General features: G+C 45.4%; 1 protein-coding gene across 1 annotated transcript; it reads right to left on the bottom strand.

Moving 5' to 3' along the window:
* Positions 1 to 55278: 55278 nt before the first annotated feature.
* On the bottom strand, positions 55279 to 109361 carry DYNLRB2 (dynein light chain roadblock-type 2). The gene is made up of 4 exons (XM_078668526.1): positions 109282 to 109361; positions 95808 to 95883; positions 71243 to 71410; positions 55279 to 55852 (listed from the first exon to the last, which is right to left on the bottom strand). Exons 1-4 carry the CDS (start codon positions 109282 to 109284, stop codon positions 55809 to 55811), a joined length of 291 nt encoding a protein of 96 aa, XP_078524652.1. The 5' UTR covers positions 109285 to 109361; the 3' UTR covers positions 55279 to 55808.
* Positions 109362 to 144179: the final 34818 nt, after the last annotated feature.

Here is a 144179-nt window from a genome sequence, read left to right on the forward strand (position 1 = left end):
CAAGGATGCTGCTATCAACTCGGAGGCCGTGGGGCACCAAACTTCCATAGCTACGCTGGGAAAGCTGTCATTGTCTTCTCTGCTTGAGGCCAATGTACACGGAAGTCTGTCAACTTAAAACGAGATAACGCATCAGCCGCTTGGTTCTCAACCCCAGGAACATGCCTAGCAGTGAAATGAACATTGTGGCGCAAACATTGCAATATTAACTCTTTTAAAAGACGGAGCACCCATGTGCAGGTTGCTCTCTGGTTATTGATCACCATCACTACTGACATGCTGTCTGAGCAAAAAACAATGTGCCTGTTTGAAAGCATTTCCCCCCACAAGTGCAACGCCACCACTATGGGGAACAACTCTAGGAAAGTAACGTTACGGGTCAGACCTCGTTGTATCCATTCATCTGGCCAATGCTGCATACACCATTTAGGACCCAAAATCGCTCCAAAACCAATACTTCCTGCAGCATCAGTGAACAGCTCGAGGTCGGCATTTGAGGTGCTGGCTGACCGCCACAACACCCTGCCATTGAATTCCTGCAGGAAGTGCTTCCAAATCAATAAGTCCTTTCTCACATCAGCTGAGAGTCTCACTCTGTGGTGCTTTGCACGCAGCCCAGACATTGCCCGTGCTATACTCCTGGAGAACGCCCTGCCCATTGGTATGACCCGCAGGGCAAAGTTCAGTTGCCCTAAGAGGACTTGTAACTGATGTAAAGTTACTTTCTTTGCTCCTAAGCAATTATCAATTGCAGCCTTAAAGGCATCCACTTTTGACCTTGGCAACCTGCACACCCCTAATCTGGTATCGATTTCAATGCCCAAAAATGTCAGACATGTAGTTGGGCCTTCTGTCCTTTCCGCTGCCAATGGTACCCCCAGAGCTTCAGCCAGGTGCTGGAAGCCCAGCAGGGCCTTCCTGCATGACTGGGAACACTTAGGGCCCATGAATAAAAAGTCATCCAAGTAGTGTACCAATGCATGGGATTTGTCTGAGGTCAGGAATTGCTCCACCGCCCATTCTAAGAACCTAGCAAAAGTCTCGAAAACTGCACACGCAATGGAGCATCCCATGGGCATGCACAAGTCTATGAAGTAATTGTCATCAAAAGTGAAACCCAAGAACCTGGTATCCTCGGGGTGAACAGGAAGTAACCTAAACGCCGACTCAATATCAGCCTTGGCCATTAAGGCTCCCTCACCCAGAGCCTGCAATTTCTCAATTGCTGAGTCAAATGTCGTATAGCGAACCGTGCACAGTTCTGGGTCTAACTTATCGTTGACAGATAACCCTGGGGGGCTTGATAGATTATGTATAAGCCGGAATTTGCCCTCCTCTTTTTTTGGAACTAAACCCAACGGTGAGCAGATCAGATCAGGGGTAGGTAGATTTTTGAAAGGACCCGCGACCCGCCCCAAGGAGACTTCTTTCATGATCTTGTTTCGCGCTGCTTCCATATTCTGAAGCACTGAACTTTGATTGCGAGGCGGGACATTAGTGGGGGAGGCTGAAGACGGGATACGGAAACCAAATGTAAAGCCGTGAAGCAGAAACTGCGCCTCTTCAAGTTTGTCATACTTACTAAGGAGGTGTGTCAAAACATGACGTTTAATGGGAGTTGGGAGCTTTGTCGGATGTTTTAGGTGGCTTTCCTTTTGGGGTGGTATGGGTGGACTGTTCTTTGGGATTTCCTGTTTTCTTGAAACATTTGATTTCCGGATGGGATGTTCCACCGCAGTACGAACAACAGTGTTTGAACCTGCACGAGATCCCCCTAGCACACTCATTTCTGTTGAACTGCCAGCAGGCCTGTTTTTTATCACTGACTCCTTTGTCACTCCGAAAGGACTGACTCTGAGCTGGGGAACTAGCCTTGGACGTTGAAGGTGAAGAATAAAACAATGTGTGCCAAAGATTGATCTCCTGTTGATCCCATGCTATCCCCGGGTGGACTGCTTTCATCTGCCTGAACATTCTATCATATTTTAACCAACTCAGGCCTGGGAACTCAGCTGCCGCACCATGTATTAGGGATATGTAACTCATCATTTGAGGACCCAACACGGGATATTTTTCCAGCATAACTGCCGCATAAATGGCAAAACCCGTGATCCAGTTCTTCATGGACCAATCTACCCAATTCCTCTTTTGGTTGTGTTCGCCCTCCTTCACTCCCCTGGACTTCCCTGAGGCCACCCCTGCATTAATGAGGTCAAACACCTCAATGTACTCACCCCTAAGTATCTTTTCCTTTATATCTGCTGGAACGTGCCAGGTGATCCCCGTAGATGGTGATAGGGTCATTGAGGTTGATCCAAACATTAACGGGCTGAACGCCAACATCCGTTGACCGGCCGCCTGCCCCCCATATCTGGCTATTACTAGACACCGACAAGTCCACTGCGGTGTTAGCTATTGGGGCCTGTGGTGGACACCCCAAATTTGGGTAAGCATTAATCATTACGGGCCCCCCACTTGCCGGGTAAGTCGTGGTGGGGATCATCGAGCCTATAGGACCATTACCAATTGCTTGCCCATGAGAACCATATAACTGCATGCCTAGTAACTGTGCCACCCCTCCGGGTTGCACCCAAACTTGTGACACCCCGCTACCCGGTTGCGCCACTACTGGCGGTAACGCCACCTGAGAACAAGGCACCCCCGCATGAGCGACAGGGTACCCTCCTATGTGTGTAGCCTTGGCAGTCCCATGCTGTCCCTCCACAGCGTCCTTGTCCTTATCAGCTACTGAACTCAAATCAATTGTCTCTAGCACCTCGTCCTCACCTGGTGACGTTGGCTGGGGCTCGGCCGCCCTGGGCCGCTTGTCTTTAGCCGCCTCTTTAAACCTTTCCGGCGTACGCCTCGCTCTCTTGCCTCTCCCTCTTTCTTCCTGTGAATTCGTGTCTGCTCTAGCCCCCTCTCGAATGGTCTTTAGTGCCCAGTCCACGCCTTTTTCTTTCGTGAACTCCAGAAGCTCCGAAAAAGCGAGGCACTCATCTTTTGTGGCTGGGGGCTCTTTGCCCTTCCGTGCCCTTTTTGGCGGCATCCTGCACTTGAAGAAAACAAGCGTTAGTACTCTTTAAATGACAGTACATGCATTAGGGTTATCCGCGCTTTCCTTAACCCGGACCCCATTCTACCCAGGCATAAGCCACCCTGCCCTAGCAGCTTGCCCAAGATTGTATACAATCCCTCTTGTAATGACATTTCCCGTGCCTCACGATATGTAAAATGTGTTTTGTGCTCGATATTGATAATAACCCTTGCATAATCCTAATGCAATTGTCCCCTCCCGAAGCCCCCATGTACATATTACCCTAAAGTAATATTCAACATGACCATCTCCAAAACGATGCCTAAAATTCGTCATCAAGACGCCCCCAACTTTGAGAGCACATAAGTGTCTTACTGGCGCCGCGCTGACCCCTCTTGCAAGCGCTATTCCTGAAATCGTGGAAGGGGGGAGGGGGGGGGGTGCATCTCATCCACCTCGTTCTCCCGCTAATGTAAAGCGCTGCACCCAGGGACCCCGGCTACCATAACGGTCATGACCATTTTAGGAGAGCAAGCCAGCTATGGGGCTCCGTCACAGATGTTCAGGCATGCTGCTCTGCATATCAGATGTAAGCTCCATTGTGGAGTAACTCCGCCCATAACTTAAAATATATAAATCAGCCAAATGGCATTATAAATGAGCCACTTATGTTGCTGGAGAGCATGTACACGCTCGCACTCCGGAGTCTTCTCATGTGCGCGCGCACCCGGACCTTACGCTTCCTCACCTCCGTCTCGCATGCTCGCTCACACCACCCACTCGCACGCCCGTAACGCATGCATACCCCCTGCGCCAATATATATAAATCAGTAGTATCAGAAGTATCAGAAGTATAAGCTGCTGGAGCATCGGAGCCGGAGAGAAAACAAGGCGGTGGTGAATAGAATAGCGATAAACTATTTTTAATGTACACGCTCGCACTCCAGCGTCTTCTCATGTGCGCGCGCACCTGTACCTTACGCTTCCTCACCTCCGTCTCGCAAGCTCTCTCTCACAAGCCCACTCGCACGCCATTAACGCATGCATACCCCCACACACTGCAATGGCCCACTAACCTGAGAGTCTAGGAGTCGGATTGACCTTCGCTGCCACACCTCGACGCGACGATCCCGCGACGCCTTCTTCCGGAGTCTTCTTCCCGAGACGTCCGACTCCTGGGCGGTCAGTGGACGAAGAGGGGGTCCCTAAGATGGACGCAGGCTTTTAAGCCTCGTGCCCTTAGTCTACTTCCGGGGCGTTAACAAGCCCCGCTCCCATTGGCCTTTTGCCTACTTTCACTTCCGGGTCAAGTGACCCGGAAGTGATTCCCTGCCGGGGTCGGCCCTTTGGCTGCCACTAACGACGCCACTCCCCTAAGGGGGGGTGGCGCCTTGCAATACCTGGTGCTGATTTTCTGATTGGTCAAAAGCAGTTAATTTCATTGTTAACGTCGGAAATGTCTGCGTTCTACGTTCTCCCTATTTCAAAAATCGACTTATTAATTGGAGACAACCGGCCTGCTTTCACTTTTAGTTGCGTTTGATATAAAGTAGATGTAAACATAACAGAAAGTTGTGTTTCAGCGGAGGTCAATTTTATAGAAATGTGTTTTTAATAAAGGAAAACACAACAATTTTATAAAAATGTCGAGATAGTAATCATGTTTGAGTTGTTAATCGCAAATAATTAATTGAAAGGAAACACTGACAAAAATCTTTAAATTTGTGAGCAAAACCTGGGTTCACTAACCCGGGTCCTTCACTGTGTCAGTCGAATGTATGACGTTACAATGAATTCCGTTGCAACGCATGCCTTTACCACGCATGCGTTACAACGGAATTCGTTTAACACGCATAACCTTTAACTCGAATACATGCGTGGTGACATCATACGTCGTTAAGAGAAAACGGAAGTTAATTTTCCGATTTCTCTTATACGACGCTGATTTTCTGCATATCGACGTGACTTCAGGTGAGTTTTTTTTATTGGGGGGAGACCCCCCAAGCCCCCCTTTTTTAAATTTTTTTTCCTTTACCACATATGCCTTTACTACAAACCTCGTAGTAAAGGTATGCGTGGTAAAGGCTTTCGTGGTAACCACGCATGCGTTGTACTGCATGCGTGGTTAATGATTTCGTGGAAACGGCTTCGTTGTAGTGGCCGTTTCCCGTGTCAGTCTGCCTTTCATGATCGTGGCAGTGTCCTCGGTCATGATTGGTGTCCAGTTGGAGATGATGAGCTGGCTGGTGTCTTTGGGGGGCGGGGGCAGCTGTGGGGTCTTGTGGATGGTCAATGAAGTTGTCGTAAAGTGTTTTGATCTTGAGGTGGAAGTAGGCTCCAAGCTTGTCGCAGAGGTCTTGGGACGGGCTGACGGCTGTGGCTTCGCTGCGTGGGTTGGTGAATTCCTGAATGGCACTGAAGAGTTGGTGGAGGTGGCGAGGAATTTGGTGTGGATAAAGTTCCTTTTGGTGGTTCTGATTTGGTTGGTCATTCAGGCAATCAAGACCACTTGCCCCGAGTCTGTCACACCAGCCTTCTGCCTGCCTGCCTGCCAATACCAATGCAATGGCATGGTTTGACTTGGAGGTTTGTGAAGTCCAACTAACAGGTACATCTGTGGACATTTACAAATGTATTCCCTTCCACTCCAGAAATGGTGGGATTTCTACTCCTGCCAAGGGCTGGTGTAAATTTCAATGCAGAGTGAAAAGGAAACCATATTTGGTGGGGGTGTATAGGAATAGGTTATTTTTATGATGGAGAAAAAAATATTATTATGAATTTGCACAGGGGATCCTATTCCCCTTTTGCAGAAGTCTCCACTATGGAGAACTGAGCAAAGCAGGAATGTAATCCTGATAGGAATGTTAATGACCTTCTCAGAAGTACACCTGGTTCAACTTGTGCTACTTTCCCGGTGTACTCCAGGGAAGGAAAGTGAATCCTAGAAATTCAGAAAATTACATCCAGGGGGAAGTTACCCCAATCATTTTCCAACCCTCATGGAATCAGGAAACCATTAAAATGCTTAGTACACCTTAGTTTAGAAAACAGTGCACTCTCTGTGTTAGCGCCAAGCGGGCCATACAAAAGGTGCACTCAGCGCTAACAAGAAAAGTGTGCCGTATTATGTTGAATGCAGTTCCCTGGGGTCAGCGCATTCAAGTGAAATACGGAGCGGCTGCTTCAAAACCTCTCCGTGTTTCACTGTGCAGGTGGCAACCCACTTGCACTTTTAAGGTGATTAGATTCAGTTTCAATTCAATTAATTTTATTATGATGTGGGACTCAGAAGTGTTTCACATAAGAAATGTACATCCTAGATCATCACAACCCACCCTTAAAAGAGAATGTTCCATTTTTCCGATAGGAAATTCATTGTTACCTGTAAAACAAGGAGAGAATATACAAAATCCATTTTAAAGACCTTTCAAATACCAAGTTTACAGGGACATAACAAGTCAGATTATAAACATTGTCTCCTTAGAAAACTTCAGTTAGACTTTTGCGGTAATTACAAAAATATATATATATACAATTTTACAATCAATGCATGGGGATTCAAAACTTATAGTAAATACAGGGTTTTATGATTCAAGGTACAGTACACAATAACTAGCAGCATGGTGAGTGGCAGGAAGGTGCTTGGCGCTTAAAAGCTCATAGTAAAAGCAGGGTTTTACGATTCAAGGTACAGTACACTATAGCTAACAGCATAGTGAGTAGCAGAAAAGTGCAAGTTCTCAAATAATGGAATCATAAGAAATTTGATGTGCAATTATGCTTGAAGATATTCAGAACATCGAACGAGAAATGTACATGCGCGAGCAACCGCGCATGTGCAGTTGTCATCAAGAAGTCGGGATGGAGGAAGAGGGCTGCCTGGGGACGCTGCAGCTCAGGTAAGGCGTTTTAAAATACTTAATATTCTTTTTTAAGCTTGTACAACAATGGTTAATAGGGCCAGTGGGAGGCGGGGGGCGCGTAGCAGAGGTACACGGGGTGTGCAGAGTTTGTTTCAAACTCTGCGGCACTCCGCGTAGCCACACTATGCCCACTACGCTCAGGGTTACCTAAATTCCTAATGTAGACACCCCTTTGCATGTCTGACATGAACGGCACTCTACTTCAAGGTCCTTTACTGACTTATTTGTGACTTGATTAACCAAATTGAGCTTGTGAATCCCCATTAAAATTGGAGAGAGAACCTCCAGTAAATGATCAGAATTCACAGTGTTTTTTTCCAACAAAGATAAAATTGAAGAGAGAATTCTCTCTAAGGCATGAAATATCTCTGGGATACGCCACAATACATTCTTTGCTGAGTTCAAAGTGTCATGTACCACCTTATCTTGAGACGTGGCTGATGCCTCCAGATCAGACAGGTCTAATGAGTGGAGGGAAGACACAATAGAGGGGGTACTACCGTACAAGGCGGGCATGTGCGGACGCCCAAATGATATTTGCCAATCAGGGATACCAGCCTTGCCAACCGTGACAGTTCCTATCCATCTTGATTGACAGCTGGATAGACCTAATGCTATCCGCGGGTATGTCTGTTTCTATCTCGGGATCTTCCACTGCTACCGGTAAAGCAGTTCGATCAGAGATCTGTATTGATTGAAACAATGGAGGTGTTTCGCCAATGTTCTGATGGAGAGGTTTTAGAAAAGGAGGGATTGTAAACTCAAGTAGAATGGAGCAAACACCCACCTCATCCTCATGTGTAACACAAGAGGCCACCTCCGGGCCCTCTTCCTTTACTGCTGTACTCCGTAGGGAAGTCCTCACACCCTCTCCAAGCATTGACATCACCGAGGTATCAGATTTTAAATCTGAGAGATGCCCCCGGGTTTTCCTTCGCCTGATGGTTTTTTGGAGTTTAAAAGGACTAGAATGGTCCGAGGTGACTGCCTCATTCTACAGGAAGTACTGACAATCCTGTGGGTGATCTTACTGGTGCATTTGCATTTACATGCCCTGATCGCAGGCACTAGGCATATGCATAGGACTACGCTACACTTGCGTAGTTTGCGCAACTACGTGCTACGCGAATTGCACGTAGCACAGTGCAAAAGCGCGTGGTGTAGAGTAGCTGGCATTTTTTGCTTGCTCGCGGTCCTCAACGTCAAGTTGGCAACCGCGAGCGAGCAAAATAACATCCCAGCGGGACTTTTTCCTTGTTTGCAATCAGCAACATCAAGTTGCCAATTGCAAGCGTGGAAAATAAACCTCCCGGCGAGATTCTCAACGTGGGGAGGTCATGTTTCTCATTGAGAGTGGTCGCGTATGCTAGCGATGAGAAACTACCAGTCCGTGTTGAGAAAGCTGCCGCTCGAGTACAAATCTACTCAAGCGGCAGTAAACGACCGCTTGCACTGGGCAAGATGCAGTTTGCATTGATTGCACAGTGCGGACAAGCATTCACAGTTTGCGTAGTTCGCGTAGTGCACTTTGCGTAGCTACGCGTAGCGCTACTATGCAAACTACGGGTTAGCTGGCACCTGAATGGCATCCCCAACCAGTAATTTAGTCCGTGAATTTCCTGAATTTGGATTGAATTTGGAGTCCAAAAGTGCCTCTACACCAGATCCAGATCTAGCACAAACACTAGCACATTCGGAGAACAGTGGAACGGATTGAGGGCAGCCCACATCAACTCACAAGCATCGCTGGCCTAAACGCCGGCCGCGAGTCCTGGTGCCGCCGCAGCACTAGCCTCTAACTCTGCCGTCCGTGTCTCACTGCATCTTACCGCTTCCCTCTAGTCCTAAGGTCTACATGGGGTAGACGCTTCTCGCCTTTAGTTCCTCCTTCAGATGCTCAGATTGTGAGGCCTCTGCAGGGAACACCTCAGGTGGCACTGTTAGGTTGAATATAGTGGGATGACATTCTACATTGGCGGTGGTTCCCTGACCCCTCTCTGCCTCATGCACCCCTGGTGGCATACGAAGCAGACAAGCAAGGAACTCTGGGCGAAATCCGCAAGCTGCATCCAACCTAGTTGGGCCGCTTCAGCAATTTTAACCCGGTTTGCACTTAGCAGCCGCCGCTGATGGAAGCTGCGCTTGTCGCCTAAAGTCTACATTAACCCTGAGCCTCAGCGCTCGGTCCCTGGTCCCTGCTGCCATAACACCACCATGGAATCCTAATTTCCCCATAGTACTCCGGTGTACTGCGGTAGAGCGGAGTGCGGTCTCAGCAGGGACGAAGGTGTCTGCGGGAATTCTTATAAAACTCCCTCTGGATGACTGGTTGGGAGAGGTCAGGTCGGCATTGGTGCTAGCGTTGGCATGCAGCATGGAGCTGCTGCTGCGGCTTCACTGATTACAAGTTGCGTGTGGCTGTGCAGCTGTAAGCTCTCTGGGAAATCTGGTGTCTGGAACATCTAAACTCTCTGATGAAGGGGATTAGCAAATAAGCTATGCTCATTCATATAGGAGTTTATTAATGGAATTGTTTTTTCAGTACATACTAACAGTGGTCGTATACAACTCATTGAGGCTTTTTTTAGACATTGCCTGTGATGTTCAATTATTAGGCATTTATTATTGTGCACAGTACTTTACTTACATTGGCTGTTGACGCTCTTAAAATACTACGTATTATTTTGACTTTGAACTTTAGATGACTCTAAAATACTGTCTCTATCTTTGTTCATCTATTTTTACATTTTCTATATATTTCTCTGCTTTTATGTTTCAGTGTGATTTAAACTGGATTTCTGCCACGAAGAAGCAAGGTAATAATAAATGGGTTGCCAAACATGTGCTAACAGAAAGCCTTAGTTGTAATAGGCAGATGTTTCTATCTGCAACCTATGAATTAAGGGCAATATTCTAATAAAGTGTCCTCACACTTAAGAAACATACTTGAATGTGGCATCTTTTATGTAAAACATATTCTCTGATTACATATTTAGACCTTCAATCCCAGCCCGAGCATGCTTTGTGTTTTTGAAAAAGTTACAACCCCTACAATGCAGTCAGTTGACTGGTACGTAAATTAACCATGCAAATATTATAATGGTGGTATATTTAATATTGCAATGTACTCTAATTTAAACGTATTTAAATTGGCTCTGATCTACGGTTTTGCAGCACTTTGCATCGATATGTGAATTTATAAAAAATATGAGTCGTTAATTACACTCTCCGCTCTTAATTGCGTGTATCCCCACACCGGCATTGCAAACTGAAGATCAGCATGTTTTACAACCTATCAAGTAACTTGGTATTTTACTGCTTGTGTGTGCTCTGCAGTTTTATCAGGACCAAAAATTGGTTCCGAGTCCCCTGGAGATCTTTGGAGTCAAAAGGTTTTGAAGTTTTGAAACTGAGCGTTCAGGAAAAGTTAGGAGTACATCAGACAACGGTCCAGAAGATTCTAGACAGCACTTGGCGGGGGTGGGGTTCAAGACTCACTCCAGCAGAGGCCAGCTGCGGGGTTCGGAGGAGGTCCAGTTGGAACTGGTCAGCTGTGAAGTTGCATGAAAGGAGAGTCTTGCAGCTTGTTGTGTCCCTGTAGCTTGAACAGGATGTCAAGCCTTATGATCCTTGGAGTTCCCTTCTTTGTCTTGTGTACAAGAGGGGGTGCATGACCAGTCTTCTAGGCTCTCCCTGGGTCACAGACAGCAGGTCCAGGTACCTTCTGTTCTTCCACAGGCCCAGAAAGTGTTCAAAGGAGGGTGCAGTGGGTGCCACATTTATGCCTGGTTGCAGCCTGCAGGTGGGGGTGACTCCTCTCCCATCCCTAACCAATAGGGTACAAGTTCCCAGTAGTGATCCTACTCACTTTTGCAGCACATACTGTGTGCGTTACTGCAAACAATCCCACAGTGTCCCTCTCTGTCTAAATGCATGATGGTGAAACCTTTCTCTCCTAGTGCAGAACCTGTGAGCCCACCCCAAAGGTGTGTTCATGAAAATGAACAACACCTCCTCTGTTGTCACTCTAAATCAGTTCTGGGGGAAGCTCCTCTCTTGCTAGGATTGGTAACTGTATGGCTGGGGGACCAAAGAAGGGCCTTGCCCAGGTATCAATTAACATTTGTCAGGCCTCTTGAAATCAATCATGTTTCAGGGCACTGGCTCAGATGGTTATCCTGCCAAAGGAAAAGAACACCTTCCCACACCAAGGTCATTGTCTCAGTTCTGCGTGCAAGTTCACACACCTCATCACAGGGGCTTTTCAGCTGCCACGTGACAGTGGAAGGTAATGCAAACAGGCATCTAGAAATGTTAGGTAGGTAAAAGGTAACTTTAAAAGTAGCTATTGATAATATTTTCACAAATTCCATTTCCTTGCTGAATTAGGGTTTTAATAACTATTTCAAAATGACCAAGAAATTATTTTATAGCATTTAGTAGATGGATATAGGATTATTAAAGTTAATATTGTATCCCAATGCTTCCTTTTGGACCAGTCAACCCTGATAAAGTGAAATTATTTTTTGGTCTTTTGGGGGTGGGGGAGAGGGAGGCGGGGTCTTTTCACTGCAAGGACATTTTAACATTAAACTTTTATAAGTCCTACCTTTAAATACTATGGGCAGTAAAGCCTACTTAGGGGTGACTTGTTAATTTATATTAAAATGAAGGTTTAACTTTGTCAATAGCGTTATTTTGGCAGGTTGAATTTGCAATTTCCATTGCACAGCAAGGCTACAGAGGGTAAGCCTGCAGTCATGTTGACACAGTCACTGTAGTAGATGACACAATGGGTGATACTGTCCACTTGTGAAATTTACCTTACAGACACTGGGTGCACTTTTGTTCCCTGTGCTAGGGACTTATAGGTAAGTTAAATATGCCAATCAGAGGTATGACAATTTAATCATGTTGAAGGGTGGGGCACAGGTACATGCCCACAGGTTACCAGGGATAAAGTGCACAGAGGTCTGCAGTCAGCATAAGCAGTCAAGGCAAACATCTAGGGTCATGAGGTTCTGAAAATCTGGATTCAAATAATTATTCTGAACTCGAGAATTAAAACTTTGTCGAAACATGACGAATTTGGTATCAAAAGACCGAGAATGACGAGTACATCATGTACTTATATTTTCAGCATATTCGAGTGACGATTTCACCTCGAAATCGTCATTTACATTCTGAACCCTTGGCTTCCACTTATGTGTTGCCCTCTACATAGGCCTTAATCCAGTTGAATTCAATCCCACAAGGACACATACTCCTTAATCGACTTTTCCATGACCTGTACAAGTTGGAACCATTGCCCCAGGCCGAACTCGTTAGGTCAGTTCCCCTCCCAGTGGCCGAGCAAGATAGCATCTAGGCTCAACAAACCATAAAACCATTTCAGCGCGCACACCTGCCATATCTCGCTCACATCTATCTCCACTCTTTTGCTTCACTTACTTTATGGTGGGGAGGTGCCCGTTTTTATTAGGGGTCCAGTGATATCTGATGAAATGTTGGGCCTTGCCAAATGATTTGTTGTAGGCAGCACGAAGTGAAATATGGACATGTCATCATGACTCTGCTTTCTCTTTGTCCTAGAAATATGTTAACGATTTACTTTACAACCAAGAATGTTTTGCCTGAAGCCTGTGTATAAGAAGAGAAGCCTGACTTTGTAAAAGTGTGCAGTCTCCTGAGAATATACCCGTATTGTACTTCTAGGACACTTGTTACCTTGGTTGCAGCCAATAAACTAATCTTTGACTTCACCTAGAAGACTCTAAGTTTCTGTGGTCTGGATCAGGAAGAACCCGAGGTCTCTGGGTGTTGATTCCCTGGCACCGCTGGGTTACCGGTTCTGTGCCGGTTCTTAAAAACCCAGTACCTCAGTTGGCGCCCAACGTTTGGGGCGATTCCAGTGGTACCAGTCTGCCAGAAGATCGTGAGGAGGTTCGTGTGGAAATTCCGGAGGACGGCCAACCACCTCATCGACCCCTGCATGTCGACGTGGTCCGAAGGTCTTTGCTGCGAGGTTCCCCGCTTCCCGACGGCTACAAGGACTGCTGCCCTGGCTATCGCCCTGATTTGGACCCTTGAAGTTTGGTAGAGCGAAACACTAAGACGAGTCTTCTGGTGACGTCATCGATATTTCAGTTAAGTATAAGTGGAGCGTCTCCCAGTCCTTAGTTGGACTTAGTTTTGGGTATTTTTTGGGATACAAAGTTTTGTATTGGTACTTGCAAGCACCAAAACCGAAGGACTCGTGTATTCACGAGAAATATCGTAATCGATAATCCTTTGAAGTTTGGAACTAGACTAGAGAGCGAAGATGCCTAGTCTTAGACTTGGGAATTTGTTTTGTCTTGGTGGTAATAATAGGGACTCCCGATTGGAGGACTCATGTCCGGTTCCTCCAGTTGGAACTCCGACTTACGAGCTATATGTAAAACATGGGGTAGGCCCCATCACCTACAACGAAGTATGGATTAAATACACCAGGAAAGATGGTGTTCTAAAATGGCCCCAATATGGTAGCTTTGATTCCGAAATCTTAGACAACCTTGAAGTAAGACTCTTTAAAAAGAAAGCCCGGCCGGCGATGTTTGACTCTTTCCGCTTATGGCGTAAAGAAGCCAAACAAAAAGAAATTAAATTAGCTAAGAAAAATAAGAGAGAAGGGGGACTTTCAGTAATGCAAGCTGCTGTGCAGTTTAAAGATAATGAAGAAGAGCAGATGAATGAGCAGTTGCAGAGGCAACGTAAAATGGCAATAGATAAGTGTTATCCAGTTTTGCCGTCTCTTCAGCAAGAGGCAGCAAAAGAGCGTGAAAAAGACCCATTAATGTCGCAATTGCTAAATTCACCACCCCCCTATGCGCAAAATGCCACAGCACCCCCTCAACCTTTAGTTGCGCAAACTACGCCTCCTGCTCCTCCACAGCACCCACCAGCTGTTATTCAGCTGGCTCCTACTTCTTCGGTGCAGCCTCCTCCAGGCCCACCGACCACTTCTGTTTCACCTGTGTTTTCTACGATTTTGCCTACTGTACTTTTTACGTCTCCTAATGCTCCCTCTACGATTTTGCCTAGTGCCCCCTCTATTTCCCCTGATACCTCTTCTGCGATCTCTACCCCTGCCTTATCTAACCCTGTTTTTCCACCTGTTTGTACTTCAGTTTCACCTTCCATTCGGCAGAAAATTGTTTGTCGATAAATTCGTGCACAATCTGCTTCCAGAATTGTGTAAAAAATTAAAAGATTCAGAAAGTTCTTGGGCAGTCTCATCTTCAGCCCAGATATTGGCCACTGCACAATATTACGAGAATAGAGACAAAGATGAGAAAGATAGAGTAGAAAAGAAAACTAGAGAACTGAAAACGAAGGTTTTGCTACAGCAAGCCTATCCGCCACGTGGTGGTGGTAATCAAAATAATAATGGTCAAAATCACTACCAAAATACTTTTCATCAACCTCAACAGTATCAGAGAAACTCGCAAAGATTCGAGTATACTCAACCCCGTGTACCTGTAGGCCCCAACCAGTGTTTATATTGCAAACAAGAGGGTCATTACAAGTATAATTGTCCTATTCTATTACAACGTGCAAATGGAGTTTCTGGTGTTACAGGTCGTGGGAGTCAGCAAGCACCTAGAGGTAGAGGGTGTGGAAACGCCCCTCAGGACACACGTCCCCTTCCACCACAAAACTCTATGAACAGGTTTGATCAGCAAAATAACGTATCTGACAGGACAGCTCAATACTACGTTGATGATTATTATACAGAAGATGAGCAGTGGGAGAATAATGATTGCTAGGACAGCCATAGACAAAGAGAGGGAGTTGTTTCAGTTCCAGTAGATCAGAGTGGACCTTACGTTGAGGTGATTACATCAGGTGTGTCAGAACCTTTTCTGTTGGATACTGGTGCTACAAAGAGTTCTATTATGCACTCCAAACTCCCTGGCGCACCTTTGTCTGCCGAAATGAACGTTTCTGTAGGTTTTTCTGGCGCCCCAGTTAGAAATCCGATTTCTGACCCTTTATCTCTTTCTGTTGGTCCTTGTGAATTCGAAGCACCCCTTATTCTGACAACAGGTTGTGGTGAAAATTTGCTAGGATTAGATTTGCTAAAAAGATTGTATGCGACTTTGTACTGTTCTCCTTCAGGAGTACAACTTACTTTAGGTAAGAAAGTGGTTTCTCCCATGTATTTGTCGAGAGATGCACTTCCAGCAGAATTATCACTTCTCCCAGATATTATTTGGGCTACTGGTCCTAACGATGTAGGTCTTTTAGAAATTCCACCATATGTTGTAACATTGAAGGCCAATGTCAAAATGCCACGAATTCCCCAATACAAAATATCTAATGAGGGTGAAAAAGCTTTGCTAGCGATTGTTTACGAATTGATTGAAAAGGATTTGATTGAGGAAACATGAGGCAACGTTTGCAATAGTCCTGTTCTACCTGTTTTAAAAAGAACTGACCCTTCTCAGCCACCTGTGTAATGATTCGTGATTGATCTTCGAGAAGTAAATAAGATAGTTGTGCCACAATTTCCAGTTGTCCCCGACATTACCACATTATTGACTATGATTCCAGCTTCTGCTTCGTGGTTTTCGGTGATTGACCTAAAGAATGCTTTCTTCAGCATCCCAATTGCTGAGGAGAGCAGGGATATCTTTTCCTTCAGTTTAGGAGGTCGAAACTTCCGCTTTAAACGCGCTCCTCAAGGCTACTGTGAAAGCCCATCAATATACAGTCAAACTTTGAAAACACAGCTTGACACGATTGTTTTACCTAAAGGTGCTACTCTTGTACAATATGTGGATGATTTACTCATTGCTGCAGATACTGAGAAAATTTGTAAAAAGGCCACGTTGACATTATTGCGTCATCTGTGTGATCTGCATCACAAGGTGTCACTTTCCAAGCTTCAATATTGCCGACAAGAAGTGACCTACTTAGGTCACCTCTTATTGAAGGAGGGAAGGAAACTGACCCCAGAAAGAATTCAGGCAATAGCGAAATTGAGTGTGCCAAGAACACAGAGAGAAGTGCGTGCTTTCTTGGGCATTACATCGTACTGTAGACAGTGGATTCCAAATTTTTCGTTATTGGCCAAACCCTTGGTGGCATTAACGTGTAAAAATACACCCAATCCCATTCCTTGGTCTGAAGAGTGTCAGAAAAGTTTTCTCGAATTACGCACAGCATTATGTTCGGCTCCTGTGTTAGGTACCCCCAACTACAGTAAGCCTTTCACATTGTATGTCCACGAGAAGGAAGGCTGTGCATTGTCTGTGCTGACTCAGTTATTTGGAGGTAGACAGCGGCCATGCGCCTACTTTTCGTCAACTTTGGATCCGGTAGCACAAGCATTGCCAAGTTGTTTGAGGGCCACAGCAGCAGCTGTTTCTATTCGACAGTCTGCTGGTCTAGTAATGAAAATACACTGATCGTGATGGTCCCGCATGCAGTACACACATTGTTAAATAGAACCAAGACACAGCACTTAACTAGTGCTCGACTGTCCAGTTACGAATTAACGCTGCTAGCGAGCCATGTGCACATAAAAAGGTGCAGTACCTTAAATCTAGCCACATTGTTACCAATTGCAGAGGAATCAGACACTTTAGAACAGCACGATTGTTTCCTCACAGCAGAGGAAGAGACAAAAGGGAGAGTGGATTTATTTGACACTCCTCTTGCTGAATGTGATGGTACATTATGGGTGGATGGTTCATGTTTTAAGCTCCCAAATGGTAACGTGACTGCAGCATATGCTGTCACGACTTTGCACACAGTTGTTGAAACTGCACGAATACCACATGGTTCAGCTCAAGCCGCAGAATTAGTTGCACTAACGAGAGCATGTATATTGTCTAAAGGAATAAGAGTGACTGTCTACACTGATAGTCAGTATGCGTTTGGAGTGGCTCACAGTTTTGGACGATTGTGGAGAGAACGTGGATTCCTGACTTCGCATGGAGCTAAGATTCAGCATGGCCAGTTGGTGAATGAGCTTCTTGAATCACTGACCTTGCCTCTGCAGATGGCGATTGTGAAATGTAGTGCTCACAAGAAGGTGACTGATGATGTTGGTCGTGGAAATGCATTTGCTGATGAGACCGCTAAAGAAACGGCAAAGAATGTGATGAGCCGAATGTATGTTGCAGGCCCTGAAAGATGGACTGGCGATGTTGGAATATGTGAGGACACGATAGAGAGTGTGAAGTCCATCCAAGCTGAGGCCACAGAGAAAGAGTTGAGCACGTGGAGAGAAAGTACAGGTAGAATGGATGCAAATGGTTGTTGGGTTGAATTGACAGAGCATCAGAGATGGTTGTTACCCGATGCATATGTGCTTGCAGTGGTTACAATGGCTCATGGAATGGCTCATATCAGCGTGAAAGGGATTTGCAAGTTGTTGGCCCCAGTATGGAAGAATTCAGGGATTCCCAAGTGTGCAGAGAATGTTGTCAAGAATTGCATGGTATGTCTGAAGCACAATCCTGGTAGGGGAACCCCAACTCCAGCTGGTCATTTTGCACCTCCCACGTATCCGTTCGAGGTTTTGCAGCTAGATTTCATACACATGGAGAGGTGCAACAACTTAAAATACGTGCTCGTTGTTGTTTGTACCTTCTCAAGATGGGTAGAAGCCTATCCCCTAAAAGACAATACTGCCTTGTCCACAGCAAAAGCCCTTGTGAAAGAGTACTTCCCCAGGTTTGGAATGCCTAGAATGGTCTGGTCTGACAACGGAAGTGAATGTGTGGGTCGTGTGATGAAAAGAGTGTGTGAAGGGCTAGGCATTAGGCAGAAGTTCCAAGCTGCAAATCACCCCCAATCAGCTGGATTAGTAGAATGTTACAATGGCACTTTAAAACTTAAATTGGCCAAAATCCAAGCGAGCACAGGTCTTAAATGGCCTGACGCTCTACCCTTAGCACTCCTATCCACCAGAATGACTGTGCATTCGCGAGTGAAACTCAGCCCTTACGAAATTGTCTTTGGCCGGCCAGCCAACATATGGGGAGTGCCTAGGCCCACGAAGTTCAGCGAGCTACAACACCCTATTTTGCTTGATTACTTGTATGAATTGACGGCTAAATTGCGTGTTTTGCATCAACAGGTCCACAACACCCTGCCTCCGGTCTCTGAGACTCCAGGTCACTCCATTGTCCCTGGATCCTGGATTCTCGTGAAAAACTTTCAGAGAACAAAGAACGACCAGCCCAGGTGGACCGGGCCACATCTCGTCCTTCTTTCCACGAGGTCAGCCGTTCGAGTGGAGGGGAAGGCCAACTGGATCCACGGGGTCCACTGCAAAAGAATCCCTTCACCTCCGCCACATGACCAGTGGGTCCAGAAGGGTGTCACTGACTCAGACCTTACAACTGTGCCACGTATCATACCTGTCAGCGATGACCGTGTAAAACAAACTAACCCTGAATGTGAAAGCGAGGACATTTTTCATGAGACTGTGCCACCATCAGAACAATTGAACTCTTTGGAGCCTGAACTCCTGTTTCAGGACCAGACAGTACCAGGAAAAAGACGCTACAATCTGAGACCGAGAAAAACAGACTAATAAAAGTGATTCCTTTTTTTATGATTTGAGACCAAGACCTATGTACAAATAAATATATCCTTTTCCCCCAAGTACTATTTTTTTTTAAAGTACAGATCTCCCATCTAGGTAACTTGCTTATTTTTGTTTTTCGAACCGCCATCCGGGTTCCGCTGCTAGGGCCGCGGTTGATTAAAGTCTTTTGGGTGCAGCTGACGACGTTAGGTTGGTAGTTCTGGTCAGTCCAAGGGAGTTGCCCTAGACTGACGGAAGCATCCTTTAGCAGAGGCAACCTCCCACCGCGGGCAGCACTTTAGAGAGGATGGAGTTTCCTGATGTGGAGAGACCTGCCAAACAAATGAACTTTAAGCAGAGACTGTGTAACACGATGACAAAGAAAAGTTTTATAATATTGTGTATTTTTATGCTATCCAGCGTAATGATCTTTTTGATAAGTTATGTTTTATTCTCTTTCCATATAACATTTGCGCCCACTGCATCACCCATACCTCCTCCTACTGTTTCCTCTCATTCTTTCCACCCTCTGCCTGACCACGAATCAAATAGGAGATTAGAGTTAGTTAACAACTCCTTTGTTCAGTTATTACACCAACACCAGCTTGTAATGAACACAACTAACTGTTGGGTGTGCGGTCTCATGCCTCACACAACGGATAGAGGTATCCCCTATTTGGTCCTGCCATTTAGTCACAATGGTTCAGTATGGGCATATAGGACAATGTTCATATATGCACGAGAAGTCCAACCCCTACGTTCTGTAAAAGACAACCTCAAGACTAGCGCCCTAGTCAAAGGTATAGTTGACAGGATCAAGGAAGTAACTTCTTATGAAGATACTCCGGATGATGAGGTACTTGCATATGTAGGTTGGAACGTAACCGGATATGGCACTACTTTAAGTGAGAAACAGCAAGCCAAAAGATCGTCCCCTATCTGGATCGTACCCCATCAGGGTCACCTGTGTCTGCAAGGTATTGGCAAGAATCCCAGAGCTCAGCTAGGGAAGAGTATCTGTACAGAAACGTATGTTTTTGGATCTCAGACTTCCCCTGCGTTTTTAGCTGCTAAGGGTACTTATTTCATCTGCCATGATAGAGCCTACACATGGTTGCCCCCTGACTTCTCGGGGTCATGTTTTGTTTCATTCCTGTTGCCTCCCACCTACACAGCAGCGGCGGATTACCACCGGACAAGGGTAGTTAGAGGTGTTTTGAGTAAAGAAGACACTGCAGGTCAAGAATTTGGGGACTTTGCAAAGGGTTTTCTGCCGTTCTGGGGATCCATGGCTAACAGCAGAAACATAAGGCAATTAACAAGGGTAGTTGAATCCACCGTGACTGAAACTGCTGGTGCCCTTAGTAACTTGACTGCTGAGCTCCAGTCGGATCGACTTATGACCCTTCAGAACCGGGTCGCTTTGGATGTTATACTTGCAGACCGAGGTGGGGTATGCAAATTGATCCAATCTAGTTGTTGCATTTTCATCCCAGATAACGCTCCAACCGTGTACAGGGCCATCTCCAAACTACATAAGATTTCCGAATCTATTCATGTGGATAAAGGAGATTGGTCGTTAATGGGATGGTTCTGGAAACTGATATCTGCCTGGGGATGGAAAATTCTGATGGTCATTGGGATGGTCTTAGCCATTCTTTTCCTGTTCTGTCTGTGCATGCAGTGTGCTCCTGCAATATGTGGCCTCTGTGTTACATCATGTGTAAGGAAGCCTGTGTCAAAAGATGAACTAAGTACTAGAATGATGTTACAGCAACATCTCAATGACTTTAGGAATATAGACCTAGACTCAGACTAACATGAGGATAGATTAATTGCCTATGTAAGGGCAAAAGGAGGGATTGAGGTTCTGAAAATCTGGATTCGTATAATTATTCTGAACTCGAGAATTAAAACTTCGTCGAAACATGACGAATTTGGTATCAAAAGACCGAGAATGACGAGTACATCATGTACTTATATTTTCAGCATATTCGAGTGACGATTTCACCTCGAAATCGTCATTTACATTCTGAACCCTTGGCTTCCACTTATGTGTTGCCCTCTACATAGGCCTTAATCCAGTTGAATTCAATCCCACAAGGACACATACTCCTTAATCGACTTTTCCATGACCTGTACAAGTTGGAACCATTGCCCCAGGCCGAACTCGTTAGGTCAGTTCCCCTCCCAGTGGCCGAGCAAGATAGCATCTAGGCTCAACAAACCATAAAACCATTTCAGCGCGCACACCTGCCATATCTCGCTCACATCTATCTCCACTCTTTTGCTTCACTTACTTTATGGTGGGGAGGTGCCCGTTTTTATTAGGGGTCCAGTGATATCTGATGAAATGTTGGGCCTTGCCAAATGATTTGTTGTAGGCAGCACGAAGTGAAATATGGACATGTCATCATGACTCTGCTTTCTCTTTGTCCTAGAAATATGTTAACGATTTACTTTACAACCAAGAATGTTTTGCCTGAAGCCTGTGTATAAGAAGAGAAGCCTGACTTTGTAAAAGTGTCCAGTCTCCTGAGAATATACCCGTATTGTACTTCTAGGACACTTGTTACCTTGGTTGCAGCCAATAAACTAATCTTTGACTTCACCTAGAAGACTCTAGGTTTCTGTGGTCTGGATCAGGAAGAACCCGAGGTCTCTGGGTGTTGATTCCCTGGCACCGCTGGGTTACCGGTTCTGTGCCGGTTCTTTAAACTCAGTACCTCATCTGGTCTATCTTCAAGGACGGCGGCTCTGGAAGAGACAGTGGCCGGTCTTTCCCTCCATCTGGACAAGGCAAAAGCAGATGTTGTTATCCTAAGAAGAGAAGATCAGGCTCTATCTGAACGAATGAAAATTTTGGAAAACAAGGCACGTCGCAATAACCTTCGAATTTTGAACATCCTTGAAGGTAGTGAAGGCTCCAATATTAAACAGTTCATAGTTACGCTCCTAAAGGACTCCCTGGGGCTTGAGTTGTCAGCAGAGGAATTAAATATCGACATTCAAAGAGTCCATAGGGACCCCTTTAGGAAGAATCCTCAGAGAACAAAGCCCAGAAAAGTTCTTGTAAATTTCCTCACCTTCTCCATTAAAGAGCTTATCTTAAACCAAGCACTTAAACAAAAATCGGTAAGTGGTAGGTCAGATCAGATCAGATTTGTCTAGGACTACCCTGGATAAACAATGGGAGTTGGGGACGAGATTGGATGCCTTCAGGAACCTAGGTGCAGTTGCACATTTAAAATATCCAGCAGCACTGCAGATAATGTATAACAATAAGATGCATAATGTTAGATCGGCAGAAGCGGCAGATGAACTCCTGTTAGAGTGGGGGAATAAGGGGGGTCCTTCAGGCTAAAAGGCCATGTTCCAACTGACTTTATTCCGGGAGTTTTGTGCTCCCTGCCCGTTTAGGGAGGAGAGTTTTGGATTGGTCTGGTGGGCTGGATCCTAAGACCATTTGTTTCTGATTTTCAACTAAGGGGGTTTGCTTTCAGATGGCACGTGAGGATGACTTGACTTATCTAATACATTTTAATAATTAATAGGGTGAAAAAAATAATATTGACAAAAAATATCGGAAAAAACATAGAACACCTCTCTTAGTTCTGAGTTTAATTTATAGCCTTAATAATCAGCTATAGGCACGTTAGGTATTTCTTCTCACATTTAATGGGTTTAAGCATTGCAGGGGCCTGGGGGGGCGCTATCTCTGGACGTGGTCCAGATAGAGAGGGCAATGGTTTTCTAAGGGGGGTGTGGGGTTAGAGTAGGGCACGGGGTAGTTGGGAGGGCACGGTGTGGCAAAAATTTAAAAAATGTCCTCTTTTTCTTCCCTGAATTATTTATCTTTTTTAATGGGGTGGCTTTTGTAAAGGTGGCATCGGTTTGTGAGATTAAGAGTTTGTACATGTTCTTCAGAATGGTCTATAGAAAGGTCGATGGGTATATGTTACATAGGGCATATAAGATAGGTGGGGAGAGCTCTTGCTATCAATAGTCTGGAGGTCCTCTCCCGGAATATTAATGGCCTCCGTACCAGACCAAGGAGAGAAAAGATCTTGCAGTATCTTCGGGATTCGGGTGCGCAGGTCATTATCCTCCAGGAGACGCATATGACAGAGCCTGAGATGCTTTCCCTAGCAAAAAGTAATAAATGGATAGACCTTTGTGTTGCTACGACCTAGTCCATGAATATTAGAGGAGTAACTGTTCTCTTTTAAAAAATCGATAAAAGCCCGGCTTGTCTCTAAACTAGTAGATCCAGCACGTAGATGGGTGATTGTTACTGCAATCATTGCAGGAACGTCTGTAACAATAGTGGGATATTATGGTCCTAACCAGGATGATCCCGCTGCCCTTAAATCTATTTTATCACATTTACTACTCTATTCAGGCCCGATTATTCTGGCGGGGGATTTTAATATTGTCTTAGACCCTCTCTTAGATAAGACACCGAATAGTCGGGCGCAAAGTGCATCGAAAACGAGGTCTTTTTTATTGGAAAGTATGAGACAGTATGGTTTTGTGGATATATGGAGAGCGAGGTCTGGTCAGCAACGAGGTGTTTCTTTTCACAATCTTAAATATCATCACAAATCAAGGATCGACTTTATTTTGGTCAACCAGGCTTTGAAGAGTGTTGTTAAATCGATTAATTATCTCCCCCTACATTTATCTGACCACTCTGTGGTGTCCTTAAGATCTGAAGGTCTCTCTAGGGCTTCTCCTAGTACGTGGTCATTTGACCGATCCCTTTTCTTGGATCCTGAGGAGATCAAATTCTTAGGAAATGAATCCGAATGCTTTATGAGGGTGAACCTCGATTCAGCCTCACTAGGCTCCGTTTGGGATGCCTACAAAGCTTTCCTTTAGGGGGCAATTAACCAGCAGGGGCATATATAAGAAGAAGTTGTATAGGGAAGAGCTAGCCGCTAAAGAGGCGGAAATTAATAGAATACAAAGGGAAATAGATTACATCTAGACGCCCCAGTTAACATTCAACAGAATCTACAACAGGAGCTTTTGAGAGCAAAGGGGCACTTGGAATCGGTATTAAATACTCGGATTATGCTTAGATGGGAGGCCAGTAAAATTGCCCATTTTGAGTATTGTGAGGGCGAGGGCAAACTTTTGTCCTGGAAGTTGAAGACAGACCAAGTTCTAAACAATATCAGTTCGATTATACAGGACAATGTGGAATATACATCTGATGAGGATATCCAAAGGTTTTTTAGAATATTCTTCCAAGAAATCTATAGGGAGAATAAAGTCATCGACCCGAACCTTATTGATGGCTGGTTGAGTGAAACTCAACTCCCTTCATTGAGCTTGGATCAGAGGGACTGGTTAGATAGATCTATTACACAAGAAGAGATAAAATTGGCCATTAAGGGTAGTAAGAAGGGGAAAGCGGCAGGACCCGATGGCCTGCCTGCTGAGATATATAAGTCTTTAGAATTGGTTCTTGTCCCCTGTTTAACCTCAATATTTAACCAGATTCTTCAAGATGGTATTTCACCTCCAGCCTCTTGGGATAAAGCCTCGATAACACTGATACTAAAGCCAAGGAAACCGGCATCAAATTGTGGGTCATACAGACCAATCTTGATATTAAATGTCGATTATAAAATCTTTGCTTCTGTGATGGCTAATAGATTAGGGTCAGTGGTGGGAGATATCCTACACCAGGACCAAAGGGGGTTTGTTAAGGGCAGGCAATTGTTTGAACTAATGTATGATTTGATAGGGGCTATAGATGTAGCATCCACCTGCTCTATGCCCTTGGCGGTTCTCACTCTTCACACGACTAAGGCCTTCGACAGGGTAAACTGGTCATACCTGTCGGAGGTCTTGGATAAATTCAACATTGGTGAAAAGTTTCGGCATACTGTGAGATTGCTTTATCAAAATCCTTTGGCGTACCTCTTGGTGAATGGTGCAGTGACAGATCCATTAAACATCACGAGGGGAACACATTAGGGTTGTCCACTTTCCCCTCTCCTATTTGATCTATACATCGAACCATTTGCTCAAAACCTGAGTGACGACATTAACATCAAGTCATTCAAATATGGAGAGTGGGGAAAAAAAGTAGCCCTATACGCTGATGATATTATGAATTTCTCATCGGAGCTTGCGTCTGCCCTCCCCGCGGTCATTAAACTCGCCCACGATATTGGAGAAATGTTCATTTTCATATATCTATGACTGCTATTCATGTTTCTCCATTAATAATCCTCTATACAAACAACTCTGATAATAACCCCCATTTATCTTATGACCGTTAGCGTTGCATCGTTAGCCATGCACTTTTTTGGCTTTGCCCGCCCTTTCTCAACTCACTATCACTCACACTTTCATTCGCCAGCAATTATACCTCCCGCTTTATCTCTACTCACTGTCAGACACACTTCCACTCACCAACACTTTAATATAGCTAGCCATACAGATTTGGAACAGGGATTTTTGTCATGTGAATTTTACTTCAAATGTTGGTTCATTTATTTATTATTGTTGTGTGGCAGTAAATGTACAGTTGTCAGGGACACCCATCCACAGTGAAATATGGGGTATAATATAAATTCTACTCTGGTGTTTTTCTAGCAATTTATTTATTTATCTAGTTGTCCTATATATACAGAAGGCTGTCAATGCTTGTGCAAATCAACTAATTTCTTGAGTAATATTGAACATGTTTTAAACTGAATTACAGAAAAGCAAGCTGAGTAGCAAAGGAACTGTGATTTGCGCTTATTAAGCCCCACTGTCCTCTGCGATGTACTAGCCCACTCTGTAAATTTAAGATACATTACCTGCAGGCCCTTGTCATCTTGGGTGGCTGAGAAATGAAGTTGAGGGCAGCAGGGAGTTGGAGGAGACATGGGGCTTGTTAATTACAAATCTGCGTGGACAGCATAGGTGGGAATAGGTGAAAGGGGTCTCTTTGGTTTAACCCATGATAGTTTGGAAGTTAAGTCTGTAGGCCTTATGGTCAGGAAGCAGACTGCTTTCACCAGTGAAATGCACATTTAGAATGAAGTCCTTTCTTCCTACTGAAGAAAATGTGATTTTCAGCTGTTGGTGCTGCCACCACAACCACCACACTACTATTACAGCACCAACCAGCAGTCTGTTCATCAGTCAGTGGAACAAAAATGTAAACTAACCCTTATTTTGCAGACATTGGTTGCTTCTTTTGTAGCCATAGGCCAATGAAAGGAAAAAAGTATAATTGGCGACTGTTTTAGGAAAGGCGCTCTTTTAGTAACTTTACAGCACGGTTTAAGAAAACAATCAAAAGAACAGGTATAGCTTCACATGAACAAACATTTACAGTTCACCATGGATCAAAAACCATTAAAATACTGGCACACTGATATTGAGTAGTGACCAGAACTGACCAAACTGGTACCAAAAATGCTACTGTGTATAGAGCTGCAGCATCTCTTCCACTCAGAATATCAGTGCACTTGCTGCTATCATTGAGGACTCAAGACCAGCCTGTCAATTCTAAATGTTGTGAGGCTAACTGCACAGATAAAGATTAGCCATTTGCTATGCCAGCTCAGTAAATCTAAAAAGGAAATGTTACAGGTTTTGGAACAATCTCATCCTGAGCCGAACTCCGTTTGCAATGCAGAGGATTGGACCATCATCCACTAAATTAATTTCCACCTTTTCAGACTTTCTTTAAAAACTTAGCCCACAAAACTGTTATTGCCCATAAAGTAGCAAACTTCAAGTATTTAACACAACTTTATAAACCAATCATCCTCCTAAAACATCTACCCACAATGCTGAATGGGTAATAATGCCTAATTCATCTGTACTGCTCACTAGAGTTTAGTTGAGTTGAGCATCAAGTTTCTCCAGTCAGGAAATGAACTTGTATACTGTATCTGAGGGATATCATTTCATGACAAAAATCACAGCAAAAAGTGTTCAAACAATGCTTTTTTTTGTTTAATTTCAATCAGAAGACAACCAAACCCCCACCAAGCTTTCACTCTCTGAAGCTATGAACTTCTTTTCCATACCAAAGTAAAGCTATTCTGTCAGAACATTAAAGATGAGCGATTGCACTTATTTATGTAAGGGATAAATATGTGGCCACATTATAGCACGATAGGTAGGAGGAGAGAGGTTGAAACATTTTTTAGGCTTCAGGCCGCATCCCAACAGAATGAAGGGACTACATGTAAATCTACATTGATGATTCTGAAAGGCAGACCAGAACAGATGGGTTTACTTTTGAGCAAATGATCAGGCTCCTGTTAGTAGTGGAATGTATATCAGATTTAGTCGGCTGAATGGAAGAGCTCGCACAGCCATTCTTGGAAAGGAACAGCTTTATAAAAGGCAGCAAAAATACCAAAACACAAAATACAAATATAAGTCAGCTGCAAGCCCATAACCAGGAGGGAATGCCACTGGGAATTGTGCAAAATACAAATATTAATGGTTACGCCTCTGCAGGAAGCAAAGTAAACCTAGGCAATCAAGGTACAATACACATAGACTCAGCAATTACAAAGATGGACCTTAATCTCAACCAGGCCACGGCCCATACGGAAACAGAGAATATCGGCTCTTGCCAATCCCGAAGCAAGGTCACGACAGACATACCAATTTCCATCTCTAAAAACACAGACTACCGTCAGGGGCAGCATCTTGAGGCATTCTCAGAGCACAACCACTTCAGCATGGAACAACATCAGAGAGAGCCAGTGAGTCAACTGATGGAAGACGGAAATTACAACCAATTGTCAGGAGCAGTCGGGACTCATAGAAAAATAGGTGAACACCAGAATTATGCTGCCGCACAAACAAATATGCAAGAAACAGTCTCCAACGGCATAAACCGGCAGGAAACAACAGCACTGCTGTTCACACCAGAATACATCTCTAAGGGCCGGTTTGACATTTTGAATCGCGGCAACATCCTTCGCTTACTATCCCATTTACCATCCCTGTCTGAAATTACGTCAACTCGATCGAATTTATTAAACGTAAGGATTCCGCGTCTGGAGAAAAAACGTGTACTTTATGGGGTTCATCTACCATCGCACAAAGAATATACCGAGAAAGGGATACTTTCAAGAGTTGGGGGATAACCATTACCCCACACATTAAGCTAGGATATCCCAACCTGCTGAGGCCAAAATACACAGCTGAAAATCCGGTACCCGATGGCAGGTCCGTCACCTCGGTACTGAAAGGAGCCAGGGGGCAAAGCAAAACAAATGGGGAAGTCTTCTTGGTAGAATGTGACAATCATCAAGACCCCACAACAACACCGAAATGGGACACCGACGTAAGATGGATGTCAAGAATAATAAACAACAGGAAAAAAGATTGACGACTTAGCGAAAAAGATCAGATACAAGGGGTTCTCTATGGATATGTTCTTGGAACGTAAACGGCCTGGCAAGCAAACTGTTGGATGCGGACTTCATTGACTACATCAGGGCCTTTGACATCGGGGCTCTACAAGAGACTTGGCTGAGCGAACCCCCACACTTGCAAGGATTTCTGCGCTTCCACACAAGTGCATTAGCTGAGGCAAAATATGGCCATCTTCAGGGGGGTCTGGCCATATATGTTGCATGTGGAATTAATCTTACTGTCCGAGATCTAGATTCTTCTTCATCTGCAGCTCTTGCTGTAAACAACACGAGCAGCGGATCTTAACATCATAATAATCAACGTTTATATCCAACCAAAGCGAAAAGGCAAAATAATAAAAGAAACCTGCAAGCTGGTAGAAACTTATATTACAGAAGGACCATCAGCGGAGCTCATTCTTACGGGTGATCTAAATCTAAATTTAATGGGGTCCTCCACGGAAGCCGAAATGTTTATACAAAACACAATCTGGAACATTCCAACTCAAGGGGAGCTACTCCCAAGCAATCAAACAAAGGTGGGGCAGTCGGCCTTTGAGGAACTGGAACATTTATATTTAAGAGCACTAAATGGTAGATCAAGAGGAGATAACCCCCCTTTAGCAACATACTGTTCATCTAGAATAAATACTATACTAGACTACACTTTTGTCTCCCTTTAGTTGTTGCACCAAATTACCCTATTTCGTTTAGGGGACAGAGGGGACAGTGATCATCGGCCACAAGAAATCGAGCTTAGAACAACAGTCCATATGTTCGATCACTGCTGGACTGCTTGAAGAGCAGATTATACTATTAATCTTAAGAGAATCAATCAATCAATCAATCAATCAAAGTACTTTATTCGGTTAAAATTAATAACCATAAAAGCATACAGCATAAAATGTCATATACAACATAGTTTTACACATAATTCCCTATCCAAATCAGGTCTCCTTGTGAACAAATACTAAGAAATCAAACCAACAAAAGAGATTTAACAATTTAAAAACAATAAAAAGTATAAATGGCATATAAAGCTATGTTTGATCTATAAAGAAAAGAACACTAGGCAACATCAGTTAGAATTCGAATTCATTGGATTTGGCATTGCATAAAGTACTTCATACGGGAAAAAGTGTCTGTGCTTTATGGACAGTAATTGGGATGATATCCTTATCCTATCAGTTCAGCATGTGTAAGCCATAGAGTAAGTCATAACGGTTGAAGGTAGGTATCCTATAACTGCTCGGTACGGGACCTCTCCCACCCTTCAAGTAGTTTTCCTCTACACTCCATCTTGAGGGTGGCGGATAAGCGATTCTGGGATAAAAATCGCACAGTTCCCTTGTTGCTATTGGCCCGTCTCCTGTTTGTGGCTGCCACCTACAAAGGAATGGGACAACCTGGTTATCCCTGAAATTTACAATTACCTGGTCTCCAGCTAAGTCCTTGGGACGGGATCCTACCCACCCCACCCTTCTAACATTTAGGATACTACCGTCAATATTTGGTGGAAGGGGTCTATTTTTGGTTAACCAAAATTATACTTTGTTTTTAAGGTCCTGATAACCTTCAACTTTCCCGATTGTAAGCTCGGGCACTCCCGAAAGGACACACACAAAAGGTGCTGCCTCTGGAGGTAGGTTTATACAATTAATTTTTCTTTGCATATTACCCTGATTAGCAAAAGACCCCTCAGAAAACGTGGCTACATTAATCAGTCCTGCTCTAGGAGCAGAACTCGGTACTTTTGGTGATTCTTTGAGTACTTCCTTGGCTTTTGAAGCTAATAATCTAGTAGCGACTGGTCGGTATTGGGCCATTTTGCTAGGCATATTGGAGGCAGCTAAGTTCTGAGTTTGCTTGTGCCCAGACATTCTGTTTGTAAGCATGTTTGCCTTGATGGATTCTTCTATCATCGTGACCTTTTCCCCTATTCTATCCATCCTTACTATCAGCGGGGATATTAAGGTCTTAACCAGTTCTTCAAGCTGGGCCAATAGTTCGTTTGATAAAATAGATACAGCAGTCTCCAATGTTGGACATGCCTTAGATATTTCTTGAGTGGTGGCAATGACCAGTGGGGGACTTGAGTTTATTTTCTGTTGTTTCACTAGCCTCCCTATGTCTTCCGCACCTTTACGCTTTCTGTTGGGAAGAGGGACCTGAGGGAGTACTATCGATTGATTGTTAACTATGTATGTTATTGGGAGGTGGGGTTCCAGAGGATTTTTATTTAATTGAGGTGATGCACTAAACTGGGGGCTTCTATTCTCCATGGGGCTTGTCGGAGCACCAGATTGCTCCTTTTCCTGTTCTATTTAGATGTACCTGCTGTTACAGATTTCATTTAGTTCCCTCATTAAGGAGGAGTTAGCGAAATCTGTTGGCATCGTGGGGGATCGTATACTGGGTGAAATTTCTGTGGCAAGACTATGTTCTACTCTCTCTATTGCCGATGATACCCTGGTTAGATAGTGATCCAAAGTCCCCTTGATTGAACCGTTCTGAGACAAAATTTGTTTAGCGGCCCCTTTAGAAGACATGGTGCAACTGACTATTGAGCAATACACAGTGAGATAGTCAGGTGGGTATCTTATTTACCAGTATTTTGTCCCTTTAAAGAAACCAAAAGAGTTCGTAGGTAGTCTCTAGGTGCGTATACCTTGGGTCGTATCCTTTGTCCCGCAAAACCAAAAGAGGTTGCCCGACCCGACCTCCTCTGACCTCGGATGGCCGCAGATGGCCCCGCCCTTGTCCCGGCACCGATCCGCGCTCGATCCCGCGACGCAGGTGCTGGAGTCCTTTTGAAGCGCCTCCTGGCGCAGGAATTACGTGTGGCGGCGTGTTCCGCCGCTAGGGCGTCTGGGTAAGGTAGTTTTTGGGCCAAAACGCCCCCCTCGCACTGCGGTCGCTGGGCTGGATTTGCGGCGGCGGAGGGGAGCGGTGGAGCTGCGCTGGTCCCTGTAAGCTGGTCAAGGTATGCCCCCAAATGTCTTTTGGACCCCCCGCTCCACCGGTGCTGGAGTCCTTTTGAAGCGCCTCCTGGCGCAGGAATTACGTGTGGCGGCGTATTCCGCCGCTAGGGCGTCTGGGTAATGTAGTTTTTGGCCCAAAATGCCCCCCTCGCACTGCGGTCGCTGGTCTGGATTTGCGGCGGCGGAGGGGAGCGGTGGAGCTGCGCTGGTCCCTGTAAGCTGGTCAAGGTATGCCCCCAAATGTCTTTTAAGAAAATCAAATTTGGGCCTGCCACACACTGCAGAATGGTGGGAATTGCTAAGGATCACTTCAAACTGAAAGCCGGACCAGACGATGTTCAAAAATGGGAAAGCTTCACTGTTACCATGGCAGCCTACACATCGAATATCAAGCCAAAAATCCAACAAAGAATCGGAGGTGCGAATTCAATATCGCAATTTGCGCTGAAAGAAATCAAGTGCACCAAGAGAGTTATCTATTGTACATTGAGACAGCTACGGCGGAACCCTCAAGATACAACACTATTAAATTCATTGCGAAAGCAAAAGGCTCTGTTGAAAAAACAAAAAAAGGATGAAAAAAGAGACAAAGAGAACGCCATGTGGGCCAAACTACACGCTGACATTATGCAAAACAACAGCACAAGTTTTTGGAGAACCATAAATAAATGTGTTCACCCTAACAACGAGGGAAATACCTCCAACATTTCGGAGGCAGTCTGGACAAAATATATTGGGTCTCACTTCCATGTAGCCACGGAGTCTAGAACAAATGGGGAAAACTCCTCGGGCGCTTCCGAAGGTTCTAACATCAGTGCTGCACATGCAGAAATCTACCAGATCACACAACCTAAAATCGAAAATGACATCTTAACTGTTGACTCACCAACTAATCGAACCATGACCATAAAAAGGTGAATAGGCAATGGGAAGGAGGGAAGGGGCCCCCGGCCCAAACGGTATACCGCCTGTGCTCTATAAGCAAGAGTCAACATTCTGGGCTGAAGCATTAGAACCGCAGTTTTGGGAAATCAGGATGACAAATATTTTGCCAGAGTCATGGAGGGAATCCATCATTGCACCAATTCATAAGTCAGTGGACAGGTCAGAGCCTCAGAACTATCGGCTAGTTGCACTACTGGACAACGAGGGAAAATTATTCGCGGGAATGCTCCTGGAAGAGCTCCAGGCCTGGGCGGAAACAAAATTCATCATCCCCTTGAATCAGACCGGTTTCTCAAAGAATGTGGTGACAACCACAAATATAATAATGACGGAAATGCTTTTTGACAAGGCGGAAACGACCAGGCGCTCCCTGCATTTGTGCTTTATTGATTATAAAGCAGCATTCGATCATGTAAAACGAAACAGACTGTGGTCCAAACTGCATAACTGGGGGTTCCCCCAATCCCTTCTAAACCTCCTGATAAACCTGCACGCTAACACCAGGGTCCAGACTAAGCTGGGCGACGGAACACACTTGTCGTGGCGCATTCCAATGGACAAAGGGCTTAAACAAGGCTGCGTTCTGGCCCCACACTTTTTAACCTGTTCGTAGCTGACCTCATACCGATATTAAACCCCTGTAACCGCACGCTCCTAAACTGGGAGACATCTTAGTGCCATGTCTCTTATACGGCGACATAGTCTTGATCAGTAAAACGAGAGTAGGCCTCCAACATCTTATAAATGCCACACAAGACTACTCAAAAGAAAACTGTCTAACGATAAATCTTGATGAAACTAAAACCATCACCGTGAGCAAAAAAAAGGAAAAACCCTCAGTATGGTTCTGGGGCAACACCCGAATAGAGCGCACCATGGAATACATATACCTGGGTGTAAAGATCGATAAAGGAGGTCAATTCCTTGCACAGAGAAACAGCATTAGGCACAAAGGAATCGCATTGGCAATCTCTCTAAAATATTTGAACTCTAAATTAACCGGTCCGTCGATTCTGCCCACAGTTGAGGTGATTCGTGCAGTTATTGCCAACAATAACTTATGGAAGCGAAGCCCAGAAAGGAAGAGATGCTAAATTACTGGACTCCACAGTTACAAGCACGATTAGGATTATATTCGGGCTACCCAAATACACCTCCTCCTCGCAAATAAGGCTTGAGTTTGGCATCCAGAAGCAATCTCTTGCGAGACATGGGGCATACATCATAACGTGGGATAAAATACGAAAAGCCTCTTCCGGGTCACTAAATGCACAGCTATAGAAAGAGATAAGTAGATACACTACCTCACCTGCAGCGAGATACCTCAAAGAAGGACTACACAAAGTGGGACTGAACCAACTGTGGGAAAATCCCACCAGCTCCGGCGTACTTAGGAAACTTGTTTGGAAATCAGTCAAATACCTATCGTGGCTGGAGGACAAAGCCTCACTCGCTGAAAGGTCTCATGGTTGGATGACCCTGAATACATACTGTGAGCAAGCAGCCCAGAAATACTTTACGCCAAGAATACAAAAATCAGCTTCATGAAGTTTAGACTTGGCTTGTTACCTGGCACTCAGCATTCTCTACCCTGGCTAAAGGAGAAGGCGGAACCTAGGTGCCGCCTATGCGGGTTAGCATCGGACGAACTGCTGCATTTATTATGCTCCTGCAAACAACTCTCACAAGAACGGCTACAAATATTAAAAGTAAAATTCAACCAGCGTGGAATTCGAACTAGGCGGCAGGCTGTTCTGGCTTGCCTTGACCCAAGTGACCACCAACTAAACTGCGCTTTGACAAAATTTATGACAGCATGCCAAAAGAAATTGCTGGAAATCAAAATATTGGCTGAAACCTAACTTTTAAATCCACCTGTGCATTTATAAACAAAGCATCATATCTAAGAATTACCGTGGTGTAAACAAACGTGACATGCACTTCTGGTTATAACGTGCCTGAATAAGTGACTTCTAATATTTGAATTTTTATTGTACAGTTTTTTTAATAGAACTTTTATCCTTTTATAATCAAGGAGTTTTATATCCAAAAATTGGTCTGTGATGAAATACTTCTGTGTTGCAATGGTTTTATCAAACTATGCAAATAAAATAAACTTGAAACTTAATAGTCGGCTGAGTCTTGGATGTACAGAGATCTTCTTCCCTAATTTGTTTGTACCTTACTTTATGGAAGAACAGCAGATTCAGAAATGCCAATATTACAAATTTAGGTAACTGGTGGCAAGGATCCTTTAGTGAGTTGGTCTTTGGTATGGTAATTTAGCACTTTCTTGGCCAGGTTGTAAAGAAGATTATTAATAAAAGCTCTCAAGATATTTTTGTAGATCAACAAATAATATTGAAGATTAATGCAGGAGTAGAGGTAAATGTAATTTCTATGTCGAAGAGCTCTTCCTATGCTTTCTCTTTGAGAAAGGTTATTGTCAGGAAATACATTTAACAAAGCTGCTGCGGGAACAACATATATTCCACCAGTCATGACATCAGTGTAAAGATAGATACCATAAGCAAAGGTGCCTGCAGCTTAGAAAGAAAAGGGGATTAGGATGAGAAGAACTTCTGTTTTCCAACTGGCCTCATACTTTTCAATCTGTTGTGTTCCCAGATCTCGATGTATTAGTTCAACCACTGGATACACTGGGAACTTCTAGTTGGGATTCATTAAGATCACAAGGTAGGTTACATGAGTAGTAACAAGTTTTTAACATCAACAGATACAACTAAACTCCTGCATTCATATTGCCAAATAAGTTTCACCCTTTCTGGTTACTTCCATTCTGAAGGAGAACTGATCTGTTTTGACAGCCTTGACTCCTGCTTTGTATTGGCTTCATTCTTTTTCAACTTGAACAATGCACTATCTATGGCATAAATGCAAAACTCTATGGGTCACTGCATTCTTTCCACAGTACCCATTCCAAATGTTTCAGGAATTACATATTTTCATACCAGTGTTCTAAATTCATAGCCTGTCCTAAAATTATGAATTCCAAGGATGGTTTTTGTACTCCAGACAATATTCATTTCTTGTATTGGTGTGTATTATTACACCCACGATCCTGTAGTCTTCCAATTTCTCCTTTGTATTCATGCAGGCATATTTCTACTGTACTGATCATTATTAACCAATAATTGACTAACCATATTTACTAGTTCTTCCTTTCATGTTTCACGATTCTAGGTTGCTGGCATTTGAGGACACATCAAGGGTCTCTTAAGTCAAGGTCAGCAAGTGGCAATCACCTGAGCTGGAAACGCATTGCTGGAAGAGCCTCCCTGTACCAAGAACAGGACAGCAGCTAATAAGTTACTCTCCAGTTACAGACACAAAGCCAATTGGATGTGGTCTTTGGTGTCATTGGTTTTGCAAACATTTTGCATTCTTGTCATAGTTTGATTAGATCCCTTGGGATCACGGAAGAACAAACTGCTGCTGTATGTCATCTAACTGAGAGAAAGTAGGGGGCTCTACTGCCAGTAAATTCTGGTCTTTGGTGGCTATATGGCTATAGGAGGGAAAATAAGACCCAAGGAATACTTGGGTGAGATGGTGGCCAAAAGGGAACTGGAGATTCTGAGGACATCATGGCCATGGGCATCAAGTGTGTATTGAGAACTAAGCCCTTGCAATGACGATGTCATGGGGTACCTTAGGCAAGGAAAAATCAGAGAGCGAAAAATGTTGAGAAATGAGGCACATTGCACAGATGATGCAGGGCATAACAGTTATATTTTATATTGTCAACCCAATGTTCCATAAATATAACATATAACCAAATATTTACACTAAGTAATCAGAGGTGAATCAATCGATAAGATGTATTGTCTCTATTTTCAGTCAGTTGCTACTGCATTATTTTAGAACAAATACATGGGAGGCAATCTGACTGAATTTGTGTGAAACATCTGGATAGTTAGACTTGTGCAGAGCCAATGGCGGAGCTAATAAAATGGCGAAGGAGCCATGGGCTCTCTCCCCCAACGTGCTCTTTTGTTCCCTAGGTGAACCTTTCCGGGCACGTGATATGATCAGTATGTTTGGTTGCATTTCAAAATTGAAATTCAAGGACTTCATTTGCTTAAGCAGCATACTGAGTGTCTCATTTTTCAAATTAAGTCTTTAAATTCAAGAAATAAAGTGCATCAAAAATCCTGTTGCTTGACTTGGTGCACGGGGCCCCCACAGATGCTCAACACAAAGGGGGCAGCTTTATCAAGATTTTTGTATTGTGCTGCTAAAAAGCCATACACAGTGGCTCAGTTTTGATAGTGCTATGCTGTTCTTTGCGCTACACTGCATCAAAGAACCATTCCATGTGTGTTTCTTGGACATTCCAACACCTCCACCCATATTTTTGTATGTAAAGTCAGATATACAAAGATTGTCATACCTCGCTTTGCAACAAAAAATAACGCTTGCAGAAGACATAAAAGAAGAGATTTCGATAATTGTATTAGTCACATGTATTCTGCTCTGTACAGCACGTGTCCAATATGTGGAGTATTAAAAAAAAAGCCAAATCATAGTATTTTGTAGTGGAAGGGTATACAGTACAAAACCTATGGTAGACATAACAGATACTATGATAGAGCTATGATGTGTGCATGGCGCTAGACAGTTTGTGTGATACAACACGGAGGAAGAGAGCAGCAGCAGGCTATACTTAGTAACATAGCCCTGTGCTACTTTCTCCACCTAGTGCAATGCAGCACAGCAGATTTGGGTGCCCAGTTGATAAAACAATGGACCATAGCGAGGGCCAGTGGAATTATGTGGCTATGTGCCAGTAGCATTTACCACATAATAGATTTACAGCATTTGCAGCATAATTTTCTGCATAATTTGTATAACTTGCAGATTTCACAAAAATGTTTTAGCTAATAAGGGTGAAAATAATACTGTCAGAAATGATAGTAAGAGGTGTTGAGTGGTGTGGCTCACTGGTTAGAGGCGGCAGACCTGTAAGCAGAGAACGGCCCGGGACCAGGGTTCAATTCCCGACGCGGCAGGGTCTTGGACCAGGGTCAACGGACTCGATAATTCTCGCCTCGGTGCCTACTCTAACCAGGGAACACACTCGGTAACTCTGGGCATTAAGCTTGCTTCATCTCTACAACGGCCCCTCACAGATGCCGGGGATGCCTGGTTTCACCCTGGAGTTACCCAGAAAGGGACCATCTCACAGGGAAAACCAGGACGGGTTCCCCAGCGGTCTACAGCGCCAGGACACTCGGGTAGAGTAACAGTGCGCTTTACAAGTATCCCACATTTACATAACCATGCTGCATAGTATGGTTCTTCAAGCCGCATAATGGCAGTAGCCCTGACAGTGCTAAAGGTCAGCAGATTGGTTTGGGAGCTGTCAATATTTTGAGGAAATATTTTACACTTTTGATGGTTTCCTTGTGTGTGTTGGACTTGGTAATTGCTAAATTAGTTTTAGGAACTGTGATTATTTTTCATGCTTTATGTTAGACTTGGCTTTTTCAGCAGGTTTACCCCCAGACTTTTTGCTTTTTGGCTTCCTGTTTTTGTTGGCTTTAGGGCTCTGGGCACTTTACCACTGCTATTTAGCGCTAAAGTGCATATGCTCTACATGTAAATTGTGTTTGTGGATTAGTTTTTCCATGATTGGCTTATTTGATTTACCTTTAGGTCCCTAGTACATTGCACTGTGTGTACCCATGGCCTGTAAATCAAATGCTGCTAGCGGGCCTGCAGCACGGGTTGTGCCACCCATACAAGCAGCCCTTCAAAAGGTTCTCAGACCTGCCACTGCAGTGTCTGCATACAGTTCTGCTTGCCATGTCAACCTGACAAGTGCACCCACTTGCCAGGCCCTAACCTTCCCTTTTATTACATGTCACCCCTAAGGCAGGCCCATGGTACCCCTATGGGCAAGCTGCAGTGTATGTGAAAGGTAGGACATGTCCTGTAGTGTGTGACATGTCCTGATAGTGAACTACAGTGTAATTCGTTTTTCAACGTTGAAAGGCTATCTGTCCTATGGAATAGAATGGGGAACAGTTTGTAGCATTTTACGAGTATATCTTTCCTTGGGGCTGTTATATTCCAAATAGGTACCCTAATATAGGCTCAGGTAACATCATAACCCTTCACCTATATTCTCCCCTGCATTACATACAAAACGGTTCTTAGGGACCTACATTTATCCTAGATACGACACTGCACACAGAATACAGGATTTTCCCTGGTAAAAGCCTCATACATTATGAATGAGGATTCTTGGAAGCACAGCAAGACTACCATCTCCTGTATAATATTTATGTACAAAGTTAATTCCCGACGTCATCCTAAGTCAATCAAAGTTATACAGCGAGGTAGAACCCCCAGGGAGACCTTTGGGTATATATACATCACATCTTGCTAAGACAGGCAGAGGAGACCTGGACTTCCCGGCCGACACACTGACCAAAGATGCTGAGGTTCCTGCATGCAGATACACCAGCTTGCAGTGGTCAGACATCCCTTGCGGGGTGTCCAACACGGGACCAAGACGGGGTCCTAGAGGGATTCTTGGCCTAACACCTACACACATGCTAGGTACACTTAGTTACATCTAGTTAGGAAGGCGTTGTTGGAGTACCCACTTTTATTATCATGTATTTTATATACTCGCATGTATTCATGATTATTGCAAGATGGTAGAACTCTATCATCCTTTCACTTTCACAGTACTTCTAACCATCTATATCTGTTATTGTCTAGTGGTTGTTGCAGCTCATCTATTTTACACTAGAATAACAACTGTTCAATACACGTTTATTCTGTGTATCTCTCTGAGACTCAGTGAGCACGAGCAACTGAGCGAAAAGTAGTACACTGTTTGCACGGTCCTGAGGGATCAGGGATGTCATGTTCGAAGGTTGCCATGAACTATTCTCTCCTTGGTAAGAGGAGATTCTAGTGGCACTGTGAGCTAGCTGATACAAAAAGGCCAACATACCCGGTGGGGGTGTTTAGCATCAGTCTGGCACCATTCGTACAGTGTTTGTAGTCCGAACGCACAGATCCTGTTTAGGTTTTATAGGAACTACACAAACAGGACAAGACAGAGAAATAGAGTTTGGTATGCCTGAACTCAGCATTTAGAAATGCTTCTTTTAGTTAAGATGATTTCTATGCTCTGGGTTTGAAAATACCAGTTTTTGAAAGTAGGTCTTTTCCTGCTTAGCCATCTTGAGTGCCTCTGCTGGGTTGTGGATTGACTGTCTGGCTTTGGAGTGACAGGAGCTGGGGGGTGCATTCACTGTAGACAGCCACTGGAGGGGGGGTTGAGGTGTGTCCTGCCTTTCCTGGATGAGTCCGGGCTGGGTTGAATAGACCTGGGCTGCATTCAGAGAAGTGGGAGGAGTTATACTAGCACATGAATAGGTCTGGTCTGCACTTAGAGTGGTGGGAGGAGATTTCCCTTGCACATGAATAGACCCTGTCTCCCTTACACAATGCTGGCTCCACCTGCTGCTGAGAAGCTGGGCCAGAGAGGACAGAACTGGTTTGGACTGAGGTGAGAGACTTTTGCCACAAGAGAACAAAGGAAAATTTGGTATAAATATGGAGGCCCTGACCATAGAACTTTAGATTACTGCTGAACTAAGGAACCTGCCAGGACAAAGACCTGGAAAAGCTGTCAGGAGGAACTGTCACTTTGCTGGGTGCTCTGCTGTGTTGGCCTGCTGCTTGCTGCTTCGGCCTTGGCCAGGGAATGGACTGGATTGTACTTTCATCATTCAGCAGTTAGTGTTTTCGCTAAGGGCTTAAAGTAGAGCGTGCCCCCTGTTGGAAGTCCCAGGGAGATAAAAGACTTCAGAGAACTTGCTTGGATTAAGGAAAGTGCTAAGAAGAAGAGCTGGAAGAGCTGCCGGGGGAAGTCCTGCCCCTGTGCTGTGTTGTTGCTTTGTTGGGTTGGCCTGCAGTTGCTACTTGTAAATGTAAATGTAGTTGAGCTTATATAGCGCACAGCTACCCGCAGTGGGTTTCCCGGCGCTTGCTTAGGGAACCCTTCCTGGTATTCCCCTGTGAGATAGCAGGGTATCCACAAGGTGAAAGTCAGGCATCCCGCCGCGAGGGGCCGTTGTGGAGATTAAGCAAGCTATTGCCCAGAGTCGCAGAGTGTGAACCCGTGAGTCGAGGAGGCACCGGGGCGAGAATTATCGAGTCCGTGGAATTTTTAGCCCAAGACCGCTGAGGCGGGGAATTGAACCCTGGTCCAGGACCGATCTCAGCTTCCGGGTCTGCTGCCTCTAACCCCTGAGCCACACTTCTTCACTTCTGCCTTGGGCAGTGAAAGTACTTGACTGAACTTTCTCTTCAGGTTGGTGAGTATCTCCAAGGGCTTGAACTAGAACTTGCCTCCTGTTCTCGAAGTCTATGGGGCAGCAAAGACTTCACTTACCTCTGGGTACTTCCTCTGGAACTGTGGGTTTCAATTGCCACAGAGGGGGAAAAGCAGCCAACACCATCAGCAACACTGCTGCAGACTACGTGTCCTGAAGGCACAGCAGAGGTCACCGCTGCAGTTCATACTGCAATCTTGGTCTCACCAACAACGACTGCCGCCACCACCAAGCAACTGCTTGACCACAACCTGTAGGTACCGTACTCCGCATCACCTCGCTTCACTCCACCGCCCTGGTCTCACTGATGAGGGTGCTGCCCGCTCACCACAACACCCGTGCCTGCACCGTGGTTTGGGGCACTGCTCATAAGTCACATGATGCACCATCCCGTCCCACATCGCAGTCTGGGCTGACCGACGTCAGCTCACATCAACTGGCACTGTCGTTTGCACCATGACCTGTCAGCACCGCAACGAGCATTGCCTCACTCCACACCACAGCCCTGGTCTCACGAATGCCACTGGATGGCCATCACGAGTCACTGCCTTCACCGTGACTTTGAGCCACCGCACGCCGCACCGTTATACTTCACATCGCAACCATGATGGTTGCACGACAAGCCCGCACCAATGCAGTCGGCCGGAACCAAAGGTACTATTTACGAGTCTGCTGATGCTAAAGCTGGCACCCCGGCCAGATGATTTGCAATTACACAAATCTGATGGTCCAAAGCCCAGGACCAGTCACAGAACCTCTCTGCAGAGACAAAACAACCCTACTCCTCCCTGTTTGTTTGTGTGCCACATTGCGGTAGTGTTGCCTGTCAGGTCCTGAACTGACTGACTGAGAAGGGAGGGAAGAAAGGCCTTCAGAGCCAAACACATCGCCCACAATTCTAGAAGAATGATGTGAAACAATCTTTTCTCTAGAGACTAAAGCCCTTTGACCTAAAGATCCCCCAGGTGAGCTGTTCACCCTAGAGTGGAAGCATCCGTTATCACTGTGGCCACCAGAAAAAGAGGTTGAAACGGCTTCCCTTGAGACAGTTTGACTGTAACACTCCACCATAACTGCTTTGCTGCAGTGTCTCTTGAGATTCTGACCATCTCCCTGAGATCGCTGTTGTGCTGAAATCACTGCCTGCGGAGGCACCACTGGAGTGCCCTCATGTGCCAGCGTGCATGGCTGACCAACAGTATGCAGAAAGCGAAAAGACCGAACAGGTGCAGAACCTTCAGGACTGGAAAAGCCTCTCCATCTTGAAACATTGGAATGATAGCCTGGATGTCTGGAATCCTCTGAGGAGGTGGGAAAGTAGGACTCACAGTAGTGTACAGTACTGCCCCTATGAACAGGTTGCACTGAGAGGACACCAGATGAAATTTGGGTACATTTATTGAAAAACCCAAGTCGAACAATAGCCGTGTGTTACTTGCAGGTGCTGCAGCACCATCTCTGCCAACTTTGCATTGAGCAGCTAGTCGTCCAGAAAGGGGAAAACAGGAATCCCTGACTTTCTGAGATATTCTGCTACCACTGCCATCACCTTTGTGAAGACCCGTGGTGCAGGTGTAAGACCAAACGGAAGAACACCAAACTGGTAGTGTTGAGATCCCACCGTAAAACAGAGATACTTCCGATGCAACTTCAGGATGGGAATGTGAAAATATGCATCCCACGAATTGATCAACACCATCCAGTCTTCCTGCTGCAGTGCCAGAAGAACCTGAGCCATGGTCAACATCTTGAATGTCTCCTGCTTGAGGTAAAAATTCAAGATCCTCTGGTCTAGGATCGGTCTCAAACGGCTGTCCTTTTTGGGGATCAGTAAATACCATGAATACCATTCCTGACCCCTTTCCTGCTCTGGAACCACCTCTATTGCACCTTTCTGTAGCAAATAAAGAACCTCATGTTGCAGGAGCAACTGATGGTCTTTCAAACAACAGCCCTGGCAAGGAGGGAAAGGAGGGGGAAACTCAAGAAAAGGAAGGGCATATCCATTTTCTAAGAGATCCAACAGCCAGAGATCTGATATAACGAATCTCCAATTTCATAGAAAAAGGGGACACCCGATCTCTCAAGGGACCAACATGCTCTAAAATGGGGGATCTAGAGCTGCTTCCCTGTGGAACAAGTAGGGGGAACAGAGGAGGAGGAGGAGACTGGTTGGCGAGCTGAGCCTTGCAGGCAACCTCTACCTTTCCCTCTGTATGACCTATACAGTGGATTTGCCTGCTGTTGCTGCTGCTGCCGGGCCTGAAATGGAGTAGCCTTGCCAAAGCCCTGTAATATATGTTAACCAAGGCTTCTAGGTTGGGACTGCATGCCTAAAGATCTAGCAGTGGCCCTACTGTCTTTAAAGCTCTGCAGCACTGAGTCCGCTTTGGTTCCAAAGGGCAGAGAGCCATCAAAAGGTAAATCCAAAAGGGTGGCCTGCACATCTGGAGAAAACCAGACCCTCTTAGCCAGGCGAGACTTCTAGATGCCACTGAGGAATCCATTACTCTAGCAACAGAGTCAGCTGTGTCAAGCCCAGACTTAATAACCTGCCGGGATGCAGCGTGACTGTCCGACAGAACCTCAAAAAGGTGGCCCTGGACAGCCTCTGGAAGTTTAGGGATTACCTCCTTAGCTGAACACATCGAAGCATGAATGTAGCGTCCCAGTAGGCCATGTTGCATTCATTGATTTTAAAGCCACACTGGTTGATGAAAATACTTTAGTCGCTGATTGTTCCATCTATTTTGATTCCCTGTCTCAAGGTGTGGACGGAAAAAGAGCCAGAAGATTGTTTAGAAGAACTACCAAGCTCTCAGGAGATGGATGTGCAGATAAAATAGCCGGATCCCCAGGCACAACTTTGTACCGTCTTGCCACCGATCTGGACACAGCAGGGGTGGACAGACGCCTATGCCATACTTCTAATATGGGCTCCGTCAAAGCCTCATTAAATGGGAGCAGAGGCAATGTCACAGACAAAGGAGAGTAAAGAACACCTGTGAGGATGTTTCACTTAATATCCGCAGTGGGCAACTGCAAGTCCAGAAGATCAGCCGCCTTTCTGAAAATTGAGTGGCAATAAGAGACTTCCTGTGAAGGAAGGCCCTTAGGAGAAGAGAGTTGCCACTCTGGAGACGTATCTAGTCCACTAGCTTCCTGAAGACCTTCAAACTCATGCATGGGATCAACAATCTCCCCTTCTTCAGCCTCTTCCTAATGCTCCTGGAACTCTTCCTCATTCAGAAGCCTCTGTGCCTCCCTTCATGATCTCATCTTGGGTATCGGCGTCGGTTGTGCCAGACGGGGCGCCAGCGTCGATGGAGGTCCTACAGGGATGGTGGAAGGCGCAGGGTGAAGTCGAGACATCGCTGGATCAGAGCCCAACTGCACCAGAGAATATTCCATCCTTCCCTCCTGAGATTGCACCAGCGTTGAGAACCTCAGGACAGGAAAGGACAACTCAGGGTCATCTGTAAGAATGGCATGAAAGATGGCTGAGCAAAATGAGGTTGCAAGCCTCACCGGTTGTAAAATAGCAGTCCCATGGGGCCCACAAACACACCAGAAAGGTTAGCCACCCTGGCGAACATGCCAAACATCACATTTAAGTAATGCGATGGGTCCGTACCTGAAGCCGGAAAGGGTGGGTACGGATGCGGTACTGCCTGTTCAGGAAGAGCTTGAGGCGGTAATACAGGATCTGGCTACAGCACCGAAGACTGTAGCTGGAGTGGTCAGAGGCAAAGGAGTCGCTTCCCTGGGCGTCGGAGAACCGCTCGGAGTCAGGGAGTGATCCAGATTCACCTGAGGTGAAGGGGAAGGTGAGACTTCATCCTTCCTGTGATGCCATAGAGCTGTGGACCCCGACTTTGGCGGCTTGTCCTCAGAAGAATGACGTCTGGAGCCGTGGCGCTGCTTCTTCTTGTGCTTCTTCGATGACTTTGATGTGTGCAGAGTTTTGACTTGGACTTTGATCTTGTCCTTCTTTGGCCCCTCTTCTGCTTCTTCACCCGGGCCATGAACAATTTGGCTTCCCTCTCTTTGAGGCCCTTCAGATTCATACGCCGTCACAACGAACATCCCTCGACTTCATGGTCAGACGACAGGCACAAAAGACAATCATCATGGAGATATGTGATGGACATGTGACCCCTGCATTCACTATAAGGTTTACAACCAGATTTCGTCTGAGCAGCCATTGCACTAATACAATTACAGATGAACCTGTAACAATGAAACACTCAGAAATGGAGAGCCCTGGAAAAACATTTACATGTCAATGGCGCGGAAAAAAGGGAACTGACGTTAAGGTCTTTAATATGTTGCGCATAGCCGTTCCATTGTTAAGTCCTCGTCAACGTGGGAGAGCTATAGAGAAAAGTTTCTGTGGAATACTGCGCAAAGGGAAATTCAAAAGGTGAGGAATCCACAGGCAGATGTATTCATCAGAAAGTAGCCTGTACTTGTCTGTGTATGTATGTCAACACATTGTTACTATCATAAATGGAAGCTGAGAGACAAATGTAACTTTCACATCTTATAGTTGTTGCCTCGATAATATTCCATCTCTATTTGGTGCTCCCTCTTGAGCAAGCAGATGACCATGTTTGGAGCTAACTTTCATGTCATTCATACAATGGTCTTCATACATTACCTAACCGTCTGTCTTCCTCATATAATCATTACTCTAGGAGTAATGTTCTGTCCTCACAGATATTGTTTACTTATCCCAGCACAAAACTATACTTCCAACATTGCACCCCATTTCCCATCATGCAAGAAAATCGAATCCTCCTGTTAACCTCACGTTCTATAGCTTTATTAATGCGTTTGATTCCCCTGACATCTGCTATAGCAACTTCTTGTTTTTATAGGAATGGTTGTACTGACTACTAGGCCGTTGAGACTGAAATTCTTACGTGCATAATGCTCACTGGTCAGCCTATTGATGAGCTACATTTTCTTTAATTTCAGACGTTCCTACATTTTGGAGGCATTATTTGACTTTTGTAGAGCACGCACTATCTATAAATCCAGGCACCTGACTAAACATGGCTCCCTTCCATCCTCTAGCTCCAAAAGAGATTGTTTCCTAGGAAATTAGTGCAAGCAGGAAGCGTTATGGCTTTGTTTCGGTTTACCAACATGGAATGAGAGGATGCAGACAGGTGAAAACGCTCTTTCACTGGATGCTTCCAATATGCCTAATATGCAGGTTCTGCAAGAAATTATTTCTGCAGCGGTTAAAGATACACTAAAAGCCAGAGGGCCCTGTTCCTCCTAAAGTTCAGAGACTGGATGTGAGAGTAGTACCTGATGACCCAGACGAGGATATAAGGGGAAACTTTATTCAAAGGCCAGCTATGCTTCAAATCGTGCAGTACAAAACCAACTTAGGTTTCTCTCATCTTGTGCCAACAACACCAGAGGAAGACTTTTTTGCACAATACTGAGAGGTGGAATCAGTTATTACCTCTCCACAGTGCAGTGAGAACAGTCTTATTAAATGAATGGAAAGACTTAGGGCCAGATGTAGGTCGGTCGGTAACGGCCGAAAATCTGTATTTTCGGCCGTTACTGACCGGTATATGGGTGACAGGTATGTAGGGGGCATTATTTTAACGAATCGGTAAAATTACCGATTCGGTAATTTTAGCGATTCGGTAAAATAAAAAAATCGGTAAATTTACCGATTCTGAGGCACCGAGATGTAGGCGGGACTCTTCAGAGTCCCAGAGGCCTTACAGAATCGGTATTTTACCATCAAATCCAATTTGATGGTAAAATACCGATTCCGGTGTGCATGCACATGTGTGCATGCACACCTATGCCATGTGACAGGCAGACCTGCCCTTAGGGCATGTATGCCTGCCACATGGCACCCGAGCCTGTTTTGGGGGTGCCAGAGGGTGTCAAAGTGACACCCTCTGCACCCTTGTGCAAATCGGTATTTACCAAATCGGTAAATACCGAATCGGTAATGCCCATTCATTCCTATGGGCTTCAAAGTCCATAGGAATGAATGGGCATTACCGATTTGGTATTTACCGAATCGGTAAATACCGAATTCTTCAGAATCGGTATTCCAGCACATCTGGAATACCTACATATCCACCCCTTAGATTTACCGATTTTTAATTACCGAATCGGTAAAATTCAGTAATTAAACTTCGGTAAATCTATTTTACCTACATCTGGGCCTTAGAGAGGTGTTTTCTCAGATTGTTGTCAAAACTATATCTTCTGAAGAATTTTGCGGAGGACTTACCAGCTAATGTCAAAGTGGACAATTTAATGGTGGATCGGTAAACTCGAGGCATGGTCATCGCAGAAGATGCCCCAACGGCTGAAAAGATTGAAATTGCTGTTAAGAGATCATATTCAGCATCTACTTTCACTGTGTACGCTAACACTTACAGCATTTTACATAGCGCAGTCCCTCTTCAGGGATTTCCAAGAACGGGCAGGGCAGATGAATGAAGAATGTTCTGCTATTCTTGCTTTTATAGAGCAGCAGGTTTGTTTTCTCTCAGACATCTCATTCGAGAAACTATGTGCCTCAGCTACAGGGTCCAGAGCAGCAAATGCAGCCCATAGGCACATATGACTGCAGTCATGGAGAACTGATGCCTCCCAAAAGACTATATAAATGAAGTCCTCTTTCTCTTGGTCAAGAATTTTTGGGCAGAAGCTTGAAGATCGTGCCGAAAAATCTGAAATTGCTAGCTCAAACAAGATCCATTTCTAGAGGACATGAATTGAGATACAGAAGAACATCTGGTCCAGGGCTGGTTAAGGGGGAAAACAAGTCCTTTCATTGCAGGGAGTTACAGCTGAAGATCTTGGGAGACAATAAATCCTCGTTTCAACAGCCCTCAACATCAGCAACTGCAAACCCTCCCCTCAAGAAGACATCATGGAACTTCAGATCAGTCTTAGATTTAAAGGTGGCAAACAAATATAATTCCATACCAAGCCTTAAAGACTGTGTTATGTCCGTTGAGAATGCCACTCAAACAAGGGGACTTTCTGTGATCCATAGATATGCTGGATGACTATCAGCACATACTTATCCACAGAAATCCCCAGGGATTTCTCTGATATGAAGTGAATGGTATCGATTACAACTTCAGGATCCTTCCATTTGGCATCTCTTAGGCTCTCAAGGTATTTGCCTAGATGATCGTACCCCTGGTGGGTATTCTGCATATCTCTGGAGTAGGAAGCAGTCTTTATATATAGTGTAGTAACATTTAGTACACTGTGCAAAGAGTCCATTGAATCCCAACATGATAAACAGAGGTAAAAGCAGATAATTCCAATGCTCTTTTTGTGGTAGTTTGGGTGAGCAGTTAAGCTTATCAGAGGGTAGTGCTAAGCAGTTGTTGTACTTTACAGAGGCAATAAATAAGGCACACACACTCAAGAATAAATCCGAGACCAATTTATAAAAACAACATAGATTTCTATATAAATGTAAAGACCAGGAACACAGTTCTAAGGTGGGAACTTTCAGAGTAACAACTTTACAAAGTTCGGGTGATATATCACCTTTGTGCACAATTACGCGCCACAGGAAACAATGGGGAAAGAGCAGAAAACTGCCCAAACATGAAGGGTGCAACTTGAAAGTACACTGTACAGAAAGACTTACAGGTAAGTCACATGGGGCTCCTTCGAGGAAGGAGGTCGCAAGGGCTTGAAGACTACGGGAGCACAGTTAGTTGGTTGGTGCTGGGGCTGGTGGGGTCAGGTGCAGATGAAGAGGCAAATCGTGCATCGTGCATTTTGAAGTCTTTAAGGTCAGAAGCGGGCAACTCGGAGAGGCAATTTTGAGGCAACTGGGCCACTAGGGAATTGATCCTCAGGGGTCTCAGTATCCCTAAATGGGTGCTTGCTTCTGGTGCTTTGGGAGTCTGATGTGGACTCTTCTTGGTGTTTGCCTTTGGGGGTCCGGTGCCCCAGGTATTGGTATGCTGTGGCTCTGGTGGGTCCTGGTATCTCCAAACTTGGTCGGAACACAGATCTGACACTCTGGGGCTTTTGTACCTTTTCTTGCTTTGATGCTGCGTCGATTTTTTGAGGGAGCAGCAAGTTGACAAATCTAACTTTACTGAATTGGTGCCTGTAGAGTGCAGGGGAGTGATACCTCCACTCCAAGGGAGCTTCTTGGCAATTTTCTGAAGTCTAGAGGTACTCTGGGGTTCTTGGAGTCCTTTCAGGTTCAGGATGACACAACAGGCAGTGACTCTCCAGTCCTTGGAGCAGCAGGCAGGGTTTGGTGCCTTTTTTCTGCAGCAGGGCTTCAGTTCTCATGCAGCGGGTCTTATTTGTGCTGATCTTTTCTTGTCCGTCTAATCTGATGTTCAGGGTTCGGAGTGCCACCTAAATGCTGAATTTAGGGGTGTTACATGGGGAGACAGGTAAGAGTCAATGGGCTACCTACCTTTAGTGTGTCTACACCCTCTAGTGACCACTTCCTGTGGGAAGAGGCACTACCCTAGCCCTGATATGATGTTTTTCCGCTATCCCAAGATGGGGGAATTTCAGGAGATGGGTTCACATTGGTTAAGTGGGGACCCTCCTCCTAATCTAACTAATTTTCCCACCTCTCCTCCCACCAAAAGCAGAGCAGGAAAGGGTGCTTTGCTCCCCCACTATCTGGAGGTTTATGGGTCGGATTTCAAAGGCATCACATTGAAGCTTCGTACCCAGGAAGACAATCCTATCCGGGAGGATGCGACTAGCACCTCAGCCCAGAGCAGGCTTTGTCTATATACTCTGAGAGCACTGGATTTCACTCCATGAGGTCAGAAACATGTCATGCTGGTGGCAGACTGGTGAGAACAAGTCAGAGACCACACCAGTGCTTGGTAGGTTTTATGGGGAAGCTCTAGAAGGGTCTCCTGTGTAAATGTATTAATACGCCAAGCACTGGCATCAGTGAGGGTTTATTAGGAAAATATATGTGTTACTGAACATCTAAGAAATCAGTGAACCCATCATGGAGATGGGAAAATCATTTTGGCAAGTAACCACATACTCCTCATGGCTTCTCTATGCATCTACAATATCTATCTCAGAATAGACAGGACATCATAGTAGCATATCTACTCATGCTGATATGCTCTCACATAGGGCATAGGACACCCTGCCTTAGGGCTAAAGGCCTGCAGTAGGGATGACTTCACTATATATTTTGCAGTGGGTGGGTGGCATGGCACACAGTGCTGTGTGTCATGGTGACTCTTTGGATTTCTCTGCATCAAGACACACAATCTGCAATGGCAGAGCACATATTCTTTGTGAGGGGTCCTTGGGGTGGCACAACCAGTGCTGCAGCCCCAGAGGACCCTCTTCAGTGCCCATGCCCCAGGTACCAGGGGTACCATTTACTAGGGACTTACAGGGGTGGCTGAAGTGGTGCCAATTGTGGTACATTTTTAGGGAAAGAACACTGGTACCAGGAACCTGGTTAGCAGGTCCCAGTTCACCTCAGTTAAAGTTGCATCAAATGCCAGGCAAAAGGTGGAAGGGTACTGCAACAAACACCCAGCTTCTCACAAACGCCCCACCCCAGCCCGAAGGGCGGGAGACTCAGCCAAACCTGGGAGAGTATTCTTAGTCTGTCAGGTGATGAAGAGGTGAGGGAATTGGTTGGAGTGTTGCAGAGCCTACTCTGCCTTACTGTCCAGGTCAGTCCCTCTGGGGAGCTGGACTGCCTCAACAGTTTCAGATCCCAATTTGAAATGCCGTTTTTAATATCCCTTTAGTGTCTGTCAAAGTGGCCGTTTGTTTCCTTGGGATCTGTGCAATGCTCTTAATGGTCCACCTCCTAGTACCGCCCGTTACCCTTGACCAGGTATGCTATTATAGTGCCATGGATCTGAGTGGCCAGATGGAGGGGAAGGGTGAGGTAAGGGAACAGCGGGGAAGGAGACCTGTAAAAAAAAAATAATATACAAGAAAAAACCAATATAAACTTCAGCAGATTTATACTGAATATTATACAACCATTATGGTTGTGCATCATAATATGTGGTTACGCTGTTACTTTCCTATGATCCTGCTCAAAAGAAATCACATTTGACCATTCCTACCAAGAGTTGTAATCACTGCCATCACTGATAATAATCCACAATTGCCCATGGCAGAGAATAATCCTCTTACCGCCCAAGAAGGCAGCTTCTGACATATTTAAATACTGTATTTGTAATTTGCTGTCACAGAAAACATGCGTTTGTGAATAATATTAGAATCAAGCTGTGAGAAATACTCTCACTAAAACCTCGAGGCTAAAACAATTAGCAAAATGCGACAAGAACAACTGCACGGTTGGGAGAAGATGCTTGATTTATTGCGTCAACTATAAAGAGGTGACTGTTCTGTTATTGATATCTATGTAGCTCAGCACCCAGAGCATGGCCTGTTCTGACATTGAGGCAGAAGTGCCAGCCAGAGTCGTGAACTGCCTGTAGTGTAGATGCTCTAAAGGTAAGAGCTGGCCGAGACCCCAAAACTGCAGCGGAAGCCGGGCGGGAACTGGAATCACAGCGGGAGCTGAACTGGAGAATGCCCGAGTTGGGCTCTGAATTCAGGAAACAAACTCAGAACCGCCTGAGAGATGACCAGCACACAGAAGGAAGATGGAGCTCCTGCTCCAAGCAAACCAGGTAGATTAGTGAGCAGTGGTTGATGGGCAGGCCGCCTATATCGAGGGAGACCGCATCCAGGACACACCCAAGATGATTGCTTCCAAGGACAACTGGGAAATGCAGTTTTTATAATTGGAAGCACCCTGCAAGAAGGGAGTGAAGGCATGTTAGTGAAAAATAAACATAGACTCATGTTTAATATTGAACCTAGCATATTAGATCACCTGTGTACATACTGTAAATGCAGGACAATGCAACCACCAATGTGCAGAGCTTGCATAATGCAGTTTACCACAGCGAGACAAAGTAGCACTGCGGGAACAGGAATCAACGTCACACCTGGTGTGCAGTATGGTTTAGGTGGCCCCTAGAAAGGGCATCGCCATAGCGCTGACGGTGTCTTTACCCCATCATTTTGGTTTGGGATCAGAGGTGTATACCTCTGTTTATTACATCTTAGCCAGAGCATCACCCAGCTTACCCATAGAGGTTACAGGCAGTTTGTATAACCTAACCAATACCAAGACAGTCAGGGGACCTAACTTACTATTTGACATGGGGTTAGACCACCATACCAAGAACAGGGCGGCCGTGAAGGCTAGCACCCAGAAGAGGCCACAGAGAGCTGTGAGAGCCCAGAACTAAACCCTTAGCCCTTCACTGACAGGTTAAGGAGCTAATTTACAGGCTGCTTGGGGCTCATGTAGCCTGTGGAGCAACCAACGCAAGCTGAACAGCTGCCTGACTAATCAGGGCCTATTGTGGGTTAGGTAGGGTTTCACCAGTATCAACTTTGGAGTTTTCCCCTACTGGTGTTTAATCTCCTTGGTTCAATGGAGCTGTGGTTAACAAATGCCCACATTTCCTACAACTTCTCATTTTTCTTCCGGAGCTTATCTGCACTAGTTGCAGGCTTTTCCCCCAGAATCCTTGGGTGAGGACTGGCACTGGACCAGTACCTCTGTTTGGCTCAGACTGAACTTTGGGTGGTTATTGACAAGGAGACAGTCAAGTGGGATGTCCTCACTGACTATCACCCTTTTTCTAACTAAGGGGCCCAGCTACCTCCTGGGGCACTACCACCACAGGCCTATCAGTGACCTCCTGTGGGATGAACCTTAATATTTCTTACTCTTTTTGTCTAACCTAGGATATACTGATTGGAAAGAAGCAGCTTGTCATTGGTGGTAGAAGTGTCTACTCCCCTCTGGAATAGTCAGCTCACCTTTTGGGCCCACTTCCCAGCTAAAGGCTAGGGTGGCCTCCCCCTCTAAAGCTACACTAGCAACCTCTAGGGATGTACTAATGGGTTGATTTTTAGGACAGCAGGAGTCTCTGGGCGGGTGCCCTATCTTGTTACAGTATAGGCACCAAGCCTCCTGGAGGTCCCAGTTCTTAATCTGGTACCCAATTATATTTTGTGAGGTATCTCTGGGTCCACCCTCCAGGACAGGTGTTTGGCCTACAGGGGACTCCTTACTTTTACCTTTTTCAGTGTGCTCCACTATTTTTTCTAGGGGTATCTTTTTGGCCTCACCACCACCATATCTGGTTTTGGACACGCTGGTTCTTACCTGATGATCAGTCTTCTTCCCCAACTCTAGGGGAGAGACTGGCCCCAGGTCTACTAGGTATTAATGTAACATTTCCTGCACACAATTACTTAACAGATGTTCTTTCATTATTAATTATATAACCCATCATGATCATTCACATGGTTACCTGTTTACCAACCACCTAGTGTTTTTACTGAAAAGTCAACAAATTCCACCCAGGACTGACTCTGGGTTTTTTGAGTCTCCCTAAATCTTATTCTATACTACTCAGTGCAGAGTCCAAAGCCCTCAATCATGGTACCCTTCATGAGATCATAAGACTCAGCATCTTTCTCATTCTATCCTTGCATTTTCCTGGGAACAGTTCCCACAAAAGAGAAGCACAGATTTTTCCAGCTAATTTTCTTGCTACACAAGATTTCTCAAATGCAGTGAACCATTTGGTGAAGCAATGACCTTCTGAATATTTCAGGCAGGGGCAATCCCTTTGGGGAGTTTTGGGTCATAAGAATCTTCACACTCCCTATTTATTTGAATGCTGCCACCAGCGATAGGTCCTAGACTGTTGGGACCCAGTGCATAACTGAACTTGGTTCAAATAGTCCTGCCCCTTCTGCTTAACTAGGTTCTCACATCCTGGAAACCACTAAGCATGTTGTTGGCACAGATCTTCACTGGATTTTCAACCTTTTAGTCCTCCTTTACAGTAGAAGCATATGGTTGTGTATTCGCCTGCCATTCAAACAGGAGATGTTGGTCTCTTCCATCATGTAGTCCCCTCCCACATCACTGTCTTCTGACTGTAGCATCTACAGCATGAGTTCCTTTAAGTGCCGTTGTACTGGTATGAGAAAATTCCAAACCAACATGTATTCCTTGAGAAGAACCTGTTATTGCTTGCACAATTATCTCCTGTTTGGTTGCTGAAGGATCCTGCTTTTGTCCTATCAAGCTTCTGTCTCTGGGTTTGTTGGGGGTGCAGTGCCTGCTTCAAACAAGATGTTAGTGTTGGAAGTGGGAGAACACTATGATTACCTTAGTAAACAGCCCACTCACATTTCCAGTCTGAGAACTCAAGTTGAGTGTGGTCGAAGAGCTTGACCATCTTGAATTTACCCAGACACATTTTGGGCAGTTTTGTAGTAGTTATGCACACAATCTTCCATTCATGGCACTCTCCAGAGTCAGACTGGGCGATAGGGCAATCTGGAGGCTTGAAGGACTTGTGAGACAGGTCAGGATGTGGAACATTCTTTTGGTTGTTTGTGGGCCTGTTTTATGCTCTGGTAAGCTGGTTTTTACTGTTGGTTTTCATGGCATTACCACAAATAGCAAGAACAAACGTAAGCAGGTCTCCCATACCTTCAAAACACTTAGGGCCTCATTTATAAGTTGGCAGATGGCCCATTGTACCGTCAGGGTGAAAGAGTAAATTACTCCGCCCGCCACATTTATAAATAACCACCAAGCAGGCAGTGATTTATTGTCAGAAATCGCACTCACAGCGGTTTCTGCCAATGCATTTTGCTGCAGAACTGATGCAGGCCTTGACCAAGCAGTTTTCTTTTGTCATTTTCAAAAGGAAAATCCCGAAACAGGATTTAATTTTGAAACTAAAAAAGTAATGGTCACTTCACCATGCGCGAGATCTCACATGGCGAGGAGGGGATTATTAGCCTTTAACTGTTCCTAAACTCCAGGGTTTGCCTGGCAGTTACACACAGTGAAAAAAATATGGCTATATATTCACTCATCGCGATTGGGTGAGTGGACATATAGCCATATGAGGGTTTTGCTATGGAGGTGACGGAGTAGTCACCACTGTAGCAAAACCTATTGCCCACCCACATCTAAATCGGGCAGTCAGACCATTATGTTGGCAGTAAAGATACTCCGTTGCTCTTGTGACGGAGCATCCTTCCCACCATATAAGCCAGCTCTTAGTGTGTCATCACAAATCCAAAACAGGCCTAATTCGCTAATGGGGGCCCCTTTTATTTTGGTGCCCGAGCCTAATTTCTGTTCTAGTCTGATCTTGCCACCTTCACTTAGAGTCTGGTATACATTTTCAAGAGCAACATCGCCACTGTCAGGTTAGGAAGAGATATTTGCAAAGAATTACAACACAATACCTGCTTCAGATGCAATGACTTGAAAAAAGCCTTTACACAACCCAGATACGCTCTCCTTTCTAATGCTTTAACGCACATGAGCTGAATATAATCTAAAAGACTCACCAACATACTTGGTTGGTGTAATAAATCCAATATAGTTACATGTGGAGCAAAAATGGTTGCTCCTTTAACAAAGGCATTGCAGAGGTTGCAAGCCACCATGGCCGAATTAAGAAGACACTCATTTACATCAAGGAAAAAAGAAGTTTCCTTTTCAATCAAATAAGATGTGCTACAGGATCCACTTGGCTCATGGTAAAATTCCAAAGGTTTATCAATACAAGTCAGTTTACTCCATTAAATGGCTATTAAGATTTGGCAAAAAGTAAAAGCGCAAAAGAGTTTCTGGGGTTCCCATAGAGCACCAACCTTTGAGCTATTCCTCAACTGTAACGAACAGGCAAGTTGTATTATAGGCTTCTGATTGAGGGAATGCTGCTTACTGTGAGATAGATGTCGAAATTTAGCAATGACAGTGGCCCTAACGCTTCTCTTAGAACCACATTGCCCTTAACCGTTCCTGCAATTTCTCAAAAGTGGTTATTGTGGAGTGCAGATCGATAGTTGTCTTCAACTAATGATGTCAGGCATGACAAAACTTGTATTATAACTCTCACAAACATCCGAAAGAAACTAAGGTATTGAAGGTCGAAGCCCATTTCTTTTTCGTTTTTTTTTACAATTAATACATATTGTTTTTTATAATAACATTCTAATTGACGGAACATCAAATTTTCCATTTAACTAAAAGAAATGTTGCTCTGGTAAATAAAAGGCATGCGGTGCATTATGTAAGAGGCAACCCTAGTAAGAAACCACTGTAAATGCAGCGAGCCCTCATACCCATAACTAATAACTAGTGACTCGTAACCCAACTCTAACCTTTTTTTAAAACCTTAATTTTCAGTAAGAAACACTCAGTTTTATTGGTGTAGACAGGATTCTCAGAACAAATACACAAAATAATTACTGCTTAAACAGACTGCATAAAAAAAATGAAAATAAATACACAGACAAATGACATTCATTATTTTCGTCAGGGTATGGTATGAAATAATTACAGAAGCAGTTGCAATTAAATATCAGCCACATTATGACTGAAACGTCTGCTGAACAGCGCATCTCCACAATACTGTAGCTTCTTCGTTACTAGAATGGTGTGTCTGATCATCTACTCTGATGGGTTCTGGATAACGATAAGGAGATATTCTTTATCTGCAAAAGAATGTGACAAAATGGTCTTAAATAGGCTCCAAACTAGTAAAATTGTGTCTCAATAGTACATTTGCTTACTAGGCAGAAAATGAACCAGTTATACTTTGCTAGCTAAATACATAATGAATGGTTATGTTGAGGTATCGATTCTGGGTAATAGCATATATGTGACCAATATGCTAATCTCTTTTTGATCAGCCTAAAAAAAATGTAGAATTCAGAGATAGTTGTTGGAGCAACAAGGACTTGGAAGTTGATAACAAGTCAATTTGAGTTCGCTTTATTCAGCTTCTTCACCAACGAATTTTCAAATATGTAAATAAACCTTAGTTTGTGAAACCACCCATCTAGAATTGAGTGACATCTCCCTGACCAACCATTCCTACTAAAAGCTGGAGACAAATTTGTCAAAATACCATATACTTGGTTTTCTTTGCCACACTCTGCAGTGGTTCACAATAGCCTTTCAGGCTAGCATAACTACTAGCTCTATTAATATAATTTATTTATTTATTTATTTATTATTTATTTTTTGCATTTGTAATGCGCGCAGATACCCACAAAGGGTTTCCCGGCGCCAGGACTCCGAAATCAACAACACAGAAAGCAAAACGGACCAGAGACCACAGTGATTTATTGATTGAAAAGCCAGGTTTTAACGCTTTTCTTAAAACTGGCAAAAATGAACCTCTAAATTTCCTGGAAGCACATCCTGGCAGATCTCCCTTGCCCCAGGGAAATGTTTGTCACGCTCCTCATGATTGAAGGGAGAACTGGCAGGCAGGTCCGGACTGGCCGTAGCAGGCATTAGGCGTTTCCCAAGGAAGCTGAAAGGGCGGGCCTGTTTTTTAGCAGTTTGGGCTGGTTTTGCAGCAGTGCTGCAATAGCGGCCCACAGTAAAAGAAGCAGCAGTGCACACTTGTGCACCCCTCAGGGGTTGGTCTGACAAAATTGCCAGGGCTTCTTTGGGTTCTCAGTCCGGCCCTGCTGGCAGGTATCTCACAATCTTATCTGGGTTAGGTTAGACTGATTTAGGGCTCAGAGACAGACAACCCTGCCAGAGGAAGTCTTAAAACCAGGGAGAGTGTATATGTACATATAGATAGGTGTGTGTGTTGACTCAGCCCCTGTAAACAGTAGACACACACAGTAATTATTAATTTACAATACAAACTTATTTATTATGACGAATCAGCTCATAAACCTTGTGTATCAGAATTATGGTAATTATCATAATACAAAGTAAACATTAAAAATACATAAAGGTTTTTGCATCACACATCCCTACTGTCCATAATAGATTAAACTAATCCCTACGTAACACCTATAAATATATTTGTATATATTCGTGTAGAATGGTGGAGCAATGTGTAGTGTTGCTGATTGGCTTCACTATGCAATACTCGCACAATACCACAAAGATTGTCCTTGGATTCACAATAATAAATCCTTAGCTCAGTCCTGGTTCTGTGGCAAATAGCAGCCAGACTTTACTAGAGGAACATGTGTTAAGCATTTCAGAGTACTAACATGGATGATAAGTAATTGACATGACTCAAAAGAAATCTGCCACCAATTTATAAAAATAAAGTAGACTTGTATAGAACAACAAAAAATTTTAACGAGATTTACACATCAAAATGAAGTCAATCTGATTAGAATAACCAGAGTTATGGATTTTAGAAGCAAAATTAAATCAGTGCAAAGCAAAACTACAATTCTTTAAATGGTAAAAAGCACTAGTGACAAATCAGTCATTTGCAGGTCGAGTTGTGTGGAAACCAAGGATGGTTAAGTTGATATGGGTCCAAAGGACTAAGCCACAACAGTCAGTTCGCTTTTACCTGGCACCAAAATTCTGGATGCAGAGTTGTCTTTGGAGTCCTTGGTGCTGAAGCAGGAGCCGCAGGGAGCTGGTTTTACTGATTACACAGTGCTAGTGAGGAAATGGGTGCAAAAAGTTGACAACGAAGCCACTGTTGATGTCAGATGAAGGTGTTTCGATGTTCTCTTGAGTTGCAGCATTGAATAAAGGTGGTGGTTACAGGATTGGCCAACAGCAAGCCATAGCAGCGGGAAGGTCAGCAGAAAGTGATTTCTACATCCAGGGGGAAAACAGTAGCCGCCTCAAACTTGCTGGAGGTCAGCACTATGTTCCCCACAATGCACTGAACCATCTACTTTTTGGCGACCGCTTAGAGGGCCCGATGGACAGCGATTTATTTGGGTTCCTGTATGTTGTTTTTACTTGCGGACTGCAGGGGACTAGTGCCACAAGTCAAGGTGAGTCTGGAGCTGCCTTTGGCTCTCAAAGGGGTCCAGCTGTCTGGGGGAAACAGTCTTAGGTCTGGGATGAGTCGCAGTCGTGCAGTTCCAGGAAGGTTGCTGCAGGTGTAGGGTATCACACTTTTGGTTTGTGCGGTTCTGGTTGTCGCAGACTCAGGTCTCATATTTGTCTTTTGTTGCAAGTCAGATCAGAACTGAGGTTATGGTGCTAGGAGTGCTCCTTAAATCCTAGCTTTAGGAGTGTTAGGGGTGTGAGTGCAAGTGGCCAATGGGCTACTGGTCCCAGTGGCTAATACACCCTACAGTAACCACTTCTGGGAGGCGGGGGTGTCACCTTTTCTACCCAGAACCTTCTATTGTTCCGCTTTTATACAACTTCAGAAATGTCCCTTAGCTGTACAGACCAGGTAGCCCATCCTAGAGGTGTGGCTAACCTTCTGGGGGTGTATACCACTTTCATACTTAATTTTCCCACCTGCCCAGGTGCAAATTCATCCTCTGGGAGGCAGCCTGGTGGCACATCTGGTAGAGACAATCCCTAGCTGCAGATTCCTTACCTTTGAATTTTCTAGGTGTCAGACTGGATCCAGAAACGTTTGCGTGAACAGTACCCCCCACGTGCCATCGGGTGGCTCCATTCGGCTCTGTATGATGTTGTCGGAACTGTTAGTGTCGGTTATGACTAGGGCTCCCGGTTTTATGGTATTTATCCATATTTATTTTTTGGCCATTTTATCTGTATTCATCCATAGTTATTTTGTGTTTGAATATAAATAAAGTGGTAACACTGTACATTTCCATATCTATTTAACTGACAGATGCGCACTCATACTTTGATGACTGTCGTGTTTTAGCTATTTAAGCTGCCAAACATTACACAATACATACACTGGTAGATATTAGCACTATACCATGAATATCTGTTAACATATTCCGTTATTTAAAGACATTTTATGCTGTTTTTTTTAATTTCCCATGCTGTCCATCTGCTCAGCTCCTGGCTGAAAGAAAGCACGGAGAGTCACTTAAAAGAAGCACAATTTTCTGTATTTATCCACTTTTAAAGATAAATGCAGACAGAAAACAAAGTGATTTCTGTCTGTATTCATCTGTAAAAATCCGTAAAAATGGAAAACCGGGAGCCTTCGTTATGACATCGCGGTCACCCATAGATGCCACCCAGGCACGCCGATGTCAGTTCCTTTTCACTTTTTTCATGTAAGAAGTGCAGGGCCATGAAGTGAAGTGACTTGTGTGTGTCACAACTAAAGCCCTGAAAAGGGAGCAACCCAAGCCCATTAAAATGAGTTCCCCAAGCGGAAAAGCATGAATGGGTCTAAGGAATCTGCAGCTAGATATTGTCTCTACCAGATAATGCATTACCAAAGGTAAGTAAAATGTTCATTTGATATAGACTTCTAGCTGCAAATTTCTTACCTTTGAATGGATACTTGAGCCATACCATCAAAGCAGTCGGCTGTAGACATATTTTCTAAACTAAAAAGTCTACAGGTCCAAATGGACGAAATACCAGTCCTGTGGACCTGACGGTTCAAGCAGTAATGCTTGGCAAACCCGTGCAGAGATACCCATGTTGCTGCCTGGCAGATATCCAGGACTGGGACACCACGAGCCAACACTGTGTTCGCAGCTTGCCCCACGGTGGAATGGGCCCATAAGCCCTCAGGAGGTAGCTTCCTAACCAGGGCGTAGAAGATTTTAATGCAGAATACCACCCAGCGCAAAATGGTTTGTTGCTGCACTTCTCAACCTTTTTGAGCTCCCATGTAACAAAGAGTGGAGACAATCATCTTCCTTAGAGGGATGTGTGGGGCAAAAAAGGCGGACAGCATGACAGACTGAGCCAGATGGAAAGAGGGTACCACCTTTCATCATGTAGGGAGGCTTGCATGACAAAACCTTCAATTCACTCACCCTCCGGACAGATGTTATTGCCACTAGAATGGCTGCCTTGATGGTAAGCAGCCTGAGGGAACAATTGTGCAAAGGCTCAAATGGAGCACACATAAGTTATATGAGAACCAAATTAGGGTACCACTCGGGCATGATAAAGAGCATAGGAAGAAACATATGTATAAGCCCTTTTAAGAACCTATTTACAATAGGGGATTTGAACAAAGAGGGTAGGTCTGGCAGCTGTAAAAAAGCGGACAGAGTAGATAGATAACCCTTTAGAGTATCCAATGCAGGGCCCTGCTGGGAAATGGCAAGAATAAAAGATAGAGAAGTAGAAAGAGGGTCAATGGACCTTTCTGTTCAACATTTTACACGTTTGCTAATTGCAGGAGTATACCGTCTTAAAGGAGGGCCGCCTGCCTGCCAAATTAACCTCACATACTTCAGGAGGAAGGTCGAAAGCTTTCAGCTATCAACTGTCGCAGTGTAATCTCCATGCATGGAGGCAGAGAGTTGACATGTTCGGGTGGAGAACCCTCCCCTGTTGCGGCGACAGAAGATCCTCCTGAAGGGGCAGTCTGGTCAGAAGATCGATGCTACTTTTCAGACGCTCTGGATAACAGACTCTCCTCGCCCAGTTTGGAGTCACAAGAATGACTGGGGCCTTCTCGAGAACCCTGTGCTGAAGTGGTAAAGGCGGAAAGGACTCAAGTATGACTGAGTGCAACTCGTGACAAAAAGCACCGCAGAGCAATAGTCGCCATGGAAACTCCAGCACGCAAACTGCTGATATTGTGCATAGGCGAACAGATCTTACCAAGGCTTTCCCCACTGTTGAAAGAGACCTTGTACCACCTCAAACTGGAGACACAATTTATGATCCGCTAGACATCGGTGGCTGAGTTTGTCTGCCCTGACGTTCGAAGAACCTGCCAGAACCACCAGAGTTATGCCCTGCTGTTCCAGCCATGTCCAGAGATGCAGTCTCATGACAAAGTGTCCATGACCCCACCCCGCCCTGCTTGTTGCAGTACCAAATAGCGGTAGTATTCTCTATGAACATCTGTACTAACTGCCTCTTGACAGAAGGAAGATATACTTTCAATGCCAACCAGATCGCCTGAAGCTCCAACACATAGATGTGGAGCCCCCGACTCTGCCAGGGAGACGAGTGTCCCCTCATCTCCACCTCTCCTAGATGGCAATCCCAACCCAGGGCTGACGCATCTCTCACTACTGTCAGCCTTGGCTGGGGAAGGGATAGGGGTCTGCCTCTGACCCTATCATGTTTCATCAACCACCACTACAGGTCTTACGCAGTTCCCTCTATAATCTGGACAATGGCGGAAAGATTCCCCTGATGCTGCAACCTCTGGAACTTCAATTCCAAATGCAGAACCCACATATGCCATCTGGCCTGTTTAACCAACAGGATGCAGGAGGCTATGAGACCCAGTAGCCTCAGAGTCAGTCCTACGAAATCCAGGATAGAGGCTCAAAAATCAGTTTCATAACGTGAATATACCGGACTCGCTGCTCGGAGGATAAGCCCAAAACTGAAATCCCTGGACACGCCAGAAAACATGTTGCTTCTAAAACATGTCAAAAGAGAGACAGAGGGGCAACTCTTCTCCGGACCAGCGCTTAACTGGCTCGGAAAGAAAAGAACAGACATTCGCACACCTGGGTGGCACCCTTTATAGGTGACTGACATCATAACTGACACTGACGATGTCAAGTGAAGCCAAATGGAGTCACCTCAATGGGCACCACGCAGGGGTACTGCTCACGCAAACGTTTCTGGATCCAGCCTGATGCCTGGGAATTCAAATGTAAGGAATCTGCAGCTAGAAATCACTATCAGATATCATATTTTAAAACTAAAGGTTTCAAAACATTTGATGTCCATTTAAGAATATTGTACAATCTACATGATAACACATGGATTTACATTTGAACACGCAAATAAAGTTCACTCAATCAATCACATTTAATCCTTGCAAGTATTCCAGGGGGAGAGAATACATGGGTTTGATGTTTAATCAAAATGTAAAAATCTCAGATCTCAGTTGATGATAGAGCAACACTTTTATAGATAGGTATATTTCTTCATTTCCTAAATACGATCACGTTAATGAGATCAGAGGTTCCTTCTTGAGATACTCTACCCTCTGTGATGGAGATTTGTAGACCTGACCCTTTCAATAATTGTTTTGTAGAGAAAATGTTTCATCACTCAATCTTGCCTTATGTAGAATATAGCTCTTTATATAATTGTACTCAATTTACTAGAGACCTTTGCATGACCTTTCAGTTGTTTGGGCCTCTTTCCAATACATTTGGGAGGTTTGTGTGGTCACTACAAGATAATGAATGTAAAATTCTTAGCAGACGTACACCCACCAAATCAGCTTACAAGAATACATTTAGTGTGCATCTAACCACTTGATCATTGGGTGGAAGGCATTAATTCACTTTTAAGCAGCAGTGCTCTGCATAATCTCAAATACTCTTAGATCGCAAACCATTGCCTTAGATCTATATAGTGCAAGTGAGGAAATGTTTCCCATAAATGTAGTTAGGAGGGGGGCCTTAAGGTGACTACAATATTCATGACTAAATTTGACTCAACCCACAGATGTGGCTGAAATTCTGATCACCAAGTTATAAAGCTTAGGTTACTGTATAAGGTAAAACCAAGCTATGTATAGGAATTTACATTCTCTCTTCATTTGCAGGTAAGCTGCCAGGGAAATTTGCTATGAGTATTTCTTTCAGTGGACTCACTTTCACTCAAGCGTGCCCTTTACTGACTCCTCCATTTCTATTAACTATTCATTTCCCACTTATTTGACCAAATTTATTTTTAGGACATTTCTCTAGAGCAGCAGTGGCATTACCAGTTACTTTATCACAGACTTAAGTGTCTAATGCTGATTTACTTGAATAACAGGCACAAAATGATGGCTACTTTTAACCAAAAACATGTGCTTTAGATCTATAAGACTGGCCCCATGAAGCTACTCACTAACAACAAGAAACAGAAGAAAATGATTACAAACTGAGAATTGTCATATATCACAGAGCAGCAATTACGGCTAGCAACATATCTAAATAGAGTAGGTGTACATACAGAAAAGGGTTTAGGGGTCTGTTCGGTCAGGTAGACCCAGAGTGCTAGGGATGTAAAGATGCAGATCACATGGGCGCTGGTGTCTAACAGGTTTGTTAACGGAGGTGATGGACTATACAATTGTAATTACAGGGTCAAAATAAGACTTTACTTAGAAAGAGATTCCAGAGATAACCAGAAAAGGTGGGTTTTAAATGCTTCCAGAAGGCGCGGAGCATTCTTAACCTCTCACTTTCATTGTTTGGCAGATTGAAAAACTGATCACACTGCAGAAAGTCATAAATAAGAGCACTAAACAGTATTTAAAAAAATACACCTACGCCTCCAGCTTTCTGTGCATCCCACTTTGAGTGGAGGACATAATTATTTTAATATGAATAGTAATGCCTATGAAGTAATAATGTTGTAATACATAATGGCACTTTATGAGTGCAGGGTTATGTTCAGCTGGATTAAATTGACCTGATGTTGGTGACAATACTGACATCATTTGGAGAAACAAAACAGCACCGCACCTCGAGAACTACACATAGAAGTTATCCTCTCTTTGAGTAACTGCGGCCACTTGAGGACACATCAGTTGTCCTATGCTGCATCGTTTACCCGGATAGAAAGCAACATCAGTTCTTTACATCTCCGGGCCAAAGCTGCCAACAACATAGAAAAGTTTCAAGTCCATTCTCAGGTGACAGCCAATTGCAGTTATTAAACATATGGGTAAAACACATACAATGCATCATTCCACTCATATAAATATGTGCTAGAATTGTTTAAAAGATAAATATGGGTGGCGGGGCTTGGCTGCACTCATGATGGCTGCTCCAGTTTGGGTCTCAGAGATTTACCATAGGCCACAATCATGAATTACATACTGCGACTGCCCATACCTGATCATCAGCAGGTAGAAGAGTAGGCACCAGCTAGAGACTGTTAGGACCTAACCATCAGAACCAAAAAGATAGAGAGAGCTTGGTATACTAATGCGACTATGATCGGTGAGAATGTGGCCCTCATAGACAACATGGGGACCAGCAACCGGTCCTTGAGGATATCTCCTACCGACCTGTCTATAGTGGGCCTCTCTCAGCTACCCTCTTGCCCATGAAGAAAGTACCAGGGAGGAGGGCTTTCTCTCAAGACCTGAGTGTCAGTGGAAAATGAGGAACTGCACACCCTCTTCCTTACATAATACCGTTCCCCTTTGTAGGGTCACAACTGATCTTCAGAAGCCAACATTGAGGATGTGCAGGAGCTCTCCTTATCCTAGAATGCGCGAAGACCTCCCCTTACCATTGACTCACATTAGTGTCATGCATCAGTGATTTCAGCCATTGCAATTGCCATGCTGCTCCAGGAAGTGAAAACACAGGAACGTCCTTTCTCGACATGTACACCACCTGCCAGACCCTTGACTGTACACATCATTGGCTTGGTTGGCAACAACGAAGATCTCAGCATGGACATCTGATTCACGGATGGGACCCTGATACATTGCAAGGCAACGAGGACCCTTTTTCAATCCCTGATCCACAATATGAGGGACTGGACCCTGTCAACAATGCACAATGAGAATGTGCTACAAACCACTGTTGCCACTAGTATTGCTGCATTGCCGTAAACAGAATCTCAAATGATTCATATCACAGCGCCTATGACAAACAGATATTACTGGGAGGTGCCCTGCTGCCTTTCCTTTTGATAAAGAATAGCCATGGCCAGCGCAGTGTGAGAGAATTTATCGTTAGTTTAATGTTTAGCTCTTAGCTTTAGGTATAAGTGGCGTTTTGCCCTTCCCTGTTCATTTGTTTATCCTTGTTCGCTATACAATAGTACTGACTGTTTTCTATGGGGTTGCTGGGAATTCCCCATTCAGCCTTTTTGGTGATCTCTAGGTTGAGACAGTGCAAAGTTGGTATTTTGGTACAGCTTTCACCTTTAATGTGAATACAGTGAAGCATCACAGAGTTAAAGGGAAGCACTACAGACTCACACTATGGTCATAAAGACGTGGATACATTTGTTATTGAATTTCAATTAACATAAAAGTCTGACACAGGCTGCAATTAACTTGTTGAAGATCCCATCTGCACATGGTTACCTGTGTGAAGAGTTTGACAGTATTGCTACTTGCTCAGCCCCCACGAGTGAGTGCACAAGTGTAACCAGCACAGTCTCTTAATCTGCTTCACAGCTGTGAACCTTATCGTATGAGAGGCACTGGTGATTAGCGGTCAATACCACTTCGTTAGACCTTACATTAAGAAAAAACTCAGTGAGACTCACTCAAAGCACAGATCAAAAACAACGTGGTCCAAAATTATATAATCTATGGGGGTTAAAATGGGTCAGAAGCCATTTTCTCACAGCCCTCCAAAGTATGAACATAAAGGAAAGCAGTAGTGAAATAGAATTTGCTCAATTAGCAATGTATTAATGAGAGCTGCACATTTTAAGCTATCCTAATAACGCTTGAGAGAAGAATTTAAAACAATATGCAACAATCATTGAGTCCCTTCCAAATTAGGAGCTTAGTGAGGATCAGACAGACTTTGAGAAACAGATGGTGTTCAATTATTTAACAAGAAGCTTGGCAGATGTTGCTGATCACATGAGACAGAACACTAGATAGGTTTGCAAAAACATTAACTGGGAAGAATTCAGACTTCAAAGATTATTATTAATTGTCCATTATGAGATATTCAATAATAGTTGCAAACACTGAATAGTTGCACCTATATGTACGATCACGAAGTACATATATGAGGCTTGATTTCGTAAAAAGGAAAAAGAAAAGCATTTAAAAAAATATCTTTTATAAAAGATTATTTACGGGCGACTGTATACAGAATGTCACCATGGAGGCATTAACTTCGTCACAGAATAATTTCACGCCACGGGTGATTTCATTAGAAACTATTTTGACTGAAAGATTGTGAAGACAAACTAAGTTCAGTTATTGACAATGTACTCTGTACGAAAGTTCCCCTAAAAACAAAAAATGGCAGTTAAGCCTACTACTGTCTACTAGCCAGACTTGCAGATTCGGTTTGTTGCATATAAATCTTAAGCTCACAGTGCAAAGAAACATATTAAACATTTTAAAATGTTGATGATCCAATCGCATAAAAAATTCACAAGCTTGTCATCAGCCTTCGGCATTGCCAGCCAACTAACCCTTTTATAAAAGTAATTCGTCATGGTGTAAAGTACACAGCTTCAAACTAATTTAGATATATACCTGTAGACTCATCACCCTTCAACATTACCATGAAATATGCTGTTTAAATACGGCAATGAGGCTCAAAGCCTTTTAATGTTTGCATCTGGTAAAAAAAAAATGGACGTTCAAAATCAAATTTAGATACAACCCTAGGACAACAAAGATTATTCTCATTAAAAAAATCTGAGCTTGATTCAGACTTCTTTTGTGTGGGATTGTCTGAGCTTTCCCATCTCACGTCACAGTAGTGTATGTGTTTTGCTTGTCACTACTGAACTTTACAAACACACATAAATATAGAGGCCTGCGGAATTTACGTGAAATCGTGCAGCTGCTTGTCCTCTGAATGTCAATGAAAGCACCAACGTTTTGACAACCAAGACATCAAGTTTGTTAGCAGACTTACACATTTGGAAAGACTCAGGGATAAGTGTAAAGAACATAAATATGAAATACGATTCACCTTTACCGAAGACGTAATTATCTGGAAATCCGTACTCAACACAGGAGTGCTCATTTCACCCATAACTAGATATAAAAAGCATTTACAATGCAATAGGTCTCGCAGCATTAAAGTTTGAGTTACTGGCATTGTAAATGACAATGCTTTGAATTAATTTTTTTTAAATTTGCAATTGGTATATAAACATTGTTTGTGAATGGTTAGCTGTTGCTTATGCTAAGCAAAGTTGGCAGTAATAAAGAGTCTTGCTTTTTATAAGCATGCTGATTTAAAGCGCTCTGATACCTGCGGGTAAAGTTTGCGCTATATAAAAGTAAAAACGAATAAATACATTTTAAAAAGCCTACCTCTACCACGTTTGTTCTTATTCTGCGATTGCACATATCTTTGGGTCCCTGTACTTATTAACTGCACCCAGCAGTGGGAAACCACCATGGCAGAAACAACGTGTTGCGGGGCAGACACAGGCAATGTAGCCACTGTCCTGTGGCTGCACCGCGGGGTAACAGTGTAGGGGCAGGAAGGCAGGCATTTGGTAGTGCTGTGCCATAGCAGTGTAGTTCTCGGTGTATGCTGGGCATGGGGGTTGCTATTGGCTGACAAGAAGTGGTGAGGAGGTGCCGGTTCGGCTTGCCTGCTTCCTGATCTTGGGCAGGCGACAGGTAAAAAAAAGAAGGAGGCGCAGGACATGACACCCAGTGGAACAAGGTACAGCATGCACACTAACCTCATTTTGAAGACTCTCTGGAAAGGCACTACATTGGAAACACCGACTGAGCATATTCATTTCCCAAGTCAGTTAAGTGGTCTGAAAAAGGCTCAGGAGCTATAGGTGCTTTACAAAAAGCATCACTTAAATAAATGCATAAATACACTAGAGAATGTGCTTGTACTGTGCTGTTTAAAAGAAAGAAAGGTATGAAGGAAGGAATACATCAAAGAAGACAGCAACAAATTCGGGCAGGAAGGTGAGTAATGGAATGAGGAATTAAATGAGTAATTGATAAAGAAGGAGGAAATAAGAAAAGAATGTGAAAGGAAGAAATGAAGGGATAGAAGGAATGAGGGAGAAAGGAAGTGGATGATGTGTGATGGATGAATAGAAAGAAGAAAGGAAATGAGGAAGAAAAGCAGAAGGAAGGGTTGAAGGTAAGAAAAGAAGAAATTAAAGAAGGGATAAAGGAAGGACCAGGATAAAAAGAAAGTATGGAATGAAAGGAGGAAGAAGGAAGAAAAGCACCAAGGAACGGGAGGATGGGAATGGATGAGAGTGTAAGAAAGCAAGAATAGAAAGAGGAAAGGAGGCATGGCTGAAGGTGCTTCAGAGACACCTGAAGGCGGGCTCACGTTATTTGAGACACAGACAGACAGTGGAAACTAAAGAGGACCGTTTACAGACACTCAGAGACCAACAGCACAGTCAGGCACAGAGTATAGTCAGACACAGACAGACCGAGGTAAGTAACTAGACAGTTTACTGACACTCTGAGACTCACGGTACGGTCAGACATTGACAGACAAAGGTAGCAAGATAGTTTACAGACACTCAGATACCCACCGCACAGTCAGACACAGAGTATAGTCAGACACAGACAGATCCTGGTAACTAGACAGTTTACAGACACTCTGAGATACACAGCAGAGTGAGACATAGACAGGAAGACATTACTAGACCGTTTACAGATACTCTGAGACCCACAGTATGGTCGGACTCAAACAGAGGTAACTAGACAGTTTGCAGACACTACGAGATCCATGGCACGGTTATACAGGTAGACACTGTCAGTTTACTCACACTCAGAGACCCACAGCACTGTCAGACACTGACAGACAGAGGTAAGTAGACTGGGTCCACTCAGCAATTCATCCTTCCGAGGACGAGAAAATGAGTCTCATTGAGTTGGGTAACCATAAACATCTGTTATCAGCGCCAAGATACCAAGGGTGAACGTGTGCTTAACAAATACGCATGTTATGTTAGGTTACGTTATGTTATTTGTGTTGGTGTGTTTGCAGGGTGCTTTAGCTCGAGGCACAGATGGTGAATAAAACCGCGAGACAGGGGGCGCCCGAGGTAGTGAGACACACAGAGGAGCCCACGGGGTGGAGAGGCAAAGACAGAGCGAGGAGCAGAGAGAGTTTCCAACAGAGACAAGAGGAGAGAGGGGGACCCGAAGAACGATGTTTGATTGATGGGAGGTAAAGAAAAAGAGGTGACTGTAAGAGATAAGGCGATGGACACACGGACTGAGCTCCAGACAGACTGACAAAGGCTCCAACAGCTGCTCTAAAATCAGGTCTCACAGAGCCCAGAGATGCTACTGGCTGCGTGCCGTACACCCTGTGTACCTTGCCGCACAGTGTACGTACCTCACCCGCTATTCCCTTTGTACCTCAGAGTGCTGCCCCTGTACACCCTGCTGCTCACAGCGCTATCCTCTGAGTGTTACCCACCGTACCTCTTAGTGCTGCATCGTGTGCATCAGAGCACAGGCTCCCTGTCCGCAGCCCACAGGACTATTGCATATACCTGACATCCGCTGTACCTGACAACGTGCTACTGCTGCGCTTCTCGGCTCTATCTTCTGCGTAATTCGTGTTTACACAACTCGGCCTCTATCATACACCTCCCTGGAGGTTGCCTCGTTACCATCTCTACCTCACGGTGCTACTCGCTTTCCACGCTTTGTGTGATCCAAAACCTCCTCCACTTACGTACCTCACAGGACAGCTGCCTGGGCCTGGCCCTGCTGCTCCTGCTGTACCTCACAGCACTCCTACAGTGCCTCTCAATGTCGTCCTCTGAGTATACGTCCATGTGCAACTCTACCTCAAGCCTGCGCCTCACTGGAGGCCACAGTGCTACCCACGTACCTCTCAGCGCTGCACCATGTATGACAAAGGTTCCCTGTGCCACCTCACAGGTGTATTGCATGTACCTCGCACCCGTGTTCCAGCTACCTGTACCTCACAGTGCGATACAGCAGCGCCTCTCGGCGCTATCATCTGCGCGCTTCTTCGAGGTATATCTTTGACACTTGCTGAAGGGTTTGATGCTTTTTCTGTACCTCACAGTGCAGCAAAATCTACGCCACAGGCTGTTCACCGGAAGCAGCAGTGTTTTCTCTGTACCTCACAGTGAGGTTTCCTGTGCCTGAATGTTTACGAATGATTCATTTCTGCCCAGCGTGCAGCCGCAGTCTGCGTCGTCCGGCATCGGAGGAGGGGGCGAGGGAGGGCTGCTGTGACGTCAGCCTCGTTCTCGGAGTCCATTGGCCTCGGATGTTCTGCGCGCTGGAGGGCGGACATAATTCACTATGACGCGGGGCTCCCATGCCCGAGGGAGAGCCCCGCGGAGCCTACAGAACACCGGATTGGCGGCAAGTGGGACTGGGGGGGGGGGTGCGGTGCGCTTGTGTGTGTGTGCGATTGTGTGCGTCTCTGTGTGAGACGGCGGGGGGTGTCTCTGTATGTGTGCGTGCGTGTATGTATGTATGTGCGCTCGTGTGTGTGTGTGTATCTGTGTGTGCGCATGCGTGCAGGGGGAGGTGTGCCTGTGTATGTTTGTGCTTCCGAGGAGACAGGGAATGGCCATAGCGAGCGTGTTCTCGCGCGCGCGGCCCGCTCCGATCGCCTTTTGCAAGATGCGCGCGGCCAGCTCCTGTCTCCTGGGAAGCTGAGTCGCTGACAATAGATCTCTGGCAAGACCGCGCTTTCGCGCGGTTAACGCCACGAGACCTAAAAAATGGTAATTTGGTAGAGCAATTGTGCAAGTTACGTGACATTTTTGGATCCAAGAAAAAAAGTGTTATATGGTATGAAAAACTGCTGGCTACCAACTGAGGACAATTCAAGCATGAATTGAACTCTATTTTTAATTCAGTAGGGCTAGGTCAGGGGTGTCATTTCATATTTTGAACACTGGACGCTTTCACCTATGTTTAGATGCAATACATTTGACAGAAATCAGATAACTGTAAATGCTAGAGTAGTTTTGCACATTCAGTTTCAAAATCAAATTTAGGTGAAAAACTAAAAATAAAACTTCCTGATTCAACGTTTGACGCAAAAGTATTAAGTGTTGAGATAAACTAAAAACCATTATTAGGAAGACACCTTTGCAGTCTCCAAAACAGAGAATTATTTACAGAATCTGTTTTTGATGATGCCTTTTTGTTTTCAGTTGAGTAGATCTTATGTATTTCATGTGATAGATGAGGTTTATTCAATATAGGTATACGGAGAGAATAAAACAAGACATTTAGATAGAATTTCTAAGGCAAGCAATTTAATATGCTTGTGCTTTGGAAAAACAAAAATATTAACAAAATATAGACTGTTACCACATAAGAAAATATGTGAGAACATTACCTGGGGCGACCATAATTTCGTGTTTCTTTGATCGTATCCTCAGAAACATTAGGTCGTTTTGAGGGTCAATGTCCCTTACGGTGCTCCTGGCTTTAATGGACAATTGGTGGAGAAGACCTGCATACTGCACCGTAGTAGAGTTATCAAGCGTTGTTCTGATTGGAATGCCTGAAAATAAAACGGTGTAAAAGCTGCGTTACGAATTGAAAATGTAAGGAAATATGTGTAAAGCAAACACATTTCTGAACTCAGACCATTTGCATGAATTAAAATATATATATATATATTTTGTTTTTATATATATAAATCTATGGAGCACACTATCACACTGGGACGGAGGTTGGGATAAGCTAGGGGGAAGCAGCTGAATCAGGGTCAGGTTGAGTTGTGAGCAGTTGAAGGGAAGCGCACACCTTCATGTGCAACTAGGGGCCTAGATGTATCCATGATTATGGACTGCTGAGGTACTATTTGAAGCACCTGCTGTGGGGTATACTGGATACGAGATTAGGGGAAGGGGAAATACGGTTTGTTTACCTTGATACATGCACTTGGGGATGATATGCACACTAAACTAGTGTACCTTTGGTATTTATTTTCTAGTTTTCCTTTTGATTGATACTGCTGCATTTGTAATGTACAAATTTGATGCTCACTGTAGCCCTGGTACTGCTGCTGTTCTCAACAAATGTCAAATAAACAGAACAAAAAATATGATACATAAGGGAATCCCAATGCCAGGGAATTCTATAAACGCTTAGAAAAGCTCATGAAGGCAGAGCAATCAAAATGGTAAGAACACAGATCCCTACCAAGATCTTTAGAGGTGGGGAGAATCCCAAGGGGGTTACGGATAATGTTGGCTCCCAGTTATGAGAACCCAAATCCATGCATGCTTGCGGAATGAGCAGACTGTAATCTTGAATCATCATGCAAACTAGTTCAAATCTGCGTTAAATATGCTGAGAGTGACCATGCTGCACTTCAAGTGAAGCTTGACGCAGTGAATGAGGATATTGACAAATTGGAAGTCACGGCTGTGACTAACAAATATCGTGAGATGGTGATTTGAGTGCAACGGGAGGAAGAAGTTATAAATAAATGCAAGGCTTTTAAATCCCAACAGGATAAGTTGGATTATGAACATGGCCAAGTATTCGCTAAAAAGTATGATTCAGTTAAGGCATCTAGAATGGTGGACCCCCCTCCCAAACGCAATACCCAATGCAAGTAACAGTGTGCCCATACGCACCTCAGCCTCGGATCTCAGTTCAGCGCCAGAGGGCCAATTGGACAACAAACAAGTAAGATCCCAAAGGACGGGGTTTTCAAAGCTCTCCCTGAGCAAGGAAGTAGACTGTTTACGCCAGGACAGAAGACATACGTTGCGTCCGCATGCACCAAGTGCAAAGACCAGCAGGAACGCAACCAAAAACGCCGGGAGAGACGAAAATGTAGCCACCACTGGCAAGCAAACCAATAAAAAGTCAACAAACAGATGGAGGCACAAGCAAAATCACAAGGAATAAGTAGTGACTCCCAAACAGTCATTAATCTATCCAAAGTAACACTTAGTGAGAATGAAAGACAGATATTGGCGTTGGGACTTTCCTATAGCCCGAAATGTAACTTTGATTATGCTCAAACACGCAAAGATATGTACAGATTTGTCCGCAAACTAAAACTGCGTAAGTACCATCTTCTGCAGGGGTCTCAGAACTGCAAACAAATTGATGCAACAAGAGAAATCCAAAGCCCTTCAGTTTTAACAGCCGGAGATGTTGAATTGCTGCAAGATCTTCAACAGCTTCAGTATGAAAATAGTACGGCAGAACCGTGCTGTAGCCAAGATATGACATCATATGGGGGGATTACAAGGACTCAGTTTAAACCCAAGTCCACTTTCTGCCCAATCATGTTGCGGAATAACATAGATCTGTTCAGTGATAAAGAATTGATAAATCTATACTTAAAAAATGCAGGCGCCCATAGAAAATACAGCAGACAGGATAATGCATATTTTCAACTTATGAAAAAATTACAAACAGATGATGATGTAATTATTTGCCAGTCTCATAAGGACGGCAAGGTGTTGTTCTGACCGGGTGACCTGTACATGGAAGAAGTACTGAAACAGCTCAATGATAGAGATTGTTACAGGAGGAGTACAATACAAATAGTTAAGAACTCGTGGAACAATTTGTACACAAAACTCTTGGCATGGAAGAGCCCAGGGTTGCTAACCAATGATGAGTTTAAGTTCTTAAAGAATGACCATCCTGTCATGCCTGTCATATATTTCATACCGAAAATACATAAGGATATGTCTAAGCCACCATGAAGGCATATCATATCTGCCTGCAACAGCATAATGGAAAATGCCTCGAGATATGTGGACATCTTTCATCAGGAGCAGGTGAAAACACTTCAGTCTTTTTTTCAGGATATAGGGGACTTGTTAAGAAAAATGAGTGATGTCAAGTGGGACTCGGAATGTATACTCATTTTGCTTGATGTCTTTTCCCTGTATACTGGTGTACATCACAAAGACGGAGTTAAGGCAATAGAGCACTACCTGAGTATAAGACCTATGTGTTTCTTTTAGCATAACAAAATGTTGCTCACTATGATTTCAACCTGTTAGAAGAAAACTTTTTTTATATCAGAACCAGGTGTTCCAACAAGAGAGAGGCGTAGCTATGGGGGCTTGTTTCTCCCCTAGCTATGCATGTTTGCATATGGGACTATGGGAGGAACAAGTCCTTAGATTGACGTTTGATGAAACATTGTCCAATCATGTTGTACGATGGTACAGGTATATTGATGATTTGCTTTTAATTTGGAGAGGCAAGGAGGATAGTGCCCTCCATTTTATAAAAAAAATCAACAATAACAACCTCAACTTGCAATTCACAGCCCAGTTAAGTAAGAAGTCTGTTTTTAGATGTAGAAATCATAGCTGTCAGGACAGGCTAGAGACAGGGTTACACAGAAAACCAACTGCAGTAAATACTTTGTTACCTGCCACCAGACACCATTCCCAACATCTGATTCGCAACATTCCTTTTGGGGAAAAGCAGCGAATTTGGAGGATATGCAGCTTAGATGAAGACTGTGTAAAAGAGAGAGCCGCGGTAGGTTCCTGGTTAGGGGCTATTCTCAGATTGAGATCGATAAAGCCATTGAAAAAACAAACATAATGGCCAGATCTCAGGCTCTGGTTTGAAGATTGAATACCAAAATCCAGTATCAAACACAGTCAGAACAACCATTCACATTGATCCTGACATATAGTAACCAACACAGAAAGTTGCGCAGGATAGTTAACAAGAACTGGGTCCTGGTAAAGAATGATCCAGTTTTAGGGGCCACACTGACCAGAACACCAAACACTTTCAGAAAGATACGCTCAATGAACAACTCATTAGTCAAGAGCAGCCCGGAAGTAAGAACCAACAAGTCCTGGCTAGATTCGAGCAAAGGGTCTTTCAGATGTGCAACATGTAAGGCCTGTAAACATGGGGTCAGTAAATCTGCGTATGCTACACCGTTTAAGACAGAGCTGATGCCCATCAACAAAAAATAGACCTGCAAAACAGAATATGCAGTATATGTGCTAAAGTGTCCCTGTGGCTTGTGGTACGTAGGAAGTACGAAGCTGCAGGTCCACAAGAGGATACTCCAGCACATTAGGGCCATCAGCAATAGTGACGTGACCGGTTGCAAGACATTTTAAGGAGTCCCAAGGCAACAATGTGAGCAACCTTAAATATTTTGTTGTGGATACAGTCCCCCCTCTACGGCGGAGAGGCAACCGGGAAGCTCTCCCAAGGAAACTTGAGACTAGACATATTCTGAAGTTGGATTGTAAAAGGCCACATGGCCTCAACTCCAGTGAAGATTTCTTTACTTGCCTTTGAAAGCTCAGTTACATACATTCATGAATGTGCTTTTACCACTGCCTCTGCATTGTTTTTAGTCTTCGCTAATGTACTATTGCACTTTATGAACCAGTTGATGGTTCTGTAGGTGGCACAATATTTTGTTAGCACTAGCACTTTTTCTATTTATGGGTAGCCATGGAAAACAGTCTAGGCCCATTGGGGTAGAATTGTCTAACTGCTGTATACGCATGAATTAGCAACCCCCTCAAATTAGGAAACAGTGTGGCGGTTGACATGGGCATAAGAGTTTTACTAAATTATATAAAACTGGGTTGTTTTTATATATGAAAAGTTTGCACTAGATCAAAATTTTTATATGTATTTTACTCAGCATTGTTTTCTTAACTCTCATTTGCATTTTAAATTTTAATCATGTATTGCTATTCTAAATATTTATTTATATATTTATAATTATTTATACCGTTGTTGCTAAAAATAACAATTACAGTTATAATAAGCACTCAAGTATCAATGTGAAATACAGTTGAGACAATGAGAACTATTCTTCCATGTCTATGACAACGTCATTTGTAGGTTATGAGTTTGAGCACTGTCACTCTAAAAATGTGAAGGCACTCCACATGGGCATCATGTGATCAAGGCCTCCTGAAGGCCGAAACGCGGTCTGGTGGTGGTGCAGGGCACACAATAAACTGTTTATTGCACCAGAATCTGGGTTCGCATTCATCTGTTCCTGTTCCAAAGGAGTGTGAGTAGCGAAGTAAGAGACATATATATATATACATACACACACACACACACACATATATATGTATATATTTTCACTGAAAGAAACAGAGGTTACAGGGACGCTATAGTTAGGAAATAGAATTAAAATAACCTTAGAAATTCACTGAAAAAAAACAAAGATTACAGGGATATTTTGGTTAGGCTCAGATTTCACTTGTACAAAACCATAGAGATTTAGCAGTTATTGCTACCTGAGTTAACTGTAACTTACCCCCCTTGCACTGCTTATGACCTCACCTACTGCATCACTCATGACCTGGTTAGTGACATCACTGATGACATCACTGATTACATCATCCAGTGATTGGGAGTGTTTTCTAAAAGTTTCAGAGTTAAAGATATACTAAGACACTACAAAAGTTAAATGAGTATAGTTTGTGTATAACTGAGTGATACTATGTGTAACTCATTGTGTGAGTGACTGTGTGTCCATGTGTCAGTAGGTGTCTGAGTGGCTCTACGGATGTGTGAGTGGTTGTATGGGTGAGTGAGTGGCTGTAAGGATGTGTAAGTGAGTGTCAGTGGTGTATGGACGAGTGAGTGGGTATGTGAGAGTCTGTATAGTGAGTGTGCAAGTTGATGTATGGATAAGCGAGTGTGTGGATGAGTGGTGTGTGGATGAGTGAACGACTATGGGTGAGTGAGTAAATGTAAGAGTGGTTGTATGGGTGAGTGTGTGCTTGTGTCAGTGACTGGATAGGTGAGTAAGTACCTGTGTTAGTATCTGTATAAGTAAGTGAGTGGGTGTGTGAGTAAATGTATGGGTGAATAAGTGGCTGTATGAGTGACGGTATGGGTGTGTGAGTAGCTGTATTGTGCGTATGGGAGTATGAGGTGCTGGTCCCCGGGAATGCGTGAAGCCCCCATATCAAAAATAAAAAGGCCTGGAGAGATGGTGGTCCCGGGGCAGGGGAGGGTCCACGAGGCCTCCATTACATTAGCCCAGGGGAGGTGGTGCCTCTCAGGGCTGCTGGCGAGGCCATACGGGCCTCCCCGCACTTATTTAATAATTAGCCCAGGGAGGTGGCGGTCCCCAGGGCGTGCAGGCCCCGCATCATTTTACATACATATGGTGCCGCTCGCAGCAGTTCAACCGGGACTTTGTTGTTGCCTGCAATCTACCTGACGGGACTGCGAGGACCAGCAGCCCCGTCATCGCACTCAGCTGTGTCCTCTTCCCGCCTCCACCAGCCACCACATAAAATGCACGCGGCCCCCGTGCTCGCAGCAGTTCAACCGGGACTTTGTTGTTGCCAGCAATCTACCTGACGGGACTGCGAGGACCAGCAGCCCCGTCATCGCCCTCAGCTGTGTCCTCTTCCCGTCTCCACCGGCAGGTATATAATTGACTACACCCACCGCTCCGCGGGACGCGTGCGGGTGCGCGCCAGGCAAAGCCCAGGCAAGGGCGGGCCCGTTTTAGCCCGTTGTAGCCCGGAGGAGACCGGACCGGGCCACCCCTCTAACGTCTGCATCCAATACTGAAGGTCACCCTGCACCTGTAAGTACCTGCTGCAATATTTATAATTGATTAGGGAAATGGCGGGGCGTGAAAGCAGGAGTAAGAAATTGACAACAGGTGGACATGTCGTAGGGACCCTGGATAATTTTATCCTGAGGGCTAACTCATTATTGGACCATGAAATAACTCTGGTTGAGCGTAGACTCCCCAGGACATTGCCTTTGCGAAAATATCCTCGTTGGGTCATCTTGCGAATGCTCGTACACCAGAACACAACTCCTTAACACCAGTCGTAGATGGGCTGGACAATAGCATAATCTGTGATACCATCCAGGGATTGGGGTAACTACCTCCAATCGAGGAAATACAGCCGCAGTCAGTAGTAGAGATCAATCTACCAACAATCCAACCAGGTACTGGGCGGACTGGATGATCCCAACATCCGCCAGTTATGGGGTAGAACTGAAGGGGCTATATCAAAAAGGACGCGCGGTGGCGCAGTTTCTTGTGGCAGAAATCCCAAGATTGCGAAGTGCACTGATGACAGTGCCTCAGTGACCTTGGCCCAGGCCCCGAAGACCTTAAAGGCTAAAGATATCAGGCCACTGCCACCGCCACCGACAACAGAACTCACCCTAGAAGGGACAAACCCAGCGACCACAACAGATACAACAGAGGACTCGCTTTTGGCAAAATTGGGTCTCCTTCTTCACTCATTACTTCAATCGCTTGAATTGAGACTCTCATTGATAGAGCAGCGACTGACAAATATTGAAAAAGTTACATCAGGGACTTTGGACTATCTAAACTCCAATAAGGTCATCTCTGCTCAAAAACAAGCCAAAAATGGTCAGGGGGATCAACTCCAAAAAAATCTTGTAGTACCTTCTGATTTGCCTCCTGTATATGTGACAGGCCCAACTCAGGCAGTTCCTGTTGACCCACCTGGCAGATTTCCCATAGAGTTTAATAATGAGAACACCAGTACAGCTCACCAGCACCAAGAGCGAAATGGCCTAACTAGACCAATTATAATTGATCTGCCACCAGAATCAAGTCCGTATGTAGTGGTTTTGGCCGGGGTACCTGAACAGGCAAATACTAGAGAGGAATCTCATCTGTCTTTGAAAAACAAAGTTATAGACTGGCTGAGTAGAAATAGACCGCTCCCGGGACACGCTAGCAGTGAAATCTTGCATGTTCGTAGGGGAACCCGGGTTGGCCACAGGCCCAAGAACATCTTGGGAGATTGTGTTTTGATACATTTTAGGGATGTACGGGCTGTATCTCATATATGCGATTGGATGCAGCCCACTCTGGCTCAGTTATACAATCCCTACCACTGTCGTATTTTTATCCCCCTGGCCCCTCGCGTTGCAGGCCAGCTATTGATTTAGACTGGAAGATAGTTGGGTCCTGTGTAGGGGTGAGGAAAAATAGGGGCAGGTACGGAGAAGCCCCTCCACCCTTCGATATTTACACACAAAACAGATACAGCTGTCTGGACACGGTTGACTGACTGGAGCATAACGATGAGGATCCCATGGGGCCACTCCTGGGGACAGAGAGGGTGAAACGACGAAATGGGTTGAGAGGGAATCTCCCGATAATCATAAGTAATAAGAGTATAGGAGGAAGTTTGGTAAAGATCACTCCCCCTGCCTCCCAATCTAACCATCAACCACCCATTGCCATTAGTATTGAACCCTCACCAAATACACCACTCGAGCCCCTTCCAAACACAGCAGCTAAAGATAGTCTACTGGGTCCTCTGGTGCTCGGAACAAGATTCCCTGAAGGGGGACAGAAGGAGTCAGCTTTGAGTACTGATTCGGGGAGAAAGGGAGGCACGCTCAAGATACTGTCATGGAACGTGGCAGGTCTGCCTAACAAAATGACTTGCCCTGACTGGGGATCCTTTGTAGACAAACATGATGTGTGCCTCTTTCAAGAGACATGGGCTCGTGAAGAACAGTGCCGGGGGGGGGGGGAGTTTGCCTCATTCCATGTCCCGGCCCCTGGGGGGGAAGAGGTCGTCCGTCGGGAGGCCTCACTATCTGGGTTGGCTTCCATTTGGGATGCACTGCTACCACATTAACCACCCATTCACAATATGTCCAATGTGTAGTTCTTACATGGCCCAACGACTTGAAGCTTGCCCTCATTAACGTCTACTCCCGCCCCGTGACTATAGTTAGTGAGCCCAGGACCATTGATGAGCTGTCCCACTTTTTTATACAATCCCGAGAGACATTCATCTTTTGGTAGGGGGCGATTTGAATTGTCGCTTTGAGCCCCTAGAGGGCCTGAAGGATGAGGTCTTAGTGGCAGAAGATGATTATTGGTCCATACCTGCAACCCAGGCCCCATCCCCGAGAGCATGGTCTCCTCTAGCCATACAGATTATGGCTCTTACTTTAAATCATTCCCTACGAGCCTGTAATGGTCGCACTCCCTCTGATACCCCAGCCAAGTGCACTTCTAACAAACCAGGCCAGATGTCGCGCCTTGACTATATCTTGGCAGAAACACGGGTATGGCCATTAGTTATAGATTTATATGTAATGACGTGAGTGGAGAGTGACCATAATGCCCTAATTTTAGAGCTGGGGGCGTTCAACATCAGTGGGAGCAGCACCTCAGTCCCTGGGGATTCTGATGACAGTCTTACTCTCACCAATGATAGGCGTAGAGTTAGATGGCAAAAACTAGAGGAACATCCGGAAGACAATTGGAAACTCTATAGCCGGATTGTCCCCCTGTTTACAGAGGTTGACGTGCTAACTACGCAACCATTACCCCCTGACTACTCTACAAAGATGCAGGCTCTTCATGTGGATCTAGTATCCAATTTGATGGAGGTATTTAAGCCCCGGGGGACTAAGAAGAACAAAAGGGCTAGACAACACACCTGGTATAATGCAGCTTGTAGGGTGGCAAAGTCCGAATTAGTACAGGCTTTAAAGGAAAATAGCAGCAAACCTGAAATTAAAGCCAGGAGAGCGCACTATAAATGGCTGATAAAATGCGCGAAGGAGGAGTGGGACCATGAGAAGTGGGCTAGTTTATCCATCGCACTAGCAACCAAAGATTCCCGGAAATTCTGGTCAATAATTAATATTGGCTCGGGAGAATTAAAATCTGCCCTTGAATCGAACATAGCAGCGGAAGTTTGGGAAGACCACTTCCGGGCTCTCTACCGCAGTGAGGATCACTCAGATGCCCAAGAAGTTTTACTGGCACACCCAGCTTTTAATCTACATTCTGAGATAGAGGCAGATTTCACGCTTACTGAAGTGTGTAATGCAACTTCCAAGCTGGCTTTCGGCAAAGCCCCAGGCTTAGACAAACTTCCGGGCGATCTCTTCAGGCAGGTACCATCCAAGTTCTGTCATCCATCCTTGAGGGTGAGGATCTTAGAGGTGGGAATAAAGATTTCATCTTAGGATGTGTAGAATTAGTACTGAAAAATAATCTCTTTCTTTTCAAGGATGAGCTATTCAAGCAGGTAAAGGGGGCCAGCATGGGGGCCACTTGTGCCCCCAGTCTGGCATGGCTCTATGTTGGATATTTCAAACAACATATTTATAATGAAATGGCACCTTTCTATGAGAATGTTTCTCACTGGCACCGGTTTATCGATGATATTATCTTTATCTGGAACGGTGCCAGTGAAGATTTACTATCCTTCTTAGAGTGGCTCAATCTGGGCGACAGAAATCTAAAATTCACTGCCCACTACAGTGCCCAGAGTGTAGAATTCTTGGATATAAAAATCAAAGAGGCTAATTGGTCTTTGGAAGTTGAACTATATACAAAGCCAACAGACAAAAACACCCTCCTACAGTATCAGAGCAACCACCCTCGATCCCAAAAGGACAACATCCCCTTCGGGGAATTCTTAAGACTACGGCGCAATTGCACGAGTCTGACAAATTTCTACCATCATGCTGAAATCATGGAACAGAAATTACGTGAAAGGGGCTATCCAAAAAAATTAATGAAACAATCCATGAAGCGGGCAAGAGTTTATAACAGAGAGAATCTACTGGAGATAGATAGGAAAAAAACAAATAAGGCCCAAGACAGGATCGTGTTTGTAAGCCAGTACTCTGGCCTTAGTAACAAAATCAAAAATATAGTTAATCGCAATTGGAAGATCATCAATAATGGCCAAACTGTGCCAATACCTAAACCACTGTTTTCATTCCGGCGGAATAAAACAATTAAAAATGCCTTGGTAAAAACATACAAAAATATGGCCAGTAATGTACAAACAACTTTGGTGGATAACAAAAAAGCAACAGGCAACCACAAGTGTGGCTCATGCTCAATCTGCCCCGATTGCATTATAACAAAGAAATTGATTTTTAATGGAAAAACGTTGACCCCTAAAAGCCTAAATAATTGCAGGAGCAAAAATGTAGTTTACTTGCTTGTTTGCCCCTGTGGCCTAGGCTATGTAGGGGAAACAGGTAGGGAGCTCCGAACAAGATTATTGGAGCACAGATCATCAATTAAAAACAAGAAGGAAAATGCGCCCTTAACATATCATTATCAAAAGGAGAACCAAGACTGTAATGAGTTTTCATGGTTCATCCTAGAAAGAATAAGTGTCAGCAGAAGAGGAGGCAATTTAGATGCCATTAGGAAAACACGTGAACAATGGTATATGTGTTTTCTAGATACCGTAGAAAATGGGCTCAATTCAAAAGAAGATTGGATGAAAATTTTTGCTAATAACTGAGAAACTGGATGAGGCTAAAAGGACATACAGCAGACTAATACCGAATAAATCTGGCAGCAATATTCAAAAAATTAATAGTATAGTGGACAATTAATATGATAATATGAATTTTATAGATAATGTGTAATTTTTAAACATAAGAGTTAGTAAAAGAGGAAGTTCTAGCCAAAATTAGGCGTACCTTTAAGAAAATAAAATTGTGAAGTAATTTCACATTATGAATACCTAATTGTAGTTTAAGTATAAAACAGGCGCAGTAGCATTGGATAAAACATCGTAAGTTATTTACAGTATGAATATCCAGTGTCTGCCAGACCCACGCAAAACAAAATGTCAAAATGAGGCTTGGTTTTGAATTGAAAACGAGGTGTGAATTCACTAAACAACAGCGGATACAAACGAGGCTTGCAACGCTCACAATATGAAAACGAGGCGTGAAGCGCTCAGTAATCCCAAAATGCGGAAATCCAATTAAAACAAAAACCTGCCCATAAGGCCCGTAAGCAATTTAAAACAGCTGAACTAAATATAATTGTCAATTTAAACCAATCCAAAGAGTATAAAATGGTAGAATGAGAGGGGAGGGAATTCAAGCCTTTTCCCGAAGGAACAGATGAAGCACTGAGAAACGCTGGTCCGGTGTGGAGTAGCTGAGGCGGTAACACGCAAACGGTAAGAAACCCTAAGGTTACGGAGTCCCCCAGCTTTGAATGAGCATATTTTTACAATCAGGGGTGGTAATATCCAGACCTAATCCAGCCCCTTTGTCTTCATCTAATCCCATTTAGGTGATAAAACATCGTTCCACGGCTTTAAGCATCCACCCCTTTAAGACGCTTCAACTTGTGAATAAAGGTGGGTTACGTGCATACGCAACGGGGTAACCGATACAATAACTTAACAGTGCTCAAGAGAGTGTCCAATTCATGCTAATCTCTTATAGATAAAATCGAGCACAGAGAGCAACATGATTTCAGAAAGGCTGGCATGGTTGAAAAAGCCATAGGACACCGACATTTCGAAAGAGGCAACACTTTAAACAGGTAATCCCAAAGAATAGATAAATGCCACTGTCAAATGCAAACAAGATGTTAGCAAGGTAGTATAAGAAACAAAATGGTTAATGAATGATAAAAATAGAAATATTCCTCCTCATATAGATATTGTTCCTGCATGTTCGTGCAAGACCCTATCAAAGTGGCACAAGAGGAAGCAATATAAAAGATCACATCAGAGACTCAGGTAAAAACAGGGTCTAAATTAGAGAAGAGGTATTTACATATAGAAAGTATAACTCTTCATCAATAGGAATCATTCCTTGTGGTACAAATACTGAAAAAAGAATAACTTATTTTTCAGACCAGCCTTAAATTTTATGATGCGGATGTTCAATATCCAGAAGAACTCCACATATAACATGAGATAAAGGAAACAAACATCATAGAGTAATAATAATGAATCCATTAGGCCACGAAGAGGGTGAGGTCAGACGCAATATACAGAATACAAATGAATCTGTCTTATCTCCAATGGGCTCTTTATGTTTAATGGTGGTAGATAAACATGAATTTCAAAAACACACATGATAATATCGGACATGTGGATGCCCGAAAACGATGAGGCTAATGATGTACTATTAATATGTATATGCCATTGAAGTGAAATGGAAATCAAGTTTGACTCAAATTGCAGACCTAAAGAAATGTTTATAAATATAACCTATAGAACTGGTGGCTTACAAATATCATGGACTGTATGATGGATGTCTTTCCGAGTATTATGGATTGAAAAGATGATATTTTATGTTATGTAAATTCAAATCATATCCCAAGCCAATTCTGTAAATTCAGTGGCAGAAATTACCGAACAAGAGCTGATGTTTGAGATAAGATGATACACAATGTACTCAATATAAGATGTATTGAGAGGTTAATAAATGTTTAGATGAAGTAATGATAATTTACAAATGCAGTAAAAGATAATGATAGCAGTATGTTTACCCACAGGATTTCTTAAACCTCAAGGCAACCACCCAGTGCCGCTGACCAAGAGAGACCAAAAAAAACAGTCTTGAAAAAGATGGCACAAAATTGAAATAAAAGCCATCGAAACGCGTCGACGCCACACAATTTGCATAATTGAGTAATCGTGCCTATCCTGTATATCGCAAGAATTAAATGTGCCCAGGGTTGGTTGCTTGAAATTGAGATACTCGATGTGCTAAGTCCCAATGACAAATCACATTGTCTTTTTGTTTGTCTCTCCCTTGTGTTGTGTTTTTTAATTGATGAATTATACTGTCTGTTGTGTTTTAAAATTAGTATCTCATGTTGATAAACCTCGTGTTACTTAGAACTGTAAAAAAATTTTAGTTAGTACAAATTTTGATTAAGTACAATTGTTTTTATTGTGTGAATTTTTCATGTTTTTAACAAAATAATAAAATTTGATATAAGTTTTTTATATACATATGTTTTTGTCACATTTGTCCAATGTAAGTGTCCAATGTTAACATTTGGGCTTGATTAGCTAATAATCCTGCCAAGGGAAACTTCTACTCTACTGTTGTAGTACCCTATTCCACTGGTTGAGGGGGTCTCTCTCTTTCCAATTCAGCAACAGCAGAACAAGCCAGGAAAGTTTCAGCAAGGAACCCGGTTTAGATTTGGCCTTGAGGAACTGGACAACACCAAGGACATTCATTAAGTACCACAGCAGCCTGAGTCAATGTAAAGATGGATTGGCCCGGTAGCATATATGCACAGTCCTTGGCAGCTGGGCAAAACTGCAACTTTGGAGTTTATAAAGTCAGTTTTCTCTCCTCTTAGAGAATGCTGAGTGCAGCAGACTTTGGCTTGTCGCCAGAATGCAAAATGGGGGCTACAATCTACATATCACCAGACAGACCCATTCCTCAATCCTTGTGTATTCCATCAGGCTCACCAAGAAGGCTAAGACGAGAAACAGAGCGGAAGTAGTGATTAGTAATGGGTGTGTCCCCAGTTCTGTGTGGGGGGGAGGGGAGGGGTGTGTGTGTATAGCAGCAAGACTCAATCTAACATTCAGATTTCCTACAAAAAGATGTTTATGATCATTTAAGGCCAATCCTAACAAGTGCACCAGGAAAGTCTTCAGTCTACACTCCTTTCAATGTTAAATGTGTTAGCGATAATGTGTGCAAAAAAATCCCATTCATGAAAAAATATAAACGCAAAAAGACACCATTGAAGAGAAGCCAGTGACTTCGGGCCTTATTTAGATATTGACGACGGGTTACTCTGTCACAACGGTGACAGATATTCCATCCGACCAACTATGAATTCATTAGGATATAATGGGATTTATACTACGGAAGACGGGATATAGGTCACCATTGTGATGTAGTAACACGTCACCAAGATCTAAATCAGGCCCTTAGTTAATATGTAAAGGCTAGTAAGCATTTTGGCTTGATGCTGCCACTACTCCAAACTTCATAAATGCTGGCACCAGCTAGGATCTGTATAAAAGGATCTTGGAAGGGTAACTGAAGGGCTAACATGACAGTTGACTAAGAAACCGCTCAGAAGCTTCTTTTCTCTCTACTCTTCTAAGGGGATTTTCTCTTTTTAGCACGTTTCTAAAGTGTTGTCTTGCCTCTAATTAGCCATTAGATCCTGGTCGTTTAAACACAGATAGATATGTTGGTGTCTATACTTCTTGAGAGCTTCAGGGAGAGGAGTTGTATAGGTGGATATTTTTAGCATATATACTTCTTGAGAGCTTGAGGGAGAGGAACATTATTCTCCTCCTTGATGGCTAAAGAGCCAACATCTTTCCTTACTGGATGGAGTGGGTGATAAGTCTTCAGCTAAAGATGCAGGGTCCCACAAAGAATTGGCATTGTCTGAGGTTCACCATAGGGAGCGCAGCTTCACAGGAACCTGGAACTGTAGGGAGATTGATACAAATGCAGGACACATGGAGGAGGAAGCTGTGGAGCTCTGCTAGACTCTGCATTTCTGACACCAGTTGCTTGCACAGAACATCAGCTACATGGACAATGTGAATGCAAAGGTTTTGTGCACTAGCTCTACAACTACACTCATTTACCAATACTGATCCATCTGTCTTAACTGCTATAATGTGGACTTTGCTTTGGTCAGTTTTTAGCAATAAATGGAATATGGTCCCTTACACACTGTGGTTATGATTGATTTTTGTGCACCCTTATGATTTTGAGTGATGAAATCTGAGACTGAACTTCTTTCTGTGACTGCTAATGGGTTGCAGGTAAGGTCAAAACGGTCATTACAACTGGAAGACTTGTAATTTGAAAGTCTAGAAATAATCTTCCTTTAGGAGTCAGAAATCTATATCTGGCAGATAAATCAAGTAGTTTATCTGTTCCACTAAACTCTGCGATGGTAAGGGAGTAGCCATCCCAACAACAGCAGCTTTTCGGACCAAGGATGTTTGATAATGGGTCAAAATGGGAGATGGGCCATTGCTCAGGATGATCTGAAATCCTTCCATAGAGTTTACATCAAACTCAGGCATTTTCTATACCTTGGTATTTTAGTGAGGACTTTAATATCATTTTGAATGAAACTCTTGATTGCTCCTTTTCTACTCCATACAATAGACTTAATCCTCCAAGAGATCACAGAAGAACTAAGCTTTGCAGACGTGGGAGGCAAGAAAGAAGACAACAAAAGGGATATTTTCATTTGATAGTACCAAACAAGGCATCAAACTTTCCACTTCGTGTAATTTTCCATAATATTTCTGACATTTTCAGTAATTATGTGAAATGTCGCACACCCCTAGTCAGATGGCACCAAAGCTTTGCATTGAATGGATTTCTTACTACTACATAAAGGCCCAAATTGCGACTGTGGGAGGACCGCCACCAGAAGGCCATCGGTGGGGGTCCACCCGACATCCAGGGCATAGGTCTGACCGCTGCATTTCGATGCAGCCAGTCAGAGCGCAGAGGTCAGAGGGGTAGGACGGCCTACTTCGACAGGATCCAAGATCCCGTTGGGGTGGCGGTCAGGTGCTTATCCCTACAATGGAGGAGATGCCTGTTCGGGCACCGCTGTAGGGATTAGGATGTCTCTTTCCGACTGCCTTTTCATGGCAGTACCACTGAAATGGACTTTAGAGACCCCAACGAGGTGCCACATGGGCTACTGTTATGTGGCCTGGGGCTGCACATAGAGTGCCCCCACACACACCAACGAACAGAGGGACTGGCACATGGTGCATGGATGAGCAAAAATTGCCTTTTTCTACTGCGGCTTGTGCTGTGGCTCTTGTTCTGAACCACAGAAGAAACAGAGGTAAAAAAAGCACTTTCCAACCGCCTGCACACCAGGTTAATCATAAAAGGGCGGGTGGAACCGCTGCCTCATTGTCGGATGGTCACCTGCCCGATACCATTGTAGTCGGCGGTCCAACCAACCGCCCTCATAATGAGAGCCAAAGTGATCTGGGGTGGGATAGAAAATGATTTCAGCAAGTTGTGCATTCTATTGTACTCTATGTGGAAATATTTGTATTTATGCAAGTCTCTCCTCAGAAGTTTCCTTCTCTAGAGGCACACTGCTGGGATGCCTATTATCCCAAGGGTTGTCAACATATATATATTCAGCCACTGGCCCAAACGCTTTGGGGAGATAATGCCCCGGTTACTTACCGGTAATCTTCATTACTCCGAGTCCTTGTCTTCCTCGCCACAGTATTCACATATGAGCCTCTGGCTCCACACAGAACTCCAAGCATTAAAAAAACAGCGCTCTAGTCTCCTTTTCCCTCCTCCAAGATGGCCCCCAGTGGCTCCAGCCAATCCCATAAAGGGATATAGAAACACCAACACAACCTGAAGAACCAAGCCGCAGACATGAAGCCACCACCATGGCCGGGAGGGAAGGGAAACTATACTGTGGCGAGGAAGACAAGGACTCGGAGTAATGAAGATTACCGGTAAGTAACCGGGGCATTACCTCCTCGTCCGTCTTCCTCGCCACAGTATTCACATATGAGCCGATACCAAAGCAATCAGCTTCATGTAAGGAAACAGACCACACCATCAGTGCAGCGAAAAACATAGTTTAATAAACAGAAGTATAGCAACCAAAAGGACAACCTCTCAAGGTACCCCCGCAGACAAAACAGAAGAGGCAAACGAAACAGAACCCCCACCCCCAATCTGGAGGCGGTAATGAGACATGAAGGTATGGGGGAAAGACCACGTAGCAGCCCTACAAACATCCTCCATGGACACCCCTTTGAAAGAAGCCCAGGACACAGCAACAGAACGGGTGGAACGACCCTGAACAGGAAGGGAGGAGACCTCAGAAACCGAAGCATAAGCCAACATAATGACCTCCTTAATCCAACGACTGATCGTGGAGAGGGAGGGTTTCAGGCCCTGACGCGACAAACCAAAATTGACAAACAAGTTGTCCACTTTACAAAAGGAAGACGTGTGTGACAAATAAATCAGCAAGGCACGACGAACATCTAAGAGGTGCAAAAGGGAATCCTCATCCGAGGCAGGATAAGGACAAAGAACCGGAAGAACCACCTCAGCAGACCGGTGAAAATAAGAATCCACTTTAGGAACAAACGTAGGATGAGGGCGCAAGACCACACGGTCTGACAAAACCAACAAAAATGGGGCAGAACAAAGGAAAGCACCCAACTCACCCACACGCCTGGCAGAAGCTATCGCCACAAGAAACACCACCTTGAGCGTTAAAAACTTCAAGTCCACTGACTCCAACGGTTCGAAACGAGCCAACTGCAAGGAACGCAAAACCAAATGAAGGTCCCAAGGGGGAGGACACATGATAGGATGGGGGCGTTGGAAAGAAAGAGACTTAAAAAGTCTAGCAACCAATGGAGAAATCGAAACCAAAGGGAGGACATGAAATGCCCGAATGGCGGCCCACTGAGTCAGAAGAGTCGAAATGGCCAAGCCCAACACAAATCCATCATTCAGAAAATCCAGAATGCGAGCCGGATCCAAAGAATCCAAAGACAGCCCACGACCAACACACCAAGAAGCAAAATTATCCCAATGCTTGGCGTAGGATTTAAGCGTAGAAGGCCTCCGGGACTGTTGAATGACCCCAGTCACAGTCACAGAACAACCCTCACGTATCAGAGAATCCCTCTCAAGAGCCAGGCCCGCAGACCCAGGGAACGGAACACAGGCAGAGGAAGAAGAGGACCCATCAGAGGATACGGCATGAACGACAAGGCCCACCCCGGAGACACAGCCAATTCCAACAGAAGGGGATACCAAGGGCGACGCTTCCAAAAAGGAGCAAGCAGAAGCACAAATGACCCCTCCCTCTTGATCTTCTGCAATACAGCTGGAATCAGGGGAACAGGGGGAAACGCATACAACAGACCCTTCGGCCAAAGGAACGAAAGAGCGTCCACTCTCCAGGCATCCTGGCAAGGCATAAACGTGCAAGAGTATCGGATCTGGGCATTATCCCGGGAGGCAAACAGGTCCACAATCGGACAGCCAAACATCACCTGCAACCTCCTGAACATCCACCGCGTGAGGGACAAGGACCCCATGGAAGGAAACACCCGGCTCAGACAATCCGCCCCGAACAAGATCCGAGAAATCCAACAGACCCAGAAGGACGGCCTTCAGCTCCTTGTAGTTGGAGGAACATGACAACACCGACTGAGGCCAAACACCCTGAGTCGTCGAATCCCCCAGAGTAGCACCCCACCCCAGCAGGCTGGCATCGGTAGTGACCACGCGGGTGGGAACAACCAGAAAGGGGCGGCCCCTGGACAGATGACCGTCGTCCAACCACCAACTCAGGACCACCCGAACATCTTCCGACATAGGAACCAAAACACCCATATCGAGGGAACAGGGGTCCCAATGCGACCAAATATGGGACACCACCGGGTACATGTGGAGGCGAGCCCACAGCACCGTCAACAATGACGCCGACATCAGACCCTGAACCCTCAACCATAGGCTCACTGGATGAGAATGCCGCAACAACAGGGCACGAACTGCAGACATCAGGGACCGAATCCTGGGAGGGGGCAGGAACACCATCCCCAACTGAGTCTTGAACAGAGCCCCAATGAAAGTCAATTCCTGCGCAGGAACCAGGGAGGACTTTGGCACATTCACGAGGAACCCATGATGCTCCAGGCCCTCTGGATATGCAACTCCGCCTTAGGAAGAGAAGAAGCAGAAATTAAAATTTCGTCCAGATACAGAAAAACACTAATGCCCTCCCCATGCAAATGTCCAATAAGAGGAGCCAGAATTTTAGTAAAGATCCTGGGAGCAGAGCAGAGCCCAAAAGGTAATACCTGGAACTGGTAATGATGACCCTGTACGCAAAACCGGAGAAACTTCTGAAAGTCCGGATGAATAGGAACATGCAGGTAAGCATCCCTCAAGTCTATTGATGCAAGGAAATCGCCCTGAGACACCAGAGGAAGGATCAATTGAAGCGAAACCATTTTGAACCACTGGTGAGGGATGAAAGTATTGACCCACTTCAGGTCCATCACAGGCCGAAGATCCCCGGTGCGCTTGGACACTAGGAAAAGTATGGAATAAACCCCCTTCCCCAACTGATCGCTGGGCACAGGAATCACCGCCTTTTTGACCACCAGGGAATCTATGCCTTCCAAAAGAGCCAACTTTTTCACAGGATCTCTGGGACAAGGAGTGGCCCTGAAACAGTCTGGGGGAGTCGGGTCAAATCCAAGGCGCAAACCTTCTGAAATCACCCGAAGCACCCATTGGTCTGACACAGTCTCTCGCCAAGAGTCCATGAAGTAAGTGAGGCGACCCCCAACCGGACCTACACCATGATACAGTCAGGATTTGGAAGCAGGAGCCGAGGAGGTAGAGGCACCGGAGAACAGGGACTTATCAAAGGAAGGAGCACCCCGGCCACGCCCCCTTCCACGAAAGGGCTGACCAGCCTGACCCCTCTTAGAAGGACCAAAAGACCTCTGCGAACCAAAGGCACGGAATTGGCCAGGCCGTTCAGGAGCAAGCACTTTACGGGTCCTCCGCCGTCTTCTTCACCATCTCGTCCAGAGGCGAACCAAAAAGCTTAACCCCAGAAAATGGGGATCTTCATAAGCAGGCTTTTCTGCGCAGCATCAGTTTTCCATGAACGGAGACATAACTGTTGTCTCGCAGCCACCGAAGAGCCGGCCGCTTAAGCCGCCGCCCCCAATAAATCAAATGAGACATCAGAAAGCAGACGAACCTGCTGCTCCATCATCGCCAGGGTAGAAGAAACATCCTCCCCCTGGTCCAACAATTCCGACAGAGACTGAAAATCCTTAAGCAAGGACTGTATAGTGTAAGACGAATAGGCCGCAGCCCTGATAGAAAAATTCGCAGCCGCAAACGTGCGCTTCACCGCTCCATCCACTTTACGGTCAACCGGGTCAGCAGGAGAAGAATCCTCCGAAACAACAGTCCCATGTGAAGACATGCTGGCCAACAAGGAGTCAACCTTCACAGAGGCAGGGTATTTCACCGCAAAATCCTGAAGTGGGTATCTTTTACTCAAAAAACGCGGAAAGGAACCTTTGTCCACATCCTTCCATTCATTCTCCAATACCTTCAAAACAGAAGAATGGAGAGGCAAAGAATCAGACTCAGGACGTTGATATTGAGAAAACAGATCGTCCTCCAGAGGTACAACAGAAGCAGGGAATACCAAGTTTTTGCGAATGTGACCCAGCACCTCCTTCAGGTCGGAACCTTGCACAAAGCGACCCCTGACATCAACCTCCTCCTCATTCTCAGATTCAGCAGCAGCAGCGCCATCAACCTTCGCCCTCTTAGCAGGAGGGACAGGAACCTGACCCTGCAATGCCGCAGCCACAGGAGAATCAATCATTTGTTGTAATAATTCCAAAGAAGGAATCTGCACTCCAGAACCAGAAGCCTCTACCAAGGAACCAGGAGCAGGACATTCTGGCAAACCACGCTCCATCACAGCCACCGAGTGAAGTAGCGGAAGAAAAGAGGCAAGGAACGGGACAACATGTCCGGCATAAAAAAGGTCCCGAGGTTGCCAGGCAACCATACAAACCAGCCCACGCCCGACCTTCAACAACATAAATGCAGCATGAAGATCCGCATGCATGTGCAAATACAGCCCTATATCGCTACCGGCAGCAGGAGCAACGGAGACCCGAAGGCGCTCCCACCGCACCATGTGCACAGAACCGGCAGCAGGTAATAAGCGAACGGGAGCCTCCGCCCTCCACAGCAAGCTCACCCGGCCCCGGGAAAATAAACATATCGTGAGCCTTCGGTGCCCAGAGCAAGCGCACCCGGCCGCGCTACGTCCGCTCAGCAGGACGCGCGGCCGGTAGGAAAGTACATACAATCGCCAGAGCAGGACTCCAGACGACCCGCACAACGAGTCACAAAATGACTCATAGCCCATATAAAACGCCACGAAAAGTCCGCTAAGCAGGACAAGAGGCGTGGAGGCAGAAGAAGGGGAAAAAAAAAACCAACCCTATCACAAACACAGAATACACAAAACTACTTCCCCCAAACTAGATACCTTAGGACATAAGGGGACTGCTCAAGCAGGACCCCAGCCCCACTCACCTGACCAGCAGGGAACACAGCACTTGGAGAAGTGCAGAAAAAAAAAAGAACAGGTCGTGTTGGGGTTTCTATATCCCTTTATGGGATTGGTTGGAGCCACTGGGGGCCATCTTGGAGGAGGGAGAGGGAGACTAGAGCGCTGTTTTTTTTTATACTTGGAGTTCTGTGCGGAGCCAGAGGCTCATATGTGAATACTGTGGCGAGGAAGACGGACGAGGAGGTAATGTAATTTTCTTTTATACTGTTATGGTTTGAAAGTAAAGTTGTGCTAGTTGTTGAGGATGTAATCATCTATATGCCGTACCCATTAATTCTATTCCACAAGCCAATGAGACTATAGAAGATTTTGGAAAACTTTCAGCATACCTGATAAACACACATAAATCTGATATTAATGTTTGAAATGTAGATCGGGATTTTTCATAATTGGGAAATTAAAGGAGGCTTTGAGGGCACTAGCAACTTAAAGGATCTGGCACCTATTAATCATATGAAGGTTACAAAGACAAAGGTTACTAAAACACAACGTTTCTTTCCGTCTTTGGCACTGTGAATGTGTTGAAGATATCCATTCTCCCTAAACCGTCTCCTTTGTAAAAGGAGACTCTTAATTTATCAGAGTACGACTGCTAATTAGCATTTCTTGAGAGGAATTCCTCTCTACCCGAAATACTTCAGAAAGCATTTAAAGGAAGGGGGCTAGCGTTTCTGGGTTTGTTAACCTATTACTCTGCCATTCACCTTTAGAAAATCAAGGTTACTCATGCATTAATAGAAAACATTATGATAGATTCCTTAGCTTCAGCTCTTTTACAACATACAACATGACGGGTCAAGTTTTGATATAAATATGCAGCGCCCAAAATCTTAAAAAATGTTTGTCTGAAAATTATTTACACTGCAAGAACACAAAGGCTTTATGTATATATAGTAGGAATGTCACATTATGGTTTATATTGGCCTAACTGGGTCTCATAAGCATGCTGAAATGCATCAAAAATGATCTTAGCTCAGACTTGTTGGCCTGTAATTTTGGGAAATTTGCTTTTGATGGTAAACTTTGTGACTGTGTGATTGAATAGTTTTAATGAGCTGCCACGTTTAAGCATGGAATAATAAAACAAGATATTGAATTAGAACTTACATCACAAACCATATGCACACAAGAAGTTGCTACATGATATATCCTCCTGCATGATATTGCTGTGAAAAGAAGTTAAGCCTCCACCAAAGACGTGGGAGCATTGAGCTCCAACGACTTTGATCCAAGATAACTAGCAAAAACATATATTGCTTTTCTATATAAAGCTGTTACAGTTGCACCATTCAGAAGAAAACACATTTTAGTAAATACTGCACAAGGTGAGAAATGGCCTGTCCAAATTGTGGTTTGCTTATGTGAACAATATCCACATCCTTTGAACTGTCCTACCATTTGACTTCAGGCAGTCTGTAAACACAAATATGTTTTCCATTTTGGGCTCGCAAATCAGAGAAAGTGATACTTCAATTATATTTGGCACATTGTTTTATTATGGGAAAGAGGCAAGTGAGTGCACAAAGTTGGTGTGTTATTTGATTTTATTGGTGAATCAACAAATATGCAGATACTGGATTAAAGAGATATTTCTTACAGTGACTAACAGAAAACAGTATTCTATCTTCTGTATTTCTCAGAGTATGAACAAAATTACTACATTTGTCGTACGACTTTGCCCATCTTATTAGAGATCTCATGCATGAACTCACCCCTCAAACTGTGTTCTGTTAAAAGAGAATGGTTGCGGTATATACCTGGCACATAATCCATGCAATATTATGTATATTGTTGCTATTGAAATCAATAAAACAAATTTGAAATTAAAAGAGAATGGTCTTGAAAGATTTATTGCTAGGTATTGATAGAAATTACGACTACTCAAAAATGGCACCTTGACATAGGGATGGCAACTCTTCAAAACTATAGGCAGGGAGAAAGGTTGAGGGTCACCCTTCTTAGGGGGTAAGCCTATAGCATCCCTAGGTATCTATAAATCTGCAGTTTGTACATTCTTTCTTTTTGGCTGCATTTGTGGTGTCTGTCCCTAGACCTATAGGATTAGGGACACCACAAACACAGCCAAAAAGGGAAGAATGTACTGAAAGCTCTGTAATAAAATAACAGAAATTATACATCTGGGCAGTTTGGGACTTTCACTTACAGAATCTACTCAAGAGACACTCATGCTGGTTTCATAAAGAGTCATCACTCACCCTTCCAAAAAATAAAATTATACTCCTCCAGATTGTGAAATGAAGAATGTAGGCGCGCTCCCAACTACAATGACCCTGTGGCTTGGTTAGAGGTTCACGTTAATACATGATTTGCAAACAAGCTATAAAAACTGTATAACCTAGAAGTTTACAAACATAGTTATGTCATAGAGGTACAGACATTTTGCACAGCATTTATTTGTAATAGTCTTTTAATTGTATGAGATTATGGTTATGAAAATATGGGAACCATAGACCAGTGACCATTTTCTGTTTTAGGTCGCTATTTGCACCTTATAAGTAAGAGTGTAGCCTTCTAAGTCTCCATAGTCTTTACCTGCAAATTATTACGGATTCAGCAAAGGCATTGACAGTCATAACAGGAATTAATTATAAGTGATAATATAGGAATGCAAACTATATTATTTTTTAACTTAACATTTAAGAAATACAATGCTCTCAGAAGTGTAGATTGGCTGGGGCAATTTACATCCATTTTCAAGCACTTTCTTACATAAGACTATTGTTACATCACAACATTTTTAATAAAAAAATACCATACGGCCCAGTTAAGATTGCCTCTTAACAGTAGTAAAAGAATGCAGATTTAATCTTCATATCTTTTATAACAGAAATTTACTGTGGTGTGCATGTAAACAAGTAGAGTCATCAAAAAGATCAAGAAGTGTGTTGTAAAAGCCCTGAACATTTATGGGATTCATCTTAGATAAGCTGCAGCACAATTCTATTTTACATTTAATTCAAATAAGAAATATATTTACCATCAGCATTTACTACTATAGTTCCAATAACACCTTTATGAGCCTGAATCCTCTTCAATGTTTCTTCTACTTCAGCCTTTTGGGAAATAAACAGATCAATAATGTTGATACGGAACTTAAAAAATACTCTACAGAATAATGATTAAGGACAAGGTGATAGTTAAACCATACTAACTAAAGGTTTCGTAGGGAGCTAATTTGTACCAATGGTATAACAGAATAACACATACACATACAATTGAATTCTTCTTCAAACTAATTCTAAACTCATTGTTATAAGAAATAACACAAATGTATTATCAGAACATAGACTTGCATATCATTACTAAGTGTTTCAACAACTGAATAACAGTTGACTATTCTAGCTGATTTACAGTTGAATTATTCCTATAATCAAAGTATTTACAGCCTTACATTTTGCTTCTTCAGGGCCACTTTGTATTAAGCTGATACAGGACTTACTGCAGGTATGATCTGTGACACGGGACCTCTATGCAAATATGTGACTGTTTGCCCTACAGGCTTACCAACCTTAGGCATGTAGAGGCAATCATACATGTGAGAGATGTGACCACATATTTTGAAACTAACATATTTTAGCCCATTAGAAATGCAATTTGGAACATGTTTAAATACAAATTAAATGTGTGTTTTAGTAATAACTCACAAACATTTGTGAATATATTTTATTAGAATGAATAAATAAATCAAAATATCATGTAGAATAACACATTTATTATGTCTTTAAGGGCAAAGGTTAGTTCATGTAGAATAACACATTTATTATGTCTTTAAGGGCAAAGGTTAGTACAATTGATTAGATTTTAAGGTTCACGATTTTATATTGTAATTTGTTTCAATACAAAACCAAAAGCTTTACGTGGCATTTGTAGATTTAAGAGCCGCATTTGATCTTATCCCATGCTCAAACTTATGGTGGGTTTTGATAAACATGGGAGCCCCAGGTAATCTTATCCAACTTTTAAGTAAATTACATGAGGAAAATTACACCAAAGTTCGTTGGGGCCCACATGGAGAAATGTCTGACCGAATCTCCATTCCTCCATTAAGTGAGGCATGCGCCAGTGCTGTGTTCTCGCGCCAACACTGTTCTCTCTATATATGAATGATGTTGCGGATGCTATGGAACAATGCAGAAATTATTCCCCTGTGTTGTACAACAGAAAGATACCAGTTCTTCTTTTCGCCGACGATTCCCTTCTTATTTCCAAGACACCCCTGGGCTCCAAATTTTTATTTGTTATTTTTATGGTTTTGCAAATCTAGAGGCCTGGGGCCAAACATGAACACAACCAAATATATGGTGCTTGGAAAGGGCATGGAAATTGGAAATGTATTGTGCCAAAGCTCAAGATGTGTCGCTTTATGGCGCTGCGATCTGGGATTGTGTTGACACTCACCTGCTAACTATAGCTGAAAACAATTTTATTAGGAAGCTGCTTTCCATTCCATCTAGCTCACCCCTTACCCCATTATATTTTAATGAGGGACTGAAAAGAATTGCTGGACTGGCTGTTTTAAAAATGTTAGTGTACTGGGTCCGCCTTTGGACTACACCCGAGTTAGGAAATTACAAAGATTTGCTTATAAACTTGTTAAAAGGTCCAGGAGCTTGGACTCTCCCTTGGGTTAAATTTGTTTGTGCTTAGTTGGGGAAATTGGGTTTACAAAGCTACTGGGATGAGCCAACTGTAATTTGCAAAGCAGACCGTAGCATTCTGAAGGCTTGCTATTGGGCTTATATAAATGATGGCTCCATAATAAAAAGTTAAAATGGTCCTTTGACCAATTTGTTTCTAGATTTGAAGTCTTTTCTGTTTTTGAGCAATTTTTAGATTTAATATCCTCTCCTCTAGCTAGGAGCCTGTATATTTGATTTCAATATGGGACCCTCCCTTTAAGATTATTTACGTAAAAATGGCACTTGTAACAAGACTCTAGTGCTTGCCTAGCGTGTGGCTTGAGAGACGAGAATGAGATACATATGTTTTCCTGCCCTGAGTACCACAATTCTTGCCGCAAATGGATTCATCCAATTTGCCATGATATGAGAACATCGAGACACCTGGTAGCTTTTAGAATTTTAAAAAGTGATACTACTCCAAAAATAGTATTTGCAGTAAGCATGTTCTTACAGGCAATCTGGTACTGGAACAGCATTTTAAAGGCATTCATTTAATACTTGTGCCTATCGTACAATTAATTATTTCTTTTATAAACTTTACCCCCCAATTTTTTTAAGTTGATTGGGATGTTTATACTATATTTATATATTATACATTGAGAGATTTTATTGGGAAACTCTAACTGAAACTCTCTTGCTCTTTTAGCACATGATTGCTGGTCGTAATTTGCACTGTCTCCTGTGTGGAGTTTTTGCACTGATTTACCCCGTACTGCCTCTGGCAAAATGTTGTTTTAAGAACTGCTACGATGCTGCTATGCATGTAGTTTTACTCTATTAAATCAAAGACGTACTTTGCATTGATTTTATTACAGAACACGACAGGACTATTATTACTTGATAAATATATTCTCTCTTTGAATTTGGATGAAGTATACATGGATTGTTATTGTACACTTGATGTTTTTATATTTTATTCTCACTGTGCTTTCTGTCTGCGTACACTTTGGTGGTTAATGATAACCGAATAAAGTATTGTATGTATCTTGCTCAAGAAGAAACTGTGACCAGCACTCACAGGAGAAAAAAATATACAATTCATTAGACTTTTCATGCACACACACGCGTTTTGGCTAAGCGCCTTTCTCAATGTAGGCGGTTGCCATACTTTCTCTCTTTTTAAATCAACATCAATAATGTCAAGTTCATAACATCAAAGCAGACTACATTGTTAATTCACTATAAGCGCCATCTTTTAGCATGTTCATTCATTTCACATTTCATTTAACCTCTTCCACGCTCATGACGAGTTGAGCTCGTCATGAGCCACGGCGCTCCGGTGCTCATGACGAGCTCAGCTCGTCATGAGCCGTGGAACGCTCGCATGCGGGGATAATTCCCCTGCTGTGCGAGCGTTCCACGGCAGGTAATGCACCTGCGACGAGCTGAGCTCGTCATGAGCACAGGAGAGCCGTGCCTCATGACGAGCTCAGCTCGTCATGAGCGTGCGGGCGCTGTGCGTGCCCCCCTCCCCCCAGCGCTGCGGGGGAATAACCCCCGCAGCGAAGGGGTTAAATGTTTCTTTCAAATCAATTAGCACAAAAGTATTACAGTGGTTCATGCCATTATTTATAATTATTTACATTTTGCATATTATTGACATTTTAATTAACTAATTGTCACTTCCTCCTGGGCACATAGTTCACATATTTTATCCCTCAATCATGCCCATCGATGGGCTTCCCTCATTCTGGTTTTCTGAACATGCTATATTTCTTTCAGGCCCCTTCTACAGTGCACTGTTTTGGTGTGTTATATGTGTCTGAGTTAGTTAAAGCTTATGGGTGAGTGTGCTTATTATATGGCATGATAGAGCGCTGTGTGGCTGAGGCTGAAGGCATAGAGAGATTTCCACAGTGCTTGTTTGTGGGTCCTTGGCCTCTCTGCGGAGATATGTTCACATATATGCCAATTGTGATTTCTATTTTAGATAAAAGTGTGTGAAGGAGTAATACGCACATTTCAAAATATTAATTGCATAAAAATACAATTATGTGTTTAAAGTTGAGGAAAGAGAGAGTGGGTGCGTATGTTGCAGCAGGGTTGAGTAAATTATGCAGCGAGAAAAGCAAATTATGAGGCATTGTGCTCAGCAACAGCTGCTGCTGTGTTTTAACTTACTTTTGAACCGCCTGAGATAGAAACAAAACATTTTTTGTTAAAATCTGCAGATTATGCAGCAGACTATGGATTATGTAGCAAATGCAGCAAATCTACAATTATGCGGAAATCACTGCATCTACAAAATCGCATAATTCCAGTGGCCCTGCTCATGTGCACACTAAAACCTCCAAAATGACACAATTAAGCAGTCTGCAAACTTGGCAGCTATGTGTTTGTGCTTTGAAGCAGTTTTAAGATCTCTTAGAGTTTGTAGTTGCTCAAATGGGTGTAATTTCTTTTAGTTATATGTTCCCATGTCTTCATAGCTTGATTTCTGCTCGCGAGAAAGTGTCACTCATTGTCGTTGAATGTCACTTATAATTACAATGAGAATGTCACACAAAAGCAGTCTTAAACCTTGGCATCTATGGAGTAGTCGTACAAAAAAGTTCACCCTATTAAGATTGTATTTTACATATTGATATGTAACTGAGTACGATGACATTCAACTCGTCCTTGCCACGTTTTAACGATAGATACATCTAATCTCGAGACAACATATTCATAATCTGTACTACTTTACTTTCGTAATTGACACAGCGAATGAGAAACTCTTTAAATGTGATCACAGAGACAAGACATTTCTCAGACAACACAACTAAATTCACTTCGTTAAATTTGTCCACACACGCCTTAAAATAAACTTCGCAATATACTCCGTCTTGTTAATGATGCATGAAGCTTACTTCACAGATAGGAATGAAAAGGGGGGGCCCTCGGCCCCCCCGCACGCATGGCGGCGCGGCGACCGCCTCACCCCCTCTCCCCTCGGGTCCTTCGACGGTGGGGGCGTGCCCTGGGGGCGCGGCCCACCGCCGATTGGCCGGCGCCCCTCCTGACCCGGAATCAATGGACTGGTTCCGGGTCGGGGGGGGGCGGGCGTTAGGAGGGGCCACCCGGCCCCTCGGGAATAAGAGGTAGGGAGCGCCCAGGAGACCCCCTTGTCCCTGGACGCTGCCTCGCTGAACGTTGTGCCCCGCGTTCGGGGCTTCTTTGTTTTATTGATTTTTTGTCTTTTCTTTTGCAGGTTCCGGAGTCCCTTCTACTACAGATATCTGCCGCGTGGAGTCAGCGTCTTGTGAGGGGGAGCTTTCCGGGGAGCAGTGACTCGCCGTGAGCCGGTGGCCGGATCGGGTCATTTCCTTTGTTACAGGTTCCGGTGTCCCCCTTTTATTTCAGATATCCGCCGCGTGGAGTCGGCCGTCTGGCGAGGGGGAGCTTTCCAGGGAGCAGTGACTCGCCGGGAGCCTGCGGCCGCATCGAGTCGGGAGCGTGGTTCGGGCCGGTTCGAGGTCCCGTAAGGTATTGTGAAGGGGGCGGCCCTGGGACGGCGCACCGGTCAGCCGGTGGTATTTTGGGCCCTGCAGGCAGCCGGTAAGGGGGAGGAGCCGCACTGAAGGAAGCGGCGGGCATAGCGAGGCAGCAGTGAGCGGCTGTTGTGGGGAACGATACCGCGGTACAGAGCGAGGTCACGGAACGATACCGGCTGTTGATTCAACCGCATCTTTAACGCGGTACAGAGCGAGGTTTCATATCGCAGTACAAAGAGAAGTTTTTCCCGCCATTTTAGGGCAGAGCGGAGAGGTTGTTCCAGCGGAACAAAGGCAGCACTTTCTGAAGCTAAGCAGGGTCGACCAGGGCAGGACCTGGAGGGGAGACCCGAGTTTTAGTGGGGCATATTTCTAAGGTGATAAAGTGCAATATAGTACAAGTGGAAAAGTTAACTGTCTTATGAAATTGAACAAATGATACTGGACAACTGTTTTCTTTTCATGACTGTTTTGAAGAGATAGAGCGTAGTGCCCTTTTTAACTGTTATTCGGGACCGTTTTTTGCAATAAGAGGCACCTGGATTAGGGGAACTGTTATAGGATTGTGTTACTGAAGGAAAAGATATTTGAGACTTCATTACTGTTCTGTTTTAATAAGGAGTGATAGTGAACTGTTCTGTAAGGCGGCCTTTGTCTTTTGCTATTAACAAGGGGGGTTCAAACCACCATTGTATCTGAATTAAGTTTTCTTGAATGTGCCCCTGCTTTGTCACACGGTGTTAATGCATTTCTCTATTCCAGGCCTCTAACGACTTTATTGGTGCAATTCATTGTTCTGAGAGGACGTAAGGAGATTAAACGCGCAGCCTAGTAGGGGACGTGATCACAGACCAATATCGCCGGCGAGTACACGGGACTGGTCGGTAAGAGGGGTACGGGGGGCTAGCATTCATCGCTCCTGGTGGCCGCCGGGTGGGTCTACATTAGGTTTACTCACCCCTTACATAAGCGGACAAGCCGCTAGTGTTGCGGTCGCCGTTGCATGGTGCTGAAAGCCCCCTGGTGACCCTCCATCTGAAAGGTACACACAGTTGAATTGTTGGGAACTACGTAGGCAGCGGGTAAGCATCATGCCGGGTCCAAGGGGTGGAAAGAGGGGGTCCAACATGGAGGCTATGATGCGGGCTATGATGCGGGAGATGAGCGACATTAGGCAACAGCTAGGACAAATTAAGGAGCGGGAAGCTCGGTTGGAGGACAGAGAGGGCGAGGCACCGGGCCCGTCCGGGAGACCGATCCGCAAGAGGGTGGCACCAGTGCCAAGAGGGGAATTTGTCACCCCGCAAGGGAAACCTAGGTCCAAAAGACCCAAGGAGGCGGTCCCCACCCCAGGCCCAGTGGATCCATTACCCGCCGCACCGCCCGCGGTGGTCCCACCCCCGCATGTGCCTACACCCATTGCCCCCGTGGTGCCGGTGCCGGCAGGTCAACCAGTAGACGCTGGGTCTGCTCCCGCACCGGTTCCCACAATCCCGGGTACAGGCTGGCCTCACCCGGCGCCCGCCCTGCCACCTGTGCCAGGACCATCGGGCATAACCCCAGTGGTACCTGTTGTCCCGGGGGGTAATGTAAATTCAATGCCACCCGAATTCGTATCTCAGTTAACGGCCATGATGCCATGGCTCCAAAAAGGGGGAGCCTTCCCGAATTCTGCAGACCATGCGGCAGAGGCGGCAAGGTTTGTAGAAAGAATCAGATCGGCACCGATCGCCGGCAATGTTGCATTGCCAATTTCTTCTCCCCTTGCAGGTACAAGTGTTCCCCAGCTGGACGGAGTTAATGGGCAGCCGCCCCCGGTGCCCGCACTTGGTAAGGAAGTGGCATTGCCGCTCTTAGGGGACGGTGTGATACCTTCCAGGAGCGAAAATCTAGCTCAGCATGTGTCAGTAGCTGTGAAAGAAATGATTTGGGCTGATAAATACGTGTACATTTATTCTTTATTGTTGGATAATAGGGAAATGGAGCAGGCAAAAGCACTGAAAGAGTGGATGCTCCCAAGTGAATGGAGGGCGCAGTGTACTAGATTCAGGGTTGAGGAAAATCTCAATAATTGGATGCAAGCATGGGCTGTTTTCACTGCAATCAAGGCTGAGCGTCCTCCAGATCTGCAGGCTGCATTGGCTTGCTACTCGAGCAGGATTGTGGGGTGGAGTCAACAGTACTCTGGGGATGCATGGAAGGGTTATGATGTCAATTTTAGGAAGGCGTTGGAATTCAATAGATCGTTGCCATGGGACTCGGTAGATTCCTTGGCTTGGCACAAACAGTTCTCTGACACTGCACCTCCCCCCCAGTTCGGTGCGGTCAAGGTATTCACTAGACCGCAGCAGCCCTTTCGGCCCCCCCAAACGAGTGAAGTACCTGGGAAATTTAGGGCAGGTGGGCCAGAGAAGAAAGGGGTGTGCTGGGATTTTAATAGGCGTACCTGCACAAGGGCCGCGTGTAAGTTTAGGCATGCATGTTCCTCCTGTGGGCACCCCTCTCATCCAGAAACTGCCTGTAGGTCCAAGCAAGGTAACACAGGACAGAGGGGTAGGGGAAAGCCACTGTAAGTCAGACAGGCTACGCCCCCCCACTCCAGTGGATGTGGTGGCAATGATTCCATTGTTGAACAGATATCCTGACCACAAAGCGGCCACCCTACTCCAGGAAGGTTTTTCTAAAGGTTTTAGGATCCCGGCCGGGGGATACACAGGCAGTGCGCACTGTAGAAATCAATTATCGGTCACACACAATCCGGCTGTTGTGGCCGCCAAAATTGACAAGGAGCTTTCCTTAGGCAGGATATCTGGCCCTTTTCCTGCAGTGCCAGTACCCAATTTTGTGTGTTCCCCACTGGGAGTTGTCCCCAAGAAAGAGAAGGGGCAATTCAGATTGATTCATAACCTATCAGCGCCAAAGGGGGCGTCACTGAATGATGCCATTGACGAAAGTATCTGTAGTGTTAAGTACGCCTCTTTTGATCAGGCTGTTACCTTATTGCAGGCCACTGGACCCGGGGCGCTGATGGCGAAATCAGACATAGAGTCCGCCTTCCGCCTCCTCCCAGTCCACCCGGCGGACCAACATCTTTTGGGTTTCACCTTTAGGGATAGGTTCTACATGGACAAATGCATGCCTATGGGTTGTTCTATTTCTTGCGCCTACTTTGAGATGTTTAGTTCATTTCTTGAATGGGCCATGAGACAAGTGACGGGCCATCAAAGGGTCATGCATTACTTAGATGATTTCCTCTTCCTCGGTACAGCGGGTTCTCAGGAGTGCGCACTGGCATTGCAGGAATTTTGCGTGCTCATGCGGGCTTTTGGGGTCCCGCTTGCGCCTGGGAAGACGGTGGGCCCGACCACCTGCTTGGAATTTCTGGGCATCGAGATTGACTCAATGGAGAGATGTTTTAGACTACCTAAGGACAAAGTGTGCAAATTCAAGACGTCGCTACAGTTATGCCTCCGGAAGGAGAAGGTCACTTTGCAGCAATTACAGGAGGTGGTAGGGCAACTGAATTTCGCACTAAGAATCATCCCAATGGCTCGCCCCTTCTCTCGCTCCATCGCGCACGCGATGAAGGGGCTGAGGGAAAAGCACCACCGCACGCGCCTATCGTCTGAAATTCGCCAGGATATGCTTATTTGGACGGCATTCCTGGAGGATTTTAACGGTAGGGTGGTCTGGCCCGACCCGCTCACGACATCAGCGGAGTTGGGACTATGGACTGATGCGGCCGGTAGTGTGGGCTTTGGTGCCATCCTAGGGAATAGGTGGGTCGCTCAACAATGGCCAGAAGAATGGAACACATGGGGTTTGCTCAGCAACATTGGCTTCCTGGAACTTTTTCCAATATGGGTGGCACTGATGGTTTGGCCCGAACACCTATGTAACCAATCAGTGGTGTTTTGGTCAGATAACATGACAGTGGTGGAATGTATCAATCAGCAGGGGGCGCGGTGTCCTTTCATACTTCGTCTGATCAAAGAGATTGTTCTGCGGTGCCTTAAACTGAATGCTAATTTTAGAGCCAAACATGTCCCTGGTGTTTTAAACAATGCTGCTGACTCCCTTTCTCGCTTTAAAATGCAGGTTTTCAGGGAACATCTCCCCACAGCAGACCCCTCGCCAGCACACTTCCCAGCGGTACTTTGGCAGATTGGTGCCCCAGATTACAAGACCTCGTGGTCGCTAGCTTAGCCCCCAGGACCAAGACGGCGTACGAAGGGGCGTTTCTGTCTTATTGTTCTTTCTTGGGGCCACAGTGGGAAGTGCTTTGGGCGAAGGAGGATGGGTTTGCAGCCTATTTAGAATGGATGCACAAAGAGGGGCGCTCAGTGGCAGCGGCAACCAGACATAGGGCAGCAGTGTCATTCTTTGCTCAAGCTAGGGGCTTCCGGGATCCCACCAATACCTTTATGATACGCAAGGCTTTAAGGGGATGGCGCCGTATTCAGGGACACCAGAAGGATAAGAGGAAGCCCATGGGGTTGGCCCGGCTAACAGCCTTACTGGGCACGCTGGAGATTGTTTGTAACTCAGAGTGGGAAGTGCTTCTTTTTAGGGCGGCATTCTCCCTGGCATTTTATGGGGCACTGAGAATTAGTGAACTTGTGGCAGGATCTAAGTCTGACATACTAGGTGGCTTGCAGAAGGCTGGGGTGACGATAAGGGGTGACACCATGTGGGTGATTATCCAGAAATCAAAGACCGATCAGGAAGCTAGGGGTCACACCATAGCTCTGCAACGGGCCCCCGCCAACCCGTGCTGCCCGGTGAAGCACGTGGAATCACTCATGGGATTGTTGGTCGGTTCAGCAGGCAGGGCGTTGCTCTGTCACGCCGACGGGAGCCCCTTGACCAGGTATCAATTCAGGAGAGTGTTTGAAATAGGGGTTACAAAAGCGGGTCTTGATCCTAGAGATTTTGGATCTCATTCCTTCAGGATTGGGGCAGCAACTGAGGCGGTGGCGGGGGGCCTCCCAGTGGAAAGAGTGAAGACAATTGGGAGGTGGTCGTCGGACTGCTATAAACGTTATGTTCGGATTGACATGCTATGATTACCTGTCACTCACGCTTGGTCTCTTTTCCGCTCTCTTACAGTTTCTCAGACCTGTTACGCAGGGGAGGAATCTGTCGTCGGGCACCGCCAATATTCATCGGCACGGAGCGGCGAACAGGAAACAACAAAGAACAATGTCTGGATTGTCGGTCATTCATATGTGAAGCGAGCGGAATGTGTCTTCCTGTCAGGTGACAAGAAGGAAAGGGCGGTACAACTAGGGTTGAATATCACGTTCTTTGGCAGAGGAGGGTTGTGTCTTCACGAGTTTAGGGGATTCTTCCAAGGGCTGTTAGCACGCCAGCGGGCTCCACCGTCAGTGGTGATACTTCACCTTGGAGAGAACGATTTGGCAACACTGGGCAGGCGCATCTTGATTGAGGAGATTATCTCAACAGCGGGTTGGATAGCTAGGACCTGCCCCGGGTGCACACTAGTATGGTCACAACTAATACCTCGACTTCAGTGGCGGGGGGGTCATTCAGTCAGGGCGTTGAATCACTCGGTAAAGAGGATCAACACACGGTTGGATAGGTTGTTTCGAACCCCCGTGTTACAGTCAATACCTCATGGGTGCATCTGGGGTCAAAAGTATTATTTGAAGGACGGGGTTCATCTGACAGAAGGGGGTAATGTCCTATGGGCTGACAATATCTGGGCTTGGCTAGAGGGCTGGGGTAGGAGGAATGTGTCCTTAGATAGGGGCTAGAGGGGGAGGCCAGATCGTCGGTTAACAATACTGGCCTGTGGCGGTAAGGTCATTATCGGTGAGCACATATTTGAGGTCTGAGGGGGCGGGCATCATCCTATGGAGGTTCCCGCCCGGGGGGAGGGGCCTGCGGGCCACTCCCAGTACTCCAGGGGCAAGGTAATATGCAAAGGAGCGCGGGTAGGAGTAGTTCACGCTTTCCTTAGGCTGGTAGCCACCCCGCGCGCGTGGACTCATGACGCCACCGGCGCAGAGTAAGGGCCCTCCTTTAGTGGGTAAATGGAGTTTGGGGCGTAGACCGGGCAATTCCCGGGGTAACACTGCGCATGCGCACTTCTAAGGGGAAGGCGCAGCTTGTAGGACCTGACACCGGTAGTGACCCTGCCATATGGCCAGAAATGTACAAAAATCAAGGTAGGATGTTTAGTTTAAGCTAGGAACAACTTGTATTAGAGTTTTGTTAAGGTCAGGCTCTCAAACTTGTTGATAACGATTGTATAACTGAATGTCCTGCTGATTTTTGTATTTCATTGTTGATTATGCAATTAAAACCCTTTTTTAATTTCATACTTTAATAAATACGGCCGGGCGACTAGCGCCCGCCTTCCAAAAAGTAAAACACGTCTCGTGTCCACGTTCCTTGGTGTTGGGTGCCGGATTGGGGGGGAGGCGGCAGCTAGTCGCTGACCATGTGAAAAGGGGGGGCCCTCGGCCCCCCCGCACGCATGGCGGCGCGGCGACCGCCTCACCCCCTCTCCCCTCGGGTCCTTCGACGGTGGGGGCGTGCCCTGGGGGCGCGGCCCACCGCCGATTGGCCGGCGCCCCTCCTGACCCGGAATCAATGGACTGGTTCCGGGTCGGGGGGGGGCGGGCGTTAGGAGGGGCCACCCGGCCCCTCGGGAATAAGAGGTAGGGAGCGCCCAGGAGACCCCCTTGTCCCTGGACGCTCCCTCGCTGAACGTTGTGCCCCGCGTTCGGGGCTTCTTTGTTTCCCACCCACCATCCCTTGGTACAAAGTTTAAGCAGCGTTATGTCCGGTCTAATGGTAAGTTTCATAGGTATAGACCGCGGGAGAGAGTAGGCTGTTGTTGTATTTTATGATCTGTTGTCAGGACTTTTTTCCCTTTGTAGAAAAGTGATGTGTGAAGTGAACTATATTTGAAGATATGTGTCTTTAGGCCTTTTTTCCCTTTGTAGATATACGTTGATATTGTGATTATGAGCAACATGCGTGAACCGAATTGTAATTTTATGCCATGTGTCGTTAGGCCTTTTTTCCCCTTTAGCTATGCGTGGATACTGTTATTTATTAGCCAGTGTAGTTGTCCTTTAGACTTTTTTCCATAGGTCGTCGTATTTATTAGGTATGGGGCATGCGGTAAGGTCATTATCGGTGAGCACATATTTGAGGTCTGAGGGGGCGGGCATCATCCTATGGAGGTTCCCGCCCGGGGGGAGGGGCCTGCGGGCCACTCCCAGTACTCCAGGGGCAAGGTAATATGCAAAGGAGCGCGGGTAGGAGTAGTTCACGCTTTCCTTAGGCTGGTAGCCACCCCGCGCGCGTGGACTCATGACGCCACCGGCGCAGAGTAAGGGCCCTCCTTTAGTGGGTAAATGGAGTTTGGGGCGTAGACCGGGCAATTCCCGGGGTAACACTGCGCATGCGCACTTCTAAGGGGAAGGCGCAGCTTGTAGGACCTGACACCGGTAGTGACCCTGCCATATGGCCAGAAATGTACAAAAATCAAGGTAGGATGTTTAGTTTAAGCTAGGAACAACTTGTATTAGAGTTTTGTTAAGGTCAGGCTCTCAAACTTGTTGATAACGATTGTATAACTGAATGTCCTGCTGATTTTTGTATTTCATTGTTGATTATGCAATTAAAACCCTTTTTTAATTTCATACTTTAATAAATACGGCCGGGCGACTAGCGCCCGCCTTCCAAAAAGTAAAACACGTCTCGTGTCCACGTTCCTTGGTGTTGGGTGCCGGATTGGGGGGGAGGCGGCAGCTAGTCGCTGACCATGCGACCTAAACAGTCTGTTTGTTTATAATCGCAACACCGACAACATGAAAAAGCTCAGAACTGTGACGCTCACTCCCAAGAAACCATACCAAAATACTCAATTTCAAACAAACCTACAGTTTTGTTTTACATTAAAAAACGTGCCCCTATTCACCCAGTCACCTCTATAGAAGTAACGTTGACACCCCTAGCACAGAAATAAAAAAACACTTTTCGTCCAACAGCGAGAGCCGTTCAGGTTTGTATTAATTCAACACAGGCGAAAAAATGCCGAGCCTGACCATTCTAAAAGGGGGCGTGTGAAAAGCCAGGTGGAGGCCAGCTGCAGGAAGACCGACAACATGCAAAAAAATAAAAAAATACACGGAAACGGCCCCCAGGGAGGACGGCTCCTCCTCGGTCCCGCCGCAGAATCAAAAGCGAAACTCATTACACTCCCACGCGCCGGCGTTTTATTTGTCAAGGGATTAAATTAACACAAAAGCAGGTTTACCATTGCGGAAACTCCGTCGGGACTAACAGTCAACAAACCGTAGCTCTGCGCGTCACTGTCGGTTGCTAAGCGAGGGAGGAAATTGCCTCAGTTAACCGGAAGTCTACATAGAATTTGGAGTTGGACTAGAGAAAAGTTGTGAGCCGTCAGTGTCAGTGTGTCGAGGAGTGCTTTTCTTATAAGGCGATCGCATAACTAATTTCAAGTTAAACATTGAAACGCGACTCAAATTATATTTTCCAATTAAATACATTAGTATATAGCCTATTGTAAAATTCATATAGAGTTTACTAGCCCTATTTGGGGTGCTAAAGTGCTTGCCTACTTGGGTAGCTAGTTGGGAGGGTGTTGGTTTTGTTTTGGTACGCATAGCTGCCAAGTTTCCAGGCCCATACGTGATGTGGTTCAACTGTCCAGGTTTTCTCTTTGAATTTTGGGACGTGTAGTACCTTTTTATAATGTAAGACTACAAGTCTTAGAATTCAAAGAAAAAACCTGGACTGGAGCAGCACCCATGGGCGCTGACATTTTCATGGGGGTTGGGAGGGCGCCAATAATAATAATAATAATATTAAATAATAAAATACTTACCAAAATGACGTTCTCCACTTCTTTCGCCTCAGAAACTGGAACTGGATGCTGCAACTACACAGCATGTGAGCAGCGCTCTGATTAGAGGGAGTGGCCTGTCTCAGGGCTCCACAGCGCACTGGAAGCCTGCACTGACTCAACCCAACTGTCTTTGACAGCTGGTTTGAGAGGTTTAAAGTGCGTATGTGTGGCTGGCCAGCTCAAGACGGCTGGCCAAACGGACATGCACACTTTAAACAGTGCACAAACAGCCCACCACCTCCCTGCTGCTGTTGCCAATCAGCAGGCCTGACGCTTTGTTCGGGAATGGTGGATGAAAAATAAAATGGTAATAAATTAACATTGTATTTTTAAGCTCTGGGACTTTGAAGGGCATTTCATTGGGGTGACACTGCAACGGATTGATGGACAGAATGTTGAATAATGTCACACGTTCACCCCAGTACAGAGATCTGGGCCTAAATTCATTGTTTTTCTGCTCCCCATGCCATTCCTTTTTGATTTCAACCAGATCTCTTGACTGGGGTGAACTTTTTGTTTTGTTCTGCATTCCGTCTATTATTTATGTGTGTGTATTTTGCTTTCTCGCTGTAAGTGCGTTGGGTATGCCTAGACGTTTGTTCTGTGCTCTCCATGCCACTGAAGTCAAGATAGCCTGCCTAATGAGGGGTGATTTCCCAAAACTGGCCCTATGATGCTTGTTTCCAGTCTGACCTGGCCTGACAGTTCAGGTGGACTATTACCATGGGAAACAGTGTCAAGACTGATTTGCATATGGCTGGGTCTAAACTGGAATGGCATGGATTAAGGCCCAGATCTCTGTACTGGGGTGAATGCATGATATTATTCAGCATTCTGTCCATCAAGTGTTCTTTATGCCCTTCTTTAGAGAAGGCATACCTAGTTTGTATGGACTTGATATAAGCAAGCCAGGTGATCTTCTCATACCCTGTTGAATTTAAAAATGCCTTGCTTGAAGCTCAGTAAGATTCCTGTTCCGCTGCAGACCAAATGCCATGCCAATAAATGATGGGTCTAGCCATGATATCTTTATTAATTTAGTAAAAACCCATGTCTAGGAGCTGGGGAAGACAAGGCACACTCTATGGAAGGTTAAGGACACTCCTCACAAACCTCTTTTCTATTTTACAGAGTTCATCAGACCTAGAGTGTCCCCAGAGTTCTGCCCCATACATGGCTGAGCTTTTCACTTTACGATTGTGAATCTCCACCACGGGGGCAAGAAGGCATGCATGGGCCTTCTTGCGTAGCTTAGACATGACCCCAGCTTCTTGTTGGAGTTTCCTTGCAATTTTTCTTGTGTGTGGACCAGTTCATTTTATGAGTTAAACATACCCCGAAGTACACAAACTCCTGAACTTATTCAAGTGAAACACCCTGTGCCATGATCTTAACTTTAGCTGTTTTTTAAGGATTGAGCACCATGAATTTGTTTTTATTGATGTTGAGCTCAAAGCCTCGTGCACTGCAAAAATGAAGAAAGCGTTCTACTATTGCCTGCAGACCATGCAGAGTTTTGAATATTAGTAGCATGTCTTCTGCAAAAAGCAGCGTTGCATTTTATGGAGGCCCAACTTAGGTGCGTCGTTGCCAGTGAAAATGGTGGTCCCATACTATTGTAGAGTGTGAATAATGTGGGGGTCAGCACACAACCCTGGCGAACACCATATTGAATGTTAAAAGGGTCAGTAAGCACGCCACTATTGCCATCTCTAACCCTGGACGTGTTATGCGTATGTAGCCTGATTAAAACAGACAAAACTTTGTCGGGACGCCCATCTCCTTCAGAACCTCCCACAGCTTACCCCAGGGGATGGAATCAAAGGCTGATCTTAGCTCGACAAAAACCACATATAAGTGGGCCTTTGTCAAGCATTAAAGTTTTCCAGTAGAGGCAACAAAAGCAGAGAATTTGGTCCACTGTGCTGACCCTATTTCTAAATCCTGCATGTACTCCGAAAGAATGGAGTTGTCCATGACCCAGTCCGATAGCTGCCCCAGAATGTGACGGGAAAAGAGTTTCTGAGAGAAGTCAATAGTGCTGATGGGCTTGTAGTTCAGCAGATCAGCTTTACTGTCTTTTTTTGTAAATCTGTAAAATCTTGATTGTTTGCCAAGACCCTGAGATAGGGCTACTTTCCAACAAGGAACAGAAGAGCTGCTGGAAATATGAGGCCCATATAAGGATGTGTCTTAGTCTCCTGCAGTGACTATTACGACCATGCACACTGCATGTATACCCTGGAAGCACTGCAAACAACCTTGCATAGCAGGCCTTCAAATGACCTAAACAACCTTTTATGGGGCTTGGTGACAGACACAAGGTCAGGAGTTCTTGACCCACTGCCACCCATTACATCCATAGTATCAGCTATAGAGCTGGGCCAACTTTTCATGGTCATTGCAAACCATCTCCCATTATAGGGCCCACTTATTATTCATGAGTTCAACCCTAGATTTGAAGCTACTGCCCTGCTGGTCACCATACCCAGGCCTCCTAAAGATCAAATGGAGAGCATTGTAATCAATATCGCAGCACTCTACGACCACAAGGTATGTGAGGGAGAGGCACAGCTGCAATGACAGAAAAATATAATCAATGCAGCTCTTTTGTGACATGTGCTTGAATGTGTGGGTACCCCTATGATCCGAGGTAGATCTACCATTAGAGGCCCTAAGGCCAAAATGAAAGGATAAACTCAGCAGCTGGTTTGCGACCAAGTATCATCTCTTTACAGTGGCCAGATCTACCTGTGGAACACCCCAAGCAGCATCTTTTTCTTCTGTTAGATTAAAAGTCACAAAGCCTAAGGGTTCACAGAAGACATTAACATTGCCAGCGTCGATTACCTTTTCAAGTTGTGGGAGAGGAATCTATAGGATTTTGTAAAGCATGTAGGGTGCTGGATGATATGTTGCCACCCCCGGCCTATTGTAAATATTAAAAACAACATAAGGACCCACCGCCAGCAAGAGACACCCCGAACGCACCCCCTAATAAAGAAGGCTAATGAATTTGTAATCCACTTAATTTGCCACCTGCTGACTGGCCCCTTCCACCGGAAGGAGCACGACAAAAAGAAGTAGCAACCCCGGATCTGTGTGCTGGCTGAACATACAAGATTGCCTGCAGAATACAAATGTCATAGTAGTCAATAATGTCCCCCAGTACAGGTCTGCCAACTTGGAATTGAGGCTAGCAACATTCCAAGAAAGAATGTTTCAGGCTGTCGATGAAGAACTAGACAAAAAGGACAGAAGCGATTATTCCACAAGTAGAGGCTGATCTGTGGAGAAAGTGCAACTGCTTCATAGAAGCCAGATTCATTGGGGCTGATGTGAAGAATAGTACATCCTGGGGGTTTCCATTTATTGAAGAGGTTCAAGAGGCAGCAGGTTCCAAATTGTTGAGGACAACCAGGTCAAAGATGTGGCTCAAAGTGGCATAGTATGGCTCGAATCAACAATCAGCTTTCTGTCCTGGTTTGTGGGCAGGCACAAGCACAGCAGAGGATCCACAGGGAGGAGTGAGTATCTAGCCCACATGGGACTTGTTTTAACGCTATGAATAGTACATTTATACTTAATTTACACTTACCTTCTTGATATTTTGGTCCTTGACATTTTGCTGAGTAAGCATTGGGATGTACTGAAATTAGATAAAAGACTTAAACTATCTTATAAGTCTACATCCCCTGACTACCTTTAGGAAACGAGAGACACTTGAAAAAATATTTTGAGTCCCAGCGATAAACACAGATTTGTCCCCCAAAAAGTGGGCTCTTGGATTAAAGAAAACCCAGAAGGGTGTTACCGATGTCAAGGATGTTTGTGTTGTAAGTTTGTAATGGATAAAACAAGAGAGTTTGCGAATTTTACAAAATCAAGAAATTCAGCATTAGAACTGTTATTGATTGTAATGCGAGGTTTTGTGCTTATCACATTATCTGTTCATGTAACAAACAATATGTGGGTTCAACCATTTGACCATTAAAAGAAAGGAGCAAATAAAACATGAATGCTCTCCTCTTGGGAAACATTATAAGGAAATTCGCAATGAGAGTGAGGTGTCCAGAATTGCAGTTATTGGTATTGATGATATTGGAATACACCACAGAGATGGTGATAGAACACAATGTCTGCATTTTACAGAAAGCTGGAGGATTGAGACACTATGTACTGCAACTTTGATCTCAATTTGGACAGAGAATTTTACATTGCACTTTAGAATAGTGCATAGAAATAAACTCCATTCACTTTTTCATATCTGGGTCTAATAACACGTACTCTTGATTTTGGTCTGAAATTTAGATAGGAAATTGTTTATTACACATTAGAATAGGGCATAGAAAATTAACTTATCCATTTTTGCATATCCGAATTCAGAATCTCTTTTTTCAGTTTCTTTCCTTCTGAATTTCGTTCTTGACTTTTCCTTTTTTCTCTCTTTTCTCTCTTTTCCTTTTTCTTTTCTTCTATTTTTTTCTTTTATTTTTCCGTTATTTCTCCTTTCTTTCAGTCTGCCTTTTTTACCGGACTCTATGAGGAATACATTTGGATACTTGTGTCATTTTTTGATGTAGCAGAGGTTTTACTTACAATGCTCAGTAGAAATGAAACATATTTGGTTGAATGGTGTCTTTACTAAATCTCAGGTGTGATGGTTTAATGACTAACGGCCAGATTCATGAAACGAAAATCGGCTCGCAAAGGGCCAGATTCTGAGAATCTGGCCCTCTGCGAGCGCAATTATTGCATTTGGGATTCATCATCCCAAATGCAATAATCGCTATTATAGAATTCGCTATTGTGCGAGGAATTGCATTTAAGGAATCTCTATTTGAGATTCCTTAAATGCAATTCATTAACCAATTTTAAATTGCGAATTCGCAATATTTGGACGCTATTTACCACGAAGTCTGACATCATGGTAAATAGCGAAAAAATAGATTGCATTTTTCTCATTTGCATGTTACACACACACATGTCCTTTGGACATGTGTGTGCGCAACACCTGTGTAAATTTTCATTTCAGGGGTGCTACAGGGTGTCCTTTGGACACCCCTGGCACCCTTGAAATCGCATCCTTATTTGCGGTTAGCATTCCTATGGGCCTGTAGGCCCATAGGAATGAATGGGAAGTTATTCCTTATTTGCGATTAGCAATTTGCTAATCGCAAATAAGGAAGATGTAGGAATCGCAATATTTTTTGCAATTCCTACATGAATCCCGTTTTGCAAGTCCTTAATAGCGATTCCTTATGAATCGCTATTACTGACTCGCCAAACGGGACTATGATGAATCTAGACACCAGAATTAAGAATCTGGTTGATAGGAGGTGGTCCTACTTATGTATTTTTCTTGTTTGAAATTTTGACGTAATCTTTATTGGGAAGCTGCAGTTAATATGTAAAGATATATGATATAAATCTTGGAACGAGGACTATTCTAGTTTTGAAAATTATTTTCTTAAAGACAACTGTGACAAGGTTAACACAATTGTTTTAGCCGGCGGTAGGGAAAACGCAACACAGGTGGTTTGAATTCTGGCCCAGGTGATTAGCATATTCTTCATAGTTTAACTCAAATTTTGGCATTAATTTTTTTTTAAATAAAGCCACCTAGGTAAATACATTTCAAATGTAGAACATGGTTGATCAAAAGAAGCAGAGCTTTAAATCAAAATCGTTTTCATATTAAGATGCTATTAATACACTTCAACTGGGTGGTTATTTTAATTTGTTTAGATTTTTTTGATGTAGTCAGTATTTGAAAGAAATTTGTTTAGGAGGTAATTGTTGATTTTGATTTTGATGTGAAACAGATTATGGAATATAGGACTGCAAGGTCTGAACACTTTTCCACCTAGACAACCTAGACAGGGTTAGCACAATGGTTCTAGTTACTAGGTAAGGAAATCCAGCACCTAGGGGGTTCGAATCTCAGGTTCAGATGGTCATTTGGTACATTTTAATTTCATCCTGTTCATTTTTATATTTAAATTTTAGTACAACTAGATGAGTTAATAGTTGCAATTCGAACAGATTTGAAACACGGTTTTTACATTGTGCATACTAAGATGTCATTGTCAAATACAGTGAATCTTAGTTTTAAACTGGGCAGATATTTCTAATCCATTCCTGTTCCTGGATATAGCCTAAAATTCTAAATCCGACATTTAAGAGCTGATTGGCGAAGCCAGCACTGCAATTAAGCAGAGTATCACATCTGGGCAAAGGCGAATGAGCCTCGGGGTTGCTGAATGGGAATTGGTTTGAAGAGAATTCTTTCCCAATTGACAGACAACCCTCGTGTTAATTGCGTAGTTCTTTGCCCCATACACAGGCAGAACAACTGGAACTGGCATTTGGTCCGCCTGTGTTTTATGTGTCAAATATGGACTGGTTATTGTAGAATACTTGTAGGACACTTTTGATTGGATTGGCGCTTAGGATTTTTCACATGTTTTTTTCACATGTTTTTCACACGTATATTATTTATGTTTTTCACTTGTAATGTCGAACTGTGTCATATTTTCATACGTGTTGTATACTGAATAATGTGTTATCTACCTTATGACATTAATGATTGTTGTTGTATAGGTGTATGAAATAAGTCACAAGTGATGTGAAATAAATCACATGAACATAGAATTTCTGGTCTAAGCTCATACTTAAGGATTCAGTAAATATTTAAATATGTCGGAAGTCAAGGTTCCTTGTTTGGGAGATTGCACCCTAATAGATTGAGACCGATACGCAGTATGTAATGTTGGGTTTAGTTTCAGTGCCATCTTCCAAGAAGTGGGTTAAAGAAACAAGATGGTTTTTGTAGGATATTATTATTTTAATGTCATTTGGATAAACTAGTAGTGTATATACCTTTTGATTTTTTTGTTGATTTTGCTTGCTCAGAATAGAATCAGCCTCACTAATTTCGGGAACCAGCGCATAGTATAGAAGGAAATTGGTGCAAATTAATGTAGAAATACTAGATGTAATTGAGACGGGGTTAGATGTTGATTTTCAGTTTTCTATCTTTTTTCCTTTCTTTCTAATTTTTCATTTAGAAGCTTTTCTCTTCAGAAATATTTTGAAATAAAACGAAAGTGTGAAAAAGAGGTCTAAATCCAAATGATACTAGCATTTCATAAGACAAGATATATATCAGCTCAATATAATTTGTTGAATGCACCTCCCACACCCAGGCCATTGTTTCTGTTCTGTTAACAGTTTTCATACCTCATTAAGGCCACGTACTGGCTAGGCATCTGCTGGAAAGCTAATGTAGATTAGCCTCCAGGAGCGTCAGAGCGTCAGGTAGAAATAAGGTAACTTTCTAGAAGTTACTTTTCTGAAATATTTCTTAAAAATCTAATTTCACCAATGAACTGGACTTTTGATAAATATGAAAAATAGCCTTTCAATGACACACTTTTTACATTCATCTTCTGGTGATGCCTTGAATGTTTTATTTATTTAATTTAATTTTAGGCTTGTGAGTGACTCTTGTTCAAAACCTTAGGAGGCCTTTCCTATGTTTACATGCAGAGGTGCACTAGTTTCATTAACCATATATTAATCTAAAGTGATTTAGTTACCCTCACAAGAGGGTTTGAAGTTATTCCAACATACTTAAGTGACCACAATATGGTTAAAGTGGGACTTAATTTGCGGATCCCTGTCATGGCCAATGCGATAATAGCACATAGTTGGAGTACAGCCAGATCAAATGGTGTTCAAATGAAATGGTCTGGGATCGATCCTAATAAATATCTTTCTGACGTAATTTGCCAGAGTAAGTATAATTTTTATATTTGTTTAATGAATGATTGCAGCCCAAGGGAGGTAATCATCTTATTTAAAGCTATTTGTACTGCTATTGATCTGAAACTGACTTAAAGTAAGAAGGAAAGCCATCAAATCAATAGCAGACATCAGAGACAGGTGAATGAGTCAGGGGCTGACCCAAAACCCACTCTGAGAATATGTTATGCATTACAATCAATCGGTTTGCTCAAAGGTCGTCAGGACCTAATAAAAACATGTCTTCACTTAAGAGAACACCCTGGTCAATTCCCCGGGCTCAGCAAGACAGGAAGAGAATGAGCAACCAGCCAGACGCCGCGCTTTGGTGGTGATTGCTGTGGGCAGCTCTGCAAGGACTCCAGAGCCCAGAAACCAGCGGGGGCCGTGGAGCACTATCGCCAGCCCCTCCCACCTCACCTGCTGGGCCATAACTACTCCTTGTGAAGGGGTGGTTCAATCGGACACATAACAAAGTGCACACAAATCTAAAAAAGGTGTAAAAAAATTATCCTAGCAATCCCACTGTAATAGCTTTTGGTAGATCCCAATATAAACAAGTCCTTAATAAACGTGAACCCAAAATTTGTGAAGAGACCTGGAATAATTTGGTCAGAGCTAGTGAATCAAAAGATCCTGGCCTGTTTTGGTCTACCTGTAACTCTCCATACTTTAGAGAAGAAACCTATCCCTCACTATATCGGGGGTCCCAGACGACAAGTGGATAGCCCATTATCGTAAAATCTTCGTTGAGGATACAGATGCTAGAACCACTATAACATCTCAAAATAATTTGACACCACCTAGCTTTGATTTAAACTTTACCATTATTGAAATTCATCTGGCACTAAAAAAAGGTTAATAGGCAAAGCCCTGGGATCTTATGGTGTTCCAATCAACTTGTTTAAAGATAATATTACCTTTTGGGCTCCTTTGTTAACTAAAGATCTGTGCAGTTAGTAAGAGTGGGCTTCCTTCTACTTGGTCAAAGACAATATTTATTCCCGTATTCAAGAAGGGGGATAGACCTTACCCCCATTGTTAACGTCCAATCCCTCTGAAAGTCTTGGACAGAGTGCTCTTGTAGAGATTAGAAATGTGGGCCATAGACGAGTCTATTTTCTATGATCTACAGGATGGATTTAAGAAGGGCATAGGTACCCTAAAACAAAGCGTCAATCTGGAATTTCTAGTGGGAAAATACACTAAAGCCAAGAAAGGTTTTTTGTGGTTTTTATGGATCCTAGCAGCGCATTTGACTGTGTCAACCATGTCCAATTGTGGAAGTATGAATTAAGTGGGCGCCTGTTAGAACTGGGGGTCTCTAGTTACCAGAGGTAAGCACCTTTATCCAAGTAGGGACCCTTGCTTGTAGTCAGGGTAAAGGGGATACACACACCCCTTTGTAGCTTCGCACAAGCAGACAGGCTTATCCCAAAGGCAATGTGTAAAGTATTTGTACTCAAGACACACAGTAACACAGTGAAAACACCACAAATGGACATCACACCACTTCAGAAAAATAAGGTATCTTTATCTAAACTCAACAAGACCAAAATGACTAAAATCCAACATACGTGTAGGAAAATAGCACTTAAAACAGTTATTTCAGAAATAAACTAGTACAAACAAATAGGTCCACCTGTGGCTATTACGATGTTGTGACAGCAGTAAATCCAAAAAACACAGTTGATGGACAGAATGTAGAACAATGTCATACATTCACCCCAGTACAAGGATCTGGGCCTAAATCCATAATTTTTTTGCTCTCCACACCACCCTGGGTTAGACACTGGCTATATGCAAATCAGCTCTGACCCTGTGCCTCATGGGAACAGTCCAGTCCGAACTACCAAGCCATGTCTTTCCCAGACCGGAATCAAGCATCCAAGGACCGGTTTCTGGCTATCAGCCTTCATCAGCCTGGATAGCTTGACTCCAGTGGTGTGGAGAGCCTGGGACTCACGTCTGAGCATACCCAGCACACTCGGGGTGAAAATTGCAAAAAACACAGTTGATGGACAGAATGTAGAACAATGTCATACATTCACCCCAGTACAAGGATCTGGGCCTAAATCCATCATTTTTTTGCTCTCCACACCACCCTGGGTTAGACACTGGCTATATGCAAATCAGCTCTGACCCTGTGCCTCATGGGAACAGTCCAGTCCGAACTACCAAGCCATGTCTTTCCCAGACCGGAATCAAGCATCCAAGGACCGGTTTCTGGCTATCAGCCTTCATCAGCCTGGATAGCTTGACTCCAGTGGTGTGGAGAGCCTGGGACTCACGTCTGAGCATACCCAGCACACTCGGGGTGAAAATTGCAAAAAACACAGTTGATGGACAGAATGTAGAACAATGTCATACATTCACCCCAGTACAAGGATCTGGGCCTAAATCCATCATTTTTTTGCTCTCCACACCACCCTGGGTTAGACACTGGCTATATGCAAATCAGCTCTGACCCTGTGCCTCATGGGAACAGTCCAGTCCGAACTACCAAGCCATGTCTTTCCCAGACCGGAATCAAGCATCCAAGTACCGGTTTCTGGCTATCAGCCTTCATCAGCCTGGATAGCTTGACTCCAGTGGTGTGGGGAGCCTGGGACTCACGCCTGAGCATACCCAGCACACTCGGGGTGAAAATTGCAAAAAACACAATTGATGGACAGAATGCAGACCAATGTCATACATTCACCCCAGTACAAGGATCTGGGCCTAAATCCATCATTTTTTTGCTCTCCACACCACCCTGGGTTAGACACTGGCTATATGCAAATCAGCTCTGACCCTGTGCCTCATGGGAACAGTCCAGTCCGAACTACCAAGCCATGTCTTTCCCAGACCGGAATCAAGCATCCAAGGACCGGTTTCTGGCTATCAGCCTTCATCAGCCTGGATAGCTTGACTCCAGTGGTGTGGAGAGCCTGGAACTCACGTCTGAGCATACCCAGCACACTCGGGGTGAAAATTGCAAAAAACACAGTTGATGGACAGAATGTAGAACAATGTCATACATTCACCCCAGTACAAGGATCTGGGCCTAAATCCATCCGTTTTTTTGCTCTCCACACCACCCTGGGTTAGACACTGGCTATATGCAAATCAGCTCTGACCCTGTGCCTCATGGGAACAGTCCAGTCCGAACTACCAAGCCATGTCTTTCCCAGACCGGAATCAAGCATCCAAGGACCGGTTTCTGGCTATCAGCCTTCATCAGCCTGGATAGCTTGACTCCAGTGGTGTGGAGAGCCTGGGACTCACGTCTGAGCATACCCAGCACACTCGGGGTGAAAATTGCAAAAAACACAGTTGATGGACAGAATGTAGAACAATGTCATACATTCACCCCAGTACAAGGATCTGGGCCTAAATCCATCATTTTTTTGCTCTCCACACCACCCTGGGTTAGACACTGGCTATATGCAAATCAGCTCTGACCCTGTGCCTCATGGGAACAGTCCAGTCCGAACTACCAAGCCATGTCTTTCCCAGACCGGAATCAAGCATCCAAGGACCGGTTTCTGGCTATCAGCCTTCATCAGCCTGGATAGCTTGACTCCAGTGGTGTGGAGAGCCTGGGACTCACGTCTGAGCATACCCAGCACACTCGGGGTGAAAATTGCAAAAAACACAGTTGATAGACAGAATGTAGAACAATGTCATACATTCACCCCAGTACAAGGATCTGGGCCTAAATCCATCATTTTTTTGCTCTCCACACCACCCTGGGTTAGACACTGGCTATATGCAGTAAATCCAAAGCACGGCGCCAACAGTATCTTGGAAAACAAAATCTATGATGATGCACGGTGTCATTGAGGTGAGGCATTGTGCCGAGGTCGAGGCCGGCTCCCTAGCTGCCACGTGAAGGCGAGGCATTGTGTCCATGAGGAGCTGACTTGTCTAATCCAGGATAGGGAAAGTCAGTTGCCTCTGCGGTTAGGCATCGGTTCTGGTGAGGTGTTGCCAAGTCGGCAAGTCCGTGGAGTCCCTCTCAGCAGTTATCGGCGCAGCGATAACTGGATTCTGGAATTGGTGGTGACTAAGGTGGTGAAAGCGCTGGTGTCGGGATGGCCGATAACTGCAGGCGTTAAAGGACATCGGAGCTGCATTGTAGGCAGGGCGGTGCAACGTGCACTTCATAAGCGGTGCCCCTGGCCTCTATGCAGGTTGCGGCATCACAGCAGAGATTGTTTTTATTGCTTCTCTTAGGTATCTTCTTGCTCCCAGCAGCAGGAACAACCTTCAGAGGCCCAAAACTGGAGCAGGAACCTCCTGTCAGGTCAGAACTCTTAGCAGTAGAGTTCAGGGGAGCCGGGGGTGGAGTTTTTGTGCCCCTGAGACATTAGAACCTAGGGGCCAGCACACACAAGCCCTTGGAGAGTCTTCTTCAAGCGGATTATTCAGCAAATTTCCAGTCTTTGTCCTTTTCTTGGCAAAAGCAGCAACTGCAGGCCAACCCCACACAGCACCCAGGCAGTACTCCTCCTCACAGCTCTCCAGCTTTCCTTCTCGGCAAAGGCTCCTCTTGAGTTCAACATTGACCTAAGGTCTGGTGTTTAAGGTCCACTACTTATACCCATTTTGTATTTGTTCATATTGGTGCAAGGGTCTCTGAGGAAATGTATAACAATTGAGGATTTAAAAAAAAAGTCATATTATCAGTAAAACTTTTGAATATTTACAATTTCTATAAAATTGCCAGAGCTGTTCCTACCCTAAGCATTTGTTCTTTACCCGCTTTCAATAAGATATTGTCCACTAGGATCATACATTTTATACTACAACAGATTAAAATGTTTGAAGAGCCCCCCACCCAGCTTATTACCGCCTGCCTGCAAGTGCGAATCTTTAAGTCATTAAAAGATGCTTTCAGCAGCTTCCCTCTTTCGACTTTCAAGGAGGCACAAACGCACATCAGGTGGCATATGGATTCCTTACAATATCCGCACAGACGGCAATTTTCAACTTGTTGTTTGCTTTTCCAAGCAGGGACCAAATCCTTCGAGTTATGGTCACCTAGTCTGTACAACATGAATCTCTTTTTTAATGATAGTCAAAAGTGAGCAGCTAAGTAGGGTTGTGGTTTTAGCTTTGTATGTGAATTTATTACCGCCCAGGCGTGACGTTGTTTGGACAATCTTCTTTTATCTTCCATAAAGGATAATTTTTTGGCCATGGTGTTACACGCTCCATTAAATGTTGTTCTTTACAACTTGCTATTCCAGGCTTCGTCAATCTCTAGTACTTCCAGGGCTGTACACAAGAAATCGCCCCATGTGTTTGTTTGTTTTTTATCAAACTGAGAACGTATTTTGGTCCAGCATAAGTTGTTCAGCAATCCTGCTTCCAATGCTCAAAATTTCCAGCACAATTTTGCAAATGTTGCTTTTCTTTGATATTCCTGGTTCTGGAGACCAAATTCCAAGCGTATCTGTGCGGGGGATGCTCCTTTAGGGAGGTTAAAAACTGCTTTGTATACTTTTGTCTGCAGTTTGTTTAAAATGGCAATTTCTTGATCATGCCAGATTTCAGGGCCATAGGACAGAGTTGTTAGCAGTTGTGCTGCCATTATTTTCAAAAGATGGCAATGGGAAGGTGTTGGACCTGCGATGGGCAAGCCCAGCACAAAGGGGGTAGCTTGGCTCAAGTGTCAAGGCAGTGAAGGCTGTAGGGCTAAGCCGTCTCTGACCCAATAATAACCCCCTGCACAGTCACACCAAAAAGAAGGACACCACACCACTGCTGTAGAAAAATACGATTCCTTTATATAAAAGTTATCTGCTGTAAATAGGGATCAATTGGGGAAGCACATTCACATTTCATTTGTTACAGCACTCTGGGATTCAGGTTGAGAATAAATACAGTAAATAGGACTTCAGGAACACTGGTGTTGCATAAATATTAGGAATAGCTCTATCAATAAATAAAATGAATATCAGGTTTATATATCACCAATACATGGAATAATAAAGCCTGGTTCATTTAAATGAATAACCATTCTGGTATCGCTGACACCAATTAAATAAATCAGGAAGTTTACATTTGCAAGATAAACCCACTTTGAAAAGGATAACAGTACTTGTGGAATCATGGGGAATACATGCGGGCTTCTCTGGATTCACGGTGCACTGGTGACTCTTTTATGTTCACGTGGGGCCCATGCGCGTGTACCTAAAGACAAGGAAACACGGTAAATATGACATTTGGCCCTCCGCTGCCACCGGGGAAGGATGTCCGCTTGCCGGTGTGGTTTACTTGAGCCTACGGCAATATCGCAGGCACCAGGGTAGCACAGTTCGAAGTCAGTAGACGAACGAACGGCTGCCAGCGGGGTCACTCAGTCTCAGCGCTCGCTCAAATCAACGCCGGTGCACAGTTCCTTGATAATGCGGCACCCCTCCAGGGGAAACGACCCACCTCACTATGGCTGCAATCGAATAGCGATTCAGTCGGGGCACAGCACTTCCTACGCCAGCATCAGGGTTCTCAGGGGCTTCACGGACCTCCCTCCGACTTCCTCCTACGGGGGCTGGTCCCGCCCACTGCAACAGTTTCCCGGGTCTCTGGGAAAGGGCAGGGACGCTAATCCCGCCCAATGAAGGCCGGCCTCTCCCCGCCCTGGCACACCACCTCACCATCGATCACTGCACAACCAGGAAGCGCGCAATGCCGGTGGGGCTCGGAGACGTCCGAGTCCCCCGCGATAGGCGCTATTCACGAAGGGGGCACTGTGGAAGGTCGCGACTCGCCTTTTCTTCACGATTTCGCCACCGGGGGGGGGGGCGGGGAGGCACATAAACTTGGCCACAGTCTTTTGGAGCAATGAGGCACTAGCTGGGCAGGCGCTGTAGGCGCAAGGTTACTGGAACACACCTGACTGGAACGCCAGTCAGGAATCAGGCTATTAACCCTTGCCACTCTACTGCCTGTGCTCTCAGCCACCTCAGGGGTCAGCAGGGCAGGTGTCACTCTGGTGTCAAGTCTGGAATCTGAATTACATCTAAAATGGCCGCCAGGGACTGGGCTTTATATAGCCAGTGCCCTGAGGTACTGGCACGAGCCAGAAGGTTCTAGAACCTTCCCTGGCTGTGTCAATGGCATGGCACTTTTGAGGTGTCTTTTGGTCACTCAGAGCCACCGTACTGGGGCTCTGGAACAGCCATTTTGTGTACCTGATGAAAGTTATGAAATTCCTGTCAGGAAAGCGCGCCAAAACCTCAAAAGGTCAGGGTTCAAGGAGGCTCCAATGGGAGTCACTCACATGAGGGAAATATGTGTCCACCATTTTAAGGTTAAACACACACAGGTTGCCAACCTCAGTTTTCATGTCCACAGGTTTCGCCAGGCGCCTTGTACATAGGTGCCAGAAACCTTGTGAGCAACTGGGTGTCAAGGAACACCTAGCCCCATGAAACAACACACAAAAAGGTCCTGGTAGACAAATAAAAAGCAGCAAATTTTGGGAGGTTCAGGGGAACAAAAGAAATCATATTGGTGAGGGGACTCTCAGAAGCAGACGGGTCCAACACGCGTCCCCCCAGCCGAAAGTGGGGAGAACTACCCAACCCCTTGGGAGTCCTCAACACTAAGGCGGAAATACCTGGAGAGACCGTCTGCATTGGCGTGGTCAACTCCGGGCCGATGTTCCACCCGCAAGTCCATTCCCTGTAGGGAGATAGACCACCTCAACAGTTTGGGGTTTTCCCCCTTCATCTGCATGAGCCAGCGAAGGGGTCGGTGGTCTGTCTCAACAAGGAAGTGTGAACCAAACAAGTATGGTCGCAGCTTCTTCAGTGCCCAGACCACCGCAAAGGCTTCCCGCTCAATGGTACTCCACCTCTGTTCCCGGGGAAGCAGTCTCCGTGAGAAAAAGACCATGGGTTGATCCAGACCCTCTTCATTGAGTTGCGATAACACCGCCCCAATGCCAATATCTGATGCATCTGTCTGGACAATGAACTCTTTCGAAAAATCTGGAGCCTTCAGGACTGGAGCTTTACACAATGCTTGTTTCAGAGTGTCGAAGGCTCGCTGGCAAGCCTCCGTCCAGATGACTCTCCTGGGTTGCTTTTTGGCCGTGAGTTCTGTAAGGGGTGCCACGATAGTGCCATAACCCTTCACGAACCGTCTGTAGTAACCTGTGAGGCCCAGGAAGGCTCGGACCTCAGTCTGGGTCTTGGGGGGTTTCCAGGCCATGATTGCCTCAATCTTCGCCTGAAGGGGCTGCACCGTTCCCCGGCCCACCAAGTGACCTAAGTACACTACCGACCCCTGTCCAATCTGACATTTGCTGGCCTTGATCGTCAAGCCAGCCCGTTCCAGGGCCTGGAGAACGGCTTGCAAGTGCTGCAAGTGATCCTCCCAACTGCTACTGAAGACAGCTATGTCATCCAAGTAAGCAGCAGAGAATGACTCCATCCCGGTGAGGATCGTGTTCACCAGCCGCTGGAAAGTGGCAGGAGCGTTCTTGAGCCCGAAAGGCATAACGCAGAACTGGTAGTGTCCATCAGGTGTGGAGAAGGCTGGCCTTTCCTTGGCTCCATCAGTCATGGGAATCTGCCAGTACCCTGCAGTGAGGTCAATGGTACTGAGATATTGGGCAGCTCCCAACCGGTCAATCAATTCATCCGCCCGAAGGATTGGATGAGCATCGGTTTTCGTTACCGAATTGAGTCCTTGGTAATCCACACAGAATCGTAATTCTGGTGTGGTGCCAGGTGGGGCAGCTTTGGGTACCAAAACCACCGGGCTGGACCAAGGGCTGTTCGAAGGTTCGATGACTCCTAGCTCCAGCATCTTGGCTACCTCGCTTCGGATGCTGGCCTTCACCTTGTCAGACAGCCGGTAAGACTTTGACTTCACAGGTGGGCTATCTCCTGTGTCCACGTCGTGGGTACACAGATGGGTCTTACCCGGGACAAGGGAGAACAGCGGAGCGAATGTCCCCAGGACCTGGCAACATTCCTCCTGCTGCTCAGGAGTCAGGGATGGTGAGAGTTTTACTCCCTCCTCTGACCCATCCTTTTCTTGAGACGCAAGGAGGTTGGGGAGAGGCTCTGTGTCGTCTTCCTCCGATCCGTCAGTCACCATTACCAACATGACTTCGGGCTTCTCGAAGTGGGGCTTGAGGCGATTGGCATGTAACACCCGATGCGGATGCCGAGGGGTCCTTACGTCCACCAGATAGGTAGACTTGCCCATCTTCTCCAATACCTCATGGGGGCCTGTCCAACGGTCCTGGAGAGCACTCAGCTCCCCCGGCTCCATCACCCACACCTTCTGTCCAGGCTCCAACTCCACTGGGTGACCATTGTGGTCATACCACCCTTTCATAACTGCTTGACTGGCTTCCAAGTTGTCAGAAGCTTGCAACCACAACTTAGCCATTTGGCTTCGGAAGGCCAGCATGTAGCTCACCACATCCTGGGGAACTTTCCGGGGAGACTTTTCCCAGGAGTCCCTCACCAGGCTGAGAGGTCCACGTACAGGGTGCCCGTACAAAAGCTCGAAGGGGCTGAAGCCCACTCCCTTCTGTGGCACTTCCCTGTAGGAAAAGAGCAAACAGGGTAGGAGGACGTCCCATTTCCTCCGCAGGCTTTCGGGTAGACTTCTGATTATACCCTTTAAGGTTTGGTTGAACCTCTCCACGAGGCCATTGGCCTGTGGGTGATAAGGAGTGGTGAACCGGTAGGTCACTCCACACTCCTTCCACATTGCCCGCATATACGCTGACATGAAGTTGGTCCCCCTGTCAGACACAACTTCTTTGGGGAATCCCACTTGGGTAAAGATCCCCATCAGGGCCTTCGCCACTACCGGTGCAGTAATGGTTCTCAGAGGAACTGCCTCTGGATACCTTGTGGCGTGATCCACCAGTACCAGTATAAACCTGTAACCGGATGATGTCGGTGGATCTAGGGGCCCGGCAATGTCGATGCCCACCCTTTTAAAGGGGGTGCCAACGACAGGAAGTGGTTCCAGGGGAGCCTTCAGCTTCATCCCTGTTTTCCCACTGGCTTGGCATGACACGCACGACCAACAGTATGTGTCGGACGCCACCCTCATTCGAGGCCAATAAAAGTGGGGGACAAGCCGGGCAAAGGTCTTGTCCTGACCCAAGTGTCCTGCCAAGGGAATCTCATGAGCCAACTCTAATAGGAAGGCTCGGTAACACTGTGGGACTACCAGGGACCGTGACAGTCCGTGCACTGGCGCCCTGGGTTCACTGTAGAGGAGACCTTCCTCCCAGTAAACACGATGGTTCCCAGACTCATTACCTGCTGCCTGGGCTTCAGCCTGTTGCCTCAGACCCTCGAGGGTGGGACATTCCCTCTGTCCCTTGCTTAGTTCCTCTCTGGACGGTCCTCCCTCCACTCGCCACTCAGCGGGGATAGGTAGGTCCTCCATCAGAACCATGTCCTCCTCCGCGGACTCCGGGTCCACCTCCACAGGTGGCCTATCCGTCTCACGGGGCACGGACATCGAGGCAGGCTCCTCCTGTCCTCGAGATGCTCCCTCATCAGCAGTTGGGTGGGCCATTGTTCCAGGCTCCAACCCATGCGACTTCTCCTCCCGAGCAGCCGCAGACCTGGTACTCACACAGGCCCAGCATCTCAGAATGAGTTCGGTATTCCACCTCCTTCCAAGCATTGTGCTCCATATCATTGCCCAGTAGACAGTCGACTGGCACGGCAGGGCTTACGGCAACTCGAAGTGAACCTGCAACCCCTCCCCACTCAAAGGGAACCTCGGCCACGGGATAGTGGCTCATTCTGCCATCAGCCATCGCGGCTGGGTGAAGTACGCCTGGAATCACCTGCTCTGAAGACACCAGATGACTCCTTACCATAGTCATACTGGCTCCTGTATTTCTCAGAGCTTCCCCTCTATGGCCGTTGATGGTGACCCACTGCCCATACTTGGTAGTATTTGAGGGCACCTGGATCTTTGGAACCATCTCCCGATCACCCAGGGACACTAAGGTGACACCCGCCCACTCCCCCCCTTAAATAAGGGCATCTCCTCCCCGAGCACTACCCTAGCGACTCCCGGGGCTTTTCCTCCAGTGGGAGGGGGTGGTCTCTTTGGGCATTTCACGTCTCCTTTATAATGTCCAACACCACCGCACTCAAAGCAATGGACAACCCTTGGCTGCTGACTCTGGCCAGGATTAGGGTTCTTTAGCGGGTTAGCCTTAGAGTTGGGAAAGGAACTTTTCCCCTTAAAATTATTTTGGGGGCCTTTGGAGAACTCCTTTTTCTTCTTATCTCCCCCCTCTTTCTTCTGGGGAGCGCCCTGTCCGGACTTCTGAGAATCTCCTCCCGTCCACCTCGTGGACACTTGGGTACTTGTCCAAATGTCCGCCTCCTCAGCAAGCTTACGGGGGCAAGTAAGTTTGCTGTCTACCAGGTGTTGCCTCAGCTCGGGAAGACATTTCTCGAGTAGATGTTCCTTGAGTATTAGGTCGTACAACCCTCGATAGTCTTCCACCTCACTACCTTGGACCCACCCATCTAGGGCTTTCTTGGCATAATCCAGGAAGTCAACCCAATTCTGTGAGCTCAGTTTGTGGCTGCCCCTAAACCTCTGCCGGTATTTCTCTGGGGTCAACCCAAACTTTCTGATGAGCACCACCTTCATGGCGGGGTAATCTACCTGCTCCTCTCGGTCTAGGGCCAATAGGGCATCCCTACCTGTCGGAGGCATGTACCGGTATAATCCACCACCCCAATGCTTCTCATGGATTCCATGGGCTCTTAAGGAGACCTCATAGGCGGTCTGCCACTTGGCTATGTTGTCTCCAGCGGTATAACTGGCGACCACATCCTTGGGTAAATGAGGCCTGGGCTCCCTGACAAATTCCTTTGACTCGACACCCCCCGGAGTGATGTTACGGGCCTGGAGGTCGAGCTCTCGTAGCTTGAGCTCATGTTCCATCCTCCTCCCTTCTCTCCTATCTTCCATCTCCAGCTTGGCCAACTCCCATCTGAACTGTCTCTCCTCTCGCCTGTCGGCTAACTCGGTCTCTGACAACCCTCTTGAGGATACACTGCTGCCCTCCCGTGAGGCTACCTTGGGGCTGATTGACAACTCACCCACCCCCAGGGGACATTCCGCAGTTCCCTCAATGACAGTACCTCTGTCTGACTCCTCCTCCTCTACCGTTCCCTCCGGGTGTGCTTCCACCCAAGCTCGCAGACTAGTAAGGAGCTCCTCTCTTTTGGCCCCTCGCCTAACGAACACTCCCCTTTCCTGACAGAAATCCTTGAGCTGTGCCACAGTATAGGTCTCCAGCTCTGACATTCCGAATTCCATCTTGTCAGTGAAAAGTGTGGACAGCCACCACGAAGTAGGTTTAAAGGATATGAGACTCTGAGGGTCACCTCCACCCACCTCCAGAAGAGAATTTGGAAAAAACAAAATGTTAAATCAGAGGGCCGCTGGGAGAAAACTCCGTGTGTGTACCTGTGACGCACACTGAATTATTATGGGGTACAGAACAAGCACGGCTCGCAATCCCAACCGCTGAGCACCAATTTTATGTTGGACCTGCGATGGGCAAGCCCAGCACAAAGGGCGTAGCTTGGCTCAAGTGTCAAGGCAGTGAAGGCTGTAGGGCTAAGCCGGCTCTGACCCAATAATAACCCCCTGCACAGTCACACCAAAAAGAAGGACACCACACCACTGCTGTAGAAAAATACGATTCCTTTATATAAAAGTTCTCTGCTGTAAATAGGGATCAATTGTGGAAGCACATTCACATTTCATTTGTTACAGCACTCTGGGATTCAGGTTGAGAATAAATACAGTAAATAGGACTTCAGGAACACTGGTGTTGCATAAATATTAGGAATAGCTCTATCAATAAATAAAATTAATATCAGGTTTATATATCACCAATACATGGAATAATAAAGCCTGGTTCATTTAAATGCATAACCACATTTTCATTCTGGTATCGCTGCCACCAATTAAATAAATCAGGAAGTTTACATTTGCAAGATAAACCCACTTTGAAAAGGATAACAGTACTTGTGGAATCATGGGGAATGCATGCGGGCTTCTCTGGATTCACGGTGCACTGGGGACTCTGTTATGTTCACGCGGGCGTGTACCTAAAGACAAGGAAACACGGTAAATATGACATTTGGCCCTCCGCTGCCACCGGGGAAGGATGTCCGCTTGCCGGTGTGGTTCACTTGAGCCTACGGCAATATTGCAGGCACCAGGGTAGCACAGTTCGAAGTCAGTAGATGAACGAACGGCTGCCAGCGGGGTCACTCAGTCTCAACGCCGGTGCACAGTTCCTTGATAACGCGGCACCCCTCCAGGGGAAACGACCCACCTCACTACGGCTGCAATCGAATAGCGATTCAGTCGGGGCACAGCACTTCCTACGCCAGCATCAGGGTTCTCAGGGGCTTCACGGACCTCCCTCTGACTTCCTCATACGGGGGCTGGTCCCGCCCATGGCAACAGTTTCCCGGGTCTCTGGGAAAGGGCAGGGACGCTAATTCCGCCCAATGAAGGCCGGCCTCTCCCCGCCCCGGCGCATCACCTCACCTTCGATCACTGCACAACCAGGAAGCGGGCAACGCCGGTGGGGCTCGGAGACGTCCGAGTCCCCCGCGATAGACGCTATTCACGAAGGGGGCACTGTGGAAGGTCGCGACTTGCCTTTTCTTCACGATTTCGCCACCGGGGGGGGGCGGGGAGGCACATAAACTTGGCCACAGTCTTTTGGAGCAATGAGGCACTAGCTGGGCAGGCGCTGCAGGCGCAAGGTTACTGGAACACGCCTGACTGGAACGCCAGTCAGGAATCAGGCTATTAACCCTTGCCACTCTACTGCCTGTGCTCTCAGCCACCTCAGGGGTCAGCAGGGCAGGTGTCACTCTGGTGTCAAGTCTGGAATCTGAATTACATCTAAAATGGCCGCCAGGGACTGGGCTTTATATAGCCAGTGCCCTGAGGTACTGGCACGAGCCAGAAGGTTCTAGAACCTTCCCTGGCTGTGTCAATGGCATGGCACTTTTGAGGTGTCTTTTGGTCACTCAGAGCCACCGTACTGGGGCTCTGGAGCAGCCATTTTGTGTACCTGAGGAATGTTATGAAATTCCTGTCAGGAAAGCGCGCCAAAACCTCAAAAGGTCAGGGTTCAAGGAGGCTCCAATGGGAGTCACTCACATGAGGGAAATATGTGTCCACCATTTTAAGGTTAAACACACACAGGTTGCCAACCTCAGTTTTCATGTCCACAGGTTTCGCCAGGCGCCTTGTACATAGGTGCCAGAAACCTTGTGAGCAACTGGGTGTCAAGGAACACCTAGCCCCATGAAACAACACACAAAAAGGTCCTGGTAGACAAATAAAAAGCGGCAAATTTTGGGAGGTTCAGGGCAACAAAAGAAATCATATTGGTGAGGGGACTCTCAGAAGCAGACGGGTCCAACAGAAGGACATTGCAATTTCTTACAGAGATGTTTGTAGACAAAAATAAATGATTGGGCTTTGGCTTTTATATCAATTTTGTGATCCATAAACGACCTCCTTCGGCCCAATTTGATGCCCAGATATTTATATGAGCTGATTTCCTCAATTTGTGTTCCCTTTGCATACCATTTATATTTTCCTGATCTAGGGCCTGCTAATCGCACCACCTTGGTTTTTGTCTTATTTAATTCCAGGCTTAAAAGATCAAAATAATCAGTCAGTTTGTTTATGACTCTTTGCAGCCCATTTGGGGTTTCAGTCACAACCACAATATTATCTGCATATTGCAGGAACTGACTTGACTCATTTGCCAGTTTGGATGGATGACCGTTTGTTTTCAGCAAGTAGTTGTTTAAGTCTGCTAAGTATAGATTAAATAGACATGGTGAAAGGACACAGCCTTGTTTTAATTCATTAGTTATTTTTATTGTTAGAAACGGGACCTCTGGCTGGCCAAGGCTTGCGCCAAGGTCAGTCAGAGACCACCACTTCCAAGGTCAGGGCTAGGGAGTCACACACCAAGATAACCCCCGCTCACCCTCTAGGTAACGTGGCGCGAGCAGCAAGGCTAATCTCGGAGGCGATGTGTAAAGCGTTTGCGCGCGCACCCCAGCGACAACAACCAAAGGCCCACCACAAAGGAAACTCCACACAAGGTTATATCAAAAATAGCCTTTGTATTATAATAATAAGAACATAGTAGATAACACGCACACTTTACAAGGTGCCAACAGGCACGGGCAAGATTTACAAGGGATTATGTACAGGACAGGGCCACCTGGACCACTGTCAGGGGTATGCACTTGTTAGAAATAATACTTGTAGGTATAACACTTATCACATCAACATATAATGACTGTAACACAGAAATAGAAAATGTAGCATACAACCAGTAACTACTGGTAAAGGGTAAATACCTCCTACGCCACCTAAACTCTGTAGGGAAATCACGCAGGGAACTAGGAACTTATCATCAGGACCTATGGAAGGAAAACCTATCACCTAAGCAAGTCACATTTAGCAAAGGGAAGGAAACCTAAAATAATCACCTAGGCAAGTAACATTTAGCAAAGGCAATAAAACATCAACCTTCCTCTAAGCAGGTCACTTTTAGCAAAGGGGAATAAAAGCACAAGGCATTACCTAAGCAGGTCACTTTTAGCAAAGGTAATGACACCAACAATCCTCTAAGCAGGTCACTTTTAGCAAAGGGGATAAAAACATAAAGAATTACCTAAGCAGGTCACTTTTAGCAAAGGTAATAACAAACAAGAATTGCACATGAAACATTAAAACACATTCAGAGGTGCAGGTAGAACATTTGCGCAGGAATCTAATTAGCAGTAAATCATAAATTGCGCAGGGTGCACATGGCACGACACTAGAACTGTCCCCCAGGCCAACTGGCCTCGAAAGGGCTGGAATGCCCTGAGTCTCAATGTCAGGGGAGGCTGCGCAGGCAGCCAAAACACAAAAGCCTAAACGTAGCAACTTGTCCACTAAGTGCTGGACAGTTGTAAAACAGGACTGGGCAAACGTTGGAGCCAGGTGGGCTCGAGAACAAGTGGGCAAGGAGCCTCTCAGGGGCTCGCAAAGCAAATGCGCAATCTAGAGCTTCAGCGCTCTCTAAATAATGAAAATGCCCCCAGAGCCTCTCTCAGGGCTCAATGATCAATATGCTGGCACTCGAGCCTCGCAGGCTCGTAAAACCATGTGGGCTGGGGCGGGGGCCTTCTCGCGGCTCAATAATAAGATATGCCCCCTCGAGCCTCGGGGCTCGTAAATATACTCAGGGCGGTCGTTGGAGTCCCTCACGGGGGACTCGGGAATTAACAATGCCCTAAGAGCCTCTCGGGCTCGAAGAAATGCCTCCCAGGAGCCTCGGGGCTCCACACAACAAGAATGCGGGCGTCGTGGGAGCGGCCCTCTGCCAACTGGGGCCGCTCGGGACACAAAGGTAAACGCCCCCGCACTCACCGGGTCTCTGGGGCCGGATGCGTCTCCTCTTCTGGTCAGCGCGGGGCTCCCTTTCACTCTGGGAGCCTCGAGGACAGAGCCGGCTGCTTCCTTCCTCGCTGCTCGGCTCCGGGGGCGGGACTTCCGGATCGCCTCTCCCGGGCCGCGCAGCGATTGGCTGACGGTTCCAGCACTTCCGGGTCGTCGCGGGCAGCGCGGCGGCCCGTTTTAGGCAGGCAGGCGGGCTCCCTCGTGAAAAATAAAGTATCCAAGGATGGGGCAATGCCGGGTGGGCTCCGGCTTCGAAATTAAATATGAAGCGAGGTAGGCACTCGCGATGCGCCGCAAATCGGCAATCCCAGCGGGCAAACGCCGGATGGGCACCGGCTGGGTGGCAAAAGCGCTTCCTAGCGCAATAAGTAAAATAAAGCGCTCTCTAGCGCTAGGGGCAATCCACAGCGCTCCCAAGCGCTTCAGGGCAGGGAAAAGCGCCCACCGCGCTAAAGGCAAGAGAGCAGCGCTCTCAGACAACAGCAAAGCTCCAGCAAGGTCTGGATGCAGGCAGGGGGGCAAGGCAGGGCCAGAGCCAGCTCACTGGGTCTCCAACCAGGGAGACAAGCCAAGTGGCGGTCCTCCTGGCCCCAGCAGCAGCAACAGCCCCCTCTGGCAAGGATCCTAGAAGAGAACAACTTCTGTGGGGACACAGCCCCATTTTTATACCATGAAATCCTTTGTTAGGAGGTGCAGGGTGGGGGGAAACCAGTTGCAGCTGGCTTGGGAGTACCCTTGATGGCCCAACCACCCCTTTCATTCACTGGGGAGGCTAGGGTCATTAGACAAACCACAGGGGGGCGGAGCCAGCATTGTGTGGGGAAAACCCAGCCCATCCAGGACCCAGATCTACTCCTCCCACACATCACTCATGCTGATCTCACACTCACCACCGGGCAGACCCATCCAGACTTCCTGGAGCCTGGCATGCCAGCCAGCTCCAGCCAATCACGCTCCAGTATCCTCACTGCACACATACATCAATGTCCAGAAGTAGCACTTCCCTTCTAGACACATACAAGCCGCACATACCATTGCGCAGCATTCATTCCCACGAGTTCATACATACTAACCTCGAGCCTGCACTCCCCACACATCAGGAACTACCAGGGCACACACATTCCCCATGCATTCCTATGGGAGGGCAGGCCAGCCATACTACACGCACGCACTTTCACTCTGGGACACAGGGAAAAAGTGCGCCAAGACCCAAAAATCACTACACAGGGTCACAAACAAAAGCAAAAAGATTAGGGGTGAACCTGCCCTAAGGCCCAAGTCTAACACGACCCCCTTCCAGCCAAAACGCAGGGCAGACCGATCACCACCGTGATGGGCTTCCCTGCTTGGGGCGATAAAACAAGGACGCGGGCCCACAACTGCAGGGACACCCTCCTGTTTTATGCCACGGTGAACCCCTAGGGTTCCTTCTAAAACTACTGTAGGGACTAACTGGGGTACCCCACTGATACTCTCCAGCTGCCCTCGGCCAGGACCAGGCCCTAGGCCATCCAGGTACCACTGGATCCTGCCTACTCACAAAGTGGGGGGTAGTAACCCCTGGCACATAACAGCCATTTTCCACTCTTCCTGTCTGCAAGACAGGGCTAGACTGCCTCTGGTTCTCCAGCCTAGAGTCTACAACCTTAGGTGGACCAGGAGTCTCAGGGAAGGCGCTCCTCCCCTTACCTCTTCTCCTAGGGTTCCTCCTCCTCCTGCGAGGGGTCCCCTCTAAACAACATTCTCCCAACCTAGGGTTTAACCCCTCAGGTGGTAACGGGGTCAGAGGTGGGCTTTCCCACCCTCTGCACCCCCTTCCAGAGTCCTGCTCCCTCCCAACCGGGGCGGTACCTCTGAAGAAAGAACTGGTTAGGACACTGTTTACAGTATTCCCACCCTTCAGGTCAGGCGAATCCTGAACCTGGACCTCCAACCTCCGGTCTAGAACCTTTGGTGGAATCACTGCCTGGCACTCCAGGACTTCTGGGGATTCACACACCATCCCCCTGAGGCTAGCAAATGACACATATGTTGTGTGACTGTCTGCCTGGCGCAGATCTCCCGCCTCCTGTCCACCTGACAGTGCGCAAAGGTCCCCCAGCACAGAAGTGGTGTCACCATGGTCACTACACGGGATCCTAGCCCCACTGGGTAGTCCCTGACCCACTGGTTCTTCCACTGGGGAACTCCCCCAATCACTCCTCACGCTGGACTCCTGTACTCTCCCTACTGGAGCAGTACTGCCAGACTCTATAACCATGGAAGCTCCGCTTACAGATGCTCCAGGTTCTCTACCCACTAGGAGATCTCCCTCAAGTGAACTAACAGGCAAGCCTAGGTTCCCACCCTGGTGTTCCCTAAAGAAACCATCCAGGCTCTGTGACAGGGCTTCGGGCGTCTGGGGACTCTCGGTCACACACTCACTCCTGCTCCACTGAGACAGGCAGTCAGCCCCTACACCCTCCTCACTAACCTGGGACCTAGCTGGGCTACTCTCACCCTCCTCCACCACACTGGGCTGGAAGACACCTGACCCACTATTGTTGGAATCACTCACTAGTGACTCTAAAGAACCTCTCGCACTGTCCCAGCGCTCTGCTTCTTCTGCAAGGTCCCAAGGACAAAAACACTTCAACTTCAGCAGGTGCTGGCGCAACTCTGGACAAACAACACTGAGCAACTGCTCTTTGAGGAACATATTCACCACACCGTCCACCTCATTGTCCGAGTTAGCCGTCAGCCAACCCCACATTGCATCCGAACAGTCATCCACAAAATACCCCCACTTCTGGTGAGATGGTTTCTTAAGGTTCCTAAACCTCAACCTATTCTCCTCCTCTGGGGAAACAGGAACCATACTCGGGGGAGTGGGACTGTCTACACAGACATTTAAAAAGCTGCCACCACTGGACTCCACCCTCTCTGGGGAATCCAGACAATTACAACTGTGCGCAGGGAAGAGTCTATCCTCTAGGGCTGCTCTCTCACGGATGATGGCCCTTCTCTCCACCTCTATCCTCTCCTGCGCTAAGAGTCTTTCGATCTCTAGCTGCGCCATAGCCTGGGCATGCTCTAACATGAGCTGTTCCATCGCTAACTGGTGCTCCCTTTCTTTCTCCCTATCTTCCCACTCTTCTGGGGACAGGACAAGGGATGGGGCACTGGTACTGACACTGGGCCCAGCAAGGGACTCCCTACCTATGGGGTCCTCACTATCTGCTTGTACCCTCCCACTGTCATCATCTTCTTCATCAGAATCTTCAGGGCTCCCCACAGACTCACCACCGTCCTGGCGTGAGGCCCGGGCCCTATCTCTCTCACTGTGCTCAAGATCCCTTTGATCCTTATACCATTGGACCAGGTGGTTCCTAAGTTGGTTCTCAGTATCTGACTCATCCACCCCTATGTCTCTTTCTCTACAGAACCTTTCCAACTCCTGCATACTGTACCAAACTAGATCACTGAGATCAAAAACAGGCTCCATTTTGGCAGACGTTCTAGAGACGATATCACACAGGGAACCTGGGGGTCTGAGCTAAACAGGAGTATACAATCAACAAAATTCAGCAAGATTCCTATCTCAGAACTTGCACTCCACTATCCAGCGTAACACACACTCATTCACACACAACCCTCCCCTCGGACTGGTAAGGCAGTTTCTACCACCCCTGATTATCTCAACCTGACCACTAGCGACACAGGTACCAAACTCTGGGAGCAGGGCGGGGAACAAGGTACTGGACAAAATACAAATGACACCTTTCAGGAGAAGCAAAACTGAACTTCCCTAAAAAACAATAATCCCAAAAATGTGGTTATCTAAAATGGCAGAGTTTTGAAGTGTGGCCTGTCGCCACTGTGGTACAACGCAAACGCAAGTCCAATCCGCACCGCTAGCCACCAATGTTAGAAACGGGACCTCTGGCTGGCCAAGGCTTGCGCCAAGGTCAGTCAGAGACCACCACTTCCAAGGTCAGGGCTAGGGAGTCACACACCAAGATAACCCCCGCTCACCCTCTAGGTAACGTGGCGCGAGCAGCAAGGCTAATCTCGGAGGCGATGTGTAAAGCGTTTGCGCGCGCACCCCAGCGACAACAACCAAAGGCCCACCACAAAGGAAACTCCACACAAGGTTATATCAAAAATAGCCTTTGTATTATAATAATAAGAACATAGTAGATAACACGCACACTTTACAAGGTGCCAACAGGCACGGGCAAGATTTACAAGGGATTATGTACAGGACAGGGCCACCTGGACCACTGTCAGGGGTATGCACTTGTTAGAAATAATACTTGTAGGTATAACACTTATCACATCAACATATAATGACTGTAACACAGAAATAGAAAATGTAGCATACAACCAGTAACTACTGGTAAAGGGTAAATACCTCCTACGCCACCTAAACTCTGTAGGGAAATCACGCAGGGAACTAGGAACTTATCATCAGGACCTATGGAAGGAAAACCTATCACCTAAGCAAGTCACATTTAGCAAAGGGAAGGAAACCTAAAATAATCACCTAGGCAAGTAACATTTAGCAAAGGCAATAAAACATCAACCTTCCTCTAAGCAGGTCACTTTTAGCAAAGGGGAATAAAAGCACAAGGCATTACCTAAGCAGGTCACTTTTAGCAAAGGTAACGACACCAACAATCCTCTAAGCAGGTCACTTTTAGCAAAGGGGATAAAAACATAAAGAATTACCTAAGCAGGTCACTTTTAGCAAAGGTAATAACAAACAAGAATTGCACATGAAACATTAAAACACATTCAGAGTTGCAGGTAGAACATTTGCGCAGGAATCTAATTAGCAGTAAATCATAAATTGCGCAGGGTGCACATGGCACGACACTAGAACTGTCCCCCAGGCCAACTGGCCTCGAAAGGGCTGGAATGCCCTGAGTCTCAATGTCAGGGGAGGCTGCGCAGGCAGCCAAAACACAAAAGCCTAAACGTAGCAACTTGTCCACTAAGTGCTGGACAGTTGTAAAACAGGACTGGGCAAACGTTGGAGCCAGGTGGGCTCGAGAACAAGTAGGCAAGGAGCCTCTCAGGGGCTCGCAAAGCAAATGCGCAATCTAGAGCTTCAGCGCTCTCTAAATAATGAAAATGCCCCCAGAGCCTCTCTCAGGGCTCAATGATCAATATGCTGGCACTCGAGCCTCGCAGGCTCGTAAAACCATGTGGGCTGGGGCGGGGGCCTTCTCGCGGCTCAATAATAAGATATGCCCCCTCGAGCCTCGGGGCTCGTAAATATACTCAGGGCGGTCGTTGGAGTCCCTCACGGGGGACTCGGGAATTAACAATGCCCTAAGAGCCTCTCGGGCTCGAAGAAATGCCTCCCAGGAGCCTCGGGGCTCCACACAACAAGAATGCGGGCGTCGTGGGAGCGGCCCTCTGCCAACTGGGGCCGCTCGGGACACAAAGGTAAACGCCCCCGCACTCACCGGGTCTCTGGGGCCGGATGCGTCTCCTCTTCTGGTCAGCGCGGGGCTCCCTTTCACTCTGGGAGCCTCGAGGACAGAGCCGGCTGCTTCCTTCCTCGCTGCTCGGCTCCGGGGGCGGGACTTCCGGATCGCCTCTCCCGGGCCGCGCAGCAATTGGCTGACGGTTCCAGCACTTCCGGGTCGTCGCGGGCAGCGCGGCGGCCCGTTTTAGGCAGGCAGGCGGGCTCCCTCGTGAAAAATAAAGTATCCAAGGATGGGGCAATGCCGGGTGGGCTCCGGCTTCGAAATTAAATATGAAGCGAGGTAGGCACTCGCGATGCGCCGCAAATCGGCAATCCCAGCGGGCAAACGCCGGATGGGCACCGGCTGGGTGGCAAAAGCGCTTCCTAGCGCAATAAGTAAAATAAAGCGCTCTCTAGCGCTAGGGGCAATCCACAGCGCTCCCAAGCGCTTCAGGGCAGGGAAAAGCGCCCACCGCGCTAAAGGCAAGAGAGCAGCGCTCTCAGACAACAGCAAAGCTCCAGCAAGGTCTGGATGCAGGCAGGGGGGCAAGGCAGGGCCAGAGCCAGCTCACTGGGTCTCCAACCAGGGAGACAAGCCAAGTGGCGGTCCTCCTGGCCCCAGCAGCAGCAACAGCCCCCTCTGGCAAGGATCCTAGAAGAGAACAACTTCTGTGGGGACACAGCCCCATTTTTATACCATGAAATCCTTTGTTAGGAGGTGCAGGGTGGGGGGAAACCAGTTGCAGCTGGCTTGGGAGTACCCTTGATGGCCCAACCACCCCTTTCATTCACTGGGGAGGCTAGGGTCATTAGACAAACCACAGGGGGGCGGAGCCAGCATTGTGTGGGGAAAACCCAGCCCATCCAGGACCCAGATCTACTCCTCCCACACATCACTCATGCTGATCTCTTACTCACCACCGAGCAGACCCATCCAGACTTCCTGGAGCCTGGCATGCCAGCCAGCTCCAGCCATCACGCTCCAGTATCCTCACTGCACACATACATCAATGTCCAGAAGTAGCACTTCCCTTCTAGACACATACAAGCCGCACATACCATTGCGCAGCATTCATTCCCACGAGTTCATACATACTAAACTCGAGCCTGCACTCCACACACATCAGGAACTACCAGGGCACACACATTCCCCATGCATTCCTATGGGAGGGCAGGCCAGCCATACTACACGCACGCACTTTCACTCTGGGACACAGGGAAAAAGTGCGCCAAGACCCAAAAATCACTACACAGGGTCACAAACAAAAGCAAAAAGATTAGGGGTGAACCTGCCCTAAGGCCCAAGTCTAACATTTATCTTTGAAGATATTCTGCTGCCGTCATCAAGCTTCACCCTGGCCCAAGTTTCGCTCTATAGAGATATTGTACCTATCAATTTTTGGGGTAATCCCCATTCTTTCAATTTCAGCCAAAGACGGTCTTGCGGCACTCTGTCAAAAGCAGATTTCAAGTCAATATAACTTGCTAATAGACCTGTTTTTTTACTTGCAGCTTTTGCAATTAGGATCGCCAATGCTGCCAGGTTTGTGATGGTGCCCATGCCCTGCCTGAAACCTGTTTGAATTTTTGGGATTATTCTTTTTTCTTCCGACCACTCCTGTAAATATTGTAAAATACAAGATGCAAAAAGTTTTGCCTCTACATCAATATGGGCAATGAGTCTATAATTGCCAGGTGCTGTTCAGCTGCTGTTTTTATAAATTGGGTGAAATAGATTTCTTTTCCAGGAATATAGTTGGTTAAAAAGTGGAGCGAGATAATTGGCTCAAAGTTCAGGGTCTTGCTTGAAAAGGGCATTTAGGAGGCCATTTGGCCCATTCAGCGCCTATGGATTTCAAGTTTTTATCACTATCTTTAATTGTTTTGTCGTTGTAAATGGCATTAGGACTTGCATTACAAGTTGCCCTTTTTCAAAGGTGGGACAGCCTATTGTGGTTGAATTCGAATTTAATTCCTCTGATTCGTCTAGGCTCACATCTACCAACATGTGGGTGCCTGTTTGTATGTTGTTATACAATTTGTCATTGTATTGTGTCCAAACTGTCTCACTTATTCCTGCATTCTGGTGGGTTCCTGTCCCCTTTGTTAGATTATTTATTAGTCCCCAAAATTTGCTGCTGTTCGGTAGTTTGCTTGCCCACTGCAATTTCTCCCAGAGCTTTTCAGTATGTGCCCTTTTTGCCTCTCTACACATTTCCTTATATTCCTTTCTCATTTTTTATGATCTTGCTGTTGTCTATTTCTTTTCCCATTCCGGCTGCTGAGGCCTTTGCTCTTGCCTCCATTGCGATATTCCTCTTCTGGTCTCACAGCTATATATTAAACCATGGTTCTTTTCTGGGTCCGTACGACGCTTTGCCTCCTGGGATTGCTGGAAATGTATCTAACAAAGACATGCACAGATTCTCCCAATCCTGTACTAATAAATGGGCACCCAGTGACTCATTGTGCTCCACATGTGTATTCACTGTGTCCATTATTTCTTTAATATTTGTTCCTCTCCATTTAAGTCTCCTTTGGTTATATACTTCAGGCATTACGGCTAAGGATTCTGTGCTCTTTTTATGCCGCAAATTTAAGTGTAATACTGTTTCTTGAGGAAAGTGGCCGAATTTTAATGCAAAAATAAGCAACTAAGTTCAAGAGGTCCTGTATAATCGATAGTGGATTGTTTATTTCCACTTAAAAAGGTAATTCCCGCTGGTTGGTCTCCCTTTGTGTTTCCATACAAAATAACAAGGCCTAAGGGTTCCAGGTCTTGCTTCCATTTGTTTAATTCGGGCCCTCTTTGGTATCCGATCTTGTTAAGGTGGCCCCCCATTAAATTGCAATTAAAATTGCCTGAGACAACCATCTCATAATTTTGATATTTTACTTGCGGTGTTTTTTTTAAGTTTATCAAGTTTGACAATCTTTTCATTTTCTTTTTCTTTTCAGGGTGGATGTAAATATTTAAAATCAGTAACTTCCACAAAGCTGTGTGAGAGAGGCACTTACATTCCAGTTTCATAAATTGTATCCAATTTTCACCGTAGTCCAGTTCCTCTACTTTCCAGTCGTGTTTTACCGTTATGTAAGTGGATAGACCCCCCCTAGGATGTCCATAGTTTAAAACTTTTTCAGCCATTACAATATGTTCTTCCTATCCTACTATATGTCTTGGTGTTAAATTCCATGTTTCATGTAAGAGGATTATGGCGAAATTTCCCAAGAAGGAGATCGTCTCTTGGTTTTGTTCCATTTCCCTAAACCCATGGGTATTCCAGGAGCAAAGTCTTATTATCTCCTTGTTTTGAATGATTGATTGGATTTTTCCACATTGCTCCCTTCTGTAATTTTTGTGTTCATCAGGATCGATGTAGGTTCAGAATATGGGGTACCCAGGACCAATCTTGATTTTCTTCAGACCGATGATCGAACTGTCTGGTGTTTAGGCTATTTAAACATATATCCTGACTTGCTTGCTGTGTTGGGTTCGCACTTCTTGCCCCCTGCAAGACGGAAGTTGTTGATTTTTGATTTATTTTAGCTGGCTGGTTCGCCTCATCATTTAATAGCAGATATGGATATTTTGTACGTGTTGGATTTGCTAGTGTTATGCCCCAAGCTTCAAAAAACGCTATTGTGGAGTATTTCAACTCTGTTATTTCTTTGTACACCCATGTTGTACTGGTTGCCTCTATATCTGTCCCTTTATCCATTTGTATGAATTCTACTGCCAAGAAGTCTGCTGATGTAATTTTTCTTAATTTTGGAATCTACTTAAACAGTCTCATTAGGTTACCCCTGTTTAAAGTATTCAGTCTTCCTTTGGTTGAATATTTTGGCCTAAAGATTAATTTATAGCCGAATTCTACTGAATCGATTTGTTGGTTTTGGTTTTGATTTGATCCAAATTCCTCCATTCTGGGATCTTGGGTTTTGTTCAATTTTTGGCTCATGATCTCTTCAATAGCCCTTTCTTGCGAAGGTGTATTTGATGCTAAGACTACCTCCTTGGTTTTTCCTGGTTCTATCTATCTTTACTGTTTTTTGGCTTATATCCAGCCAAGCATTATCCTTCGTAGTTTCCCTTTCAATTGGTAGATTACATGTCCTTACTTCTTTGGTCAAGGTAATTTTTATTTTATGACTATTACTTTTTGCTTTTTTGGTTTGTAATCCTGTTGTTTCAATGATACAAATGCCCTTTTTGGTTGGTCTGGCATCTGAGCATCTGATTTCCTTGTGCTTATTTTTACTTGCTCCCTGTTTTTTATTTCTATGTTTGGAATTAAAACTTGTGATTCCACAAATTATATTTCTCCCTCTTGTTTTTTTGTTACTGATTTATGTTCCAACCTTTTTTCCTTGGTCTCTGCTATTGCCTTTATGTCATTTGTGTTTTTTACTCCCATATTCTGGTTACTTAGTATTTTCCTGTGGACGGTTTCTGATGATTTATATTTGCTTTGCATCGAAGTACTGGGGCTCCCCGTACTATCAAGTGTGTTTA

Source organism: Lissotriton helveticus, chromosome 12 (genome assembly GCF_964261635.1).
Source record: "Lissotriton helveticus chromosome 12, aLisHel1.1, whole genome shotgun sequence".
NCBI lineage: Eukaryota > Metazoa > Chordata > Amphibia > Caudata > Salamandridae > Lissotriton > Lissotriton helveticus.

Coding starts and splice junctions, on each gene's coding strand:
- DYNLRB2 (XM_078668526.1), bottom strand. Junction 71,411..95,807: donor TATAGTAGTAAATGCTGATG/GTAAATATATTT, acceptor TTTTATTTTCAG/GCATTCCAATCAGAACAACG. Junction 55,853..71,242: donor CGAAATTATGGTCGCCCCAG/GTAATGTTCTCA, acceptor ATTCTTTTGCAG/ATAAAGAATATCTCCTTATC.